The 144,179-nt window shown below is 43.7% G+C and overlaps 1 protein-coding gene across 1 annotated transcript; it reads left to right on the top strand.

Annotated features, from left to right (window-relative positions):
- The first annotated feature begins 36,403 nt into the window (after nt 1-36,403).
- HPGDS (hematopoietic prostaglandin D synthase) lies at nt 36,404-124,986 on the top strand. The gene is made up of 6 exons (XM_040418164.1): nt 36,404-36,507; nt 63,649-63,790; nt 78,989-79,081; nt 94,432-94,532; nt 104,279-104,371; nt 124,618-124,986. Exons 2-6 carry the CDS (start codon nt 63,658-63,660, stop codon nt 124,780-124,782), a joined length of 585 nt encoding a protein of 194 aa, XP_040274098.1. The 5' UTR covers nt 36,404-36,507; nt 63,649-63,657; the 3' UTR covers nt 124,783-124,986.
- The last annotated feature ends 19,193 nt before the right edge of the window (nt 124,987-144,179 follow it).

Genomic DNA, 144,179 nt, shown 5'->3' with positions numbered 1-144,179 from the left:
CAAATGTCCAAATTTTTATTTCTCTACTTATAAAATAGATAGTAATACCTCCAAAAATAGTTATTACTTTACATTCCTTATATGTCTACTTTATGGTTGAATTATTTTGTGAATGCCATTTTATTTTTTGGGGACGTTAGAAGGGGACGTTTAGAATCAAATCTTGAAATTTTTCTGAAAATATCCAAAACCCACTTTTTAAGGACCAGTTCAGGTCTGAAGTCACTTTGTGAGGCTTACATAATAGAAACCACCCAAAAATGACCCCATTTTAGAAACTACACCCCTCAAGGTATTCAAAACTGATTTTACAAACTTTGTTTACCCTTTAGGTGTTCCACAAGAATTAATGGAAAATGGAGATGAAATTTCAGAATTTCACTTTTTTGGCAGATTTTCCATTTTAATATTTTTTTTTTCCAGTTACAAAGCAAGGGTTAACAGCCAAACAAAAATCAATATTTATTGCCCTGATTATGTAACACCCCATATGTGGTCATAAACTGCTGTATGGGGACATGGTATTGCGCAGAATGAAGGGAACACCATATGTTTTTTGGAAAGCAGATTTCACTGGGATCATTTTAAACTGCCATGTCACATTTAAAGACCCCTTGATGCACCCCTAGAGTGGAAACTCCAAAAAAGTTACCCCATTTAAAAACTATGCCCCTCAAGGTATTTTAAACAGATTTTTACAAACTTTGTTAACCCTTTAGGTGTTCCACAAGAATTAATGGAAAATGGAGATGAAATATCAGAATTTCACTTTTTTGGCAGATTTTCCATTTTAATCCATTTTTTTCCACTAACAAAGCAAGGGTTAACAGCCAAACACAACACAATATTTATTACCCTGATTCTGTAGTTTACATAAACACCCCATATGTGGTCGTAAACTGCTGTACGGGCACACAGCAGGGTGCAGAAGGAAAGGAACGCCATATGGTTTTTGAAAGGCAGATTTCATTGGAATAAATTAAAGCTGCCGTGTCACATTTGAAGACCCCCCTGATGCACCCCTAGAGTAGAAACTCCAAAAAGTGACCCCATTTTAGAAACTATACATCTCAAGGTATTCAAAACTGATTTTACTAACTTTGTTAACCCTTTAGGTGATCCACAAGAATTCATTGAAAATGGAGATGAAATTTTTGGCAGATTTTCAATTTTTTCTATCCATTTTTTTACAGTAACAAAGCAAGGGTTATTAGCCAAACACAACTCAATATTTATTACCCTGATTCTGTAGTTTAGAGAAACACCCCATATGTGGTCGTAAACTGCTGTACGGGCACACAGAAGTGCGCAGAAAGAAAGGAATGCCATATGGTTTTTGGAAGGCAGATTTTGCTGGACTGCTTTTTTGACACCATGTCCCATTTGAAGCCCCCCTGATGCACCCCTAGAGTAGAAACTCCAAAGTTGGCAGTTTTGTTGGTACTATTTTAGAGTACATATAATTTTTGGTTGCTCTATATTACACTTTTTGTGAGGCAAGGTAACATAAAATAGCTGTTTTAGCACCGTTTTTATTTTTTATTTACAACTTTCATCTGACAGGTTAGATCATGTGGTATTTTTATAGAGCAGGTTGTTACGGACGCGACAATACGAAATATGGTTGTTTGTTTCAGTTTTACATAATAAAGCATTTAAAAAAAAAAATCATGTTTTAGTGTCTCCATAGTCTGAGAGCCATAGTTTTTTCAGTTTTTGGGAGATTGTCTTAGATAGGGTATAATTTTTGCGGGATGAGATTACGGTTTGATTGGTACTATTTTGGGGTGCGTATGACTTTTTGATCGCTTGGTATTACACTTTTTGTGATATAAGGTGACAAAAAAATGGCTTTTAGGACACAATTTTTATTGTATTTTTTTTACGGTGTTCACCAGGTTCTTACGGATGCGGCGATACCTAATATGTTTACTTTCTTTTTTTTTTTACATTTAACATAATAATATAATTTTTAAAACAAAAAAAAATTATGTTTTAGTGTCTCCATAGTCTGAGAGCCATAGTTTTTTTTATTCTTTGGGCGACTGTCTTATGTAGGGGCTCATTTTTGGAAGGATGAGGTGACAGTTAGATTGGTACTATTTTAGGGGCATACGTCTTTTTGATCGCTTGGTGTTGCACTTTTAGTGCTGTAAGGAGACCAAAAATTTTTTTTAGCAATGTTTTTATTTTATTTTTTTGACGGTGTTCTCCTGAGGGGTTAGGTCATGTGATATTTTTATATAGCCGGTTGATACGGACGCGGCGATACCTAATATGTCTACTTTTATTTTTTCCCCTATTTTTTACAAATTTTTTTTTCTTTATTTTGGGAAAAGGAAGCTTTTTTTTTTTTTTTACTTGAAACTTGTCCCACTCTGGGACTTCAACTTTTGGGGGTCTGATCCCCTTTACAATGCATGACAATACTTCTGTATTGTCATGCATTGGCTGTAAGTGTATGACACACTGTAATACATTTACAGCCTTCCTGCCTGTGAGATCCAGGGGGCTGGATCTCACAGGCTGTCACGGAAGGCAGCCACGGGGACCCGATGGCTGCTTCCTCCCTGCACGGACATCGCAGTTGCCGCAGTCAGCACTGACCGTGGCTGTGCAGGGGTTAATGTGCCGGCATTGACGATTTCACCAATGCCGGCGCATACAGAAGGGGTCCGGATATCAGTGACTGCCGGACCCCTGCCGCTGATCGGGCAGGCACAGCTCATGCACCCGCCCGATCAGCGCACCGTACATATATGGCGCTGGGCGTGAAGGGGTTAAACACAAATTACACAGTAGGCAGAAATATTACCGGCTTTTCCTGCATTGTAATATTGGAGGTAGTGTTGGTAGTTTGTAATATTTGTTTTATACTACAGAAATATTTTTTTGACCTAGGGAGCAAATTACACAGACAGAAATATTATTGGCCCCAATACTGCATTATACCCAAAGAAAATTGTCAATAGCAGTGTGCAGTGTGTATATAGAAGGGGAAGGACATATAATTGGGCCTCTTCTTTAAATTACAGAAAAAACACTTGCCACTTTTCTATAACTAGAGATGAGCGAATCGAAGTTAATGAAGTGGAATTCGATCCCAATTTCAGGAAAATTTTGATTTGTCCCGAAGTCGAAATTCCTCATGCTTTGTGGTAATGAATCGCATTTTTTCTAAAATGGCTGCTGCACATGTTGGAAAGAGGAAGTAAGAAGACCTGGAACAAGAGAGCACTCATAATGCCACCCAGACCTAGCCAGATAGCCAGCCCCTGTGATGTCACAGCCCTATAAATAGTTTCCTCCTGCCCGGTCTCCGCCGTTTTACAGAGAACAGTGCAGGGAGAGATGTTATAGGCACTAGTGTTTAGACTTTATTCACCCAAAAAAACATTGAGCTCTTCAGGGAAAATTTTCCATAGTGCAATGAAAGGATAGGGAGGCATTATCCACCCTGTAGGGAGAGAGAGCAGGGACCAATAGTAGTCTAAAGCCTGGGCAATATGAGCTATTCTATTACACCTTGCTGCACTAATTGGGGTTACTAAAAGTGATCTATTACTACAGATTTTAGGTTGTTTGCATTAATTAAAACATCAGTAATTCCAGTAATCCTAGCTTTGGTTATCAGGTCAAAAGTGCGGTCTGATACAAACAGTTTTGGGATGTATTTAGTTGATATATACCTACTTCCATTTACCTTTGCTTCTGTATTGAAAGTGTGCTCTGATACAAACAGTTTTGGGGTATATTTAGTTGATATAATACAACTTCCATTCATTCATCCTTGCTTCTGGGGTGAATTTGCAGTCTGAAACAACCAGTTTTGGGGTGTATTTATGTAAAATATATATAAGTGCTTCCATTCACCCTTGCTTTTGGGGTGAATTTGTGGCCTGATACAAATAGTTTTGGGGAGTATTTATTAACAGTGACTTTCACAGTGACTGCCCCTTTAACAGTAACCGCCCCTTTAACAGAGACTTTCACAGTGACCGCCTCCTTAACAGTGACTTTCACAGTGACCGCCCATTTAACAGGGACCTTCATAGCGCCCGCCCCTGTAATAACAGTGACCTCCACAGTGCTCACCCATTTAATAACAGTGACCTCCACTGTGCCTGCCTCTTTAAAAACAGTGACCTCCACAGTACCTGCCCCTTTAAGCAGTAAAGAAAAATGGCTGGGTTGTTATGGAAACCTGGAGTAAAACTGTTTTTATGGCAGTTGGGATTTGAAGAGAAAGACTTGCAGGCTTGTATTGGCTAATGTGGATCATTTTTTGGGAATATCTCAGAAACGGTACGTCCTAAAGAGCTGAGACCCAGTCTAAAACCTTCCCGGACACCTGATGTACCTGTGTGCCAAATTTGGTGAAGATCGGTCCAGTCATTTGGTCGCGCATAAAGAATGTCCAGACAGACGTCTAGACAGACAGACAGAAACCCATTTTTATATATATAGGAGTATATATAAGAACTTCTATTCACCCTTGCCTCTGGGTAGAAATTGCAGTTTGAAACAACCAGTTTTGGGGTGTGTTTATTTCATATATGTTGTAAGAAGGTACAAGGCATCATCGTGGATGATAGGTACGTGTCACCAAGGTTCCTGGCCTCGGTGGAGTAAGAGCCGGTTTTTATGTATCAGCAACATTTGCTTTTTGATACCTTGTACTTAGCATGGATGTAATAGCTGATCCGGGATGGCTCTTACTGGGAGTAGTCAATCTGCTGGGTGTGTGACTACTCCCCACGTTCCAGGCCGGGTTTTGCCAGGCATAAAAACCAGCCAGCACTACCAGGTGGAGATTATTACCTCCGTCTGACAGTTGAGCTCAGGAGGTCTATGTGCTGGGATCTGAGGCCTGTGCTGGGATCTGAAGCCTGTGCTGGGCTGGAGAGCGTAGACCCGTGTGTCAGGGGAACAGGCCGCCTAAAGCCTGTATTTGAACTTTCTGAGGAAGAACTGCCACCAAAGTGACTTTTGTTATATTAACTTGCCATTGGGTGTGAAGTACTTTTCTTATATTAACTTGCCATTGGGTGTGAAGTAACACCAACACTGCAAAAGTGACATTTTGTTTTTGGCATTATGTGTGAATAAACACTGAAGTTTGAATTACAAACTTGTATTTTGCCTCTGTACTGCGCCCGCTTATCCTAGCTACCAGAGCGAATCCCCACAATTTATAAGTACTTCCATTCACCCTTGCTTCTGTGGTTAATTTGCAGTCTGATACAACCAGTTTTGGGGTGTATTTAGTCGATATAAAACTACTTCCATTCACCCTTGCTTCTGTACTGAAAGTGCTGACTGATACAAACAGTTTTGGGGTGTATTAAGTTGATATATAACTACTTCCATTTACCCTTGCTTCTGGGGTGAATGTGCTGCCTGATACAAACAGTGTTGGGGTGTGTTTATTTTAAATATATAAAAGTACGTCCATTTATCCTTGCTTCTAGGGTGAAATTGCAGTTTGAAACAACCAGTTTTTAGGGGGGGGGGGCGTATTTCATATATGTATAAGTACTTCCATTCACCCTTGTTTCTGGGGTGAAATTGCAGTTTGAAACAACCAGTCTTGGGGTGTATTTAGTCAATATATAACTACTTCCATTCACCCATGCTTCTGTACTTAAAGTGCTGTCTGATGCAACCAGTTTTGGGGTGTATTTAGTTCATATATAACTACTTCCATTTATCCTTACTTCTGTACTGAAAGTGTGGTCTGATACAAACAGTTTGGGGTGTATTTACTTGATATATATAACTACTTCCATTCACCATTGCTTCTGGGGTGAATTTGCGGCCTGATACAAACAGTTTTGGGGAGTATTTATTTCACATATATAAGTATTCAATTCACCCTTGCTTCTGGGGTGAAATTGCAGTATGAAACAACCAGTTTTGGTGTGTATTTAGTTGATATATAACTACTTTCACTCACCCTTGCTTCTGGGGTAAAATTGCAGTCTGATAGTATTGCTCTTTTACCCTTGCAGTTTCTTTTAATTTACAGCATGTCAGACAGACATGTGACAGGCCCTTCAAAAGGAACGGGCAGTGGAAAAAAAAATTCTGTCGCAGGCAGAAGTAGCAGCAGAAGAAGGGGAGGGGGGGGGGGGGGCAAGAGGAGTTGCAGCAAGAGGCCTGAGCTCCCGGTGTCATCTAGCGCTCATGTCTTGACCAGCAACCCAGCGGTCCTTGAATGGTTGACTTCGTCTTCTACTTCATCGCAAGTGACATCAGATACCCCCAGCCAAGAGTCAGTGGGTTCCTCTAAAACGACGCTTAGTTGGTATGGCCTGGGAACAAGCTCTGTGCCCCCACCTGTCCTCAACCTGCCTCTGTCATTTTCTGTTCCCTCACCTCGAGAAGTATTGTATGCCATTGGCTCGGCTACACTTTTCAGCAAGGACGAGGTTCTAGAGGACAATCAGCAGCTACTGCCCAGCAAAGATCTGGAGGAGAGATCCGCTGCTTCCTCCACTAGGCGGGCAAGTAGTGATGATGAGAGGGTGACATCAGTGATGTGCAAACAGTAGTGAATGATGATGTAGCCGATCGCACGTGGGAGCCGGGTCAAGAGGGGGCTTCAACATCATCAGGAGAAGAGGCTGGCAGCTTGCGTGTGAGGCAGCAGCTGAGCCAGCAGGGTGGTAGCATGGCCGTGAGTCAGCAGGGTGACATCAGTGGGAGGTCAGGAGCCAAATGTGCCTGGGGTAGAACACCCGCTATGCAGGAACCTACCTGTACAGAAAGAAGTAGCAGTGCAGGGGTTCATGGAGGCAGTGGTATCAAGCAGTCAGCATGAAGTATTGGGGGGGAAATGCCATACTCAGCAGTGTGCCAATTTTTCATCAAGCTGCCAGAGGACGTCAGCATGGCTATTTGCAGAATCTGTGGGCAGAAGGTGAAGCGTGGCCAAGGTGGCAATGTTGGCACCATGGCCCTGCGTCAACACATGCAGCATCATATAAAGTGGCCTGGGAAAACCGTGGCTCCGATGTGGTGGCCCAGCGCACACCGCTGCATCACCAAGTGGCCTGCACCCCTTTTCCTGCAGTCAATGCTCCACCACCTCAGCATAAGGGAGCTGTGTTTCCTTCCCATCATCTACTGATCCTGATGCTCCTGCTCCTCATCCTCCTACTCCACATCACTTATTTCGTCAGCAATCGATCACAGAGGCAAAAAGACAACAGTACACTCTGTGCACTCATCCAATTGTGCAGAAGCTGAACATGCTCGTGGCCAAGTTGCTGGTACTACAGTCCTTTCATTTTCATGTGATGGACTCTGCACCTTTCAGAGAACTGATGGCTTGTGCCGAGCCAAGGTGTAGAGTCCCAAGCCATTATTACTTCTCCAAAAAGGCAGTACCAGCCCTGTACAACAGAAGGTGGACCAGTCCTTGAGCCTGTTGGTGTCTGCTGAAGTTCACGGCAGCGCCAACATGTGGAGCTGTAACTAAGGTCAAGTACAATATACAGTCAGGTCCATAAATATTGGGACATTGACACAATTGTAACATTTTTGGCTCTATACACCACTACAATGGATTTGAAATGAAACAAACAAGATGTGCTTTAACTGCAGACTGTCAGCTTTAATTTGAGGGTATTTACATCCAAATCAGGTGAACGGTGTAGGAATTACAACAGTTTGCATATGTGCCTCCCACTTGTTAAGGGACCAAAAGTAATGGGACACTTGGCTTCTCAGCTGTTCCATGGCCAGGTGTGTGCTATTCCCTCATTATCCCAACTACAATGAGCAGATAAAAGATCCAGAGTTCATTTCAAGTGTGCTATTTGCATTTGGAATCTGTTGCTGTCAACTCTCAAGATGAGATCCAAAGAGCCGTCACTATCAGTGAAGCAAGCCATCATTAGGCTGAAAAAACAAAACAAACCCATCAGAGAGATAGCAAAAACATTAGGCGTGGCCAAAACAACTGTTTGCAACATTCTTCAATAGAAGGAACGCACCGGTGAGCTCAGCAACACCAAAAGACCGGGAAGACCACGGAAAACAACTGTGGTGGATGACCGAAGAATTCTTTCCCTGGTGAAGAAAATACCCTTCACAACAGTTGGCCAGATCAAGAACACTCTCCAGGAGGTATGTGTATGTGTGTCAAAGTCAACAATCAAGAGAAGACTTCCCCAGAGTGAATACAGAGAGTTTACCACAAGATGTAAACCATTGGTGATCCTCAAAAACAGGAAGGCCAGATTAAAGTTTGCCAAACGACATCTAAAAAAACCTTCACAGTTCTGTAACAACATCCTATGGACAGATGAGACCAAGATCAACTTGTACCAGAGTGATGGGAAGAGAAGAGCATGGAGAAGGAAAGGAACTGCTCATGATCCTAAGCATACCACCTCATCAGTGAAGCATGGTGGTGGTAGTGTCATGGTGTGGGCATGTATGGCTGCCAATGGAACTGGTTCTATTGTATTTATTGATGATGTGACTGCTGACAAAGGCAGCAGGATGAATTCTGAAGTGTTTTGCGCAATATTATCTGCTCATATTCAGCCAAATGCTTCAGAACTCATTGGACGGCGCTTCACAGTGCAGATGGACAATGACCCAAAGCATACTGCAAAAGCAACCTGACCTGAATCCGATTGAGCATGCATTTCACTTGCTGAAGACAAAACTGAAGGGAAAATACCCCAAGATCAAGCAGGAACAGTTGCAGTAGAGGCCTGGCAGAGCATCACCGGGGATGAAACCCAGCGTCAGGTGATGTCTATGCATTCCAGACTTCAGGCTGTAATTGACTGCAAAGGATTTGCAATCAAGTATTAAAAAGTGAAAGTTTGATTTATGATTATTATTCTGTCCCATTACTTTTGGTCCCTTAACAAGTGGGAGGCACATATGCAAACTGTTGTAATTCCTACACCGTTCACCTGATTTGGATGTAAATGCCCTCAAATTAAAGCTGACAGTCTGCAGTTAAAGCGCATCTAGTTAGTTTAATTTCAAATCCATTGTGGTGATGTATAGAGCCAAAAATGTTAGAATTGTGTTGGTGTCCCAATATTTATGGACCTGACTGTACGTCCTTTACGGCCCATTGGGTAAATGTGGTTCCTGCCCAGCCACACCAGCAACTTGGCCAGGTGACAGCACTGCCGCCTCTACGTTGTTAAGCTGCGGGTCCTGCGCCAAATTTGAGTGATACTCCAGCATGCCACATGTGCAGGGTACGGTGGTGTCACATGGTTCTGCACCTAGTTTGCCTGGGCGAAGGTCACACAGGGGAGGAACTGCATAAAGAAATTGAATTCTGGCTGTCGCCTCTCTAACTGAAAATAGAAACCATGGTCACCGACAACAGGAGGGCTGAGCCATGCGCCCTGTATGGCGCATGTGTTTAATCTGGTTGTAAAGCGGTTCCTGAAGTCTTCCACCCATCTGCAAGACATTATGAAAATGGCCAGAAAACTTGCATCCACTTCAGCCACTCTTACACTGCAAAGCACACCCTTCTTGAGCTGCAAGGCAGAATGGAGTTCCGCAACATCACCTGATAAGCAACATTTCTACCTGTTGGAACTCCACCTTCCTTATGTTGGACCGACTATATGAGCAGAGGAAGGCCATAAACGATTTTTTGATGATGCAGGCGAACCTGTGTAACTTTGGCATTAGCCAGTGGCAGCTCATAAGTGACACCTGCCGTTTGCTTAGGCCCTTTGAGGAGGCCATTTTTTTTGTCAGTCGCGAGGACTACGGGATGAACAACTTCATTCCACTGCTTCATATCCTGGAACAGATGCTGCTAAATCTGGCTGGCCAGGGGACAGGAGACGTGGCACCTACATCTCACGGCCACATGAGCCCTGTGGGGGCTTAACTGGAGTGGGAGAAGGAGGAGGACATTCACACACAAGCAATGTACAGTATACAGAAATGGGCATTTTTTCTGCACAAGTGACCGGAGAGGAGGAGCAGAAGGAGCTAGAGGGCGATGAGGAAGACAAGGCAGATGACCCCGACACATTGTGGCAGTATGTAGTAGAGATGGAGGCAGGGAGTCCCTCCGAGTACCTTGCGCAAATGGCCCGATGCATGCTTAGTTGCTTGGGTAGTGACAGCTGAATTGTCACAATTCGGCAGAGGGGTGACTACAGGCTCTCCACCATGTTAGACCCTCGCTACGGAGAGGGTCAGTCAGTTGGCCGCTGCTCTGATGAGCACTTTCTTCACCTGCCTACTGAAGAAACCACTCACCAGCTTCAGCAGCAAGACATGGAGCAGAACCTGAACCAGCAGGTGGTGTCATACTTGGACTGTCATTCTTACCCCAAGGAGAACTCGCCTTTCCACCCAAAATGTGGAGAGACTGACCTTTGTGAAGATGAATCTGACGTGAATCAGCCAGGATTTCCACACGCTAGTGCCTGATTCATTAGACTAGATCATTCTGGGTGTCACACCCAAACTTTGTCAAAAGAGACCCATTTCTTCTGGCCACCTGCTTCAGCCACTATTCGGAAGCTGACACCTGCTTGATGCCACACACCTGCTGCCATGTGCTCCTACTTCCACCCACCATCTTGTGCTGTTACTGCCACTGCTTTTGCCCCCCACCTCACCACTCTGTGACTTGGCCACTGTGTTGACTTCTCATGCTGTTGCCACCTTCACCACTCTGTGACTGGGCCACTGTGTTTACTCCTCATGCTATTGCCACCTCCCTATTCTGTAACTGGGCCACTGTGTTGACTCCTCATTCTGTTGCCACCCTTCCCACTCTATGACAGGGCCACTATTTTCCCTGTTTGGCCTTGTTGAGATCACCATTTATTTTACCCTTCTGATCTGTCAGAAGGACGGAAAAATGAGAAACACAACGGATCCTGTCTTTGGAGCATCCATAAGGCCTGTATCACATGGTCCATTTTTTGCAGCAGGATGTGCTCATGATTTGGAAGACAAAAGCAGGAGTGCGTGCAAAACATAGAAGACATGCACACTTTTGAATCACATGTCATCTCAGTTTTGGATCCACTCCTGTTTTTTTGGCCTTAGCAATACTGATGGATTACTGAGCAAATGCTGACTGTGTGAAGGGGGATGCTGAAAAGACAGGATCCTTTTTTTGGGGTTGTTCTTATGACGGATGAGAAGAAGGGCAAAATAAACAGTGACGTCAACAGAACCTTACTGCTGACACCCTGTCCACTCGGTCATGGGGGCATTACTTGTTTCAGCATTATAATTCTGCGTGTCATACTGATTCACAGTATTGTTTCACTACCATAGCGGACTCCCTATGCATGTTTCTGCAACGCACAGTGTTCTACACCAATATACAGGGTCTCAGCAGCCAGGAATTCGTTGTTTTTTAATGCGATTCATCACAAATAAATTTAGATCTAATCAAATCTTTTTGGGAAATTCGTCGAAACGTCCGAATCGAATTATTCGCCCATCTCTAATCATAACAAAAAAAAAAATATGGAATAAGGCAATTCAAATCTCCCCCACTGAGGCATTGACATAGGTTTTCATTACTGTAAACTGTAAGTGAACTGGAAATAAGATCAGGCTGAAGTTTAAACCACATGAAGCATATCAATAATCATATACGATCTATAAATGCTGTTTTACTGCATTCCTGAGCATTGGTATATCTAAGGATGAATCATAGAAAGAGACAAAAGGCAGATACTACTTCTATATTTTGAGTTCACTCCTAATTAGTGTTGAGCGAATAAAAGTTGACAAAGTGGAATTCGATCCGAATTCAGGAAAAATTTGATTTGTTACGAATCTGAATTTCCTTGCGCTTCATGGTAACAAATTGGATTTTTTTTTTTTTAATGGCTGCTGCACGTGTTATAAAGAGGAAGTAAGAAGCCTGGGAGCTAGGGATCACCTATAATGCCGTGCAGCCAGATAATCAGCATATAGCCAGCCCTTATGATGTCATAGCCCTATAAAAACCTCATCCTGGCCAGTCACCGCTATTTTACAGTGAACTTAGTGCAAGGAGAGACGTTACAGGCACTAGGGACAGTGATTAGGAAACAATTTGTTCACAAAATATTACTATTGAGCTGTTCAGGGACAGCTAAGTGATAGTGTAGAGATATAATAGGGAGGAATTATCCACACTCTAGGGAAGAGAGCAGGGGCCAATTTAACAGTGTAAAGCTTGGCAAATACAGAAGCTAAACTATTACACCGTGCTGCACTAATTGGGGTTAAAAAGCGTTCTAATGCTATAGATTTTAGGTAGTTCACATTCTTTTATACTAATTCCATTAATCCTTGATTCTGTTATTGGGGTGAAATTGCGGTCTGATACTACTGATTTTGGGAGGTTCACATTCTTTTATACATAAGTAAATCTGTTAATCCTTGATTGTCTAATTGGGGTGAAAATGTGGCCTGATATTACTGTTTTTGGGGTGTTCACGTTCTTTTATACATAATTCAATCTGTTAATCCTTATTTCTGTAATTGGGGTGAAATTGCGGCCTGATACTACAGATTTTAGGATGTTCACATTCTTTTATACATAAGTAATCCGTTATTCCTTAATTGTGTCATTGGGGTGAAATTGCGGCTTGATACTACCAATTTTAGGGTGTTCAGGTTCTTTTATACATAAGTAAATCCATTCATCCTTGATTCTGGGCTTAAATTGCAGCCTGATACTACAGATTTTGGGATGTCCATGTTCTTTTGTACATAATTCAATTGATGAATCCTTAATTATATAATTGGGGTGAAATTGTGGCCTGATACTACCGATTTTAAAGTGTTCGCATTCTTTTTTACATAAGTAAATCCATTCATCCTTGATTCTGGGGTGAAATTGCGACCTGATACTACAGATTTTGCGGTGTTCACATTTTTGTATACATAATTCAATCTGTTAATCCTTAATTGTGTAATTGGGGTGAAATTGCAGCCTGATACTACAGATTTTGGGGCGTTAACGTTCTTTTTTACATGTCAATCTGTTAACCCTTAATTTTGTAATTGGGGGGAAATTGCAGCCTGATACTACAGATTTTGCTGTGTTGACGCACTTTTATACATAAGTAGATGCATTAATCCTTAATTGTGTAATTTGTGTGAAATTGCTGCTTGATACTACAAATTTTGCGGCCTGATACTACCGATTTTAAAGTGTTCACGCTCTTTTATACAAAAGTACATCCATTCATCCTTGATTCTGGGGTGAAATTGCGGCCTGATACTGTAGATTTTAGGGTGTTCACATTCTTATATACATAAGTAAATCCATTAATCCTTAATTATGAAATTAGGGTGAAATTGCGGCCTGATACTACAAATTTTGGTGTGTTCATGTTTTTTTTTTTTTACATAAGTACATCCATTCATCTTTGATTCTGGGGTGAAATTGCAGCCTGATACTACAAATGTTGGGGTGTTCGCATTATTTAATACATAAGTACATCCATTCATCCTTGATTCTGGGGTGAAATTGCGGCCTGATTCTACAGATATATATATATATATATATATATATATATATATAAAAAAGTAAATGCGTTATTCTTTAATTGTATGATTAGGGTGAAATTGTGGCCTGATACTAAAAATTTTAGGGTGTTCACGTTCTTTTATACAAAAGTACATCCATTCATCCTTGATTCTGGGGTGAAATTGCCTGATACTGTAGTGGTACAGCCTGACGCACAAACCGCTGCATCACCAAGTGGCCCACAAACCATCTCTAGCAGTCAAGGCTCCATCACCTCCTGAGTCTACTGGTCCTGATGCTTCTGCTCCTCCTTCTACTGCTCATGATTAGTTTCGTCAGCAATCGATCACCGGGGTGATTGCAAACAGGCAACAGTATGCGTGCACTCATCCAAAGGTGCAGAAGCTGAATGTGCTCCTGGCCAAGTAGCTGGTACTACAGTCCCTTCCTTTCCATGTGGTGGACTCAGCACTAGTGTTGATCGAGCACCAAAGTGCTCTGGTGCTCGAGTAGAACACTTTAGGATGCTCGGGTGCTCTACAGAGCACAATGGAAGTCAATGGGAGAACCCAAGTATTAAACCAGGCACCGCCTGCTCTGAAGACGGGAGGGTGGCTGGTTAACCGGAGGGTGGCTGGTTCACAGGTGGGTGGCTGGTTCACAGGAGGGTGGCTGGTTCACAGGAGGGTGGCTGGTTCACAGGTAAATGATGGAAACACCGCTGAAATAGTTTGGGCAGGGGCGTTGCTTGGTTAAAACATTCGGGGCTTGGGCCCCTGATGTTTTGTCCCAGACCCTAATGTCCTGCCTGCCAGATAGATAGAACTGTATTGCCACCCTCAGGAAGGCAATACAATTGAATCTAATGCACTGGAAGAGCTGAAAGACCTGTGATGACATCACAGTCCATGTGATCAGTTCTAAATGCAGTAGCTGAAAAGGACCTGCAATGTCACAATCATGTGACCAGTGCAGGAGCGTGGCTCAGAAGTGAGGAGGAGAAGTCCTGGGAAGAAGCTGGGGTGATGTCTGCTACATGAGGAGAGGTCAGTATGAGAGGCAGAGCAATGCTGGGAGTTGTAGTTGTTTAACTGGGGCTGTATTTTAGGGCAGAAGGGAGGGAAGTTATTTACATGGGACTGTATGTTGAAGGTGGCTGGGGCAGGGTAATGTTATTTACATAGGACCATATGTTGAAGGCGGCTGTGGGAGGGAGTGATGTTATTTATATGGGACTGAATATTGAGGGGGTGATGGTATTTACATGGGATTGAATATTGAGGGAGTGGTGTTATTTACATGGGAATGCATGTTGAAGGTGGCTGGGGCAGGGTGATGTTATTTACATGGGACCATATGTTGAAGGCGGCTGTGGGAGGGAGTGATGTTATTTATATGGGACTGAATATTGAGGGGGTGATGGTATTTGCATGGGACTAAATGTTGAGGGGTAATGTTATTTATATAGGACTGCATGTTAGAGGTGGCTGGGGAGGGGGTGATGTTATTTATATGGGACTTAATGTTAAGGGAGTGATGTTATTTACATGGGAATGCATGTTGAAGGTGGCTGGGGCAGGGTGATGTTATTTATATGGGACCATATGTTGAAGGCGGCTGTGGGAGGGAGTGATGTTATTTATATGGGACTGAATATTGAGGGGGTGATGGTATTTACATGGGATTGAATATTGAGGGAGTGGTGTTATTTACATGGGAATGCATGTTGAAGGTGGCTGGGGCAGGGTGATGTTATTTACATGGGACCATATGTTGAAGGCGGCTGTGGGAGGGAGTGATGTTATTTATATGGGACTGAATATTGAGGGGGTGATGGTATTTGCATGGGACTAAATGTTGAGGGGTAATGTTATTTATATAGGACTGCATGTTGGAGGTGGCTGGGGAGGGGGTGATGTTATTTACATGGGACTGAATATTGAGGGGGTGATGGTATTTACATGGGACTGAATATTGAGGGGATAATGGTATTTACATAGGACTGTATGAAGGTGGCTGGGGAGGAGGAAATGTTATTTACGTGGGACTGTATATTGGAGGGGCCAGGAGAGATGGTGTGATGTTGTTTACATGGGACTGTATTTTGGAGGGGGCTGTAGATAGAGAGGGATGTTATTTACATGGGATTCTATGGCAGAGGGAGGGAAATAATGTTATTTACATGGGAGTGTATGGTGTAGAGGCTGAGGAATTATAATATCTGAGGACATTGAATGGAGGAATATAACTACAGGGTGTTCTTATCACTACTGGGGGCTCTCTTGGAGGGACTTATAGATCCACCTTATTTCTAGTAAGAGCACTGTGGCGGGCCTTATTAATATTGAGGGGTCTGTAGAAAGCTTTTTTACTATTGGTGGAACAATAGGGTGCCTTACTTCTACTGGGGGCTCTGGGAGGGCATTATTAATACTGGGCTCTACTACTAATGTAGGCCCTCTTGGGGAGCATTATCACTGTAGGGGGCAGTATTACTCTTGAGGGCATTCAAGAAGGGGATTACTATTGGTGGGGGCTTTAAAGAGCACTATCACAATGGGGCGGCGCTAGTTTTTCTTCAGGATAGTATTTGAGGGTATTGGGGAGTACAGCGAGCAGCAGGATAACACTGTTGGGACTCCAGGTTGGGGGATAATGATAGAAAAGTGAGGAGGCTAAGATGTCTGTGTATCACACCCTGCAGAGACGAGGCGCGGCTGAGAGAAGTTGTCCGGACCGAATGGAGAAGATGATGACAGAGAAGATCCACATCAGAGGAGACGTCACCTGGGAGGCCCTGGATGTGAGCAGTATGTGCTGCTGTATAGCAAGTACAGGAAAATATCTTCAGTGCTAGGTGTTTTATTTATTTTTTTGGGGGGGGTATCGGTGGACTTAGAGAATTGGGCCATATACATTGGGGCTTGGGCCCCGGATCTTTTAAAACCCTAGCAACGCCCATGGGTTCGGGAACAGCATGGGGAGGATGTCTGGATGCATCTTGGACTCCCAGGTTGCTGCTGGGAATGATGTTGTCCGAGTAGTACGCCACTTTTACAGACTGACAATAATACGCACAAAACCAAAGATTTTAGAGGAAAAATTGTTAGGAAACATTCTTTCCTGTATATTTACTTGTATATAAAGTGCAAGTGCTGCCAAAAATTACAAGGAAGAGGCACTCCGATACAACCTGTATATCACATAAAGGAGGGCCTCATTCACATTGTGGTTCAATTGTTCAGCTAGTGGGACTCCTACACTCATAAAGAATATGCAAGTGAAAGGGCTGCCAATAATTTCAAGTAACTGGCACTCCAATACACCCTTTATTACACATAAAGGAGGGCATCATACACACCCTTGAAAAATTATGATTGATGGCCTGCTGGTGACCCTCAAAAACATTAAGAGCAAAGGCCTGCTGGTGACCCTTTAAACCATTAGGGGTGAGGGTCTGCTGCTGATCTGACCATCTAAAACATTAGGGGTGAGGATCTGGTGCTGAGCTGATCATTTAAGACATTATGGGTGAGGGCCTGCTGGAGACCATCTAAAACATTAGTGGTGAGGGTCTGCTGCTGAGCTGACCCTCTAAAACATTAGGGGCGAGGGCCTGCTGCTGATCTGACCATCTAAAACATTAGAGGTGAGGGTCTGCTGCTGAGCTGAACATCTAAAACATTATGGGCAAGGGCCTGTTGCTGATCTGACCATCTAAAACAATAGGGGCGAGGGCCTGCTGCTAAGCTGACCATCTAAAACATTAGTGGCGAGGGCCTGCTGCTGATCTGAACATATAAAACATTATGGGTTAGTGCCTGCTGGTGACCCTCTAAAACATTAGGTGTGAGGGTCTGCTGCTGAGCTGACCCTCTGAAAGATTAGGAGCATGTTGATTTGATGGAGGAGGAGGAGGAGGACGAGAAAAGGAAGATTTAACCATATACCCTTTTTTGTGGTGGAAGGGGTGCATGGGAATACAGTATATTCAATACACCATAAAAGCCACATTTAAAGTGCCTTTATGTTCAGCCGCTTTCATCTGGTGGAGTAGAGAAGTCAGGGGCAATCCAGGCCTTGTTCATTTTAATAAGAGTCAACCTGTCAGCATTTTCAGTTGACAGGTGGATGTGCTTATCAGTTATAATGCTCCCAGCAGCACTAAATACCCGCTCTAACAAAACGCTGGCGGCAGGGCAGGCCAGCACCTCCAAGGCGTAGAGCGCCAGGTCGTGCCACGTGTCCAGCTGGGACACCCAATAGTTGTAAGGCACAGAGGGATCACTGAGGATGCTGACACAATCTGCTAAGTACTCCTTCACCATCTTCCAAAACTTTTCCCTCCTAGTGACACTAGGCTGCGCATCAGGGTGAGGGTGCTGGCGGGGTGTCATCAAACTGTCCCAGGCCTTGGAAAGTGTTGCCCTGCCTCTGTTGGAACTGCTGTGTGTTCCCCTCATCTTCCCTCCTCGGTTGCCCAAGGAACTACGTACTCTGCTGCCAGCGTTGTCAGCTGGAAATTTTTGGAGCAATTTTTCCACAAGGACCTTCTGGTATTGCACTATTTGGCTAGTCCTCTCTACCACAGGAATGAGAGATGAGAAGTTCTCTTTGTAGTGGGGGTCGAGAAGGGTGAACAACCAGTAATCGGTGTTGGTCAAAATGCATATAACGCGAGGGTCACGGGAAAGGCAGCATAACATAAAGTCAGCCATGTGTGTCAGAGTCCCAACAGACAAGACTTTGCTGTCCTAATCGAGAGGATGACTCTCAGTCTCCTCATCCTCTTCCTCCTCTTCGGTTCATCCACGCTGAACAGATGGAATAAACCTGCTATGGGTACTACCCTCTGTAGCGGAGGCAACTGTCTCCTACTCCTCCTCCTCCTCATCATCATCCAATTCACGCTGAGAAGACAAACGGAGGGTGGTCTGGCTATCACCCTGTGTACTGTCTTCCCCCATTTCCACCCTTTTCCCCATGCAAAGCGTGCGCCTTCATTGTGAGCAACGAGCATTTCAGTAGACACAGTAGTGGGTTGATAATAGCGGCATCGCCACTCACCATTTGTATTGATTCCTCAAAGTTGCGTAAAACCTCACAGAGGTCAGAAATCCATGCCCACTCATCGTTTGTGAAGAGCGGAAGCTCACTGGAAAGGCGACGACCATGTTGCAGCTGGTATTCCACTACTGCCCTCTGCTGCTCACAAATCCTCGCCAACATGTGGAACGCGGAGTTCCAACGTGTGCTCACGTTGCACAACAGTTGGTGAGATGGCAATTGCAAGCGCTGCTGCAATGTTGCCAGACCGGCAGCAGCTGTAGATGACTTTCGGAAATGGGCACACATGCGGCGCACTTTCACCAGTAGCTCAGGCAAATTGGGGTAGGTTTTAAGAAACCGCTGAACCACTAAGTTGAACACATGGGCTAGGCATGGTATGTGTGTGAGCTTGCCAAGCTCCAAAGCCGCCACCAAGTTACGGCCATTATCAGACACAACCATGCCAGGTTGTAGGTTGAGTGGCGTGAGCCACAGCTTAGTCTGGTTCCTTTTACCCTGCCACAGCTCTGCGGCGGTGTGCTGTTTGTCACCTAAACATATTAGTTTAAGCTCGGCCTGTTGTCGCTTCCCCACGGCAGTGCTACACTGCTTCCAGCTACTGACTGATGGCTGACTAGTGCTGCAAGATGATAATTCAGAGGTGGAAGTGGAGGAGGAGGCGTAGGAGGGAAAGAGGGGGGTTGCAGCTACTAATGTAGGTGGTGGCAGAAAATCCTGATGGAAGTAGGGCCCGCAATCCTTGGCGTCGATAGCACCTGTGCCATCTCAGGGTACGACTCGCTCCCAGCCTCCACATCACCCAGTGTGCTGTCAGGGAAATGCAGGGATGGCACACTGGGAAAAATAGTGGCGGCTGGGGACTGAGTAACGAGGGACCACAGCTGCCATCAGGCTGCGGAAAGCCTCAGTGTCCACAAGCCTAAATGACAACATTTCCAGGGCCATCAATTTGGAAAGGTGCGCATTTAGTGCTATGGCCTGTGAGTGGGTCGCTGGGTATTTGAGCTTTCGTTCAAAGGCCTGGGGTATGGACATCTGTACTCTGTGCTGGGACACAGAAGTGGATGTGCTAGCTAATGGTTCTTGCGAAGGTCCAGGTGCAGGGCGGGAGGCATCCATCTTGGACAGGGGATTGACAAGCACGTAACACAGAGGAAGAGGAGGCAGTGGTGTGACCCACAGACACTGATTGTGGACCCAGGGGTTCGGCCCACCTATTAGGGTGCTTTGATGCCATGTGGCGGATCATGCTGGTGGTGGTGAGGTTGCTAGTCTTCACGCCCCTGCTCATTTTGGTACGGCACAGGTTGCAAATGACAATTCTTTTATCGTCCGCACTTTCTTTAAGAAGCGCCAGACTGCCGAACACCTACCCCTTGGCAAGGGAGATTGCCGCAAGGCGGTGCTCCGGGGAACAGTTGCGGGCCTGTTTGATGTGGCCCGCCTTCTCCCTTTTTCCACCCCACTGCCTCTTCCAGCCTGTTGCGGTGCTTCGGATCCGTCCCCCTCTGTACTGCTGTCCTCGCGCGGCTTGCCACCTTCCCAGGTTGGGTCAGTGATTTCATCGTCCACCACCTCCTCTTCCATTTCCTCACTCTGGTCATCCTCCTGACTTGTTGACCTAACAAGAACCTTACTTATTGACAACTGTGACTCATCGTCATCATCAACCTCTTGAGACACGAATTGCCGTTGACTTATTGGCAACTGTGTCTCATCATCATAATCCACCTTGTGAAACACTAATTGCCATTCCCCACCGCCATCTTCTTCTGACTGTGGATGCTCAAGAGTTTGGAAATCAATGCACAAGATTTCCCTTATGTCCCTCTTCAAGCGGGCTTGGCGAGAGGTCCAAATCAAGGAATGGCACTGAAATGAGCTCCTCTGAATATCTGAGTGTGGGATCACTTGTTTGCCAAGACTCTCCATGGTGGGAGGAAGGAGGATCAGGGTGAGGATTCTGTTGACCAGAATCTTAGCTACTGAGACTGGACTTTGTGGAAGACAGGGTGGTGTTTAACCAACTGGAAGCATTATCTGCTGCAATCCAACCGACCACCTGGTCTTTTTGCTGATGACACGAAGATATGTAACAGGGTTGATGTTCCTGGAGGGAAACGCCAAATGGAAAAGGATTTAGGAAAACTAGAAGAATGGCCAGAACTCTAGCAACTGAAATCTGATGTGGATAAGTGCAAGATAATGCACCTGGGGCGTAAAAACCCAAGGGCAGAATATAGCATATTTGACACAGTCCTGACCTCAGTATCTGAGGAAAGGGATTTAGGAGTAATTATTTCAGAAGACTTAAAGGTGGGAAGACAATGTAATAGAGCAGCACGAAATGCCAGCAGAATGCTTGGATGTATAGGGAGAGGTATAAGCAGTAGAAAGAGTGAAGTGCTTATGCCGCTGTACAGAACACTGGTGAGACCTCACTTGGAGTATTGTGCGCAGTACTGGAGGCCATATCTCCAGAAGGATATAGATACTCTAGAGAGAGTTCAGAGAAGAGCTACTAAACTAGTACATGGATTGCAGGATAAAACTTACCAGGAAAGGTTAAAGGACCTTAATATGTATAGCTTGGAAGAAAGAAGAGACAGAGGGGATATGATAGAAACTTTTAGATACATAAAGGGAATCAACTCGGTAAAGGAGGAGAGCATATTTAAAAGAAAAAAAACTACCACAAGCGGACACCGTTTTAAATTAGAGGGGCAAAGGTTTAAAAGTAATATAAGGAAGTATTACTTTACTGAGAGAGTAGTGGATGCATGGAATAGCCTTCCTGCAGAAGTGGTAGCTGCAAATACAGTGAAGGGGTTTAAGCATGCATGGGATAGGCATAAGGCTATCCTTCATATAAGATAGGGCCAGGGACTATTCATAGGATTCAGATATATTGGGCAGACTAGATGGGCCAAATGGTTCTTATCTGCCGACACATTCTATGTTTCTATGTTTCTATGGTCGCACTGGTGTGACTTCGAGAGTGGTGTCCTGCGCCGCCCTGCAAACTGGGACATGAAGCTAGGTATCGTGGATAAGTGTGTTTCTTGTGCTCTGGCAGCAGGCACAGTTTCACCGCGTCCAGGGCCCGGACTCTGCGTGCACCATCAGCAGCACGGCCACTTCCCCGTCCCTTACTGCTCGCCTTGAGCATATTAAATGGTAAATATGCTTGCAAGTATGTCACACGTACAGTAGCACAGGTTTTGTAAGTGTATGCGCAAATAAATTTGACTGAATGTCACAGATATTTAGGATGTGCAAACGTTATACAGGAGATGCAGCACAGGTAATCTCGCTGTCACCAGCAGCGAAAAAATTTGACTGAATGTAACAGATATTTAGAATTCGCAAACATTATACAGGAGATGTAGCGCAGGTAATGTTGCTGTCACCAGAGGCAAAAAAATTAGACTGAATGTTACAGATATTTAAGATGCGCAAACGTTATACTGGAGATGTAGCACAGGTAATGTCGCTGTCACTAACGGCCAAACAATTGCGCTGAATGTCACAGATATTTAGGATGCGCAAATGTAACACAACAGATGTAGCAGAGGTTGTGTCACTGTCAGCAGCGGCCAAACAATTGCACGCAATTTAGTGCAGGTTGCGCTAATAATATATATTGCAGCCAGATAAAACAATAGTCCTTAAATGGACTTTTGGGTCTCTAACACCTTTCAACACTAAACAATTTCTGTCCCTACACTATCTGTCCCTTCTGCTGCAGCTCTGACCCGAACCATGTGTCATCGGGTGCTATATAGCACCCGATGACGCTTTCCGGCCAGCCAATCACTGTAATGCCATTAACCAACATGGCTACAGCATTACAGTGAGGGCCAGTACTTCCCCGCACGTTTATTGGCTGCTCGAGTGAAAATGGTGTTCGGCCGAGCATGCTCGCCCAACACTACTCTGCACCTTTCAGAGAACTGATGGCTTCTGCTGAGCCAAGGTGGAGAGTCCTAAGCAATCATTACCTCTCCAAAAAGGCTGTACCAGCTCTGCACACGTATGTTGAACAGAAGGTGGGTCAGTCCTTGAGCCTGTTGGTGTCTGCTAAAGTTCACATCAGCGCCGATGTGTTAAGCTCTAACTACCGTTAAGAACAAAATATGTCCTTTACAGCACACTGGGTAAATGTGGTTTCTGCCCAGTTACACAAGTAACTCGACCAGATGACGGCACTGCCACCTCCATGTTCTCAAGATTAGTCCTGCGCCAATGTCCTTCTCTGAGCCCTCATCCTCCACCTTGTCCTCAGCCTTTACTGCAGGCACAATTCGGAGTGCTACTCCAGTATACCACATGTGCAGAGCACAGTGGTGTCACGCTGTTCTGCACCTGGTTTGCCTGGGCAAACTGAGTCACATCGGGGAGCAACTGCTCCACGTCCTTCAAGAGGAAATCCAATCTTAGCCCAACTTAGCCCAAAACAGAACCATGGTACGTCAAGGAGTGCTGACCCATGCACCCTGCATGGCGCACATCTTCAATCTGGTTATAAAGTTGTTCCTGAAGTTTTCTACCCAACTGCAAGACACCCTGAAAATGGCTAAGAAACTGTGCATGCACTTCCGCCACTCTTACACTGCAAAGCACACCCTCCTTGAGCTGCAAAGGCAGAATAGCGTTCCCCAACATCGCCTGATATGCGAAGTTTTTACCCGTTGGAACTCCACCCTCCACATGTTGAACCGACTATATGCGCAAAGGAAGGCCATAAACGATTTCTTGATTATGCAAGCATGCAGTAGCACTCCCCTGTGTAACTTTGATATTAACCAGTGGCAGCTCATGCGTGACACCTGCCATTTGCTCAGGCCCTTTGAGGAGGCCACTTTATTTGTCAGTCGCTTGGACTGGGATGAACAACATCATTCCACTCCATCACATCCTGGAGCAGATGCTGATAAATCTGGCTGGCCAGGGGACAGGAGCCTACATCTCACAGCTACCTGAGTCCTGTGGGGGCTAAACTGGTGGAAGAGGAGGAAGAGAAGGAGGAGGAGGAGTCACACACAAGCAATGTATTCAGAAATGGGTGATTTAGGTCCACATGTGACAGGAGCAGGAGGAGCTGAAGGGCGATTAGGAAGACCAGGCAGATGACCCCGACACACCATAGCTGTATGCAGTGGAGATGAAGGCAAGGAGTCCCTCTCTGAGTCCCTTGCACAAATGGCCAGATGCATGTTGAGTTGCTTGCCTGCTTGCGTGACAGCTATGTTATCACCATTCGGCAGAGGGATGACTATTGGCTCTCCACCATGTAAGACTCTCGCTACTGGTTCAAAATGGGGGCCTTTTTTCCACCTGCTGAGGGAGGATAAACTCAACTACTATTGAGACATTCTATGTAGTCAATTGACCGCTACCTATGTGCGCCATCGCCCATCCTCACGAAGGTCTGATCGGGGTGCCCTCTGTGCTCATGCTTCACTGCCATGACTGCTGAAGGGGAGTGGGGGGACAGAAGCAGCACCAGTTCCATCAGCAGCCTAGAGTCTGGAGTCTCTAATGAGCACTTTTCTTCACCAGCCTACTGAAGAAAGCACCCACCAGCAGCAGCAGCAGGACCAGCAGATGGTGGCATACTTGGACTGCACTCTACCACCCCAGATCCAAGATCCCCTGGACTACTGGGCAGCCAAACTTGATTTGTGGCCGCAACTGGCTGAGTTTGCCCTGGACAAGCTTTCCTTCTCGTCCAGTAGTGTGGTATCAGAGCAGGTTTAGTGAGACGGGGGCATAGTTACCGCAAAGAGAACTCACCTTTCCACCCAAATGTTGAGAGACTAACCTTTACAAAGATGAATCAGGTGTGGCTCAGCCAGGATTTCAACACACCAGTGCTTGATGCATCAGGCTAGATCATTCTGGTTGCCACACCAAAACTTTGTGAAAAAAGACGTATTTCTTCTGACCACCTGCTTCAGCCACTATTCTTATGCTGCCACCCCCCTGATGCCACACACCTGCTGCCTCTGCTGTCTTCTTCTCCTACTGCTACTCAACATGTTGTGCTGTTATTGCCACTGCTGTTGCCCCCGACCTCCCCACTCTGTGACAGGGCCACTGTTTTGACTCCTCATGCAGTTGCCACCCTCCCCACAGTTTATTTTGATTTTGGGGAAAGAGGGGTGATTTGAATTTTATTATTTTTTTATATTTTTTAAAACTTTTTTGTGCTTTTTGTTAGGTCCCCAACTTACAATCATTATATTTCAATTTGTTTAGAATAACGGAATTTGCCCCATTATTCTATATCAAAATCACTATATTACAGTTCAGTGCTGCTGGTCTGAACTGTAATATACAAGTAATGATACTGAAAGCCTAGTACAGGCTCATTGCTGTAAAGGAGCGTCTTCCCCGATCTCCACACGATCTTTCAGACATCATGGTCACATTTGACCACGGCATCTGAGGCCATAAATATCCGCAATCGGCATTACCCCCCATCGCAGACATTAGCAGAAGGTGTCTGCTATATGAAAAAACAGGCACCTGGCAGCTATCTTCAAACACTTACATGTATGTCAGATGTCGTGAAGGGGTTAATGTTCTATATAATGAATTGAGAAAGTAGAAAAATGTATTTCGCAGGTTAGTGCGATTATAGAGATACCAAATTTCTATAGTGGCAGCAGAGAGAGTAATCTACAATATTTAAAATTTTGTTTGTTTACCCAATTAGCCTAATTAGCACAGCAAGCTGACTAGAACCGACTGTGGATTGGCAGAGTAGTGCTTTGTAGTGTTGGATATGAAGACTGACATAAAAAACGCCAATCTTGATAAATCTCCACCATAGAGTCTATAGTACCATCAACAGTAAAAGAGCAAATAATAATAATAATAACAAAATAATGTCACATCATGATCATAGTAGTAGCAAGAAGGAAGCAATTTGCTCTAATTATTCTGTAAACTGTGAGTCAACTGGAAATCAGCCCAGGCTGAAGTTTAAACCACATGAAGCATATCAATATTCACATACAATCTGTAAATGCTGTTTTACTGCATTCCTGAGCATTGGTATATCTAAGGGGGGATAGTAAAAACAGACAAAGGGCAAGTACTACTTCTATATTTTGAGTTCACTCCTAATGCAGCCCTGATGCCGAGAGTGTAACCACATCCAGACACATATGCCCCTTGGACCTTCTGCCACATAAGAGAAAAATGTGCTTGAGGAAATGCAATACCATTTCATATAAAGGGCATAATAAAATTAGATTATAGATTTATAACATTTTACAGGTGCAATAAAATGTACAACTAGACCCTACCTGTTCCCCATTTTGTCTGGTTTTCCACTGGCCTACAGGTAAACCTAATGTATTAACTTAAGGCTACATGCACACAACCGTGCCGTTTTTTGCGGTCCGCAAAAAGCGCGGATCCGCAAAAAACGGAAGCTGTCCGTGTGCCTTCCGCAATTTGCGGAACGGAACGGGCGGCCCATTGTAGACATGCCTATTCTTGTCCGCAAAACGGACAAGAATAGGACAGGCTATATTTTTTTTGTGGGGCCTCGGAACAGAGCAACCGATGCGGACAGCACACGGATTTCTGTCTGCATCGGTTGCAGCCTCATTGATGTGAATGGGTCCGCACCCGAGCCACAAAAACTGCGGCTCAGATGCAGACCCGAACGTGTGCATGAGGCCTAAAGCATACTTTCCTGCTCATCCCAAAAATATTGAGAAGCAGGTTCTGTATGTCTCATTTGATCACTCATTTAAATGATCTGTGATGCTTTCCCTTCTCCACCAGCTTACTGATGCTTCACAATACAGTGAGGAATGCAGGAGAACAAAACATACTGGTCAAATGTATGTCAAAATGTCAACCTTTTTTGGCATACATTTGTGAAATCTATGGGCACATTGAAGTATTTCCTAGAGTCAAGAGATTTTCCTATAGTAAAATACAACAGTGCACCACAGATGTTTGATTTAATGTTCTATGTCAGTGATGCCCAACCTACGGCCCGCGGGCCAAATGCGGCCCGTGAAGCCGTTTCATGCGGCCCGCGCAGTGCCAGGACTTTATCAGCGCAATGAGCGCTGTGAACGGCACAGGCAGCAAAGCAATGCTGCCTGTGCCTGCAATCTCCCCGCCCAGCGCCGCCTCCTAGCTAATTTATTCACCATCTTCCTGGCCTCTGCCAGTGCGCCTGTGCGAGATTACTGCGCTTCTCTTCAATTTCACAGAGGCAAGTGCAGTGAATAAATTAGCTAGGAAGCGGCTCTGGGTGGGGGGGATATCTGTGGATGACACTGAGGGGGGGGATATCTGTGGATGACACTGGGGGGGTATATCTGTGGATGACACTGAGGGGGGGATATCTGTGGATGACACTGAGGGGGGGATCTGTGGATGACACTGAGGGGGGGGATCTGTGGATGACACTGAGGGGGGGGATCTGTGGATGACACTGAGGGGGGGATCTGTGGATGACACTGAGGGGGGGATCTGTGGATGACACTGAGGGGGGGATCTGTGGATGACACTGGGGGGGGAATCTGTGGATGACACTGAGGGGGGGAATCTGTGGATGACACTGAGGGGGGGAATCTGTGGATGACACTGAGGGGGGGAATCTGTGGATGACACTGAGGGGGATCTAGGGAGGGGTGTGGGGATGTTGGGGTGGGAGGTCCGATAGGTATGTGGGGGTGGGAGATCCGGGAGGGGGGGCCCATACATTTTTTTGCTATGGGGCCCAGTCATTTCTAGCTACGCCCCTGATTGGTAAGATTGGGCAGGCACTGGAGCGATAGAGCGCCCTGCTGTAGGAGAAGCCGGCGGGAGATGAAAGGAGGAGGGGCCAGCTCCTGGTGGTGTCGGGGACACGGCGCAAGCATGGCGTTGGAGGATCTGACTGAAGCCTAAAGACCAGACATCAAGGTAGACCTGCAGAAGAAGGTGACAGCGCAGTATGTGATGTATATGTGTGTAATGTATATAGTGCAGTGTGTGATCATCACATACTGCACTACATACATTACACACATGTATACATCACATGCCCCCTCACAGTAATAATGCCAAGATATGTGCCCTCTTCACAGTAGTAATGCTCACACATGCCCCCTCACAGTAGTTATGCCCAGATATGTGCCCCCTCACAGTAATAATGCCAAGATATGTGCCCTCTTCACAGACGTAATGCTCACACATGCCCCCTCACAGTAATTATGCCCAGATATGTGCCCCCTCACAGTAATTATGCCCAGATATGTGCCCCCTCACAGTAATTATGCCAAGATATGTGCGCCCTCACAGTAATTATGCAAAGATATGTGCCCCCTCACAGTATATATGCCCAAATATGTGCCCCCTCACAGTAATTATGCCCAGATTTGTGCCCCCTCACAGTAATTATGCCAAGATATGTGCCCCCTCACAGTAGTTATGCCCTGATATGTGCCCTCCTCACAGTAGTTATGCCCTGATATGTGCCCTCCTCACAGTAGTTATGCCCTGATATGTGCCCCCTCACAGTAGTTATGCCCAGATATGTGCCCCCTCACAGTAGTTATGCCAGATATGTGTCCTCTTCACAGTAGTAATGCTCACATGTGCCCCCTCACAGCGTTTGCATTTCTTTCTGGCTGGGCACCACTGTTCTATGTAATGTATTGAGAAACTAGAAAAAAAATGTAGCATTAGATACTGAACCCAGCGGCAGGGACCAGGTAAGTAAATGATTTCCACCGTGTGTTGGCTATTTTGGGAAGTCTGTCTTACTCTTGGATAACCCCTTCAGCTATAGCAAATTATAACAGTTGTATAATATATAACATTGTTGTTGTTTTTGTTTTTCTCACATAATATGCTAAAATAACTAATGCTAATGCTACACAAAATGTATTTATTTTTTTACACTAACACCAACAATAATAAATTAGAAAATGACAAACTGACATTCTGACATTGATGGATTTTTAGATTTAATTTATTTAATTAAATTGCAATTAAATTGCAATTTATTTTAAATTTAAATTTTTTGCAATTTATTTAATTAAATTGCAATTAAATTGCAAAGCAATTGCAATATTTTTTGTGATAACATTTATTCATGATTAATATACATAGTTTATTGCTTGTTTTATATTTCATTAAGAAATTTTATTAAATAAAAAAAATAATGCAGGGGGACATAATCGTCACTTGATCCCCAAATCTGACACTGATGGACTGGCAAAATATAAGACTAAGGCTGAGTTCACATTGGCGTTGCGGGAAAAGGTGCGGGTGCGCTGCGGGAACATGCACGATTTTTCCGCGCCAGTGCAAAACATTGTAATGCGTTTTGCACGCGCGTGAGAAAAATCACGCATGTTTGGTACCCGAACCCGAACTTCTTCACAGAAGTTCGAGCTTGGGATTGGTGTTCTGTAGATTGTATTATTTTTTCTTATAACATGGTTATAAGGGAAAAATAATAGCATTCTGTCTACAGAATGCATAGTACAATAGCACTGGAGGTGTTAAAAATAAATAAATTATAATTTAACTCACCTTAACTTGCTCGCGCAGCCCGGCTTCTCTTCTGTCTTCATCTTAGCTGTGTGCAGGAAAAGGACCTGTGGTGACGTCACTCCGGTCATCACATGGTCCGTCACATGATCTTTTACCATGGTGATGGATCATGTGATGACCGGAGTGACGTCACCACAGGTCCTTTTCCTGCACACAGCTAAGATGAAGACAGAAGAGAAGCCGGGCTGCGCGAGCAAGTGGATTAAGGTGAGTTAAATTATTTATTTTATTTTTTTAACCCCTCCAGCGCTATTGTACTATGCATTCTGTATTCAGAATGCTATTATTTTCCCTTATAACCATGTTATAAGGGAAAATAATAATGATCGGGTCTCCATCCCGATCGTCTCCTAGCAATCGTGCGTGAAAATCGCACCGCATCCGCACTTGCTTGCGGATGCTTGCGATTTTCACGCAGCCCCATTCACTTCTATGGGGCCTGCGTTGCGTGGAAAACGCACAATATACAGCATGCTGCGATTTTCATGCAACGCATAAGTGATGCGTGAAAATCACAGCTCATGTGCACAGCCCCATAGAAATTAATGGGTCCAGATTCAGTGCGGGTGCAATGCGTTCACCTCCCGCATTGCACCAGCGCGGAATACTCGCCTGTGTGAACTCAGCCTAATGGACTGACAAGCTTATGGACTGACAAGTTGATGCTATGAATTGACACTGATGAACTAATGATGAACTGGTCTGACAATCTGGCTCGATGGCTTGATGCTTGTAGACTAAGTCTAAATCAAATCTAAACCTTCATGTAAACTACCTAAAGCTAATAGTTTTTTTTTCCTAGTGATTTATGCAAAGAAAAAAAATATATATTTTTTTCTATAATTGCCAGTGGATGGGGTCTAAATCTGGGGTACAGAAGAGGTGATCAAGGGATTAATGCAGGTGATTCAACTGTGAGGAGACACAGGTTCTGATGTCCAACAGTTCACAAGAGATCAGAGTTTGTAACCAGGCTTTTATTGCCCTTTCCAGTAGACTGTGTTATGATTGGTGGAGTGGTACAGACCCGTGAATCATAGAAATTGCCGGTTACTAGGAAGTCTTGGCTGTCGTTAACAGTTGATCTCTCGCTTCCCGGACATTTTCCTTTGCAACAGTGAGGTCGAGGAGCAGCGACGTAACTAGATGTTGTTTTGACCTCAGATTGTCTCTGAATACAGTTTTGCCTGACCCCTCCGTACTTCACTCAGGGTGTCTCTGACCCCCGTGGATCAGCTGTCAAACACAAAAGGACTACTCCAAGAGGTAGCAGCCTGTTGGCTCTCCTGCAGTGACGTCCAGATCCCTATATAGGTGTTAAAGGGTGAAAACCAGGGAGCTGTCAGGATAAGGCCCTATTCACATCAGCGTTCAGCCTTTCCGTTCTCTTGCTCCGTTATAGGAGCAGGAAAACGGAAAGGACGGATTCGGCTCATAACTGAGCCGAACGGAGCCTACGGACCTCATAGACCCCCATAGACTATAATGGGGTCCGTTAGGTTTCCGTTTAGAAGATGATTTTGGAGCGGAGACAAAAGTCCTGCATGCAGGACTTTTGTCTCCGCTCCAAAATCATCTTCTGAGCGGAAACCTAACGCACCCCATTATAGTCTATGGGGGTCTATGAGGTCCGTAGGCTCCGTTCGGCTCAGTTATGAGCCGAATCCGTCCTTTCCGTTTTCCTGCTCCTATAACGGAGCAAGAGAACGGAAAGGCTGAACGCTGATGTGAACATAGCCTAACACCCTTAGCATTAGCTCAAAGTTAAACCTGTTGGTTAATGCAGCGGTTCCACACCCACTGCTTGTAACAAAGTAGTTCTGTAGAAGCTATCCATCCTGACTAGTGCATACTCTTACCCTATTCTGACTGTTAGCCAACGCATTCCTGCCATGAGTGGTATTGATATTGTCATAATGGGAAACATATGTGTTATATATTGTTGGGGTTTTTGTCTGATCTTTGTCTCTATATTAAAAAAAAAATCCTGTAATCCAGTTTTTTTCACAGTGACCACTGAACCTTATAAATAGGCTGACACTTCATGTTCTGTATAGATCATTTCTCATCAGTTATCTTACTATAATAACAACAAGAATTTTAAAGAAAAGTGACACCTATATATAGATAACACATAATTCACTATTCACAGTAGCTGGTAGATACTGTTCACCCTTCCCCCCTGAACAATGACCTCTGCACAAGTTATAGAGCATGTCTAGAACACTTTCCCAGAGAAGTCAATGAACATCTCCAGATTACAGGTTCCTATGGCTCATGTTGCCATTATAAAGCATATCCTTAAATGCTCTTAACAGCAGGTTAGGGAATAAGGCTGCCACTAGTGTTGATCGAGCACCAAAGTGCTTGTGTGCTCTGGTGCTCGAGTAGAACACTTTGGGATACTCGGGTGCTCTACAGAGCACCAGAGCACAATGGAAGTCAATGGGAGAACCAGAGCATTAAACCAGGCACCCCCTGCTCTGAAGAGAGGAAGGTGTCTGGTTCACAGGAAAAGGTCAGAAATTGATGGAAACAACACTGAAATAGTTTGGGTACAGCATCGGGAGGATGTCTGGATGCATCTTGGACACTCAAGTCGCTGCTGGGAACAATGTTGTCCGAGTAGTACGCCACTTTTGCAGACTGACAATAATACGCACAAAACCCAAGATAAAATCAGTTTTAGAGGAAAAATTGTTAGGAAACATAATTTCCTGTATATTTACTTGTATATAAAGTGCAAGTGCTGCCAAAAATTACAAGGAACCGGCACTCCAATACACCCTTTATTACACATAAAGGAGGGCATCATAGACCTTGAAAAATTATGATTGATGGCCTGCTGGTGACTCTCAAAAACATTAGGAGCAAGGGCCTGCTCGTGACCCTGTAAAACATTAGGGGCAAGGAGCTGCTGCTGATCTGACCATGTAAAACATTAGGGGTGAGGGCCTGCTGCTGATCTGACCATCTAAAACATTAGGGGTGAGGGTCTGCTGCTGAGCTGACCCTCTAAAACATTAGGGCGAGTGCCTGCTGCTGATCTGACCATCTAAAACATTAGGGGTGAGGGTCTGCTGCTGAGCTGACCCTCTAAAACATTAGGGCGAGTGCCTGCTGCTGATCTGACCATCTAAAACATTAGGGGCGAGGGCCTGCTCCTGATCTGACCCAATAGAACATTAGGGGCGAGAGCCTGCTGCTGATCTGACCATCTTAAACATTAGGGGCAAGGGCCTGCTGGTGACCGTCTAAAACATTAGGGGTGAGGGTCTGCTGAGCTGACCCTTTAAAACATTAGGAGTGAGGGCAGCCTAATAAGCATGTTGATATGATGGAGGAGGAAGAGGAGGACGAGAAAAGGAAGATTGAACCATATACCTTTTTTTTTGTGGTGGAAGGGGTGCACATTTACAGTGCCTTTATGTTCAGCCGCTTTCCTCTGGTGCAGTAGAGAAGTCAGGGGCAATCCAGGCCTTGTTCATTTTGATAAGAGTCAACCTATCAGCATTTTCAGTTGACAGGCGGATGTGCTTATCAGTTATTATGCACCCAGCAGCACTAAATACCCACTCTGACAAAATGCTGGCAGCAGGGCAGGCCAGCACCTCCAAGGCGTAGAGCGCGAGTTCGTGCCACGTGTCTAGCTTGGACACCGAATAGTTGTAAGGCACAGAGGGATCACTGAGGATGCTGACACGGACTGCTACATACTTCTTCACCATCTTCCAAAACTTTTCCCTTCTTGTGACACTAGGCTGCGCATCAGGGTTAGGGTGCTGGCAGGGTGTAATCAAACTGTCCCAGGCCTTGGAGAGTGTTGCCCGGCCTCTGCTGGAACTGCTGTGTGTTCCCCTTGTCTCCCCTCCTCGGTTGCGCAAGGAACTACGTACTTTGCCACCAGCGTTGTCAGCTGAAAATATTTGGAGCAATTTTTCCACAAGGACCTTCTGGTATTGCACTATTTGGCTAGTCCTCTCCACCACAGGAATGAGAGATGAGAAGTCCTCTTTGTAGCAGGGGTTGAGAAGGGTAAACAACCAGTAATCGGTGTTGGCCAAAATGTGTATAACGCGAGGGTCACGGGAAAGGCAGCATAACATAAAGTCAGCCATGTGTGCCAGAGTCCCAACAGATAAGAATTTGCTGTCCTCATCAGGTGGATGACTCTCAATCTCCTCATCCTCTTCCTCCTCTTCGGCCCATCCACACTGAACAGATGGAATAAACCTGCTATGGGTACTACCCTCTGTAGCGGAGGCAACCGTCTCCTGCTCCTCCTCCTTATCATCATCCAATTCGCGCTGAGAAGACGAACGGAGGGTGGTCTGGCTATCACCCTGTGTACTGTCTTCCCCCATTTCCACCTGTTCCACATGCAAAGCATACGCCTTCATTGTGAGCAGCGAGCGTTTCAGTAGACACAGAAGTAGGATGGTTATGCTGATAATAGCGGCATCGCTGCTCACCATCTGTGTTGATTCCTCAAAGTTGCGTAAAACCTCACAGAGGTCAGACATCCATGCCCACTCTTCTCTTGTGAAGAGCGAAAGCTGACTGGAAAGGCGACGACCATGTTGCAGCTGGTATTCCACTACTGCCCTCTGCTGCTCACAAAGCCTGGCCAACATGTTGAACGTGGAGTTCCAGCGCGTGCTTACGTCGCACAACAGTCGGTGAGCTGGCAATTGCAAGCGATGCTGCAGCGTTACCAGACCGGCGGAAGCTGTTGATGACTGGTTGTAGGTTGAGTGGCGAGAACCACAGCTTAGTCTGGTCCCTTCTACCCTGCCACAGCTCTGCGGTGGTGTGCGGTTTGTCACCTAAGTAAATTAGTTTCAGCACGGCCTGTTGCCGCTTCCCCTCTGCAGTGCTACACTGCTTCCAGCTACTGACTGATGGATGACTGGTGCTGCAAGACGATAATTCAGAGGTGGAAGTGGAGGAGGAGGTGGAGGGTTGCAGCCAGGCGGAAATCCTGATGAAAGTAGGGCCTGCAATCCTTGGTGTAGGTAGCACATGTGCCATCCCAGGGTATGACTCACTCCCGGCCTTCACAACGTTCACCCAGTGTGCCGTCAGGGAAATGTAGCGTTCCTGGCCAAAAGCACTTGTCCATGTGTCAGTTAATTAAGTGGACCTTCCCAATAACTGCGTTGGTCAGGGCACGGGTGATGTTACGGGACACATGCTGGTTTAAGGCAGAGACGGCACACCGGGAAAAATAGTCATGGCTGGGGACTGAGTAACGAGGGTCTGCCGCCGCCATCAGGCTGCGGAAAGCCTCAGTGTCCACAAGCCTAAATGGCAACATTTCCAGGGCCAGCAATTTGGAAACGTGCGCATTTAGTGCTATGGCCTGTGGGTGGGTGGCTGGGTATTTGCACTTTTGTTCAAAGGCCTGTGGTATGGAAATCTGTAGGCCACACTGGGACACAGATGTGGATGTGCTAGCTGATGGTGCTTGCGAAGGTCCAGGTGCAGGGTGGGAGGCATCCGGGCCTGCGTCTTGGACAGGGGATTGGCCAGCACATAACACAGGGGAAGAGGAGGCAGTGATGTGACCCGACCAGACACTGATTGTGGACCCAGGCGTTCGGCCCACCTATTCGGGTGCTTTGATGCCATGTGGCGGATCATGCTGGTGATTGCTGGTGAGGTGATTGCTGGTGCTGGTGAGGTTGCTAGTGTTCACACCCCTGCTCATTTTGGTACGGCACAGGTTGCAAATGATAATTCTTTTATCGTCTGCACTTTCCTCAAAAGGGGACCAGACTGCGGAACAACTACCCCTTGTGGCAAGGGAGATTGCGGCGAAAAAATTTGACTGAATGTCACAGATATTAAAGATGCGCAAACGTTATACAGGAGATGTAGCGCAGGTAATGTTGCTGTCAGCAGCGGCCAAACAATTGTGCTGAATGACACAGATATTTAGGATGCGCAAATGTAACACAACAGATGTTACAGAGGATGTGTCACTGTCAGTAGCGGCCAAACAATTGCACTCAATTTAGCGCATGTTGCACTAATAATATATATTGCAGCCAGATAAAACAATAGTCCTTAAAAGGACTTTTGGGTCTCTCACACCTTTCAACACTAAACCCTGCTTAAAAAACAAAAAAAACTATTCCTGTCCCTACACTATCTGTCCCTTCTGCTGCAGCTTGCGCTGACTAAGGCCTCTTTCACACGGGCGTGTGCGCCTCATTGCCATCATGCAGACCGCATTTGCGGATCCGCAATACACGGGCGCCGTTCCGTGGGCATTCCACATTACGGATGCGGACCCATTCACTTCAATGGGTCCGCAAATCCGGAGATGCGGAATAGTGCAGAACGGAACCCTACGGAAGTACTACGGTGTGCTTCCGTGGGGTTTCATCCCGTACTTCCATTCCGCAAAAAGATAGAACATGTCCTATCTTTTTGCGCAACGGCCGGATCGCGGACCCATTTAAGTAAATGGTTCCGCGATCTGCTGCGGCTGCCCCACGGACTGTGCTCGCGCGTTGCGGCCCGCATTTTGCGGGCCGCAGCACGGCCACGGGGCACACACGCCCGTGGGAAATAGGTCTAAGACTGAGCCGAACCACGTGTCATCAGGTGCTTTATAGCACCCGATGACGTGTTCCGGCCTGCCAATCACTGTAATGTCAGTAACCAACATGGCTACGGCATTTCAGTGAGTGCCAGTACTTCCCCGCACATTTATTGGCTGCATAGCAGCTAACAAACGTGCGGGGAGGAGACTCGAGCATCGCGCTCCAGCACATGCGGTGTTCAGCCAAACACCGCGATGTGCCGAGCATAGCGATGCTCGAGTCAAAATGGTGTTCGGCCGAGTATGCTCACCCAACACTAGCTGCCACCATAACTATGCATAGAAAACAGTATAAAAAATACAATAAGAGAATAAAAACATAAGTATCACAATCTGATTTTAATTAGTAAAAATATAGGTAACACATTCCCTTCAGGTTACCATACAGAGTATAAAAGCAAACAATACGGATGGAACCTGAAACTGAATTGGCTTGCAGTAGTGGGGCTTTATACAAGCTGTATATAAAAGTGAGACTTTAAAAAATCTTCAAGAACTTGATGAATACAAAGTCCTATGTGTTTGCAGAATGACCTTGTTTGACTGCCATCATCACTGAGCCTGTTGTATAGTTAAATAAAATGTTCTTTGTACACACTGTCCCCAAGGGGGCAATATTGAGTAATTCAAGTCAGATCCTTCCTGTGGGAGGATATAGTGTTGGTAAGGCAGGGAACAAAGTTCAGAGTTACTTCTGTCTGTGAGGCCAGGCATAGTGCTGCTCTCCTTACTTCTGAAGGCTCTGGACTGTGAGGTATGGTAAAATGAAAATTCCCTTTATTCTCTTCCATCTATAAACTATATTTCATTTTTGACAAATGAATTCTATAACCCCTTTACTATGATATGCAATGGATAAAAATGGTGTATATTGAAATTGTAATGTACCAAAGACAGTTTTCTCTGTAGTCTTAGTGTTGCATATGGTGCACTATGTAACACTTACTCATTTTCTGCAGTAGGAAGATTGTATGTGAAAGGCTAACGCTTGGCATAGACAGATTTTCGCAGAACACATTCATAATGTGATCTACGGAATAACTGCCTAGAACTGATGTATGCTAAATCCACGTATTCGTTTCCCACCCAGGCAAACATTTGGCACTAAACTAAACAGTGATCCAGACACATACTTATGCTGTCTGTGTGTGACTCATAGAATTTAAAGATACAAGTCTTGGAATAAGGAAAGCATAGCTAATATTTCAAACAGCCAATTTTTTTCAGACATGCTTTGATCTGTATCATTCAATCCCACTTAAACATGCACAGTTATCGTCTCGCTATCTGTCAGATTGGCCAAAATTCTGCTTGTCCCTAACCCCAGCTTAAAACTTATTTGTATCTCCTATATTTAGCAGTTACATTATTTTATAATGCATATTATACATGATAATGTCCTGTACTGTTTTCCTGAAAAACAGCATAGTACACACCTCAGCTGCAGCAGACCTTCTTTATGAAGAAGACCAATCCATGCTGTGAAGGTATGGCCCCTTACTCTTCGGAGAGGTTCTGCAGCAGTTTTTGTTTATCTGCAAATCTGCAGCATCATACAGTACCAGCAAAAGAATGAGATTTTAAGAAACCTCATCCACACACTGAGTAAAAATCTCTGCAGCATAAATTGACCTAGGGTGCGGGTATTGCATCATGTCAATTTATTCTATGAATGTTGACTGTGAATTCCATCTCTGTAATTAAAAGTTAAATCCACAGCCATTTCCACAGCCACAGTTGCATGTAATTTTTGAGTTTTTTGCAATGTCACAGATCTGATTGATGGCTTATCACTCAGTAAGCCATGAATCAAGGGAGGGGGGGGGAGGAACCAATAAAGAAATCACAGTAATAAATTCCCCCTAAAACGTAACCTTTAGGCTACATGCACACGACCGTATGTGTTTTGCGGTCCGCAAATTGCGGATCCTCAAAAAAACGGATGACTTTCCGTATGGCATCGGTTTTTTTTGCAGATCCGTTTTTTGCGGATCCATTGTAATAATGCCTATCCTTGTCCGCAAACTAGAAAAAAATAGGACATGCACTATTTTTTTTGCGGAGCAACGGAACGGACATACTGATGCTGTCCTCGTTTTTTGCGGACCCATTGAAATGAATGGGTCCGCATCCTATCCGCAAAAAAAAAAAACGGAACGGACACAGAAACAAAATACGGTCGTGTGCATGAGGCCTTAATAACACAGTAAAATACTCCCTAGAACACAAGCCATTTTACCCCAAAACCATAACGTGTCCCTATCTAAAGCAGAACTCCTACTCTCATAAGGGCGATTCCACTGTCTTGGAAGCTGCCCCTAAGAGACTCTGTTCTAATGGGGTATTGGGATGCAGCAAGACATAGGAATCACCCTCAGATGGAAAATAAAGGTAGGGAGAGGGGAACTCAGAAGTGTGGTCCCTATTTGCCCCTACCTAAAGCTGAACTGCCGCTGTGATAACGGCGATCCCATTGTCTTTGAATTTATATCTGTGATACCCTAATATGCTAAAATATAGGAATACAGTAAGAAGTCGGATCAGCTAGGTTTTGGGCAACCAAAGGGACACCCCAATAATCAACAAAATAGGTATAAAATATTGATCGGATGATACACACCAATGCGTGATCATATTAAAAGATGGTCATGGAGCGTCACCTGTCAAATTTCCACTCTAGGCTTCTATAGCCTACGTCACGGTACCAGGAGGCTGAGTCAATCAGGTAGCGTGCCTGTATACTGTTAACAAACACATAAGGCAACAGCACTCTACAAACCAAAAGTAGAGTACAAAAGTATATTACATTGTAAATGCTATGCTAATAACTTAGAGATGCTTAGCAAATACATTTTGTACAAAATCATTTGAGCCCGTCTGCCGCACGCCAAGGCGATCTCTATAAGACGGGTCCTAACACTAAAGCTCACCTGTTGGGTGCCATAACAGCGACCATGAAATCCAGGAAGTGCAGGTCCCACATGCATGCTGGGCCCCTTTTGATCCATATCTGTGTGGAGCCGAAATGGCCTTCATTGAATCCAGGGACTACAAATACCAGCATGCATGCTGAGCAGACTATATACTCATGCTAATTAAAATCAGCCTGTGAGGCAGAATAGGCAAAGGGAGTGCACGACCCTGTTTATAGGAGTCAGCCACTACTCCTATATACTACAAACACAAAAAGGGGGGGAGGGGTCAGCACATGTGGGACCTGCACTTCCTGGATTTCATGGTTGCTGTTATGGCACCCAACAGGTGAGCTTTAGTGTTAGGACTCGTCTTATAGAGATCGCCTTGGCGTGCGGCAGACGGGCTCAAATGATTTTGTACAAAATGTATTTGCTAAGCATCTCTAAGTTATTAGCATAGCATTTACAATGTAATATACTTTTGTACTCTACTTTTGGTTTGTAGAGTGCTGTTGCCTTATGTGTTTGTTAAATGTATATTTGCAGCCACACTAGCGACGTGCACCTGCGCATTGGGATGTGCTGACACCTCCCCCCCTTTTTGTGCCTGTATACTATATCACCAAACAGTATAACCTTCAGCAAGCATAACCCCCAAGTGGTGCCACTCCTACACCCTGCTACTGTCCTTAATGGTCTAACATAAAGTTATCTATGTATCATGTTCCAGGTCCTCTCCATAACGTGCATCTGTAATAATGTTTGCAACTGTTTAAAACATGTAATATGCCTGGTTCAACAGCAGGTGGCAGCAAACCCGGCAGAGCTGTAATTATGTAGAATAGGGCTAACCATTCCATTTTAACCCCCCTCTGGAGAAAAGTGGGAGAGTCCGATTTCCTGGTTCTATTGCTAGTGCTAGTGGTAGTGTGTGCGCTGGTAGGGACTCCATGTTGGAGCTCACCGAATTCTACCACATCCCTTGGCTGAACATAAGCCCGACCAAAGAGTGAAGCACAGCATCGCGAAGAAAGCAAAGACACTAATTAAGCTTGTCAGGACAGCAGAGTCAGATATAGCAAAGTTGAGTTTGCCTGATATTTCAATGCTAAAGCCTGCTGGAACCAAGATAAAGCCTGAAATCTGCTTTCGAAAAACTCAAGTAAAGGTGCCATTAAACTTCTCAAGGTCTGAACTCAAGTTCTTCTTTAATCCCTCAATTATTCCCTTTATTTATTGCTTCGGGGCCAAAGCCTGGGGTCCAGCCGTATCCAGGTAGGAGCACCGTGACACACATAAAGAGACATTTTAGGCCTCAACATACCACTCGGCATTCCTACACCTGGGACGCGTTATATATAGAGCCCTAGAGGGGGGCGCCTGTTGCACATGCACTGCAGGAAAGTGACTGCACCCTCAATGTGTGTTAGAATATAACACAGTATTGTAATGCAGTGGAGGAGTCAATCATCACAGCCATCAGCTAACAGAATACAATAAGGTTATATTGCAGGCAAGCACACTGACGTTATGCTGTGCCGGATTGCACATCAAGGAGGCAGAGAGAAGTCTTTTTTCCTCCTGGCATGAACGGACGTCAGCCAACTTCCATCAACTTCCATGCATGTGTATACTATCTGCTAGGGAGATTTAAAGTGGAAGTGTCATCTAAATTTTCTGCCAGTTTAAGGCTGGGTTCACACGAGCGTGTCCGGATTAGTTCAGGATGCGTCCCGGTGTGTTGCGGCAAACCCGCGCGAGTAGGAATGCAATTGCAGTCAGTTTTGACTGCGATTGCGTTCCGATGTTCAGTTTTTATCGCGCCGGTGCAATGTGTTCTGCACGCGCGTGATAAAAAACCGACTGTGGTACCCAGACCCGAACTTCTTCACAGAAGTTCAGGTTTGGGTTCGGTGTTGTGTAGATGTTATTATTTTCCCTTATAACATGGTTATAATGGAAAATAATAGCATTCTGAAAACAGAATGCTTAGTAGGTGATCAATTGAGGGTTAAAAAAAATAAAAAAAATTAACTCACCAAAGGTCCTTTAGCCCATAGTTCATCTTTTAAAGAACTAAAGACCGGGAGAACTACGCGAACAAGAGGAGAAGGTGAGTTAATTATTTTTTTTTTTTTTAACCCTCAATTGATCACCTACTAAGCATTCTGTTTTCAGAATGCTATTATTTTCCCTTATAACCATGTTATAAGGGAAAATAATATAGTGAATAGACTGTCACCTAGCAACCATGCGTGAAAATCGCACCGCATCCGCACTTGCTTGCGGATGCTTGCGATTTTCACGCAACCCCACTTCTATGGTGCCTGCGTTGTGTGAAAAACGCACAATATAGAGCATGCTGCGATTTTCACGCAACGCACAAGTGATGCGTGAAAATCACTGCTCATGTGCACAGCCCCATAGAAATGAATGGGTCAGGATTCAGTGCGGGTGCAATACGTTCACCTACCGCATTGCACCCGCGCGGAATACTCGCCCGTGTGAACGCAGCCTAAGGGTCCATTCACATGTCCGTAAGTGTTTTGCTGATCCGCAAATTGAGGATCCGGAAAACACGGACCCCGGCAATGTGTGTTCCGCATTTCGCGGACCGCACATCTCCGGCGCTATAATATAAAATACCTTTTCTTGTCCGCAGTTGCGGAAAAGAATAGGACATGTTCTATTTTTTTTCGGGAACGGAATTGCGGATCCGGAAATGCGGATGCGGACAGCACATAGTGTGCTGTCCGCATCCGTTTCGGCCCCATTAAAAAAAGAAATGGGTCCGCACCCGTTCCGCATAATTGCGGAACAGACCTGGACCATTCATACGGACGTGTGAATGGACCATAAGGGTCCATTTACACGTCCGTAGTGTATTGCGGATCTGCATATTGCGGATCCGCAAGACACTGGGCCGGCACCCCTATAGAAATGCCTATTCTTGTCCGCTATTGCAGACAAGAATAGGACATGTTCTATTTTTTTCGGGAGCTGCGGACCTCTGTCCACATCCTTTCCGTCCCCATTGAGATTTAATGGGTCCGCACCTGTTCCGCAGAATTGCGGAATGGATGCGGACCCATTCTATGGACGTGTGAATGAACCCTAAACCAGATACCAACACATTTTTTTCCCAATCTGTTTTTATTTTTCACTTTATGTCTGGACATAGTTATTTTTTATTTGGTTTGGATACACTTTACGCTGCTTACAGGGCATTGCCCAGTGGATGGAGTTCAGTCATTATTTATTTCTGTATATTGCCATATTCACCCTCATTTGTAATGCCACCTATCCTTGCATTATGTGATTTTTAACATGACTTTTTTTATTTCATTTTTGTGTACATAATAAAGCTTTATTATATTTTATGGTTACTTCGTGGGCTCCTTTTTCTTTGTAGGTTGTTTTTTATGGTTTTTTGAGCCTGTACCATGGTTATTATATCAGATTTGGGTATAGTTCAAGCACACTGATATTATAGTGCACACTGCTGATTTAGGTGTCATGAGTGCTTGGCATGTTTTGTTCTATTTTCTGATTGTAGATTTTTTATTCTATTTCCTGAACATTATTATAGGGGTGGCCATCTTGTCTGAGCTGTTCTTAACAGCATTTACAAAGCATTAACAAAATTGCTTTACGGAAGCCCCATTGGCCATGTACACGATGGTCAGGAGGGGACCTCACTGAGTTCTTTGGGAGAGTTTTCTAGGCATGCTCTGTGAACTGTGCAGAGGTCAGGAATGAGTGGATAAGCCTTGACAATCACCTAAGTGACCAGTGTGATAACTGCAGGATTTTATGTTTTTTGTGTACATATAGATCGTGACATGGGAAATTAAAAATAACATCACCAAAAATTCTTTAAAAATATGTTTAGCATAAAAACGTGATTTCAACAATAGGTAATTTCCTGAAAACACATTCCCTTTAAATAAACCTATGTATCTGCACATATATTACATGCTCACATGTCCCAACATAAATATGGCAGACGCACATACAATTGTAGGTGGAAATGATGCAACCCACTCCATTCATGCGTTTTATACAACACTGTTGATCTAACTTGTGGGAGGAGAGATTCCTTGCCCACATGAAGGTAAGAAACCAGGAGTAGAGGAGAATTGAATCTCCAATAAGGGCAGGATTTCCCCCCTATTGGTATACTGGCGCTGGATGGTGGAGACAAAAGAAAATTAACACACTGCTACATACTGTGTGTCGGTACCATAGAATTTCCATAAGAGTATTATACATTGGGGAAGTTATAGATCTCAATATAAGGAATACTTAAATTGAATGATATACACTAAATATATTGTATTTAAATCAGATTTTGTTTATAAAGAACTATATAAAGCAAAATATATATTGGGAATCCATATTAGAGTTACGGTCAATCAAAAAGGAAAATATTAGACATAAGGTTGGAAGATTCCCTACCAAACCCACCCTGAAATTAAGGACAATGAAATAAAACACAGAAAATGAATCTGTTCATTTAGACCCAGTGGGTGCACAGATTGCATTCCAAATATGCAGAGGGCCGAGGAGGAGCTAATGACTAGGATGGGAGTGGTAGTGGCCCGGGCTGTTACAGTCAATTACAGTGGCTTTTCTCACAGTGTTGCCCTCTAAGGCCAGTGCAATAAAAGAAGAGCACACCCTTTCTTCCTTCGGAGCACCCATGGTTCTGGGGCTCCTATCTGATGGTAGTTGGGGTGCCTGTGATGTTAAGTGTTTGTAAGGGTGCAATGCAGGGCATGTAGAGTGCAATGGCCAGCTTATGGCGCAGGAGTAATGGGACAAGATGTAGCAGACTAAACACCTTTCTTTACTGTAGTGCACAATAAGAGTTGTAGTACATCCAACAATAGCAAAACACAGTTCCAACTGTGATGATGAACAATTTGCAGATACCCCATGCTCGGGGTACTGCATATATCCACTATGTCTCTTTCATAAGAATCCTGCGCTCCCAATCACCACATCACACTGAATCCTGTGCAACTTAAAGAGAAGAGAACCTAAGAGCATCTGGGTTGTTATTGAAGTGCTCTTTTCTAACCAAGGGTCTATCTTGTTCATTACTTACATCCCTTATAAGTTCAGGTATGAAATCCACAGATTGTTTCACATATATACAGTAACCTGCATACACATATACAGACATAAATGGCATCCCTAGTATGGTAGTTGGTAAATGCTCTACTATTGAAACATTGGTCAGTCCTGGGATTTAGAAAGAACTCGACGTATTTACAGGCATTATAGCTGTCACAGCAGGATGGTGCTCCTGATCTGTCGGTCAAGCCAAATACTGCCTCTGACTGGTGCCTCGTGTATGTTATAGCTGGTTGGTCAGGTAGGGAATCAGATACATCTAGGTCAGTCTTGAGAAGAAACCAATATTTAGCACTACCTCTGCCTGTATATCAAAAGTGCCAATAATACGAAGGCAAAGATCCATCTATTCCCTGGGATGTTTGGCTGAGCTTTTAGGTTGGGAATGTGCATTTTGGTATGCTGACTAGATAAAATGTAGGGTGTACCCTCTGGTCCTAAATCTCTCAGACAGTTTAACAGATTCACAGTATAAGGATTTATCATTTGAGCAATTTTGCTACACCCTTAAAAGCTGTCTCTTAGGGATCCAAAATGGATAAGTAGAATGCAATCTGTGCACCCATTGGGTGTAAATGACCAGATTCATTTTCCATGTTTTATTTCATTGGCCTTAATTTCGAGTGGTGTTGATCGCGAATATTCTAATATAGAATTTTTATCTCAAATATTGGCACTTCGAGAATTCGCAAATATCTAGAACATAGTGCTATATCTTCATAATCGCGAATATTCTCGATTTTTTTTTCATCAGTACCCATGATCCCTCACTGCTTTTTGCTTGTGGGCCAATGAGAAGGCTGCAATAGCGCGAATTTTCCAATTGTCGATTTTCGCAATCAAGAGAATAATGACTGGAGATCATGAATTCTCAAATTTGCAAATATATATGCCGAATATTCGCCCAAATATTCGTAAAATTTTGTGAATTAGAATATTGCCCCTGCCGCTCATCACTGATTTCGAGGTGGGTTTGGAAGGGTATCTTATACTGCAATAAATGATGTATGGTATGTTACCCTACACTCTGGGTTATTAACCCCCAGTCCCACCCTTATGTTTGAAAATTTCCTTTGCGATTTCTGATTTCTCTAATTATAATTGATATGGTTGAGCAAATCGAAGTATCCAAAGTGGACTTCAATCCAAATTTCAGGAAAAATTTGATTAGCTGAAAAGCCAAATTTCCTTGTGGTTACGAATCAATAATCCCTACCTTGAGTACACAGCAAACTTCCGCCTCTACTCTCGTCAATTCAGAAAGAGTTAAACAAGATATGTTGCTTAGAAACTGCCTGGATGGGAAGGATAGTTCTTTATAAAATGCATATTCTTCCTTGCATTTTATATTTCTTATGCACATTAAGGTTGCTTTCACACAGTCAGTGTTTGGTCAGTGTTTGGTCAGTGATTTCTATCAGTGAATCTGACCCAAAACTAGGTGTGGATCAAAAACAAAGAACATGTGAAAATCTTTCTATTGTAGCTTATCTCTGTGTAGGCACTATTTGACTCATAATCACTGATGATAGTCACTGATCAAACACTGACCAAAATAATGACTTGTGGAAACAGCCTAACAATCCAAATCCCTAACTCAACATTTGCCTCCTTTTACAAACAGATGAATTTGTTAATCTGCAAAAACAGAAAACCTTGCATATACTTCTCAACTATGCCTATAAATATAGTTCATGGTGGTATGGGCATCTCCAGGCTATGTTATTAACACATGGCTTTCACTCTTAGCCAAATTTAACATTAGTTGTTTCTCAGTTCTGATTGGTTGATGGCTGATTTCTGACCTATCACTTACAAAACACTGGAAGACTTTCTATTATTTCATCCTCAAACATTCCCCCAATCCCACCTCCAAAGCCTCTTGGAGCTTGGATATAAGCTTGCTCACCATCCTACAGTCAATTTGATCATCCCTTTAAAATCTCTTAATTGCCACATTCCCAAATTGTTTGTAAATTCTTGGTCAGGCTAGCAAATAGTTATATCTCAGACTTTCTACTCAACAAAAAGAATATGTCCTTCAAATCACTTCAAGGAAGGTTTTTAGTCCCTTCATCTGATACCTGCACTTATCTAAAAAATAAAAATATTTCTCATACAATCTACTTCTAGAAAGCATATTTCCACTCCTTGGGGTTCTCCTCCAAGGAGTGGAAATACAGTATGCTTTCTTTGGGCTTGCAAATCAACTTCTTGTGCCTTTCTCCTGGAACAATATCAGAAACTACTTTTAAGATGTTATTACGGGTGCATGGCTGGAAGCCGATGGAGACAGACTCATGAGCTGTGAACTCCCTCCTCCTTAGCACCTGGCAGTTCCTTCCCTCTAGCTCAAATGGGGAAAACGACAGGGGAGACTCCAAAACCCTCAGGAGAACTACAATCCTTGCCATATCTTAATTTCCATATCTTGCCATATCTTAATTTGAATGCATTCCTTCACGAGGATCCCTAAGGACCAGCAGATGCTTCCAAGATGGCTCCAAGAGGGCCCGTGTGAATGACTGCAGGATCTCCCTTACATGAGATATCCAGCAACTCTTGAGTGTCAGCCTCAAACTGCGTCTCCACCTTATGCATTGTTGGCGCCAGTGGGAGGACAGTTACTGACTGTGGTGCCCCGAACCCAGAGACCTAAGATGGCAGAGCCATGTGGTGATGGTATGCCATACCCCGGGGAGGATGATCCTTCTCCCCCTCCCGCGCAACCTGCCTGCACCTCATGTCTGTCTACTGCTACAGATACTACATCAGATTTTTTTCACTCTAGGAGACAGGGGCTCTGCTGTTACCGCTCCTGCTGATGGTCAGGTAGGCCCTGGAAACATGTCTACTGCTGAGTTGTTCCAGCCAGAACCATACCACCCGACTGATCCTCATAGGGACACATCTGTACGTAACTCAGAGCCCCGAGCCCGCCACCATTTCTCCTCACAATTTACCACCATCAAGGGACCACCTGCTGCAGTATGCCCCTAAGCTAAGCTCTTAAAGCTAAAACTCGCACTGATAATGGGGCTCCATCTATTGTATTTTTGATTGTTCTGATATGCCTTGGTTCAGCGCTCTAGGACCACTTCTAGGCTGTGCTCCGGACCCTTCTGGCCACCCAGCTGATTGGTGGTCTCATATAAAGCAACTCCATACCAAACAGGACATTCGCTCTCTTGTTACAGAAGTCAAGGATGTCTTCAGGGCCGAAATAGCTGTCATTCAGAAAGAGGTTCACTCCACCGGCCAATGCCTAGACCAGCTGGAGGAAGACCATAATGCCTCTAGATCAGTTGTCCATCACTTGCAAGATCAATCTACATCCCATTCTTCCTTACTTCAAGATCTACAGCGTCATGTCGCGGATCATGACAACAGGTGGCTCAGACACAACATCAGAGCATGGAGGGTTCCTGAAGCTCAGGGGGACAAAGATGTGGCCCTTATTTTGCAACAAATCTTTAATCTTATTCTGAAATGCCCTTAAGATGGACCCATCAAAATGGATCGAGCCCATAGGGCTCTTCACCCCAAAACAAAGGATGGAAACCTTAGGGATACCATATGTTACGTTAATGACTTTGGACTTTTGAAACTATTATGATCAAGCACCCTCTATGTGTCATGTTGATTTTCAGAGATCTCAGGCTAACATTTACCAGGACCACTCTTGGATTACCCTTCAAAAACGAAGAGCACTACCTATTGATTGTGCTCTTTTGTGGTTGCTATTTGGTGTGATGTTGAGGAGCATCATGGGGTCATGCTGATACTGGCTCTTGAACTTAAACTGGGGTGTTGGAGCCCTTCTTATTGAGCTTTTATGTTAATAGTTAGGTTTCTTCCTTCAAATGTGAAGGGACTGAATTCAGTCCTTAAAAAGGCGAATCACTTTGCAAGAAATTTGCAGGTCTAAAGCTGCCATTGTTTTTCTCCAGGAGACGCACCTGTTGGGTTCTTTGTCCTTCAGTTTCGCAAAGCACTGGTTCCTCATGGCTTATATGGCAAATGCTCCAACTGAGACTGCCGGAGTAGCCATCTTGATCTCTCACTCCTGCCCTTTGTGGGTAGACAAGATTGAGATGGATCCCCAGGGCCACTTTCTACACAGTACCCTACACAGCGTAAGACTTCTTCTTTATACAGTATACCCCGCTAACTCAGTTCAGATATCTTTGTTATCTTCCCTTTTCTCTACCTTGGCATGTTAATTGGGAGGGACTTCAGAGTACATTATTCAGACCTTGCCAATAGATCAATAGTGTCTTCTGCCCCTCCTCCTTGGACGTCCACATGACTGTGTAGAAGCTTTTGCAAGCTCATCCGCAATCACTATTTTTATGATCTATGGAGGATAGATAACCTCACTGCTTGCCAATGTTCTTTTTACTCCCATTCCCATCAAACTCACTCAAGAATTGATTATTTTTTCAGCTACATATGAACACACAACACTTATTGTCCTCTGCTGAGGTTGGCCCTATATCTTGGTATATCTTTTGCCCCTGCTCGTTCGACATACACAATGACATTTAAATGAGTCCGTTATATCAAATACCATTACTCGAGAGAAACTCCGTTACTACCTTTCCTTTTACTTCCAAACAAATGCTCCCACGGCTCCCTCACTTGGGATCTTACAGGAAGCTTACAAAGCAATCTTTTGAGGATATTGCATTTTCATGGCTTCCCGTATTAAGCGAGATAGAGAAGCTTTCTACTGTACGGGTGTCCGCAAGCTAAAAGAAGCCGAATGCACGTTGACTTCTTGACCGCCGAAACATCTTCTGTGGAAATCAAATAAAACCATAGTCCCTTGCTACAACAGAAAAGCTTTTTTTTGCTGTTTTATGCAATTCTTTCTTGAATTTGGCAATAAACCTTACACATTATTGCTGAGACAGTTGTGAGACTGAGTGATTACCACCATCCCACAGTCTATAAAAGATTCTAATGGCTCTCCTTATGATCCTGACAAAATAGCGGGATTATTTCATTTTTACTATGCATCCCTATACTCACTTTCCTCTGATCTACCCACCCAAGAATAGATTATTAGATGAGTACCTCTCTGGTTGTACTTTACCCACCCTGCCATCTGAAACTATATCCTACTTAAACCAGGCAATTATGCTTGATGAACTAAAAGAGATCGGAGAGTTGCCTGGGGGCAAAGCCCCTGGCCCAGAATGCCTCACATATTTATATTACAAGACCTATGGATAAATCTTATTTCGACATATGGTCTCCCTATTCAATACTTTCTTGTCTGGGGACACCATTTCAGACTCCATGTTGCAGTCTTTCGTGACAGTTATTCCTAAGTCGGGAAAAGACCCGTCGGAGTGCGTAAGCTATCGCCCTATCAGTTTATTTAATTCAGATCTCATGATTTTCATTAAATTGCCTGCCATTTGGTCCACAAGGATCAGGTTTGCTTTGTCAGTTTTCGACAAGCAGGGGATAATACAAGGAAAGTGGTGGACTTGATAGATGCTGCTAATAGGAGGCGGGTCGAGGCCCTTCTTCTTAGCTTAGGTGCAGAGAAGGCCTTTGACCGCCTAAATTGGTCCTTTATGTTTTGTGCGCTGAAGCACTTTGTTTTTCAGGGCCCATTCATGCAGACATTTAGAGGTCTCTACTTATTCCCGGCAGTCCGTGTAAATCTTCTCATGCATATTCACCTATTTTCCATATACAAAATGGTTGTTCTGTTACCACTTCTATATGTATTAAGCATTGAATCCTGGCTGCTCGAATTCACGCAAACCCGAACATACACGGTATCCAGGCCCGTGATCGGTCCTTTACCATATCCTTATTTACTGAAGATGATGTGTAGTGTTAACAATAACTGATCCTGTTACCTCATACCTCAATCTACAAACCGGATTCCAAAAAAGTTGGGACACTATACAAATCATGAATAAAAACTGAATGCAATGATGTGGAGGTGCCAACTTCTAATATTTTATTCAGAATAGAACATAAATCACGGAACAAAAGTTTAAACTGAGAAAATGTACCATTTTAAGGGAAAAATATGTTGAATCAGAATTTCATGGTGTCAACAAATCCCCAAAAAGTTGGGACAAGGCCATTTTCACCACTGTGTGGCATCTCCCCTTCTTCTTACAACACTCAACAGACGTCTGGGGACCGAGGAGACCAGTTTCTCAAGTTTAGAAATAGGAATGCTCTCCCATTCTTGTCTAATACAGGCCTCTAACTGTTCAATCGTCTTGGGCCTTCTTTGTTGCACCTTCCTCTTTATAATGCGCCAAATGTTCTCTATAGGTGAAAGATCTGGACTGCAGACTGGCCATTTCAGTACCCGGATCCTTCTCCTACGCAGCCATGATGTTGTGATTCATGCAGAATGTGGTCTGGCATTATCTTGTTGAAAAGTGCAGGGTCTTCCCTGAAAGAGATGACGTCTGGATGGGAGCATATGTTGTTCTAGAACCTGAATATATTTTTCTGCATTGATGGTGCCTTTCCAGACATGCAAACTGCCCATGCCACACGCACTCATGCAACCCCATACCATCAGAGATGCAGGCTTCTGAACTGAGCGTTGATAACAACTTGGGTTGTCCTTGTCCTCTTTGGTCCGGATGACATGGTGTCCCAGTTTTCCAAAAAGAACTTTGAATCGTGACTCGTCTGACCACAGAACAGTCTTCCATTTTGCCACACTCCATTTTAAATGATCCCTGGCCCAGTGAAAATGCCTGAGCTTGTGGATCTTGCTTAGAAATGGCTTCTTCTTTGCACTGTAGAGTTTCAGCTGGCAACGGTGGATGGCAAGGTGGATTGTGTTCACTGACAATGATTTCTGGAAGTATTCCTGAGCCCATTCTGTGATTTCCTTTACAGTAGCATTCCTGTTTGTGGTGCAGTGTCGTTTAAGGGCCAGGAGATCACGGGCATCCAGTAAGGTTTTACGGCCTTGACCCTTACGCACAGAGATTGTTCCAGATTCTCTGAATCTTCGGATGATGTTATGCACAGTTGATGATGATAGATGCAAAGTCTTTGCAATTTTTCGATGGGTAACACCTTTCTGATATTGCTCCACTATCTTTCTGCGCAACATTGTGGGAATTGGTGATCCTCTACCCATCTTGGCTTCTGAGAGACACTGCCACTCTGAGAAGCTCTTTTTATACCCAATCATGTTGCCAGTTGACCTAATTAGTGTTAATTGGTCTTCCAGGTCTTCGTTATGCTCAAATTTACTTTTTCCAGCCTCTTATTGCTACTTGTCCCAAATTTTCTGGGATTTGTTGACACCGTGAAAATTGGAATCAACTTATTTTTCCTTTAAAATGATACATTTACTCGGATTAAACGTTTGATCTGTCATCTACGTTCTATTACAAATAAAATATTGACATTTGCCATCTCCACATCATTGCATTCAGTTTTTATGCACAATTTGTTTAGTGTCCCAACTTTTTTGGAATCCGGTTTGTACATGCCACCCTAGACAGTCACAGTAGACTGTTGAGTGCCTTGCATCAGACTTATAAGTATGCTTGGCAATCGCACTCCATCAAATATCAAAAGACACATACGGTATTACTCCCTCATACTCCACCCTTTATCATTCAAATTTCCTCCCACTGATCATTGAAATAACTTCACTCCTGCGTAAATGGGGATACCTCCATATATCTTTATTAGGCCGCATTGCAGGCGGCCCAATAAAGACTCTCCCAATCCAGGTGCTAGCTGCTGTGCTTCGCTCAATACAATCTCCCTTTCTCACCTGTTTTGAACAATAAGCAACACTAAATCTGTAAAGAATAAATCAAGGCAACTGGACTTACTTCTTTACAGATATACCATGACCTGGATAAATGAGAACCTTCACAGACAATAAGCAACACTGGCTATCTAAATCAGTCTTAGCTACAAAAAAAAACCATGGCGGACTGGCACTTCCTGATATATGTCTCTACTACTTTGCTACTCATTTCCAACATATAGCCTGCTGGACTATGTTACATTCATATAATAAATGTACCGAAGTCAAAAGGCTCTGGCTTGCCCCCACTAATCCGAGTGTTATGATTTGAGGCCGCTCAGCTGATATACCAACCCGGACTCTATTAGGCCCTATGTCTTTCATTAGAGACCTTTGGCTTAAATGTAGGATTAGATATGGCCTTTCCATTTCAAATTCGTTGCTTACACCATTTATATTTACTCCTCATTTGCCTAACAGTGCTGAGTTGGCCATGGCCAAGGATAACAGCAGGTATATACCGCTTTGTGGATCTGAAGGACTCCTACTTAAAAAACCTGCTCTCCTTCCAGGAACTACAAATTAGATATCACCTTCCCCCCTCCTCCGCTTTTCATTACCAAAAAGTTGTACACTACTGGCAAAATGCTACAGCCTCGTTGGCCTTACCATCACTCCATTTGAAAGAATATTTTTATGAGGTCTGTCAGCTAAAGGCCTCATTTATAGCATTTATAGCTTGCTAACCTCTCTGGCATACCCATTACACACTAAATACTTATACAAGGAGAAGTGAGAATGGTGGCTTATTGGGAGCTTACCCGAGACATGTGGTGTAGGGTGTGGTCTCGGGAATTTGCTAGTTCCTGTTGCTCAGTCTGTAAGGAGAACCAACTAAAGCTGCTGATGCATTGGTACCACACTCCCAAAGTTCTACATATTCTTAAACCTTCCACATCCAACTGTCTGCTGGAGATGCCCATCTTCTAATGCCTCACTCTTCCACATTTTATGGGAATGCCCAAACTTATTACCTTTTTGGAATATGATAACTTCTGTCCTACATGAGATTTTGGAATATCCAGTTTATTTAGATCCGCTCACTTAAAGGGGTTGTCCGGGACTGCCTTACACATTACAAACATGCATATACTACCTTTTGCACATATTTTTCAAGCCCCGTTTTCATCCAGTAAATTCTTGGCCGGAAGTAACTGCTTTCTTGTTGTCAGTGACGTACCGGGTCCCTTGCAGGCGAGAAAAGCCTCCTCTTCCGCTGCTCAGGGAGCCCGGTGACGTCACTGGCAGCCTAAGCAATTATGCAGAGTGGATGGAGGGGCGGTAACTAGGCCGGCCGACATCACGATAAGCCCCGCCCCTCCGGTCCAGTGATATCACCTGGCATGGAGTTTTATAATGAATGGAGGCAAATCATTATGCTAGTTACCATAGAAAACTCCTCCCATGTTAAATACTAGATATGGGGCAGAAGGCTGTAGAAAGGAGGAGTGGACGATGTGCATGAGGCATGAATATGTATGGGGGGTGGGTGCAGGGGCGCGATGTTAGAATGTAGAAACCGGGAGATGCCGCGCTGCTCTTGGACCCACAGTGCAGTGCGGCAGGAAGTGATCGCACAGATAAACAGATATGTAAACAATCTGTTGGGGACTGTAGGAGCCATGCTGCAGTATAAAAGCTACCTAAAAACATCTGGGGAACATAGACTCGGCTAGTAATGGTGAGTAAGCTGTTTTTTAAAAAATAAGTTTGATCCCGGACAACCCCTTTAAATATTCACCCTCTGGGGATTGGGAAACATGGATCCAGACTGCTCTTCCACTTGCTTACCGTGGCAAAATGTCTAATTACCCTCTTTTGGAAACGGTCCGCTCCACCATCTAAGGCACATTATTTCTCTTGCATTAACTTCGGTCTCTAGAATATTATACGGCTCTACTTCATGGCAACACAGACAGGTTTTTAAAGACCTGGTCTCTTTGGGACCACCGCTATAATGGGCTACATTTATGATAATTGGGAGAGATTTGTTGTTTATTGTATAGACTTTTGGTTACAGATGTTATTTTCTGCTCTCATCTTTGAACTGATTCTATATGATTATTATGGGATTTCTACATACCTAATGAAAACAAAAAAAATAAAGTTGTAAAGAAAAAGATGTTATTACACCCCCTTGAAGCTGCCATGAATACATACTGCCTCTTCCCTGGGTTGTTAAAGAGGCTGTTGGAATATATGGTTCTTATACCATATATTTTGCAGTTGCCCTTCTTTTATTCCATTCTGGTGTTCTGTGCTGACTCTGCTTATCAAAACCATTTCTACTCATCTGACTTTAACTCCAGAATTAGCACTCCTCTTAGTGGCAATCACTTTATTTCTACCTCATAACAGAGATGCCATATATCATGCATTGCAGGCAGTTCATCTGATGCAAGCTTGCAACTGAAAATCGTCTTCTAGCCCTACCTTGACTACATTGGATGCTATTCCCTCAACGAGCTGCCTATATGAGAACACGCATGCCAATGAACAGCGTTATTTCTCTTAAACTGGGTTCCCTGGATTTCTAATACTCCCTCTCTTTTTTCATCAACTCCTCCACTAACAAAATGTTCTGCTCATGTTGTAATATTTGCATAGGTCTTGGCACTTGCGGTCATACTGACATTACGCACAAAGTTCGCAAACTTCCCCTTACTCTTGTTGCATATTATATTACATTGTGGTTGTTTATTTCCTCCTCTTTACCTAACATTATTTCCACTTACAGTCTTCTGTGGTTTATGTTGGTGTATGGGTATACGTATGAACACCCATTCAGTAGATATTTTTGGTACCGGTTTATAAATATAGTATTAAAACATGTATATTGTCAACTTGTGAAGGTTAATTGTGTCTGCTTCATTGTAAGGGTCCATTTACAAGTCCGTAGTGTAATACACCCGCCCGGCATCCCCCATAGAACTGCCTATTCTTGTCCGAAATTGCAGACAAGAATAGGACATGTTCTATTTTTTTTGCGGAGCCGCGGCCCGGAAGCTCGGGGCCAAAGCCCGGAAGTTTGGAAGTTCGGGACGGCGCTCCGGAAATGCGGATGTGGGGAGCACATAGTGTGCTCTCCGCATCTCTTCCAGCCCCATAGAGAATGAATATTGCGGAACGAATGCGGACCCATTTGCGGACGTGTGAATGGACCCTAATACTTTCAATAAAAATCTAAAGAATATTATTCATCATCTATCCACAGGATAGGAAATAAATATCAGATTGTGTGCGTCTGCTGGGTCCTTCCGAGAATGAGGGGCTCACCAAATTGCCTCTATGAATGGATTGTAGTGCACGTCAATCTACTGTATATTCTATTCACTTTTCTGGGACTAAAGAAGACGGCGTTCTGTCAGTCCCATAAAAATGAATGGAATTGTGGACCAACATGCACACTAACACTCTTTTCAGAGAGGTGACTTGGGGACTGTTCTCAGGATCACAGGGAGCCCCACAGTCTGCTGTTTAGGACTTATCCCGTGGATAGGTGATAAATAATATTTGTAGAAACATAGAATGTGTCGGCAGATAAGAACCATTTGGCCCATCTAGTCTGCCCAAGGGAATAAACCCTTTAATTGATTGGATCAGGTAGATGCCACACAAAGAGGCAATGACATGGTCTCTGTATAGCAAAGACCATGTCAGCATGTGCCCACTGTGTGTCACGAGGGTGTCAAGAGCCACGCCTGACTCCGTTATACCCGGGGTCAGGAAGTCGCAGCGGGTGGCTGCGCGCTCTATGTATAAAGATAGGGCTGATTCTTTGCCTTGCAACCCTTTTTGGCTCACTCAGGGATCCGTAGCTCCTTCTCCTCAGCTGTTTCTTGTCCAGCAATCCCAACCTCCTTATATTCCCCTCTCCCACTTTTCTGGTTGCCAGATATAGAGCTTCCTGCCTGGACTTCTATACTGACCCACTGGAGCTGTGTAGCTGTGTTCCCTGGTTGTTGTTCCAGAACGTTACCCTCCGGATCCCTGTTGGACTTATGTTGTCTGCTGTTGTCGTCCACCTGGGATTTTATGTTTTGTCTGTGTTGTCTGTCCTCTCCTTGGTGTTTTCCTTTTAGTGTCAGTGCTGCGGAATAGTGTTCCCACCGCCCCGTTCACTACATAGGGCTCATTTTAAGGAAAGCCAGGGTTTAGGCACGTGATCGGCGTACGGGTGAGGAACCCGTCTAGGGACGTCAGGGCAGTCAGGTGCCAGCCTCAAGGTGAGTCAGGGGTCACCACCTTTCCCTCTCCCTTGGACAGGGCCTTCCCATTTCCCTCCCCTTGCGTACGCCGGTCATGACACTGTGTTTTTTTAATTAATTGTTGAGTGTTGAGATGGATTTTCCTGGGAAACAGATTCTAATGGTCACACGGTTTTGTGAAGCTGCTATTTCCTGGCGAAATGTGGTGGTCACTATAAACAACTTAAGAACTACAGCTGTTTTGTGCAATAGAAAGATCTATTTAAAAGTGCGCAGCTGTGGGGGTCGCAAAGGGAGAAGTTCAGACTTCTGATGACTATCACATAAGAAGTATTATAAATGTCAATTTGTACTTGGGGGCCCTATTTTGCATTGGGGCTGCTTGGATGCTTTAGTCGGCTCCTCTTCCCCAGAGCACTCTACCTGCTTTGAAATGCTGGCTGGAGATGCGGTTTCTTCCATTGGACTTATTATATTTCAGCAGCAGAAACACAAGCTCACCTTTCGTTAGAATTAGTTTACATAATGTTTACAAAGTAATGCACTTTGAGAGTTCACATCATCGACTTTTGTACCTGTGTGCTATTCTGTTGTTTGCATTTCTCCCTTTTTTTGGCACTGAGAATAGAAGATGTAAATTTGACAGATCTGCCCTATTATAGTCTTTCATGCACACAGTTAATATAAGTGCTAACTATACAGGTAAAACTCAGAAAATTATATTGTGCAAAAGTCCATTTATTTCAGTATTGCAAATTAAAAGGAATTGCATTAATGCAGCTTAAAATTAGAATATTGTGAAAAGGTTCAATATTCTAGGCTCAAAGTGTCACACACTAGTCAGCTAATTAATCCATACCCCCTGAGCAAAGGGTACCTGAGATTGTGACTTTGGGGTTTTCATAAGCTGTAAGCCATAATCATCCAAATTATAACAAATAAAGGCTTGAAATATCTCGCTTTGCATGTAATGAGTCTCTCATATGTTAGTTTCACCTTTTAAGTTGCATTACTGAAATAAATGAACTTTGCACGATATTCTAATTTTTCGAGTTTCACCTGTATGTGCCTTTACAACACTTCCTTGTGAGGAGCCTCAGATTATACAGATACCATGCCTGTTGTTGCTGGCATAATCTACTTGAAAAATAAAACATTATAGTCTTTGGCTACTTTCACACTGGCGTTTCTGGGTCCGCCTGTGAGATCCATTCAGGGCTCTAACAAGCGATCCAAAACGGATCAGTTTAGCCCCAATGCATTCTGAATGGATAAGGATCCGTTCAGAATGCATCAGTTTGCCTACGTTCAGCCTCCATTCCGCTCTGGAGGTGGACACTAATACGCTGCTTGCAGCGTTTTGATGTCCGCCTGACGATGCGGAGCCAAACGGATCCGTCCTGACTTAAAATGTAAGTCAATGGGGACGGATCCGTTTTCACTGACACAATATGGTGCAATTGAAAATGGATCCGCCTCCCATTGACTTTCAGTGTAAGTAAAAACGGACCCATTTGCATTATCATGAACAAAAAAAATAAATAAAAAAATTGTATTTATTTTTTGTTCATGGTTATGCAAACGGATCCGTTCTGAACGGATACAAGCGTTTGCATTATAGGTGCAGATCCGTCTGTGCAGATACCAGACGGATCCGCACCTAACGCAGGTGTGAAAGTAGCCTTTCATGTTTTTAGTAATCAGTTTGATCTATTTCTACAAAAATTAACCCTTTCATGAGTGGGCCTGAATGACCAGGCACTTTTTCGTGATTCAGCTCATGTGGTGGTTTAGAGGCCCTAACTTTTTTATTTGTTGGACTACCAAAATACATTTTGCGATGTTCTTTTATGTTATACCTAAAACTTTTTATTATTGTGTTTTAGAGAATGTTTTGTTTCCTTTTTTAGGTTTAAGTTGGAAAAAAATTGACATTTTTTCTAACTTTAGCTTTTTATTTTTTAAATATACAAATTGACACAAAAATAAATTATTGCAATGGGTTCCCTATTTTGGGTCAATCAATTTTTTTTGCATTTTTTATTATATTGTTTTTACTTATTTTTTACTTTATTTTTGGTACTTAATATGTCCACCAAGAGGTCATTAAAAAACCTCTGGGGATTATTGACACTTTTGTTTTTCATTTTGCACTATTTTGACTATAACTGCACGGCAGCCCCAGTTACAGTGGAAAACAGACCCCCATGGAGGCATGGCACACAGAGCTGATCAAGGTCTGGCCCCGTGACACCCAGTGGGTTCAGTGAAGTGACTCAGCCTCTTTCTGTATTCACTGCCTAGTTGAGCACTATGCGCCAGGCACAGGAGAAGGCAGAAGCAGCAATAAGGGTAGGTTTACATCACGTTTTGTGCCTCCATTTGACGTATACGTGAGGGGAAAAAAGATACAAAAATGCAGCACACCACGTTCTTGTATCCTACAGAGTTTTTTTTCTAATGGAACTGTATGGTGAAGGGATACCACTGTATGGCATCAGTCTGAGGCATTAATTTAACATATATTTTTTTTGTACATGTTAAATGGATGGGAAAAACGAAATGAGAACCCAGCCTTCTGTCACTGACAGCCGTGGACCTGACCTGCTCCTGCTAGATTGCAGGAGCAGGAGTTTTAATCCAAGCGCTTTACAGTGTGTATATGTGCTAACTGCACAGAGCATAGGCAGTTAGCACATATATATATACAGATGGTAGTCGTAAATTTGGAGAAAAATTGGAATTGGTTCAATATATGTTCAAAGGGCAAATTTATCAGGAGATCTCACCACTGTTTTTCCCGAGAAGCATTCAGCATATAATTTAGAAAATTGCATAGATCATCTTTTTTGAAAACAAAACAGATAAGAACTTGCTGTAATTAGACATTGAAACCACATAATTTTGTATCTGATCTTGTTTCATAAACAGGAAGTCATTTTGTATGCATGAACATAGAGGATATACAAAGGATCCTGTATCAGTCTGTTTGTACCATTGGTACCCTGTACCCATGTGCTATGCCAGGATTAGCTGAGCGGAGTGGGCTCCTGCCTGCCTGTGCCTGCTTTGCTAAACTAAGAGCTGACATGCAGGACTTTTAGCTTAGCAAAGCAGGCAGAAGCAGGAGCCCGCTCCGCTCAGCTAATCCTGGCATTGCACATAGTTACAGGGTACCCATGTGCTATGCCCGGAGTTAGTAAACATCGGGGGGGGGACACAGGCAGGAGCAAAAATATGTGCTCCTGCCCATAATCCCTGAAGTGCGGCCCCATTCATAAAGTGTAAACTCCGTACTACATACACCGCTGAGAAGTCGGTGGTGTATAGAAAAGTCAATTTTAAGTGCACAGGAAGGAGTCTATTAAGGGGGGAGGAGTCTATTAAAAATACATTAATAAAGTATATCACAAAAAGTGTTATTAGGGCATTAGGGACATGTTAACAAAATGTTTTTTTCTAAAGTTTAGTTACACTTTAACAACATTAGGGCCGCAAAAAATGCATCATCTTTTTCGCCAGTTTTCTGCCACGAATGAGCTGCTGTAGATTTCTGGCTATGCGCATTGCCGGAGAATACGCCTAATATATGATGAGCCATACAGAAAGCGATGGTCTTGATAAATCTCCCCCAAAGTCTCCAGATCACCATTTTTTATTTCCAAACCACTCCCTGTTTCCCCCAGTGTGCGCTCAATGACAGCAGGGGAAGCTGGACAATAATTGAAAACATGTCACATTGTTTCACGCACAACATTTTTTGAAAAACACCCTGCAGTTTTTGTTGTAATTTTTAAGTCTAAGCCAGAATTGGATCCTACAATTCCTTCCTATATACAGTCAGGTCCATAAATATTGGGACATCAACACAATTGTAACATTTTTGGCTCTATACACCACCACAATGGATTTGAAATGAAACAAATAAGATGTGCTTTAACTGCAGACTGTCAGTTTTAATTTGAGGGTATTTACATCCAAATCAGGTTAACGGTGTAGGAATTACAACAGTTTGTATATGTGCCTCCTACTTGTTAAGGAACTAAAAGTAATGGGCCAAATGGCTTCTCAGCTGTTCCATGGCCAGGTGTGTGTTATTCCCTCATTATCCCAATTACAATGAGCAGATAAAAAATCCAGAGTTCATTTCAAGTCTGCTATTTGCATTTGGAATCTGTTGCTGTCAACTCTCAAGATGAGATCCAAAGAGCTGTCACTATCAGTGAAGCAAGCCATCATTAGGCTGAAAAAACAAAACAAACCCATCAGAGAGATAGCAAAAACATTAGGCATGGCCAAAACAACTGTTTGGAACATTCTTAAAAAGAAGGAATGCACCGGGTAGTTCAGCAACACCAAAAGACCCGGAAAACCACGGAAAACAACTGTGGTGGATGGACGAAGAATTCTTTCCCTGGTGAAGAAAACACCCTTCACAACAGTTGGCCAGATCAAGAACACTCTCCAGGAGGTAGGTGTATGTGTGTCAAAGTCAACAATCAAGAGAAGACTTCACCAGAGTGAATACAGAGGGTTCTCCACAAGATGTAAACCATTGGTGAGCCTCAAAAACAGGAAGACTAGATTATAGTTGGCCAAACGACATCTAAAAAAGCCTTCACAGTTCTGGAACAACATCCTATGGACAGATGAGACCAAGATCAACTTGTACTAGAGTGATGGGAAGAACAGAGTATGGAGTAGGAAAGGAACTTCTCATGATCCTAAGCATACCATCTCATCAGTGAAGCATGGTGGAGGTAGTGTCATGGTGTGGGAATGTATGGCTGCTAATGTAACTGGTTCTCTTGTATTTATTGATGATGTGACTGCTGACAAAAGCAGCAGGATGAGTTCTGAAGTGTTTTGGGCAATATTATCTGCTCATATTCAGCCGAATGCTTCAGAACTCATTGGACGGCGCTTCACAGTGCAGATGGACAATGACCCAAAGCATACTGCAATAGCAACCAAAGAGTTTTTTAAGGGAAAGAAGTGGAATGTTATGCAATGGCCAAGTCAATCACCTGACCTAAATCCGATTGAGCATGCATTTCACTTGCTGAAGATAAAACTGAAGGGAAAATGCCCCAAGAACAAGCAGGAACTGAAGACAGTTGCAGTAGAGGCCCGGCAGAGCATCACCAGGGATGAAACCCAGCGTCTGGTGATGTCTATGCGTTCCAGACTTCAGGCTGTAATTGACTGCAAAGGATTTGCAACCAAGTATTAAAAAGGGAAAGTTTGATTTATGATTATTATTCTGTCCCATTACTTTTGGTTCCTTAACAAGTGGGAGGCACATATCCAAACTGTTGTAATTCCTACACCATTCACCTGATTTGGATGTAAATACCCTCAAATTAAAGCGGACAGTCTGCAGTTAAAGCACATCTTGTTCATTTTATTTCAAATCCATTGTGGTGGTGTATAGAGTCAAAAATGTTAGAATTGTGTTGATGTCCCAATATTTATGGACCTGACTGTATTTCCTATTACATAGCCAGAAGGAATAGGAAATACTCAGGGGAGCGCAGGAAAAAGGATCTTAGGGCTCATTCAGACAACCAGACAACTGTATGTGTTTTGTGGTCTGCAAAGTGCGGATCCGCAGAACACAGATACCGGCCATGTGCGTTCTGCATTTTGGCCAGCCCTATGATAGAAATGCATATTCTTGTCCACAATCTCGGACAAGAATAAAATATGCTCTATCTTTCTTGCGGGACCGCGGAACAGAAGTACGGATGCGGACAGCACACGGTGTGCTGTCCACATCTTTTGTGGCCCCATTGAAGTTAATTGGTATGTATCTGTTCCACAAAATTAGTGTTAGCCCTATGCCAAACTGGTTCGTTGGCATAGTGGGTCCACACTCGCTGATTCATAACAACCAGTTCTTCTTAGTCTGAAAATGCTCTGACTAATGAGGTGATATGACCAGAGAGTAGTGGAGAATGCTGGTTGGCTGGGTGATAGACCTTTTAATATATATGGAGAGGATTAATGTACTCATTAATGTGTCATATAAGGAAGATTCTGTTTCAGCTTGCATCCTTAGTCATGTTACGATATCTGTTAAATGTTCGTACATTGAGTTATATGTTAGCCACCTCTATAGATGGCACTAGGGAGAGTTTGCTTTTGTCCTGGAGGGTAGCTATTTGGCATGTCCACTAGATAACAGATGTCCTTCAGGTTTCTGAATATCCAGTGTAGCACTGAGCATAAAGACAATGTGGAAAGGCACCTTATCACTTCCCAGGCTTTCACTAGATTCGTTTTAATATTTTGTTTCTTTGTCCTCATCCTTAACATTTGAGGTCTGTGGACATTTGCACTCTTCCTTAGGCTTGTTTCATCTTTGCATTTGCCAATCCGGCAGGCTATTCCAGCCGGGAACAGCCTTCCGGATCCGGCGTTGCCGGACGCTACCAGAATGCAGTCCGGCCACATTAACTATAATGGGGTCTGGGGGGTGATCCGGCCGTGATCCAGCAAATATGCAGAGAATCAGCCGCACAAATACCAATGCACACAGCAGTTTTGGTCCGACTGATTCTAAGCATTCTATGCTGGAACAGCCTGCCAGCAGTGCGAAACAAGCCTGACCAAATGAGGTCTGTGGGCAGAGAAGAGCATCAGTGACCTTCAGTATATTACTTGCCATGCCTTGTGTACAGTCTTGGATTCTTGTAGCAGTGTAATGTATAGTGAACGTATAGTTACTACACAATACAACAACTGGCGTATGCATCGGTAGAAGATTTAACCAATGAATTAACCAGGGAATTTATAGCAAAAGATGGTACGTAGCATGTTTGCCATTTTTAACTGCGCAGATTTAGGCTACATGCACACGACCGTGCTGTTTTTTGCGGTCCGCAAAGCGTGGACAAGAATAGGACGTGTTATATTTTTTTAGCGGGGCCGCGGAACGGAGCAACGGATGCGGACAGCACCATTGAAGTGAATGGGTCCGCATACAAGCCACCAAAACGGCAGCTCGGATGCGGACCCAAACAACGGCCGTGTGCATGAGGCCTTACAGTTGCCTCACTTTTAGGGACATCTAAAACTTGTACCACAATCCCATACTAGTTTTTGCCCTATGTGAAGACTGACACACTTAATCCAGCTACATTCCCTAAGATATTGATTAGGCAGTTTGATATGAGCACTGCATGGTTACTTATGTGGGTCACTGTTATGTAAAATGGAAATTATGATGTCCTTCTACTGTTACTAGAGTTGAGAGAATTTCTTAAAAGTTCGATTTGGTTGATTCGCTGAATTTCCTAAGTAGCGGGTGCAATGACAGGGAGCTGCGATAGCGTCGCCCCCGTCATTGTACCCCTCAGATGCCGCGTTCAGACATGATCGCGGCATCTAAGTGTAAAAATTACCCAAAAAATATATAATTATCAAACTTACCGGCTCCATTTGCTCGCGACGGGCCTGCCTCCGCCATCTTGCTTGAAAATCTTGGCCGAAATCCTGTGCGGCGCAAGATTACATCATCACGCCGGCTTACGTGGTGATGTAATCTCGAGCCGCACGGGATTTCGTCCGAGATCTTCAAGCAAGATGGAGGCTGGAGGCTAGCGGCCCGTCGCAAGCAAATGTAGGAGGTACGTTTGAATTATTATTTTTTTAATACTATTTCAGGTTAAATCGATTCGCTGACATGAAGCACGAGGAAATTCGGCTTCTAGGTGAATCACATTTATCCTGAAATTCGGATCGAATTTCACTTAGTGGGATTCGATTCGCTCATCTCTAACTGTTACATATTTTATCTGTTGCAGGATTCAATCATGCCAAACTACAAGCTGACCTATTTCAATCTAAGAGGTAGAGGAGAGATCATTCGCTACCTGTTTGCCTATACAAACACTGAATTTGAAGACCATAGAATTGAATTTAAAGACTGGCCTGCACATAAAGACTGTAAGTTCTGATGTCCCATGTATTTTTATGTTGCATAGACGTTATTGAGTTTCGCTGACTTTCAGTTGGACGTTATTCTGATTAAATCATATAACAGAGCAAGCCTGATAATTATAATAGAGGTAGGATCAATGTGATCATAACAGTCTGCCAGATATATCACTTGTAGTTCCTGGACCCTAATGATAATTTCTAATAGTGCTTCCTCCTACCAAGTGCCATTTACTCGTATAATACTTGTGTCTTCCTATGTGGCAAAGAGACTTTGCCACATGGAAACATTAACACTTTAATTGGCATGCAATGTTAATATTTCATCATTGAAGACAAATAAGATGCTGGTTCTGCTAATAGTGATTCAGCTAGGACATTTCAGCCCCACCCCTGGTGACTCTGATAGCATATCAACAGCTATTTCTTGCAGTGAAGAGTGCTGGCCTGGTTCCTTGATGAGCTGTATGCTGTCCAGCAGTTTACCACTCAGCATATTAGAAGATGGAGCCCTGTTATAAGCATCTGGCATACACCATGTTCGCCAGTTATGCATGGTGTGCTTGCACCCCCTAGTGGGGGTGCAGGCCAGTTAAAGGCCCGCTGTCAGGAGGCTGCTTCCCTGAGCCCCTTCTCACATGCACATTAAAGGTAGTAGCATGGTAGCACTAACTTCTACTCAAGATGGCCCTGCAGATGAGACAGCTACAGCTATTTACTGCACATACGTCCGGTTGTAGAGCTAACGATGAGCATGACCACAGACCAGGTGAGAAGCTGGTTCCAAGAAAGCGCAGAAGCGTTAGGGTTAGGGTGGGTTCACATCACGTTTTTGCCATCTGTTTAAAGTATATAAAAAACTTTTATGTTAATGGTTGCCTCAGACGAATGCCATACAGTAGTATCCGTTCACCATGTATCGCTGGATTTTTTCTTTAGCTTAGTTTGATTAAGAAAAAAGTAGCCATAGAATGTGTTTCCTGTTATGTGACAGAATGTTGTAATAGGTCACAAGTGTAGAGTGACTCCATAGACCCTTTTAACAGTGACCTCCACAGCACCCCGTCCCCTTAACAGTGACCTCCACAGCACCCCATTCCCTTAACAGTGACCTCCACTGCACCCCGCCCCCTTAACAGTGACCTCTACTGTGCCCCGCCCACCTTAGCAATGACCTACACAGCGCCCTGCACCCTTAACAGTGACTTCCACGGCACTCCTTCCCCTTAACAGTGACCTATAACAGTGAAGAAAAATGGCTTACTTGTTATGGAATCTGGTGTAAAACTGTGTGTATGTCAAGACTGAAGGACCTTCAAGCTTCTATTGGCTAATAAGGGTCCTGTGACCGTGCGTATGTCAGTTACGATATGAGTGAAGGACTGGCAAACTTCTATTGGCTAATAAGGGTCATATGTATGTATGACCGTATGTATGGCAGTTAGGAAGAACCTGAGAGCTCCTATTGGCTAATACATTTTTCGGGAATATCTCAAGAAAGGTACGTCCTACAGAGCTGAGAACTTTACAAAAACCTTCCCAGACACCCGATTTACCTATGTGCCAAATTTGGATGCCTATAGAGGACAGACAGACAAACAGACATGTATATAGATTTTAGAATTCATCTAAGGCTTTTTTTTTTTTTAAACCTGTTCACGACTCCTGCTTTCACCACGTCCTGAGGTAAACTATTCCACTGACCTGCAATTCTTAAAGTAATGAATCCTTGACTCCTCTGTAGACTCAACTTTTTCTTCTCCAGTCGGAGGCCATGCTCCATTGTCTTTTTAGGGGATTTTAGATGGAACAGCTTTTCACCATATTTTTTGTATGGCCCATTTATATATTTGTATGGGTTAATCATGTCCCCCTTAGACGTCTCTTCTCAAGAATATATAAATTTAATTATTTTAACCTTTCCTCATAACTAAGACTCTCCATGCGCCTTATCAGTTTAGCCGCTCTCCTCTGTACTTTTTCCAGCTGCAGAGCGTCCTTTCTATGTACTGGTGCCCAGAACTGGGGACTGCTTATTCCAGATGAGGCCGCACCAACGCTTTGTAAAGTGGTAATATTACATCCCTGCCCCGCGAGTCCATGCCTCGCTTAATACATAACAATATCCTGGTGGCCTTAGAAGCAGCTAATTGACATTGTATGCTGTTATTTAATCTACCATCCACAAGGACACCTAAATCCTTCTTCATAAGTGACTCTCCCAGTGTTACCTTGCCTAGGAGATATGATGCACGTCGATTATTACTACCAAGATGCATAAATTTACATTTATCCACATTGAACTTCATTTGCCAAGTGGATGCCAAAAAACTCAGCTTGCTTGTAGTTTATGGACATCTTCTATAGACTGAACAGTACTACTTAGCTTGGTGTCATCTGCAAAAATAGAAACAGTGCTATTAATCCCACCATTGATATAATTAATAAATAACTTAAATAGAGGACCGAGCACTGAACCTTAGGGTACACCACTTATAACCCGGGACCATTCTGAATAGGAATCAATGACCACATTTCTCTGGACACGGTCCTTCAGCCAGTTTTCAATCCAATTGCAAACTATATTTTCCAAGCACATAGACCTTATATTACCTATTAAACGTCTATGAGGGACAGTGTCAAAAGCCTTTGCAAAATCCAGAAACACTACATCCACAGCCGCCCCTCTGTCCAGTTCCATCAGATTTAGTACATACAGAGGTATTCTTGTCTAAAAGCATTGCTTCTAACCAAAAATGTCTCTGTATGTATGGCAGCACACAGAGGCCATGCGACTCCATATTCGTTATGTGCCTATTCCTAAAGCTTCCTGTTGTATCTTGATATATGATATTTTATACCCCATCTATATCTAGAAATTTTATACTTTTGGCTTATACCTATTGTTTATGTTGCGCTTCAGAATTTTTATTTTATTTGTGTATTTTTTTTCCTACATCCAGCAACCAAACACTAAATAGTAGGTACAAAATGTCCCCACAATGCACTGCAAACCATACTCTATCAGTAGAGTTTTGTTAGGAGTTTATGTAATCTCTTCCTGGCAGGAAACCTATATATTGTGTACTGTAGACAATAAACATGATGTAATTCAAGATTGTTGCAAAGTGTGTCAGAAAACTAAACTGCAAAATGATAGTGAAAATCTAAGCAATTTTATTCTGACCAACCTAATGTATTGTAGATACAATGATATAATGTATTGCAGGATCAAATGCAGATTGTAGAGGACTGTTTCCTTTCTTTTAACTGGAATATACAGAACTTTTTGCATTTCATATATAAGCATATAGCTACACATACTAAATTGGGGACATTATATATCAATTGTATCACACAGAACCTTTCAGCACTGGACTGATCATACTGTGAGTCAAGACTATCTAGTAGAAGTGCTGCTGGAATAAAATGTAACAGATCTAAGGTTTTACTTCACACTATAATTAGGATTTTTGCAATTTCCTCAAGTATGCCTATGTAATACTAGGTCTGCTGCATTTGAGTAGCCATAACCATGCATGTATAAGATTATGTCTGACAGAAAGAAACCACTGATAGGACTTCCAGATTGTACATTTAGTTATTGTAATATAATATATTCTCACTTTAGAGCAGGGATGCCCAAGACTACAGCTGATGCAAGACTACAACTCCTAACATGCCTGGACAGCTAATAGCTATTAGGGCATGCTAAGAGTTGTAGTTTTGCAAAAGCTGGAGGGCCGCCTGGTGTTTCTCAAGCTAAAGCTAAAGTTTAAAGTGGTTATTTGGTGTAAGCACGGTGGTAGACATCTCAGAAGTTTGCAGAATATGTTTCAGAAAAATATTATCCTTTCAAGGTCAAATTGTGCAAAAATAGAGAAGGAATGATGATTCCCTTCGGAAAATGTGTTTTAGCAACTGTTGAAATGAAAGGTTGTTTTAATAAGGTCTTATGAACATGATACAGAAAAGCTGTTTTACAGCAGGAATTTTATATAATAGGGTGTCTAGGGTGTTAGGCCTAATTTACTCTCTCGCCTAACGTGTGTCCCTGACACATGATTTCAGTGGTCAGCTTGAATTAAGTCTTACCGGTACCGGGAGAATGAACTAGATTGACCAGATGAACACATGTCTATTTCCAATCCATTCTGGTTTATTCACAGCTGGCAAACAGTTTTAATAGAGGGGGTTGAGCTTCCTTTACATCCAATCATATGTTAGCATTAGTATTTGACCAATAGTATGGTCACACATAAGCTCTGCATTAACATAATAGCTGACTCATAGTAACAGCATTTGACCAATCAGGTATATACACATAAGCTAGCAGACACTTGAGCCAGATGTCCTTATATGGCTTGGACTGTTCATACTTTCAACATGTATGGATTTCCTGAAACAGTTTAAGGAAGTGTCTCACATTCCATAGGGGGAAGGGAGGTTTTGTAGTGCACTAACCAAATGTAATACACGTGGCTAAATAAGACAAAATGGAGTCACATATATCCCATCATAGGGCCTACCAGAAAATTTTATTTTATTTTTGACACGTTGCAGTATTTTAGTTGACTTAGTTGACATGGACATGAAGCCGAATTTTGGTCTGTGCCTTTGCACTGCAAAAAAAAAAAGAGCATGTTCTATTTTTTTGAGGTGCAGACTGAATCTTCTCAAATCAAGTGATTGGGTCTGCAGACAGCGGGCAGACAGCTGGTGCCCCACGGGATGAACCTAGAGTTGAGGAAGGAGTGGATACAAGAAATGTTTTTGAGTTGGAGGTGGCAGGAAGTGCTAAAGGTTTGGGTGTGTGGTTAGAAGGACAGGGCACTATTAAAAGTTATCCCAAGGCAGTGGACTTGCGAGACTGGAGAAAGTGTGGCACTTTCTTTGTGCCACTATAATTTATAGGTTTCTTGGGGGGATGCTGAGTGACATGGCAAAGATGATTAATTCTGTTTTTCGCCATGTTGAGTTTTAAAAAGCTGGAGGAAACGAAGGCAAAAATATATATAGACAGGCTGGCAATATGGATCTCAGGGAAGTGACTGTCACCAGAGGTGGTATTGAAAGGTAAAGAACTCTATGAGCTGTCCTAGGTCAAAGGTATACTGTAAATAGAGAAGAGTAGGAGTCCCAGGAAGGAGCCGTGAGTGACATCAACATAGAGAGGGTATGGAGGTGGTGTGTGAATGGGAGACACTGTATGTCTAATTGGTGAGGTACTGTATGAGAAAATCTGTTTAGTTGGTTAGGTACTATATGAGTGCCAGGTGTCTGAAGCCAAGAGATCACAGAGTTTATAATAGGAGGGAGTGGTTGACTTTGTCAAAGGCGGAGGACAGGTCAAGAAGGAGGAGCACAGATTAATGACGTTTAGCTTTGGCAGCTAGCAAATCATTGATGATTTTGGTTAGGGTGATTTAAATGGTAGCTAAAAAGTGAGTGAGATAGAGGTACAAGGATAGTTCAAAAAGGGCATGTTGTTCTAGGAGTTTTGATGCAAATGGTAGTAGTGAGATTTATTTATTTTTCTCATGTAACCCTGACATATGCCACAGCACTTTACAGACATTATCATCATCCGCTGTCCCCCATTTAGGCTCATAATCTAAATTGCCTATAAATATGTATTTTCGAATGTTAGGGAAACCAGAGTACCTAGAAGAAACCCACGCAAACATGGGGAGAACATACAACTCTATGCAGATGTTGTCTTTGTTCAGATTTGAACTTACCATTGCTAACCACTGAGCCACCATGCTGACCATGCTGGATAATAAGGATAGTTCGAGGGAAGGCTTCTTGAATATGTGTGAGATGATAGCATGTATAAAAGAGGAAGGGAATACGCCAGTGGTTAGTGATAGGTTGAACAAGTGGGTTAGAACTGGGATAAGCAGAGTGGTAAGGTTAAGGATTATGTTGGATGGGATTGTGTCAAAGGCCAGGTGGTGAGGTGTGATTGGGAGAATATGGTTGAAGGCTTTTCCTCAGTGATAGTGGTGAAGCTGGTTTTGTGGGAAGAACACCAAATAGTTGTGTAGATAAGTTGTAGGGATTGTTGGTAAAAGCTTTCTCAGATGTTGATATTTTGCTTTAAATACTGTAGAGGCATTATTATTATTATTATTATTAGTATTATTAGGTATATTATGGAGGGCATTGCTACTAATGGGGCATTCTTGGGGAGTATTATCACTTATAGAAAAATCAACAGACAACCCTGGCACACCAACCTGACCAAAAAACTCAGACAAGCTTCCAGGGCTGCTGAGCGGCAATGGAAGAAATCCCATTCTAAAGATCATTTCACCGCATACAAGCAATCCCCCCTCATATTTAAATACTCACTCGCTGATGCAAAACAGGCCTACTTCTCATCTCGCATATCTTCCCTGTCACACAGCCCTAAACAACTTTTTAGCACTTTTAACTCCCTTCTCCGTCCCCCAGCGCCCCCACCCTCTCCTCTCTTCTCAGCTGAGGACTTTGCCAAATACTTCAAACAAAAGATAGTCAACATCAGGGAAAGCTTCACTACACAGTCCCCACAGACCCTCTACACAACTGCTCGGTCCTCTTCTCCCAAAACCTGCTTCTCCACCATTACAGAAGAAAAACTCTCCACTCTACTCTCCAAATCTCATCTGACCACCTGTGCACTTGACCCAATCCCATCCCACCTCATCCCTAACCTCACCACAGTGTTTATCACAACCCTAACTCATCTCTTCAACCTATCACTCAACTCTGGTGTCTTCCCCTCTGCTTTTAAACATGCTACCATTACACCCATCCTCAAAAAGCCTTCACTTGACCCATCTTCCTTGTCCAGTGATCGCCCCATATCACTTCTTCCGTATGCCTCAAAGCTACTTGAACAACATGTCCATTCAGAACTGTCCTCCCACCTCTCCTCCTGCTCCCTCTTTGACCACCTACAATCTGGCTTCCGACCCCACCACTCGACCGAGACTGCCCTTACCAAAGTCACCAATGACCTGCTGACAGCCAAAACCAAGAAACAATACTCTGTCCTCCTTCTCCTTGACCTGTCCTCTGCCTTTGACACTGTTGACCACTCCATTCTGTTGCAAACTCTCTCATCTCTTGGCATCACCGACCTGGCCCTCTTCTGGATCACATCATACCTCACAGACCGGACGTTTAGCGTCTCCCACTCTCGCACCACCTCCTCGTCTCATTCCCTCTCTGTTGGTGTCCCGCAAGGCTCTGTCCTAGGACCCCTGCTCTTCTCTATCTACACTTTTGGCCTGGGACAGCTCATAGAGTCCCATGGCTTTCAGTATCACTCCTACGCTGACGACACACAAATCTACCTCTCTGGTCCAGACATCACCACCTTACTATCACGAATCCCACAATGTCTATCTTCTATATCATCCTTCTTCGCCTCTCGCTTTCTCAAACTTAACATGGATAAGACAGAATTTATAATCTTTCCCCCATCTTGTTCAACCCCCTCAGCAGACCTATCTATCATGATCAATGGCTGCACACTTTCCCCGGTCAACAAAGTCAGCTGCCTTGGAGTGACCTTTGATTCTGCACTTTCCTTCCGACCGCAAATCCAAGCTCTTTCCACCACCTGCCGCCTCCAACTCAAAAACATCTCCCGCATCCGTGCTTTCCTTAACTTTGACTCTGCGAAAATTCTTGTACATGCCCTCATTATCTCCCGCCTAGACTACTGCAACATTCTTCTCTGTGGCCTTCCATCTAGCACTCTCGCACCCCTCCAATCTATCCTCAACTCTGCTGCCCGACTAATCCACCTCTCACCCTATTACTCCTCTGCCTCTCCCCTCTGCCAATCCCTTCACTGGCTCCCCATTGCCCAGCGAATTCACTTCAAAGTACTAACAAATACATACAAGGCCGTCCATAACCTGTCCCCTCCCTACATCTCGAAGCTACTTTCCCGATACATCCCCACACGCACTCTCCGATCCTCACAAGACCTCCTTCTCTCCTCTCCTCTTATCGCCTCTTCCCACAATCGACTCCAAGATTTCTCCCGTGCATCCCCCATACTCTGGAACTCGCTACCCCAACATATCAGACTCTCACCTACACTGGAATCCTTCAAAAGAAACCTGAAAACCCACCTCTTCAGACAAGCCTACAACCAGTGACCCTGCTGCCTCTATACCGCCATGACCAACTTAACTCGCACCTACTGTGTCCTTCTCCCATACCATGTAGATTGTAAGCCCTCACGGGCAGGGCCCTCTCTCCTTTTGTACCAGTTTGTAACTTGTCTTGTTTATGATTAGTGCAATTGTCTGTATTATGTATGTGCACCGCTTATCACATGTACAGCGCTATGGAATGAATGGCGCTTTAATAATAAATAATAATAATAGTTTTATTACTAATCAGGACAGTCTGGGAGCACTAATGCTATGGGGGACTATCTGTATGGCACTGTTAGTATAATATTTGTGTGCATAGGGGAGCACAGTGGGTGTAGTAATTTAGGAGTAGCAGCAGGATTACAGAGATTTTGCAAGCCACAAAATGTATACACTTCACTAAGAGTCCCCCATGTGCCATATAGTAAGGCCTCTTTCACACTTGCGTTGTTGGGATCCGGCATGCACTTCCGTTGCCGGAGGTGCCTGCCGGATCCGGAAAAACGCAAGTGTACTGAAAGCATTTGAAGACGGAACCGTCTTCCAAATGCTTTCAGTGTTACTATGGCACCCAGGACGCTATTAAGGTCCTAGTTGCCATAGTAGTAGTGGGGAGCGGGGGAGCGGTATACTTACAGTCCGTGCGGCTCCCGGGGCGCTCCAGAATGACGTCAGAGCGCCCCATGCGCATGGATGACGTGATCCATGCGATCACGTGATCCATGCGCTTGGGGCGCCCTGACGTCACTCTGGAGCGCCCGGGGAGCCGCACGGACGGTAAGTACACTGCTCCCCCGCTCCCCACTACACTTACCATGGCTGTCAGGACTTTAGCGTCCCGGCAGCCATGGTAACCACTCTGAAAAAGCTAAATGTCGGCTCCGGCAATGCGCCGAAACGACGTTTAGCTTAAGGCCGGATCCGGATCAATGCCTTCCAATGGGCATTAATTCCGGATCCGGCCTTGCGGCAAGTGTTCCGGATTTTTGGCCGGAGCAAAAAGCGCAGCATGCTGCGGTATTTTCTCCGGCCAACAAACGTTCCGTACCGGAACTGAAGACATCCTGATGCATCCTGAACGGATTACTCTCCATTCAGAATGCATTAGGATAATCCTGATCAGGATTCTTCCGGCATAGAGCCCCGACGACGGAACTCTATGCCGGAAGACAAGAACGCAGGTGTGAAAGAGCCCTTATACTCGTATATGGCAGTGGGGGCTGCACACAACCGACCAAAAATGTCTGCCTGTCTGGTTCAAACAGAGAAGAAAAGGAAAGCAAAATACTGAAATCCGTGGATCAGCACCTGACTGCTTCTTTTAAATGTGTTTTAATCTGTTTATTAGTAAGTAGAGTCACTTTAAATTGATTTGGGGATGGGGGTGCAATTTGCCTACTCTGTGTAAGATCCTCACCTGTCTCACACTCCGGTGTGACCAAAAAGGGTCCTCTTGGAGGTGTGGGACAGGTTACGAGTGTCTCCACTGATACACCAGCTCCAACCCCTTTGCGAACCGACGCGGGGACGCGTTTGCATGTGCACCGGAGGGGAAAACTGCATGGGTTTCGGGGACAGCTTGGCCGGGCTAGCGGCACTACTCTGCGGTCGAGCTTGTCTCCGGTGCCTATTGCGGATTCCATTCCGGTGTCCATGTCGACGCGCTCGCGCACTCTCGCAGAGCCTGTCGTGGATCCGTGTGTACGCTCGAAGAGGGGTTTGAAAGGGGATACGCGGTCGCGCGTACACGCTTCTTATGCGCTTCGCTGACCGGCAATGGGAATAGCACCTGGCCACAAGTTCAAAGTAGATTAGGGGGCCGGCATTGGTCTAATTGACTAATGATCGACCAAAGCCTTGTACACAGGTGTAGGGCAGGATCATGACCTATGGGAAGTGTACACTTGGCGCCCTGGGATTTGTTAGCAGGCACATAAAAGGTGGCCTCCCAGGTCGGTCAGTGCCCACTGTTATCTTCCCTCATCCAGGTGCAGGTCAGTACTGTTTGCTGCTGACTGAAGTTTGCTTGGACTTCGTCCGTTCCAGTAGGACCCAGGACCCAGGATTTTCCGTGTCGCATCAGTTCACTTGGCAAGTTACAAAAGGACTTATGCACGGATCGGGACTACTCCTGGCTTCCCTTTGTTTTGTTTGCCTGATATTAGCTCCAGTGAAGCTTTGCCTGGACTTTGTTTATTCTGTTAATAAACCCCTTGACTTCATCTTTACTGGTCTGTTTTGTTGGTGCCTTGCATTACACTCTGCCTAGGAAGCCAAATTACTTCATCCAGGCCTTAATGTCACGATTCCTGTACTCCAAGCTTGACAGAGAGAAATCTGAAGCCTGGTAGGAAACAGAGAACTGCCTGTGCTCATTCATTCTGCACTATGAAGGGTCCTTTGACTGTACTATTCTGCATTAAATATTTACAGACACTTCCAGAATACCATATAATGGGAGCATAAAAGCAGTTAAAATGAAAATCCAGCACGTTTGGACATTTTCTGGACATTGCAATACCAGTTTTGAATTTTTATTGTTTTTGTGTTCTTTCTTACTCCCCCCCCCCCACCCCCATAAAAAAACAGAACATGATGGTAGGTCTGTAATAGTTTTTTTTGTCAGACACTGCCACAAGACATCCTTTCAGGTAGTAAGTTAAGCACAGAATGGTTGATTCCTCTTTCTGTGCAGAAAGACCTGGCTGAATACTGCCCTTGAATGTCTGATCAGGCTTTCAGCCTCTGAGCCAATCTGGGCAAGCTCTCATCCCCACTCCCCCTCTTCCTCCCAGTGTCATGTGATCCTCCATCTTCTTCCTCCCTCATGGTTTTCCCACTAATGTTCACAGTAAAATGGTACAGTTTTGTCTGAAACCAAAAATCAGGTTTCGTTTGTGAAATTAGTAAAGAATCCCTGACTCATCTTTTGTGGCTACACTTGCAGGTAAACCTCTCCACTGAAGTCTATAGGAGTTATGCAAAGAGACTGTGAAAATGCTATAAGGCCCCATTTACACAGGCGAGAATTCCGAGCGGGTGCCATGCGTGAGGTGAAAGCATTGCACCCGCACTGAATCCGGACCCATTCACTTCAATGGGGCTGTTCAGATGAGCGGTGATTTTCACGCATCACTTGTGCGTTGCGTGAAAATCGCAGCATGTTTTATATTCTGCATTTCTTACGCAACGCAGGCCCCATAGAAATGAACGAGGATGCGTGAAAATCGCAAGCAAGTGCAGATGCAATGCGATTTTCACGCATGGTTGCTAAGGAGACGAGGGATGAGTTACCCGGGACCCCATTTACTTTATTATTTTCCATTATACCATGGAAAATAATAGCATTCTTTAACCACCTCAACCCCCTTAATGACCAGACCACTTTTTACAATTCTGTCATACAACTTACCACCCAAATGAATTTTACCTCCTTTTCTTCTCACTAATAGAGCTTTCATTTGGTGGTATTTCATTGCTGTTGACATTTTAACTTTTTTTGTTATTAATCGAAATTGACCGAAATTTTTGCAAAAAATGACATTTTTCACTTTCAGTTGTAAAATTTTTCAAATAAAACTACATTTCTATATAAATTTTTCTCAAAATTTATTGTTCTACATGTCTTTGATAAAAAAAAATGCAATATGTGTATATTTATTGGTTTGGGTAAAAGTTATAGCGTTTACAAACTATGGTGCAAAAATGTGAATTTACGCACTTTGACTTTCTGAGCACCTGTCATGTTTCCTGAGGTTCTACAATGCCCAGACAGTAGAAACACCCCACAAATGACCCCATTTCGGAAAGTAGACACCCTAAGGTATTTGCTGATGGGCATAGTGATTTCATAGAACTTTTTATTTTTTGTCACAAGTTAGCGGAAAAAGATTTTTTATTTTTTTTCTTACAAAGTCTCATATACCACTAACTTGTGACAAAAAATTAAATTTTACATGAACTCACCATACCCCTCACGGAATACCTTGGGGTGTCTTCTTTCTAAAATGGGGTCACTTGTGGGGTATTTTTACTGCCCTTGCATTTTAGGGGCCCTAAAGCGTGAGAAGTAGTCTGGAATCCAAATGCGTAAAAAATGCCCTGTGAAATCGTAAAGATTCTCATTGGAATTTGGGCCCCTTTGCGCACCTAGGCTGCAAAAAAGTGTCACACATGTGGTATCGCCGTACTCAGGAGAAGTAGGGCAATGTGTTTTGGGGTGTATTTTTACATATACCCATACTGTGTGAGATAAATATCTCTGTAAAAGATAACTTTTCCCATTTTTTTTATACAAAGTTGTCATTTTACAGAGATATTTCTCTCACCCAGCATGGGTATATGTAAAAATACACCCCAAAACACATTGCCCTACTTCTCCTGAGTACGGCGATACCACATGTGTGACACTTTTTTGCAGCCTAGGTGCGCAAAGAAGCCCAAATTCAAATGAGAATCTTTACGCATTTGGATTCCGTGAGGGGTATGGTGAGTTCATGTGAGATTTTATTTTTTGTTACAATAAAATTCTGTCACTGCGGTGGGGCGGACTGAACGCAAGTGTGCGCACAAGATCAGGCCTGATCGGGCGAACACTGCATTTTTTGTAGAGCCTATAGAACATGTCCTATTCTTGTCTGCAATTGCGGACAAGAAAAGGCATTTTCTATATAGTTCTGGCAATGTGCAGATCCGCAAAATGCGGAAAGCACTTGGCCGGTGTCCGTGTTTTGCGGATCCGCAAAACACATACGGACGTCTGAATGGAGCCTTACAGGGGGGTGATCAATGACAGGGGGTGATCAGGGAGTCTATATGGGGTGATCAGGGGTTAATAAGTGACCGAGGGGGTGTAGTGGAGTGTGGTGATAGGTGCTACTTTACAGAGCTGCCTGTGTCCTCTGGTGGTCGATCCAAGCAAAAGAAACCACCAGAGGACCAGGTAGCAGGTTTATCAGATGCTGTTAACAAAACAGCATCTGATATACCTTTCAGGGGTTAAAAAAATCGCATCTACAGCCTGCCAGCGAATGATCGCCGCTGGCAGGCTGTAGATCAGCTCGTTTACCTTCCGATCCTGTGAACGCGCGCTCCTGTGTGCACGCGTTTACAGGAAATCTCGCGTCTCGCGAGATGACGCGCCGATGCGTCCAAGAGGAATAACCCGACCGCCCGCAGGATACATCCCTGCGTTAGGCTGTTGGGAGGTGGTTAATACAGAATGGAAAGTAAAAGGTCCATTGTGGGGTTAAAAATAAAAAAAATATAACTCACCTCATCCACTTGATCGCGCAGCAGGGCTGGTCTTCTTTCTACTTCTTCTTGCAGGACCTGGCTAGAAAAGGACCTTCAGTGATGTCATTGCGTTCACCACGTGGTGAGCGCTGTGACATCAGCGCAGGTCCTGCTGAATGTGGTGAGCGCGATGATGTCACCAAAGGTCCTTTTCCAGCCAGGTCTTGCAAGAAGAAGTAGAAAGAAGACCAGCCCGGCTGTGCTATCAAGTGGATGAGGTGAGTTATATTTTTATAATTTTTTTTAACCCTACAATGTACCATTTACTTAGCATTCTAAATTAAAGAATGTTATTATTTTCCATTATAACCATATTATAATGGAAAATAATAAAATATACAGAACACCGATCCCAAACCCGAACTTCAGTGAAGAAGTCCAGGTTCGGGTCTGGGTACCACAGTCAGTTTTTTATCACACGCGTCCAAAATGCATTGCACCCGCGCGATAAAAACTGAACATGGGAACGCAATCGCAGTCAAAACTGACTGCAATTGCGTACCTACTCGCACGATTTTCCCTGATCGCAGACGTAACGCATCCGGACCTAATCGTGACACGCTCGTCTGCAAGGGGCCTTACATGGTGTCCTCAGGGGACGACTGCCCAATATCCTGAGGACGCCAGGTAATGGTGAAACATGTCAGGTGGGGCAGCACGACTAATCTGTTTTAGGGACAGTTGTAAAATGCTGTGTTTATTGTAATAGGAGACAGAGCATTTAAATGTGAAGTGAGGAGACTGTCAGCAGCACACAGTCCTGGTCTCCTAAACTAAGAGATGTATCTATCAATGTCGACACTGTTGCAAAGTGTAGTAGCAACACAATTACAAACTGTGACAAAACACAGCAGGTCTCAACTGCAAGTTTTAACCCTTTTCTTTCCTTTCTATTAGAGTAAATGCACACGTTCAGGATTTATGTGCGGACAATTCGCACTAAAATTCGCAGGTGTTCAAGGGGAAATCTGTGCGGTCAATCCGCATCAATTGGTGCTGATTTGCATGCGGATTAGATGTGGATTTTCCGCATGCGGATTTTACTCTCCCCATTGAAGGGAATGGAGAAAATCCTGTCAGGAAAAATAAAATAAATTGACATGCTGTGGTTTTATAAGCCGCAACGTAGGTCAAAATCCGCATGGAAAAAAATTTTCATTGTGTGAATGAGAATTTCAAATTCTCATAGAATACAATATACATGACTTAGTGTAAAAGGCAAATGGAAAGAAGGCGCCTAATGGTCTATGACCTACAGTAATAAATGATCATTTATTTGTTTTCACTTCTTCATATCTTTTCTCTCTCTGTCTTTCCCTTTTCTATATTTCTCTCTTCCCTTATTCTTTTCTCCTTGTCATTGTCCAGGTTCATACAATTAGGTTGTGTTGCTTTTGACTTCCATTACCTGAGGTAATGGCACAATACCACTGCGTGACTGAGCTGGAATGACTTGGTCTGCCACCATTCTTCAGTGTTCAGTGTCTGCATTTGATAGTCTTTCTTCACAATGAGTTCCATTTAGTGAAATTGCTGCCCATTTCTGGCTACACAAGCTATAATTACAGCAATTTATCACCTTATAATGTTCCTGCAATGGATGAATAATATTGGATCTGTGAATAGATGGTAAGGTTCCTATTCATGTATTGAGTAAAAGAATTGCCACCAGGAGTGTGACTGGAGCTGTTAAGAGTTAAATACAATGTCCAATAAAATTGACCTTATTTTACCCTGTTTTTTTCCACAGCATACCCATTTGGAAAACTCCCAGTTTTGGAAATCGATGGGACTGTTTACTATCAAAGCCTTGCCATTGGGAGGTATCTAGCCAAAAAAGCAGGTAATTTAATTTATTATACATACATACAGTATGCAGGTACAGTAGGTAAGCAATTGCACTCAAATGGTTTGGAGGTCCAAAGTCCCATCTGCCAAATAAGAAGAGACCAGTATAACAACTATCTGTAAAGTGAAAAGCATGAAAGGGTGTGTCCAAGTTCTTAAAAAAAAAGTTTGCCATAATAGAATAAATTATGCTCAACTATTTCATCATCTTCTCAGCTCCAGTGGTGACATGCCCATATACCTACAGACACCACTGTAGCCAATCACTGTCCTCAGCGGTATACGAAGCATGGCTGCTAACACCAGTGAATGGTTGCTGTGGTCAAATGGAGTATATGTGGATGTAAAAGCTGTGACCAAAACAGAGTGACATCAGTGGGGTGAGTACATGTTATTTTATAATTTTGTTACAAATGCTAGTTTGATAGGGTTTTTTTTTAATAACTCAGACAACTCCTTTAAGTATAACCTTGAAATGACAAAGTGCAAGTACGCACTAAAGTCAGATGTAGCACATAGTAAAGATTAAGAAGGTGACAAGAGTACCACAGAGATTTCCGCACTTTAGCATCTTTACTTATGCTTTAAAATACTCCGATGGGAAAATCTCTTTCAAATGGCAAAATAGGGGTTGACAAGACTTGACATTTTATAAGTAAAGAAAGTGATAAAAGATTTAGATACATCACAGGTCAAAGACTTGCTGATCACTTTGCTGAGGAGGGAACAAATGCATAGGTGACTATCTAGTTCTGAAAACTTCATTGGTGTTTGGCCAGCTTCTGTATTCATGATATGGGAAGGTATTTTATCCCTAACACTTGTAACGCACCAGAGTGGCATTACCACCTGTTACGCCTTTCTACTATCTCTTATGGTTGATTCAATGTCATCATGTGTATTTATTCCAGGTTCAAAACACTGTGCATATCTTTTTTCCTGTAATGTTATGTTGAAATGTAATGTGCCTGGTTCACCAGCAGATGGCGGCAATAATGGCAGAGCTAGTTTGTCTAGAATGGAACCTTCTATCCATTCTAGCCCTCTCTAGAGAGGGAGGAGTTCAGTTAGCTAGGAGTTAGTTAAGTCTACCCCCTGTAAGGGAAAGGGTGTGCAGCAGGCCCTTGTCCATTAGCTCTGCTGGAACAAAAGAGAAAAGCAAAGAGCTTTAGATGCCAGGAAGAAAGGTTCTCTGGATAAAGATAAAAGACAAAGAGAAAGATAGAGACCAAGATAAAGACAGAATCAGACTATAGAAAGCTAAGTTCAGCAGAAAGGAAAAGTTTCTAATTAATCCTGATAGCACAGCAGAGCCAAAAAGTGACAGATGTAGCAGGTCCGTATGTGTTTGCCTGCCAGTATTTAAGCAAAAGCCTGCTGGTAATCAAGATAAAGTTAGAAGATAGTTCCCTGATGCAAGTTTATTCAAGTAAAGCTGTTTTCAACGTTAATACAAAGTCTGGATTCAATCATTTCTACAAATCCCTCAACTATTCCCCCTGTTTGCACTACCTCGGACGACAACGCCTGGGGTTCCAGGATATCCAGGTAGGAGCACCATGACACATGCACAGCCACACCTAAAGGGGCACAATAGACTACCATCACACCACTCTGGCATTCCTACATCTGGGTACCACCAATACCATCTACTTAGGGGGACTCCGTCCCTCGTTGCTGAAATGCAACTGGCATCATAACAAAACTCACTTTAAGGTACCCCTGGTAGTAACCCTTCCATTGCATCAAAAGTGGCATCACGAACAGGATCCGAATACGTTAAAAACTGTGTGCCATTGAACTTTATAGCCTATTGGATTTACAAAACTGCCTTTAAAAATGACTTTAATGCATTTGTTGCGGAGCGACCGGCGCAAAACGCTGCACGCCGCCGTCCGAAGGGTTAATACGATATTTTAACACACCATGTCGCAGCTTCTTCTTGCCCAGACAGAGTGGGAAAATTCAGGAACGCCATCAGTTGGAGAAAGTCTATCCCTGCCTACCGTGAGCAATGCTACTGAAGAAAGGAAGTGGAAGCTCTGCCCTTCAAGCTCCTCCTTCCTCTCCAGTTCCAGCCAGCGTTAAAGAAAGCAAGATGGCGACTGAGCCGCACCAGAAGGAGACTACTCCAAAGTCCAATTAGGAGGAGATACTCTGTGGAGGTGACTTCCCCGACTTGAAAGAAGCTGTGGAGGAGATATGTGTCTCACAACTTGTCCGGGGATCAGAGAAGGAGATACCTGCGTTCCCCGCGCCGGCTAGCGCAGTGGGGGTAGCCAGAGACTCCGCTTCGCCACCCAGAAAGCACGAACCACCCACTAGGATCGAGGAGGTCGACGCTGTCAATCCCATGGTGCCCTGGAGAGCAACTGCCCACGCCACTGACGCCTGGGAGTACCGAAAAGTCATTGAGGACTGGGTCCTCCGCCTGACTGACTGCCCGCTGCCTCACAACCCGGTACTGGATCGAAGAACCGCCACCGTTCTATGGTTCAGCGTGGAGCAAGCTACGGGGTTCCCCCAAGATGACAGATGGGGGACGGAATGATTTGTCAATAGGCGCTCAGTTAAGAGGCCGTACCTGCCCCAAGCTAGGCATAGCCTTTACAAAGGGGAGCAGGTTGAGTACACCCCCAGACGGTCCTCTAAAGGCCCCTTTGCCATGGGAGTGAGCCTACTGCCCAAACCGCTGGTCCCAGAGTCTACGCCGGAGCCCTGGCCGATAGACCCAGCTGCCCGGGGACGTATTGGCCGCCTAGATGAAACCAGAGATGGAGTATTCCGCTACGGAGAGCAACCTCAACCAGTGCCGGAACCGCCAGGGTTGCCTGCACCACCAGTGTGTCAAGTGGGCTGCGTGTCCACATCCATCACATCCTTCCAGCCGAAAGTGGTATACCAACTCACCTGAAAGATGGCCGCGCCTCAAGGATCACCACCCTGTGAGAGTTGCCTTCCAGCGCCCATGCAGCCGGAGGTGCTGGACCCGGTTAGCATGGCAGGAGCATCCGCCCCTGTGTGACAAAAAGTTGTGAAGAGTCTCACCACCTGGGTGATGCCCAGTTCCACCACAGGAGGGCAGTGGCGCTCCACCACTCAAGCTCGGATGGATTTCCAGAGGCAGGAAAAACCTCTTACGAGCTTTAGTAGCTCCAGTAGTGAGGCATACGTCCGGTCCTTCCTCTAAAGAGCCTCATCCAGCATCTGCATTAAAGAACGATGACTTTTTGGGAGCCACCCCGTGGACTGCGTCTGAAGGGTGAGGGCCTGCTGGCATTGTTGTATGTTTTTATGTATTTAGGTTTGCAGGTTGCCCTGTTTTTAGCCCTCACCAGGATGGCCATGTAAGTTAGGACCCCCCATCTTCATCTGACTCCCATTTGCGTACTGTTTACGCCAATTTTTACATTTTTCCCCCTTTTCAGGTTATTTGGGAGGCCCTTTGCCAAACGGTTCTCATAACCTGTGCTGCTATACTGTTATTACCCATGTGGATTACAAATGACTTTGTACCTGATGTGGATTACAGATATTACCTAATTTGGTTTACAATCGATCATTTTCTGTGGATTACAAAGGACTTTGTTGCACTTTTGTTCCAGTTTGGTGCACTTTACCTTCAATAATTAAGTTTATGGACTCTAATGCCGTTTGATTACATAAAAAATGTGCCTTATCTGTTTGCACTAATCTTTCTTGTTACAGCCATGTTTCAAGCATATTGCCCATTGTGTGTATTCTTTTGCAGGTATCGCAATGTGATTCTACTGTATATGCATTTTGTATGGATTATGGTCTTTGCACTTTTTTCAGATCGCCAGATAGTAAGCACCTTGTGTTATTGCTTAGTTATTATGGACTGCCTCTGAAAACGTCAGCATACATCACAAGCAGATCTAACATCGCTGTTACTCATTTTGGACCGCCTCTGAGGATGGTAAAATACTAATGGTTCCTGAGTGACATAGCCTATTGCTACACCAGAGAAACCAAGTGGTAAAACGTCACAAAGCAGGTCTAAGATCGTGAACGGTAATCCGCTGCTATTATGTGTATGGAGAGAGAACTGGCTCCTCATCCTTGTTTAGTGTGCACGGTTTGATGGCCTGGCCTTATGGATATGTGTATTTAGTTACCTGTTTAGTTATCAAGGTGACCGTGTGAAAAGCTATATATATAGACCTTGGTGCTTGGAAGGGATTACAGGATGAAGCCACCCTTCTGTTTGCGGTCGTATCAAAGAATGTGGAGGGATTACAGTACATGACACCCCCCACGCTCCATATATGACTATGACCAGGTTGTTGCGGAGTGTTGAGTGCTTAGTGCAGTGTTAGTACTTAAAGTGAAGTACAAGTATTTGGTTGGTTCGCTGCGAGAGGGAGAACCGTTAAAAGACACCCTACTCAGTCAGGAGCCTAGAGGTAGCCATCTTCTATGATAGTCTATGTATGTCGGTATTTTCATGCAGAACTTGGCATTATTTCAGGCACCCTGAGAACATATTTATATAGGTACTAGCTGAAGGACCTGGCTTTGCTCGGGTATATTTAATCTATTTCATTTAATGTTTGTGTGTGTCGTTAAAATATATCAACACTATCCACTATAGCAGTGACATCTACAGCACCCCACCCCCTTAACAGTGAAGTCCACGGCCCCCCACCCCTTAACACTGACTCCCCCCCCACCGTGCCCCGTCCCTTAAAATTGGACCTCCACAGCAGCCCACCCCCTTAACTTTGACCTTTACAGCAGCCTTCCCCTTTAACAGTGAGTTTCACAGCACACCACCCCCTTGACAAGGACTTTGTTGCACTTTTGTTCCAGTTTGGTGCACTTCACCCTTAACAGTGGCCTTTACAAAAATCTGCCCCTTAACACTGACCTCTATAGCGGACCATCCCCTTAACTGTGACCTCCACAGCAGGGCCCCGATGGACACAAGGGATGTCCTTTTGAACAGCTCACTCTCAGACAGCAGCACAGTGCTGTCTGAGTGTGAGCTGCGGGAAGAACGTCACCGTCCCTCCCATCCCTGCAGCTGACAGAAGTTGACTTTTAACTTCATTTTTTCAATCCTTGTCGGCTGAGGAGTGGGGAAGGTGGCCTAACCAGATCTGGGCGTGGCTTAGCTGGACCTAGAAGTTGATTTTTAACTTAATTTTTTCAATCTCTGTCGGCTGAGTGGGAGGGGGCGTGGCCTAACCGGATCCGGGGCATGTACTTTTGAACATCTCACTCTAAGACAGTAGCACTGTGCTGTCTGAATGTGAGCTGCAGGGAGAAAGTAACCCTCCCTCCCACCCCTGCAACTAACAGAAGTTGATTTTTACCTTCATTTTTTCAATCCCCATCGGCTGAGGAGTGGGATGGGACGTGGCCTAGCCAGATCGGGGGCATGGCTTAGTGGGACCTGTGGGCAGGGTTTTAAGTTTGTCTTTTAAAGGTGGGCACATTGTGGCAGGGGACATGTCTGGGCTCCTTCCTGCAAGACTGACGCCCCTCTGGGCACCTTACTGGCTCATTTGCTTACCAAATAAACTAGATTTTTTAGAGGATAAAAACATCTATTGCTGGAACAAAGGCATATCTGGAAATAAGGTACTAAGTGCTATTAGGCCATGGCTTTACTTCAATAGCGATTATCCTGGTGACAGATTTCCTTTAAAGCTCACCTACAGCAGTGAAGAAAAATGGCTGGGTTGTTATGGAAACCTGGAGTAAAACTGTGTATGTGGAGGCTAACGGCCTGCGAGCTTCTATTGGCTGATAAGGGTCATGTGACCAAGCTGCTATTGGCTAATGCATTTTTTGGGAATATCTCAGGAACGGTACATCCTAGAGAGCTGAGACCTGGTCTAAAACCTCCCCAGACACCGGATGCCAAATTTCGTGATTGTAAATGCGATGGTGCAGATTCCTTTAGCGGACATACATACATACATACACACACACACACACACACACACACACACACACACACACACACACGCACGCACGCACATACACTTAGCTTTATATATTAGATTTACAGTGGATATAAAAAGTCTACACACCCCTGTTAAAATGTCAGGTTTCTGTGATGTAAAAAAAATGAGACAAAGATAAATCATTTCAGAACTTTTTCCACCTTTAATGTGACCTATAAACTGTACAACTCAATTGAAAAACAAACTGAAATCTTTTAGGTAGAGGGAAGAAAAAATCTAAAAATAAAATAATATGGTTGCATAAGTGTGCACACCCTTAAACTAATACTTTGTTGAAGCACCTTTTGATTTTATTACAGCACTCAGTCTTTTTAGGTTTTTATGAGTCTATCAGCATGGCACATTTTGACTTGGCAAGATTTGCCCACTCTTCTTTGCAAAAACACTCCAAATCTGTCAGATAGCGAGGGCATCTCCTGTGCACAGCCCTCTTCAGCTCACCCCACAGATTTTCAATCGGATTCAGGTCTGGGCTCTGGCTGGGCCATTCCAAAACTTTAGTCTTCTTCTGGTGAAGCCATTCCTTTGTTGATTTGGATGTATGCTTTGAAGTTCCTCTTCATGGTCAGCTTTCTAACAGAAGCCTGAAGGTTTTGTGCCAATATTGACTGGTATTTGGAACTGTTCATAATTCCCTTTAGCTTAATTAAGGCCCCAGTTTCAGCTGAAGAAAAACAGCCCCAAAGCATGATGCTGCCACCACCATGCTTCACTGTGGGTATGGTGTTCTTTTGGTGATGTGCAGTGTTGTTTTTGGGCCAAACATATCTTTTGGAATTATGGCCAAAAAGTTCAACCTTGGTTTCATCAGACCATAACACCTTTTCCCACATGCTTTTGGGAGACTTCAGATGTGTTTTTGCAAAACGTAGCCTGGCTTGGATGTTTTTCTTCGTAAGAAAAGGCTTTCATCTTGCCACTCTACCCCATAGCCCAGACATATAAAGAATATGGGAGATTATTGCCAGATAATCCTGCAGCTCCTTTAATGTTGCTGTAGGCCTCTTGGTAGCCTCCCAGACCAGTTTTCTTCTCGTCTTTTCATCAATTTTGGAGGGATGTCCAGTTCTTGGTAATGTCACTGTTGTGCCATATTTTTTCCACTTGATGATGACTGTCTTAACTGTGTTCCATGGTATATCTAATGCCTTGGAAATTATTTTGTACCCTTCTCCTGACTGATACCTTTTAACAATAAGATCCCTCTGTTGCTTTGGAAGTCTCTGTGGACCATGGCTTTTGCTGTGGGATGTGACTAAGAAAATTTCAGGAAATACCAACTAGAGCAGCTGAATTTTATTTAGGGTTAATCAGAGGCACTTTAAATGATGGCAGGTGTATGCTGACTCCTATTTAACATGATTTTGAATGTGATTGCTTAATTCTGAACACAGCTACATCCCCAGTTATAAGAGGGTGTGCACACTTATGCAACCACATTATTATTTATTTATTTTTTCCCTCCACCTAAAAGATTTCAGTTTGCTTTTCAATTGAGTGGTACAGTTTCTAGGTCACATTAACGGTGGAAAAAGTTCTATTTTTTTTTTATATTTGTCTAATTTTTTTTACATCACAGAAACCTGACATTTTAACAGGGGTGTGTAGACTTTTTATATCCACTGTATATTTACCCTAAGCACAAGCCGAGGGCGGCTTGGCTCTTAAGTGCTGGGGCATTACCACCTGTTACGCCTTTCTACTATCTCTTATGGTTAATTCAATGTCATCATGTGTATTTATTCCAGGTTCAAAACACTGTGCATATCTTTTTTCCTGTAACGTTATGTTGAAATGTAATGTGCCTGGTTCACCAGCAGATGGCGGCAATAATGGCAGAGCTAGTTTGCCTGGAATAAAACCTTCTATCCATTCTAGCCCTCGCTAGAGATGGAGGAGTTCAGTTAGCTAGGAGTTAGTTGAGTCTACCCCCTGTAAGGGGAAGGGTGTGTAGCAGGCCCTCGTCCCTGCTGGACAGGCCCTGCCAAGGCCAGTAGAGCACCATTAGCTCTGCTGGAACAAAAGACAAAAGCAAAGAGCTTCAGACGCCAGGAAGAAAGGTTTCCTGGATAAAGATAAAAGATAAAGAGAAAGATAGAGGCCAAGATAAAGACAGAGTCAGACTACAGAAAGCTAAGTTCATCAGAAAGGAAAAGTTTCTAATTTTTCCTGATAGCACAGCAGAGCTAAAAAGTGACAGATGTGGCCATAATTTAAGCCAAAGCCTGCGGGTAACCAAGATAAAGTTGGAAGATTGTTCCCCGATGCAAGTTTATTCAATTAAAGCTGTTTTCAACGTTAATACAAAGTCTGGATTCAATCATTTCTACAAATCCCTCAACTATTCCCCCTGTTTGCACTGCTTCGGATGACAACGCCTGGGGTTCCAGTAAATCCAGGTAGGAGCACCTTGACACGTGCACAGCCACACCTAAAGGGGCACCATAGGCTACCCTCACACCACTCTGGCATTCCTACACCTGCGTACTACCAATACCATCTACTTAGGGGGACTCCGTCCCTCGTTGCTGAAATGCAACTGGTGCCATGACCAAACTCTTTCACTTTAAGGGACCCCTGGTAGTAACCCATCCGTTGCACACTGACTATGCTAGAACTTACACATGCCACAGAAGAATGAGTGATTGAGATATAAAAACATAACTGGATTTACTACACCCAGTAACTACAAATACTTTTATCCAAAGGTTGTGTCTAGTATTACTGTTCAGCCCTACTCAAATTATTGCCATTGTCTTTCAGAATTAGTGGCATTTTTGTACATGAGCAGTCACTGGTATTAACCAGTGACTGCTCATGTACAAATGTGCCACTGATTCTGAAAAAAAAAGATCTTTTTGGGGTAAATTCACTTACAGTATCTGGCCTTAGTTTCCTCCTGACATGCTACAGAAAAGCTAGAGGGAAACTGACGCAAGAATTGATCCCATGGTTTTCAATGGCATCCATTCTGGTGCATCAGCTCTTAAGTAATGCCTCTAAGCACCATACAAAAACATTCCTTGCAGCATTTTTCTGTCCAGCACCTTCAGGCTAGGGATGCTGGACCAGTGCCCAAAGTGCACAAAAATGCCATCTACTGAGTCCTGCTCAGGCATAAACCAACTGGCCAAACACAACTAATATGTGTGAACACACCCTATTACCATCCAAAGCCTTTAAGAATTAATACACGTTATGCTGATCTCAAATTCCATATTTTTACATTATATCTCCCAACACACAGTGGAGAGATACATCCAAATCAATATTATTAAAATCAGTAAACAATAACCTACTAATTTCTGCTGTAAAATTATCATCATCTTTAGTTGATTCTCCAATCAGATTTACATAGACTTGCAGTAGACCATGTGTAATGTTCAGTACATATAACTAGAGATGAGGGAAGTTTTCAAAAATTCTATTTGGACGATTTGCTTGAAGTTCTTGAAGAAATTCAATTAGTTCTGAATTATTGTATCATGATTCGTGATAAATCTGGTATACCGAGGCCATTCTGCTTAATCATATGCAATCTGACTGTGAAGGCTTGGAACTTAAACTGCAGGGAGAGTGCAGGGACAGTGCAGGGAGAAGGTATCGCCATGTGCATTCATAGTTAATCCGTTATGTAGGTACTGTGCCATCAGTATCACAAGCAGTTGTAATGTATCGCCATCTACATCGCTGTGCAGGGCACCAAGTCATAGCTAAATCCTTCTGTTAGCTGTGGAACTACTGTGTGTCAGTATTACAGGTCAGTAAAAGCGTTAGGTCACGTCAACTGTTGTGGCTGTCAGAGTGACGCAGAATAAAATTTTCCATAACAGAACGTGGTAGCTAGGAATTATGAATTTCGATCCAGTTGGAGTGATTTGTCTGGTAATACCATTGTAGTTCCGACCATAAACCATTGCAATAATGACACAGATTGTATTAGCTACGATTAATTTGGGTAAAATTGGTGGAGTGATATGTGTGGTTCATTCCGATAACCAACGAAATTCCTCCCGTATTGCAATAATCCAGTTGCCAGGTTTGATCCATCCAGCAAGTATTAGGGTTTTAACCCTAACACAAGGAGTTATTTGACCTCAGGTATTCTGCGTCCAACTTCCTGGAGGGCCAAGTGGCGTTCAGCACTAACTCTTCTGTGATGCCTTTACATGTCTGGGGCTACACACGCGCAGCACTGAAGTGATCTCTGTGTGTCTACCATTTGCCAACAGGTACGGGTTAGGCTACTTTCACACTTGCGTTGTTCTTTTCCGGCATAGATTTCCGTCACAGGGGCTCTATACCGGAAAAGAACTGATCAGTTTTATCCCCATGCATTCTGAATGGAGAGTAATCCGTTCAGGATGCATCAGGATGTCTTCAGTTCAGTCGTTTTGACTGATCAGGCAAAAGAGAAAACCGCAGCATGCTACGGTTTTCTCTCCGGCGAAAAAAACGGAAGACTTGCCTGAACGCCGGATCCGGCATTTTTTCCCATAGGAATGAATTAGCGCCGGATCCGGCATTCAGAATACCGGAAAGCCGGATCCGTCATTCCGGCATGCGCAGATCGGTAAAAATGTGAAAAAATGTACAAGACGGATCCGTCGGTCCGCATGACAAGCGGAGAGACGGATCCGTTCTTGCAATGCATTTGTGAGACGGATCCGCACCCGGATCCGTCTCACAAATGCTTTCAGTCAGCGGCAGATTGGCGGTTCCGGCGGGCAGTTCCGACGACGGAACTGCCTGCCGGATCACACTGCCGCAAGTGTGAAAGTAGCCTTACAAGCTCAACGTCGTTCGTCGTAGGGATGGGGTATTGTAATACTGGAGCAGGCTAATTTATTTGTAAAAGACTATTTTATTTGGTAAAAGACTGATTTATTTGGTAAAAGACAAATTTTTTCTCTTCAAGGCTAATGTTTTGGCTTAACCCCTTAAGGACTCAGCCCTATTTCACCTTAAGGACCAGGCCATTTTTTGCAAATCTGACCAGTGTCAATTTAAGTGCTGATAACTTTAAAACGCTTTGACTTATCCAGGCCATTCGGAGATAGTTTTTTCGTCACATATTGTACTTCATGACACTGGTAAAATGAAGTAAAAAAATAAATAAAAATTTTTATTTATAAAAAAATACCAAATTTCTAAGTTTCAATTTCTCTACTTCTATAATACATAGCAAAACGAAGAAACTAAAGCTCATAAACGTCCAATGGTGAAAAAATAGTATACTTTATTATTTAATCAATCAGTGGATGATAAAATGACATAAAACAAGGGGAGTAGGGAGCACAAACACCATCCCAGCTCTACAGTGTCGACAGAGAAAGTCACAGCAATAAATAAACATAGATGCAGTTAGTATGAGTCCAAATATAAAGCATGGCGATTACCAGAGTAATGTAGGTATGGTGGGTAGTGACCAGAAGGTAATCCACACACAACAACCCGCAACCAAGGCGGTGGCGTGGATCTGCTGGACCTATATCCCACCTATATAGCAGTAAGCCAGAGAAGAGGGTGTAAATGAAGGGACTCACCAAAAGTGACAGCGACCTGGATGTCTGGGATGGTGTTACCCCGTTTTTTTCTATAATACATAGTAATACCTCCAAAAATAGTTATTACTTTACATTCCCCATATGTCTACTTCATGTTTGGATCATTTTGGGAATGATATTTTATTTTTTGGGGATGTTACAAGGCTTAGAAGTTTAGAAGCAAATCTTGAAATTTTTCAGAAATTTTCAAAAACCCAATTTTTAGGGACCAGTTCAGGTCTGAAGTCACTTTGCGAGGCTTACATAATAGAAACCACCCAAAAATGACCCCATTCTATAAACTACACCCCTCAAGGTATTCAAAACTGATTTTACAAACTTTGTTAACCCTTTAGGTGTTCCACAAAAATTTATGGAAGATAGAGATACAATTTCAAAATTTCACTTTTTTGGCAGATTTTCCATTTTAATAATTTTTTTCCTGTTACAAAGCAAGGGTTAACAGCCAAACCAAACTTAATATTTATGTCCCTGATTCTGTAGTTTACAAAAAAAAAACATATGTGGTCGTAAACAGCTGTATGGGCACACGGCAGGGCGCAGAAGGAAAGGAATGCCATACAGTTTTTGGAAGGCAGATTTTGCTGGACTGTTTTTTTTGACACCATGTCTTATTTGAAGCCCCCCTGATGCACCCCTAGAGTAGAAACTCCAAAAAAGTGGCCCCATTTTAGAAACTACGGGATAGGGTGGCAGTATTGTTGGTACTAGTTTAGGGTACATATGATTTTTGGTTGCTCTATATTACACTTTTTGTGAGGCAGGATAACAAGAAATAGCTTGTTTTGGCACAATTTTTATTTTTTGATATTTACAACATTCATCTGACAGGTTAGATCATGTGATATTTTTATAGACCAGGTTGTCACGGATGCGGCAATACCTAATATGTATACTTTTTTTTTTTATTTATGTAAGTTTTACACAATGATTTCATTTTTGAAGCAAGAAAAAACATGTTTTAGTGTTTCCATAGTCTGAGAGCCATAATTTTTTCAGCTTTTTGGCGATTACCTTGGGTAGGGTCTCATTTTTTGTGGGATGAGATGAATGTTTTATTGGCACTATTTTCGGGTGCATATGACTTTTTGATTACACTTTTTGTGATGTAAGGTGACAAAAAAATGGTTTATTTAGCACAGTTTTTATTTTTTACGGTGTTCATCTGAGAGGTTAGGTCATGTGATATTTTTATAGAGCCGGTTTATACGAACGCGGCGATACCAAATATGTATACTTTTTTAAAAAATTTATGTAAGTTTTACACAATAACAGCTTTTTTCAAAAAAAAAAAAATTATGTTTTAGTGTCTCCATATTCTGAGCCATATTTTTTATTTTTTTGGGGCGATTGTCTCAGGTAGGGGCTCATTTTTTGTGGGATGAGGTGACGGTTAGATTGGTACTATTTTGGTGGGCAAACGCCTTTTTGATCGCTTGCTGTTGTACTTTTTGGATTTAAGGTGACAAAAAAAATGGTTTATTTAGCACAGTTTTTATTTTTTATTTTTTACGGTGTTCATCTGAGGGGTTAGGTCATGTTATATGTTTATAGAGCCGGTCGATGGGGACGCGGCGATACCTAATATGTATACTTTTTTTCCCCCCTCTATTTTACCAATTTTTTTTTACTTTATTTGGGGAAAATGATGTTTTTGTTTATTTTTACTTGAAACATTTAATTTTGGGGGGGAAAACTTTATTTTTTCAACTTTTTTTCACTCAATTTTTTGTCCCACTTTGGGACTTGAACTTTTGGGGGTATATTCCTTTCCAATGCATTCCAATACTTCTGTATTGGATGCATTGGCTGTATGAGTAATACTGTGTGTATTACTCATACAGCTTCCGGGGCCTGTGAGATCCAGGAGCCTGGATCTCACAGGCTCTTCACCGGAAGGCAGCGCAGATGCCTCAGGAAGGCATTGCGCTGCCTTCAATGCCATCGGGTCCCCCCCACAGCCCTATGGGGACCCGATGGCACTGCTGCCGCACCATAAAAAGCCGCAAACCGCAGGTCTGAATTGTCACGGGACCCCCCCGCACATTTAGCCGAGGTGCCTGCTCAATGATTTGAGCATGCACCTTGTTCCGATCACCGCCCGCTGGGCGGCGGTGATCGGAACAACACATGACGTACCGGTACGTCATGTGTCCTTAAGGACTCGGGAAACATGCCGCACCGGTACGTCATGTGTCCGTAAGGGGTTAAAGAATAATTTTTCTGATAGAATAATAATAAAATAAAAAAACTACAACCAACTCGTGGGCAACACTGCTGTGCGAAGAATCACTTTATTTACACTGCCCACAGGGAGTTACAGAAGACCACTCTGTAACACTATAACTCAGTACTTGTTTGGCAAACAGAAGCAGTTAAATATCAGTGTGGACACTCCACACACAGTCAAATGAAAAAGGCGTATCACACCAATCTGTGAATCAGGGCCTAAAAGAATTGCTTATCTATTAATCAATGTGGACATGCCACAAACAGTTGAATGAGAAAGGCGTATCACCCCAATTTGTAAATCAGGACCTAATAGAATGTGGACATGCAACAAACAGTAGAATGAGACAGGTGTATCACCCCAATTTGTGAATCAGGGCCTAAAAGAATTGCTTATCTGTTAATCAATGTGTCTGTCTATAAAAGAAAAGATTAAGTATGAATGGCGCAGCAGATGAACTAGATAAACACACCTATATGTTACACCACCTGTTGAGACTGAGTATGACGCACAGCAAGTCTATGTATAACAGAACACATTAAGTATAAATGGCCCAGCAGATGAACTAGATAACTGTGCCTATATATTAGACCGACGGTTGATAATGAGACTGATGCACAGTAAGTCTATGTATAACAGAACAGATTAAGAATGAATGGTACAGCAGGTGAACAAAATGCACAGGGGGATTACACAGAGCCTGCACTGAGCCTGCAGTCTTGCTATACTTTTCCTACAGGTTTTTAAAAACTCTCCCTACGATCCCCCTACACTGTCCCTGCACTGTCCCTATCCAATATTCAACAATTAGAAACTTGCTAAAACACTGTCCCTAGCACTTGCCATGTCTCCCCCTATGCTCAGTTCACAATGAAATGGTGACAACCACTTGGGATGAGGCTTTTATCACACAGGGGATGGCTATCTGCTGATTGGCTGGCTGCACTGCATTATGGGTCATATCGCATTCCAGGGCTTCTTACTTTCACTTTATAATAAGTGTAGCCGTATAATGGCATCTGAAACATGTGGATGTGACCATATTAGTTAGGCTACTTTCACATATGGATGTAGCAGAGTTATGTATGAGCTAAGGTAATCTCTTCCGCCAGTGGAACGGGCTACTGAAGTTACCGTATACGGATACTGCAGGGCACCGCCAGATACACATTGACTGTAATGGCATCTGATTTGGATCCAGACTACCAAATTATCTTAGCGTATATGTGAAAGAAGTGTCAAACTGGCCCACCAGAGTACCAGAAAATTCTCTGGTGGGCCCAGACTCTGATCCAATAGTAGGCCCCAAAGGTCCAGGAACAAGGTACTTTTTGAGCTGCCTTTGAAGTCCAAAACTTGCCACTATGGTCTATTTCTTTGAGTCAAAACTTTATTGATGATATGGGGGTTTGGTAACCCTATAGATCTGTATACTTTTGTTGAGTGTCATATGTATTGTAGAACAAGTGAATGTAATGGATATTTGAGGTAAACATTTTCTAATATACAGTATGTAGATATAACAAGAAAATATGTCTGATTTATTCCACAGGTCTGACAGGAAAGACTGATTTAGATGACCTTCGCATTGATGCCATATTAGACAGCATTGATGACTTTGTATCACTGTATCCATGGGGTGAAGATGTACAGGTATAGAAGTTATTATAACAATCATCTTGTTGACTTCCAGAAAATGTCACCAGGTTTTCTACTCATTCAGTCACCTTACAGGGGTTAGCAAATACTAAAGATTATTAAGTATGTTCTGAAGTAGTACAGTTGCACATAATAAAAAAAAATTGTTAGGCAATGTACGGATGTTGCGGATTTCTAGCACATTTGTTGGGTGGATTTTCGGTCTGCAGCAAAGTACACTACAATACAAGTTTATGGAATTTTCTAACCCCCATATATGTACATGTTGCAGATTTTTCAGATGTGGACTTCTTCAAACATAGACTCTTAGGCCTCTTTCAGACGGGCATTGCGGGAAAATGTGCGGGTGCGTTACGTGAACACCCGCGATTTTTCCGCGCGAGTGCAAAACATTGTAATGCGTTTTGCACTCGCGTGAGAAAAATCGCGCATGTTTGGTACCCAAACCCGAACTTCTTCACAGAAGTTCAGGCTTGGGATCGGTGTTCTGTAGATTGTATTATTTTCCCTTATAACATGGTTATAAGGGAAAATAATAGCATTCTGAATACAGAATGCATAGTAAAATAGCGCTGGAGGGGTTAAAAAATAAATAAAAAAATTTAACTCACCTTAATCCACTCGCTGGCGCTGCCGGCATCTCGTCTGTCTCCTTCTTTGCTGAACAGGACCTGTGGTGAGCATTCATTCCAGGACCTGTGGTGACGTCACTCCGGTCATCACATGATCCATCACATGACCCATCACCATGGTAAAAGATCATGTGATGGATCATGTGATGACCGGAGTGACGTCACCAAAGGTCCTGGAATGAATGCTCACCACAGGTCCTGTTCAGCAAAGAAGGAGACAAACGAGATGTCGGCAGCGCCAGCAAGTGGATTAAGGTGAGTTAAAATTTTTTTTTTTTTTTATTAACCCCTTCAGTGCTAGTTTACTATGCATTCTGTATTCAGAATGCTATTATTTTCCCTTATAACCATGTTATAAGGGGAAAAAAAATTATGTTCGGGTCTCCATCCCGATCGTCTCCTAGCAACCGTGCGTGAAAATCGCACCGCATCCGCACTTGCTTGCGATTTTCACGCAACCCCATTCACTTCTATGGGGCATGCGTTGCGTGAAAAACGCAGAATATAAAGCATGCTGCGATTTTCACGCAAATCACAAGTGATGCGTGAAAATCACCGCTCATGTGAACAGCCCCATAGAAATGAATGGGTCGGTATCAGTGCGGGTGCAATGCCTTCAACTCACGCATCGCATCTGCGCGGAATACTCGCCCGTGTGAAAGGGGCCTTAGGGCTGTTTCAGACGAGCGAGTGCATTGCGGGAATCACGCTTCGTGTGTGAGTGTGATCCTCCGCTCTGGACTTGCAGGAGCGCACGGCATTATCATGATTTATAATGCTATGTGTCTCTGCATGGCCTTTTTTGCACAGAATTATAGTGACATAAAGCTGTCAGTATGATAATGTAGAAATAAGGTCAAGCAGAGACACATAGCATTATAAATCATGATAATGCTGTGTGCTCCTGCAAGTCCAGAGCGGAGGATCACACTCACACACGAAGCGTGATTCCCGCAATGGACTCGATCGCGTGAAACAGCCCTCAGATGTGCTGTGTATGCCCATTATCTTGCAGATTGTTTGCAGGTATCTTCCATGATATTAAATACAGTAGAGTTTAAGGCTGGGGTTAGATGGCAACATGTCTTGTGCAACAGGAAGTCTCAGAACACATTTGTATGACTTGTCTGCAACTTACTGTTGCTCAAGTACTTAAAGAGGACCTTTCACCAGAATAAAACATCTAAACTAACTATACAGACGTGTAGAGCGGCGCCCAGGGATCCCGCTGCACTTACTGTTATACCTGGGCGCCGCTCCGTTCGCCCGGTATAGCCTCCGGTATCTTCATAGTTAGGCTCCACCCAGGGGAACCTGACGGCGTCTCTTTCTCCTATGCTGTAGCGCTGGCCAATCGCAGCGCTCAGCTCATAGCCTGAGAGTTTTTTTTTCCTCTCAGGCTATGAGCTGAGCGCTGCGATTGGCCAGCGCTACAGCATGAGAGAATGAGACGCCTAACTATGAAGATACCGGAGGCTATACCGGGAGAACTGAGCGCCGCCCAGGGATAATAGTAAGTGCAGGTGGATCCCTGGGCGCCGCTCTACATGTCTGTATAATTAGTTTAGATGTTTTATTCTGGTGAAAGGTCCTCTTTAAGAGCTGTTATGTGGGGGTAAAATCTCAGCCCAATAGCAGAAAAGCTGCTCACAGTCTCACAAAACTTGCATTGTGGTCTATGATGGAAAAGTTGCATTGCAACCCCAATGACAAGCATTAGATGTGATGTTGCAGCGAGACATCACCGTGTAGTCTCAGCCTTAGGGCTCATGCACACGACAGTATTTTGCCTGTATTTTGCGGGTTTTTTTTGTTCAGTATGCGGTACATATACTGAACCATTCATTTCAACGGTTCAGCTAAAAATACTGAATTGTCTCCGTGTGCATTCCTTTTCAGTATTTCCGTATTTCCGTACCGTGAAAAGATAGAACATGTCCTATTCTTGTCCGCAAATCACGGTGCTTGGCTCTATTCAAGTCAATGGGTCCGCAAAAAAAACAGAACACATACGGAAATGCATCCGTATGTCTTCCGTATCCGTTCCATTTTTGCTGAACCATCTATCAAAAATGTTATGCCCAGCCCAATATTTTCTATGTAATTACTGTATACTGTACATGGCATACGGAAAAACGGAACAGAAACACAACGGAACTCAAAATGGAAAAACGGACCGCAAAAAACTATAAAAGCCATACGTTCATGTGAACTAGGCCTAAGGGTACTTTCACACTAGCGTTTTTCTTTTCCAGCATAGAGTCCCGTCACAGGGGCTCTATACCGGAAAAGAACTGATTAGGCATATCCCCATGCATTCTGAATGGAGAGTAATCCGTTCAGGATGCATCAGGATGTCTTCAGTTCAGTAGTTTTGACTGATCAGGCAAAAGATAAAACCGTAGCATGCTCCGGCGAAAAAAACGGAAGACTTGCCTGAATGCCGGATCCGGCATTTTTCCCCATAGGAATGTATTAGTGCTGGATCCGGCATTCAAAATAGCAAAAGCCGGATCCGTCCTTCCGGCCTGCGCATGCGCAGACCGGTAAAAATTTTAAAAAAAAATACAAGACGGATCCGTCTGTCCGCATGACAAGCGGAGAGACGGATCCGTTCTTGCAATGCATTTGTGAGACAGATCCGGATCCGTCTCACAAATGCTTTCAGTCACATCCAAATCGGCGGACCTGGCGGGCAGTTCCGACGACGGAACTGCCCGCCGGATCACACTGCCGCTAGTATGAAAGTAGCCTAAAAATGTTATGCCCAGCCCAATTTTCTCTATGTAATTACTGTATACTGTATGTGACATACGGAAAAACATACGGAAACATGACATACGGAAACAAAAACGGAAACAAAAAACGGACCGCAAAACACTGAAAAAGCCATACGGTCGTGTGCATGAGCCCTTAAGCCTCTTGCACACGACCGTATGGCTTTTTCAGTATTTTGCGGTCCGCAAAAAGCGGATCCACAAAATATATGGATGACATCCGTGTGAATTCCGTTTTTTGCGGAACGGAACAGCTGGCCTCTAATAGAACAGTACTATCCTTGTCCGTTATGTGTATACAGAATGCAAAAAAAACGGAAACGGAAAAAAAATTATATTCCGGTTTTTGCATTCCATATACGGACCGTATACAGAACCATTCATTTCAATGGATCCGTAAAAAAAATGGAAGGTACTCCGTATGCCTTCCGTTTCCGTATTTCCATTTTTCCTTAGAAAGATAGAACATGTCCTATTATTGCCCCCAAATCACGTTCCGTGGCTCCATTCAAGTCAATGGGGCTATAAGAAAAACGGAACGGATACGGAATGCATCCGTATGTCTTCCGTATCCGTTCCGTTTTTGTGGGGGGAAAAAAAGGATCACAAACGGAATCCAAACAGAAAAACGGAACGGAAGCAGAACGGAAACAGAAACACTACTGAAACAAAAAAAAAAAACTGAAAAACTGATTAGTTTAAATAGGACCGCAAAACCATACGGTTGTGTGCAGGAGGCCTTTAGCATCATTCACACGTCAGTGTTTTGGTCAGTGATTTCCATCAGTGATTGGGAGCCAAAACCAGGATTGGAGCCTCCACAGACATAAGGTATAAGGGAAAGATCTGCTCCTGTTCTGTGTTTAGAGCAGAATGGTACAATGCAAAGAAAAGAAACTTCACTATTGTCATATTGTTAGGGAATACTGTATAATTATGTAAGTCAGACATCTCAGCAGTGCTAACAGGTCCTCTTTGAAGACCACAATGCAGGCAGCATGGTATGGAGCAGGAGGAGCTAAGCAAATTGATATATAGTTTTGTGGAAAAAGGTAAAAAAAAACTTGTGGAAGGTGAAAAGGTAGTCATAGGCCTCTTTCAGACGGGCGTTGCGGGAAAATGTGCGGGTGCGTTGCGGGAACACGCGCAATTTTTCCGCGTGAGTGCAAAACATTGTAATGCGTTTTGCACTCGTGTGAGAAAAATCGCGCATGTTTGGTACCCAAACCCAAACTTCTTCACAGAAGTTCGGGCTTGGTATCGGTGTTCTGTAGATTGTATTATTTTCCCTTATAACATGGTTATAAGGGAAAATAATAGCATTCTGAATACAGAATGCATATTAAAATAGGGCTGGAGGGGTTAAAAAAAACGAAAAACTAATTTAACTCACCTTAATCCACTTGCTCGCGCTGCCGGCATCTCGTCTGTCTCCTTCTTTGCTGAACAGGACCTGTGGTGAGCATTCATTCCAGGAACAGGACCTGTGGTGACGTCACTTCGGTCATCACATGATCCATCACATGACCTATCACCATGGTAAAAGATCATGTGATGGATCATGTGATGACCGGAGTGACGTCACCACAGGTCCTGTTGCTGCAATGAATGCTCACCACAGGTCCTGTTCAGCAAAGAAGGAGACAGACGAGATGCCGGCAGCGCGAGCAAGTGGATTAAGGTTAGTTAAATTTTTATTTTTATTTTTTTAACCCCTCCAGCACTATTTTACTATGCATTCTGTATTCAGAATGCTATTATTTTCCCTTATAACCATGTTATAAGGGAAAATAATAATGATCGGGTCTCCATCCCGATCATCTCCTAGCTACCGTGCGTGAAAATCGCACTGCATCCGCACTCGCTTGCAGATGCTTGCGATTTTCACGCAGCCCCATTCACTTCTATGGGGCATGCGTTGCGTGAAAAACGCAGAATATAGAGCATGCTGCGATTTTCACGCAACGCACAAGTGAAAATCACCGCTCATGTGAACAGCCCCATAGAAATGAATGGGTCGGTATTCAGTGCGGGTGCAATGCGTTCAACTCACGCATCGCATCCGCGCGGAATACTCGCCTGTGTGAAAGGGGCCATACAGATGCCTGGGAAGGGGTCTCTGATGTCCAATATGATACCTTCAGAACGGACACATTCACAAGGATAATTGATGCAATATACTTATAAACTTTACCATATTAGTCCTGTAATCAATCAACTGGAAAGAATTTTTCTTTTTCATAAAAAAAATTGTATATTCTTAGCGGATATCTGACATGGTAATTTTTTTTTACAATATTCTACAAAATTTCTGCTTATTCTGACTTCATTTGTGCACAGGAGATAGATTAAAGATTAAAAAGCCTGCACTCCATAGTGGAAATGATCTTAATACACATCGGAAAGAAAGTGCATCTATGTGCTCACTAGAGTGAGTAAAAACTAGGCAGTAAGGGCTTGAACGTGTTTTGCGTTCCGTATACGGGCCGTTTTTTGCATTCTGCATACGGTTTGTATACAGAACCATTCATTTTAATGGTTCCGCAAAAAAAAAGGAATGTACTCAGTATAAATTGCGTTTCCGTATCTCTGTTTTTCCTTTCCGTTCCGTTCAAAGATAGAACATGTCCTATTATTGCCCGCAAATCATGTTCCGTGGCTCCATTCAAAGCAATGGCTCCGCCAAAAAAAAGAACACATACGGAATGTACTCCGTATGTCTTCCGTATCCATTCCGTTTTTGCGGAACCATCTACTGAAAATGTTATGCCCAGCCCAATTTTTCCTATGTAATTACTGTATACTGTATATGCCATACGGAAAAATGGAACGGAACCGGAAACACTACTGGGAAAAATGGATCCGGGAAAAAACAGCCTGCAAAACACTGAAAAAGACATACGGTCGTGTGAACGAGCCCTAAAACTGAAGGCTCTGGATGAATCCTCAGGTGTAGTGATGGCCAGTTCGCACCTTCATCGGGCTGTTCTCAGAACTGCCTGCTCCCGGTGACTGCATGTGTTTCAGAGCGGCTCGCGGCGCAGGCACAGGTAAGGACTTACCTCTGCATCGCCGGGCTTGGGAATAAAGATGGCAGATCGCATATGTTCGTCGGCGAACACTGCGAACTGGCCATCACTGCTCAGGTGTGCCTCGTGATAATAAAATGGCTGCTGTTCCCTCCCTGTATGGTATCAGTTAAGGTTCCATATATAAATGAGTAGGTGAGTGTAAAAAAAACTGGTTATGGGGCACTGCCAATCTCATGTAAAAAAAATAAAATACAGTGTTACACTTTTTGGACATGAACTGTCTCCTTCAGGCCCCTTTCACACGAGCGAGTTTTCCGCGCAGGTGCAATGCGTGAAGTGAATTTGCACCTGCACTCAAACCAGACCCATTCATTTCTATGGGGCTGTGCACATGAGCGGTGATTTTCACGCATCACTTGTGCATTGCGTGAAAATCGCAGCAAGCTCTATTTTGTGCGTTTTTCACGCAACGCAGGCCCCATAGAAGTGAATGGGGCTGCGTGAAAATCGCAAGGATCCGCAAGCAAGTGCGGATGCGGTGCGATTTTCACGCATGGTTGCTAGGAGACGATCGGGATGGAGACCCGATCATTATTATTTTCCCTTATAACATGGTTATAAGGGAAAATAATAGCATTCTGAATACAGAATGCATAGTACAATAGGGCTGGAGGGGTTAAAAAAATAATAATAATAATTTAACTCACCTCATCCACTTGATCGCGCAGCCGGCTTCTCTTCTGTCTTCATCTTTGCTGTGGACAGGAAAAGGACCTGTGATGACGCCACTGCGAACAAGTGGATTAAGGTGCTAAAAAAAAATTTTTAACCCCTCCAGCCCTATTGTACTATGCATTCTGTATTCAGAATGCTATTATTTTCCCTTATAACCATGTTATAAGGGGAAATAATACAATCTACACAACCTTGAACCCAAACCTGAACTTCTGTGAAGAAGGTCGGGTCTGGGTACCACATTCAGTTTTTTATCATGCGCGTGAAAAACACATTGCACCCGCGCGATAAAAACTGAACAACGGAACGCAATCGCAGTCAAAACTGACTGCAATTGGGTACCTACTCGCGAGGGTTTGCCGCAACGCATCCGGACCTTATCCGGACACGCTCGTGTGAAAGAGGCCTCAGACACAGATTAAAACGAGTGACTGAGATTTAAAAAGATAGATTCAATAAAAACCATGTACACAAATGAGTTGAAAGCATCATATCAGTGAAGGATACATGGAAGTCAGTCAATAAATGAATAAAAAATGAGGATATTGACAAAAGTTGAAGCAATAAATAGGAATTCCCCAACTACACCAACCTTCTAGCCTCATTCACATTGCCCTTTTTTCAGCTGCATTTCACCTTCTCATACATAGATATTCCCGTTCCCACAGACACACACATCCTGTTTTTTTTTTTTGCGCTAACTCCCTCGTTCCTCTGCACAAAGCTACAATCCATTCCTTATTTCATTTGTTACCATGAGATACTTTTTATTTCATTCATTGCTCCATCTTTTACCAATACCCTCAACATGGTTGTTTTTGATTAATTTATTCTCGACTTTAATCATGTACCCTCCTTGATATGATGTTTTTTATTTATTTGTATACATGTTTTTTATTGAATACTCGCTTTTACTCTTTCAGCTATTTGATCTACAGTACATTTATATTCATCCAATCATATATTTTTATCTTAGTTCCTCCTCTTCCCCCTTCTTCGTCTTTCATTTTAAATCTTAGTCTCTCATTTTAATCTGTGCCTGAAGAAAGGGACAGTTCTTCCCCGAAACGCGTAACATTTGATTTATTTTTGTAAATAAAATGTTCTGTTCAGATTGGCAGCCCCCCATAGTCTGACTTTTCTTACACCCACCTGTTTAAGTACAGAAAGAGCAGAGATATAAATGAATAAAATTACAAGTTTTACTGAATCTTTTCCCACAAAATTATATATCAATCTGTTCAGCTCCTCCTGGTGCCTGCAGACTGCATTGCACATCGTGGTGACAGACTGTCTTTAATTGTTCTGCTATAAAGCAGGGAATTGATTCATTACACATGAAGCTACTGTCACGCTTCTGTGTGGGAGGGAACCTCCACCGAACGTAGGACGGAAAGGGGTGAGGGGAAAAGGCCTGGTAACTTTCACCTAGAGAAACCCTAATCAAAGTCCTGACTGACTGCAAGTATGAACTGACCCCAGAGCTAGATGAGTTCAAACACAGGAACCTAAAGTCCCGACTCACCCTGTAGGACCCTGGGACTAATGTCAGGACAAGAGAAAACCTGTTCAAACGAACAGGAGTCTCCCTCAGGCCTAAACACAAATGGCAGGGAAAAGAACAACACAAGAAAACCCCAACAATAAACAGGGGAAAGAGACACTTAACTTCAAATGGCTATGGAAGCACAGGAACTCTGCCGAGATCCAAACACCAGCACTCCAAAACAAGACAAAAGCTATAAACCGCACAACATGGTGGGAGAAGCCACAATAAATAGGGAAGGTAAGATGACCACATAAGCAACACCTGAGGCAAGAGGTGTGGCCATTACCAGAAACAACACAGACACAAATTGATCCACAAGGAACCTGTCAGATCAAACCACGTGTTGCCAGTCTCACCAATCTCCTGCCACCTGTCACGGGCACGTCCGTGACAGCTACTTCAGAGTCTAGAAATTTGACCAAATTTTAACAAGACTGTTCCTCAAAACTCCTTAGAACTCATGCATATGATGTGTCCTTCATCCATGTGCGATTCAAATTTTTTGTACACTGACCCATTCATTTCTATGGAGTCAAGCACACATTCATATTTTTTCGTAGATTCATTCCACTAATTATAGAACATGTCCTATTCTGGTCCATATTGCGGATGAGATCATCCATTTCTTTTGGTTGGATTGAGAAAAATACAGAATGGGCACGGAAAATATCCGTAGACCAAAATACAGAGTCGTGAGAATAAAGCCTTACTCAGGATGCAGACATAATTTCCCTTATTGTGCCTACAAGACACAATGGGGATCATTTATTAAAAACACAATGGGGATCATTTATCAAACTGGTGTAAAGTAGAACTGGCTTAGTTGCCCATAGCAACCAATCAGATTCTTCCTTTCATTTTTCAAAGGAGCTGAAAGGTGGAATCTGATTGGTTGCTATAGGCAACTAAGCCAGTTCTACTTTACACAAGTTCGATAAATGACCCCCAATTTTGTTATATATTAAATTTATGTGTTTGAACACGGAGGCATACTGAGACGTTTGCATTTCTCTAGGAAATGAAGAAATACATTGAAAAATGTTCTGGTCCCTTCCTGTCTGCCCTGGAGAAGACATTGGGAGATAATAAGTGGTTTGTTGGTGATTATGTAAGTAATTAATACTTAGAATGTTTTATAAATGTTGAAAGAAAACTGTTATACAGGGCATTATTCACTTGTATTTCCATTTACTGGCAACCATGATTTTTATAGCGTCATTATCAGCCAAGGCCCAAAATAATTTTAGCTTTTATCATTGATCTTTTCCTGCATTCACAGGAGTAATTTTGCTATAATTGCATGGAAGAAAAGTAATCACTAGATAAAAGCGAATATTTCAAAAATTTGATTCACCGGTTCGTAAAAATTTTTGGGAAAAATTTGGTTTCATCCCAATTTATTTGCGGCGAATCCCATTAAAAATTGCTATTTCCTTGCTGCAGAAAGCCTTTATATTGGTGCAGAACACTGTGCCTTGCAGTAACACACATAAGGAGTCTGCTTTGGTAGTGAAGTAATACTGTGAGTAATACGTATAACATGCAGATGGCAGGCGTCGCTCTTAGAATCACTGCACACTTCACAGTCACGGGGCTAAAACCGACCAAATAACTCAAGTGTGAACTCTTACAGGTCAATGTTAGCGTCAAGAAGAAGCACACTCCTTACACCGTCGGCAGCTGATTCCACATATAGTGGATTTAAAAAGTCTACCTACCCCTTTTAAAATGTCAGGTTTTTGTGATGTAAAAAAATGAGACAAAGATAATTCATTTCAGAACTTTTTCCACCTTTAATGTGACCGATAAACTGTACAACTCAATAAAAAAACAAACGGAAATCTTTTAGGTAGAGGGAAGAAAATATATAAAAATAAAATAATATGGTTGCATAAGTGTGCACACCCGTAAACTAGTACTTTGTTGAAGCACCTTTTGATTTTATTAGTCTTTTTGGGTATGAGTCTATCAGCATGGCACATTTTGACTTGTCAAGATTGCCCACTCTTCTTTGTCATGCTGAAAGATGAAGTTCCTCTTCATATTCAGCTTTCTAGCAGAAGCCTGAAGGTTTTGTGCCAATATTGACTGGTATTTGGAACTGTTCATAATTCCTTTTAGCTTAACTAAGGCCACAGTTCCAGTTATAGAAAAACAGCCCCAAAGCATGATGCTGCTACCACCATGCTTCACTGTGGGTATAGTGTTCTTTTGGTGATGCAGTGCAGTGTTGTTTTTGGGCCAAAATATCTTTTGGAATTATGGCCAAAAAGTCCAACCTTGGTTTCATCAGACCATAACACCTTTTCCCACATGCTTTTGGGAGACTTCAGATGTGTTTTTGCAAAATGTATCCTGGCTTGGATGTTTTTCTTCGTAAGAAAAGGCTTTCGTCTTGCCACTCTACCCCATAGCCCAGACATATGAAGAATACAGGAGATTGTTGTCACATGTACCGCACAGCCAGTACTTGCCAGATATTCCTGCAGCTCCTTTAATGTTGCTGTAGGCCTCTTGGTAGCCTCTCAGACCAGTTTTCTTCTCGTCTTTTTAGCAATTTTGGAGGGACGTCCAGTTCTTGGTAATGTCACTGTTGTGCCATATTTTCTCCACTTGATGATGACTGTCTTCACTGTGTTCCATGGTATATCTAATGCCTTGGAAATTCTTTTGTACCCTTCTCCTGACTGATACCTTTTAACAATGAGATCCCTCTGTTGCTTTGGAAGCTCTCTGTGGACCATGGCTTTTGCTGTGGGATGTGACTAAGAAAATTTCAGGAAAGACCAACTAGAGCAACTGAACTTTATTTGGGGTTAATCAGAGGCACTTTAAATGATGGCAGGCGTATGCTGACTCCTATTTAACATGATTCTGAACACAGCTACATCCCCAGTTATAAGAGGGTGTGCACACTTATGCAACCACATTATTTTAGTTTTTTTGTTTTCTTCCCTCCACCTAAAATATTTCAGTTTGTTTTTCAATTGAGTAGTACAGTTCATAGGTCACATTAAAGGTGGAAAAAGTTCTGAAATGATTTATCTTTGTCTCATTTTTTTACATCACAGAAACCTGACATTTTAACAGGGGTGTGTAGACTTTTTATATCCACTGTAGATGTCTACATAATGTGTTCTATTAAACACTTATACAAGTAGAGCCCCCCGACAGAGTGCTATTTCCTGGCTGCAGAGAGTCTGTATATTGGTGTAGAACACTGTGCCTTGCAGCAACACGCAACACGCAAACAATACTGTGAGTGAGTATGACACGCACATGACAGGCATTGCTCTTAGAATCACTGCACACTTCACTTATTTGGGCAGTTACGGGGCCAAAACTGACCAATTAACTCAAGTGTAAACTCAGCTTTACAGGTCGATGTTAGCGCCAGGTATAAAGAACCGTGCAGAGACCTAAGATCCTACTGTACTGTGAAAGAGCGCATTTCTTTTACACCGTCGTCAGCTGACTCCACATACTGTAGATGTCTACAGAACCTGTTCTATGAAACGCTTATACAAGTAGAGCCCCACTGACAGAGTGGAGAGGGTGTCAGCAGTAAGTTTGTGTTGACGTCACAGATTATTTTGCCCTTCCTCTGATACATCAGAACACTAACCCACAAAAAAACGGATCCTGTCTGTGGAGCAAACGAGGTGCAGAACAGCGTGACACCGCTGTGCCCTGCACATGTGGTATGCTAGAGGGGCACTGTGAATTATCCCTGCAGTGGAGGCTGAGGACACAGTGGAGGATGAGGAGGCAGAGGCGGACATTGTCACAGGATCAACGGCGTGAGAACGTGGAGGCGGAAGCGGCATCACCTGGCCAAGTTCCTGGTGAGGCTGTGCAGGAACCACATTCACCCAGTGAGCCGTAAAGGACATGTATTGTCACTGACCGTAGTTACAGCTGCACAAGTTGGCACCGTCGTGCACTTTGGCAGACACCGACAGGCTCAATGACTGGCCCACCTTCTGTACAAGCCATCAGTTCTCTTAAAGGTGCAGAGTTCACCACTTGGAAAAGGAGGGAATTTGGACAGGAGCACGTTCAGCTTCTGCGCCGTTGGATGAGTGCACGTATACTGTTATCTCTTGGAAATCGCTTCTGTGATCGATTGCTGAAGGAATGACTGATGAGGAGTAGGAGGGCGAGGAGCAGGAGCATCAGGACCAGCAGATGATGGGAAGGATAGACAGCTCCCTTCGGCTGAGGTGGTGGAGCCTTTACTGCCTGAAATCGGCTGCGTGCCACTGGGCGATGCAGCGGTTGCTTCGGTAGGCTTGACTACCACATCAGAGTCACGGTTCTCCCAGGACACTTTATGGTGACGCTGCATATGTTGATGCAGGGCCGTGGTGCCAACATTGGCACCCTTGCCACGCTTCACCTCCTTCCCACAGATTCTACATATGGCCATGTTTACCTCCTCCGGTGGCTTAACAAAAAAAACTGCCACACCGCCAAGTAGGTGATTTTACCCCCAACACTATGCACTGACTGACTGCTAGCACCGCTGCCTCCATGAACCCGTTCACCCACCGCTACTTCTCAGGCAGTTAGGCTCCTGTGAAACAGGTGGTCTACCCCGGGCACATTTGGCTCCTGACCTCCCACTGCTGCCACCCTGCTGACTGCCGGCCACGCTAGCGACTTGCTGGCTCCGCCTCTGCCTCGCGGGCAAGCTGCCACCCTCTTCTCCTGATGATGAAGCCCATTCGTCAGCGGGGGTGAAGACGTGATGATGTAGGTTTGCTACGTCGCTCCTACCTCCAACCGTTCTCCCCCATGCCCTGTGTAATCGTTTTCTCGATATCCCCGCTTCGTCTTTTCATTTATAGGGAATATGGGACAAAAGGTTAAAATTTCTCAACTTTATAAAGTGTTGCTTAAAACAAGATTTAATAATACACGTTCTCCAGGACAAAAGGCTTGGCAAATTGATTGTCTGGGAATTTCCCTCAAAGATTGGGATAATATATTGTCGAATTTAAGTTTAGTTTCTTATAATTTTAATCAAGTTTTGGTTCAATTCAATATTTTAAATTTAATTTTACAGATTGAAGAATGGGGACAATTCGATCTGATAATTGATAATTCAATTTGTGGTTAACCCGCACCAGAAAGGCCTTTATGGGGGCAGTGGACAACTGTTTTTTTACTTTCCACGATTACTCAATAAAGTGTTGCCTAAGACAGGAGAGAATCACCCAGTCTTCTGGTTATTTGAGAACATGGTTGCAATGGAGAAAGCATTCCAAAAAACTATTTCTCTCCACCTGGAGATGAATCATGTCAAGATTGATGCAAGTGCGGTATCGGCTGTTCATCAAGCCAGATACGTCTGCTGGAACCTGCCTGGCATGAACAAGCCTCTAGTAGCTACAGACGAGAAGACAAAGCTTCAAGATTGCTTGGAGCTCGGAAGAGTCGCGAAGTTCATCAAGATTCAAACCATAACTACCAGCCCATGGTGTCTTCGTCAGGGAAAAATCACGAGTTCCCAGTAATCATGGATGGGAAGGAGGACATCCTGTGGTGCACGGAGATGGAGTGGGTCTTCGTATTCCCCCCGCACTATACGAACTTCTCAGAAATGAACCGCTGCTCTTGACAGAAGCTCCTGGGAAGATCATGGAGCGTCCCGGTCATCTGGCATCTATTCGCCCCGCTGAAGAATTATTTTGAAAAGTGTTTAGAAGCCACACGGGGCCCCCACGCTGCAGATTTATCATGGAGACACCTGATTTTATAATATTGCATTATTATATAAAATTTAAAAAAATTAAGCCCCTTCGTTACTCGGCTCCCAAGTGTGATCGGCTACATCATCATCATCGAGTACTGTCTGCACGTCAATGATGTCCTCCTCAACCGTCTGAGTCAGGAGCCTGACCGCTCGCAACACCAGCTCCCACGCCACTCTCCTCATCACTACTTGCCCGCCTAGTGGAGGAAGAGGCGGATGTCTCCTCCACATCTTGGCTGGCCAGTAGCTGCTGACTGTCGTCTAGGAGCTCGTCCTTACTATATAGTGGAGTTGAGCCCACAGCATACTTCTCTGGCTCTGGGAACAGAAAAGGACAGAGGCAGATTGAAGACTGGTAAGGGCACAGTGCCTGCTCCCGGGCCATGACAACTAATCGTTTTGTCTGAAGATCCCACTGACTCTAGGCTGGAGGTGTCTGATGTCAATTGCGACGAAGTCGAAGATCGAGTCAACCACTCAAGAACTGCTGGGTTGCTGGTCACGACACGACCGCTAGCTGACACTGGGAGCTCAGGCCTCTCAAAGTGACCCCTGCTGCAACGCCCCCTTACTCTGCTGCGACCTCTGCCTGCGCCAGAAACATTTACGCCTCTTCCACTCCCCTGTGCAGGGCCTGGCACTTCTCTGTCTGACATACTGTTAGATCAAATAAAAAAAATAAAAAGGAAATTAAAACACTTCAAAAAAGTCTGTAGGTTTCTCACTTCACCACACAATGGCTAATGAGCCTTTTTTCCCCACTAATACACACCACAAAAGGCTTTAGAACAGATAACTGCACCGCTGAGCCACAAATATACTGTATTTTTTCTTTTTCCACTAATACACACCACAAAAAGCTTTACAATAGATAACTGCACCGCTGAGCGGCAAATATATTTTTTCTTTTTCCACTAATACATGACAAAAAGGTCTGTAATTTTAGCACTTCACCCCACAACAGCTAATAAACCCTTTTTTCCCACTAATACAAGCCAAAAAATGCTTTAGAACATATAACTGCACCGCACAAGGGCAAATAAGACATAGAAATATTTTCTTGTAATAAACCCTGTTAATGCCTGTATCAAACAGCACTTGCATCCTAATAAGAACAGTTTGCTGGAATTACAGAGCTGTATAATGGCAATTTGGATCCCCATTCAGTGCAGCACGGTGTAATCAGGTTGTTCCTATTACCCAGTCTGTAACCTCCTCTACTGAACCTTGTTCAACATAAATATTGCGGAATGATTCCTCCCTATCCTTTCTCTACACCTTGAATAATCTTTCCCTGTACTTGTAAATTGTTATTTTTAGCACAATGACGTTTTTTCTAACACTGTCCCTAGCGCCTGCAGACGTCTCTCGCTGCACTAAGTACACTGGTAAATGGCAAAATCTAAGATGGCTGCCACTATTTATAGGGCTAAGGAAGATACAGGCGGCATTCCGCTGTCAGTGATGCGGTGCGCGTGTCCAGGGAAGGTCCGCAGATACTTGTATAGAAAGGAACGGCACTCGCTTTGGTTATAATTTTCAAGTGATTTTTAATGGTCACATACATGTGGTAAGTGACGCGTTTCGGCTACTATGAGCCTTTGTCAAACACGTCACTTACCACATGTATGTGACCATTAAAAATCACTTGAAAATTATAACCAAAGCGAGTGACGGTCCTATTTATAGGGCTGTGACATCACAGGGCTGGCTGCTGATTGGCTGCATGCATGGCATTATGGGTGATCCCGCCTTCCCAGAGTTCCTTTCTCTATGTCCTCTATGTGCAGCAGCCATTTTAGGAAAAAAGGCGATTCGTTACCATGAAGCGCGAGGAAATTCGGCTTCTGTGCGAATCAAATTTTTCCTGAACTTCGGATCGAATTCCACTTTGTCAGCTTCGATTCACTCATCTCTAGTAATCACCATGATGATTGGCCGGCCAATTTGGGTCCTGTTCAGGCAGTAGATTGTTTTATCATTTATTGAAAAGGGCTTTGTATATTTTTATATACAGTCAGGTTCCTAAGTACGGTATATTTTTTGCTATCCATTTAGTAAAGTTTTGGCACGTCTTTTTGTATTTGAACACTTTGAGGCCTTTCACGACCATGTTTTTTCTTCTCCATTAAATTTATCAATTTTTACTCAGAAACCTTAGAAAAAAGTATATCTATTTTGTCTATTTTGGGCTCTTATAAGGTTTTTTTTATATACTACACATACTACAGTATCTGTATTTTGTTTTTCCTTTTAACACATCAATTTAAGTCTACCATTCTGTGCTAAATGCTTAATTAATATATCTTTATAGTGATTTGGGCTTTTGAGCCTGTTTCTTACTGGTTTATTATTGGCTTCAATGTATATACAGTAAGCCCTTAATGGAAGTTGAGCAGTTTCTCTCTGGCTATTTAACCAGTTCTAGTGCAGGGTAGTAGACTTAGGAAGCCTGTACGTGTACAGAATCAACATGTGGATTACCACTGCAGGCTGCACCTGTACTCTGAATAAACAATGACAACTACAGGTGCGGGCTGGCAATTAGTGGTAATCCACATGCAAATTCTCCAGCTTGTTCACACCATGTATAGGCACCATGTGGGCAGCACCATATCTCTGTGGTTAGCACTGGTGCCTTGCAGCATTGGGGTCCTAGGTTCAAATCCAACCAAGTACAACATCTACATGGAGTTTGTGTGTTCTCCCCGTGTTTGTTTGGGTTTCCTCCCACACTCCAAAGACATACTGATTGTGAGCCCCATTGGAGTCAGACATACTGATTGTGAGCCCCATTGGAGTCAGACATACTGATTGTGAGACTCATTGCTAATATCTGTAAAGCGCTGCAGAATATAGTAGCGCTATATAAGTGAATAAAATAAATATATTTTAAACATACATTTTGTGGCTGAGAAAATGATTTTTTTTTAAAATCTGATATGAAAATGAGGTCTTAAAGGGGATATCCCATGACTAAAGTAAAAAATGAAAATCATATAGTACATGACAACCTCTTTCTAACAAAGCTAGAACCAGCCCTCTACATCACATGGATCCAGAGATCTCCCCATTCATTGCTCTGCTAGATTTATATCAAGCTGGCAGCTCAAGGGGAGGGTCTTTCCTGCTGCAGTTAAGGGGGCGTGTCTCAGCTCTCCCTATCACAGCTCAGAAAGCAGTTGAAGGATGAAATTGAGCATGTGCGGCCTTCTCAGTAAGCAGGTCAAAGAAATAAGAATATTGAATATCTCAGTGGCTATACAAAATTTTTAATTACATGCAATTATAAAAGTATTCAGATCTATGTGCTGGCTTGAAAACTGTACAACCCCTTTAGTGCCATATGCTCTCTTCGCTGTAAACCAAGCCCCATGCTTCCCATTGGCCTTAATTGATAGCTCAAGTGTTGTCTGATGTCCTCCACTCATGCACTAAAATCTCAGCCTGTACCATGTGATCACTGGGCAGAGATGAAGCCCTTAATAAAGACCAATGGGAAGGCACATGGCATGGTTTAAGGAGGAGCACCATCTACTTGCTTGCAACCTCATTTATAGATCACCAAAATTTTATTTTCTCGGCAAGTAGATGTCTCTCTACGGCCACAAAGGTATGTTTAAAGAGCGTAACTAACAGACTCCCTTTAACGTCTCCCTAATGGCGTCTGCAGGCAGCCAGAATGTTACCATTTAACTCTGACTACACAGAAGACTTGGAGTTTTCTGTGCCACAACTTTAAAGGGATTGTTCCTGTAGTGTCCCACTAGGTAGGGGTGGGCACTACACAAGGGTCAATTGGGTCACGTGTTACTTCTGCTCACAAGGGACAGCGATATTATATTTGACCATGCATGTTAACCACCTCAGCTCCCCTACCTTAAACACCCTTAATGACCAGGCCACTTTTTACACTTCTGACCTACACTACTTTCACCGTTACTTTCACTCGGTCATGCAACTTACCACCCAAATGAATTTTACCTCCTTTTCTTCTCACTAATAGAGCTTTCATTTGGTGGTATTTCATTGCTGCTGACATTTTTACTTTTTTTGTTATTAATTGAAATTTAACGATTTTTTTTGCAAAAAAATGACATTTTTCAATTTCAGTTGTAAAATTGCAAAAAAAACGACATCCATATATAAATTTTTCTCTAAATTTATTGTTCTACATGTCTTTGATAAAAAAAAAATGTTTGGGTAAAAAAAAAAATGGTTTGGGTAAAAGTTATAGCGTTTACAAACTATGGTACAAAAATGTGAATTTCCGCTTTTTGAAGCAGCTCTGACTTTCTGAGCACCTGTCATGTTTCCTGAGGTTCTACAATGGCCAGACAGTACAAACACCCCACAAATGACCCCATTTCGGAAAGTAGACACCCTAAGGTATTCGCTGATGGGCATAGTGAGTTCATCGAACTTTTTATTTTTTGTCACAAGTTAGTGGAAAATTATGATTTTTTTTTTTTTTATTACAAAGTCTCATATTCCACTAACTTGTGACAAAAAATAAAAAGTTCCATGAACTCACTATGCCCATCACAAAATACCTTGGGGTGTCTTCTTTCCAAAATGGGGTCACGTGTGGGGTAGTTATACTGCCCTGGCATTTTAGGGGCCCGAATGCGTGAGAAGTGGTTTGAAATCAAAATCTGTAAAAAATGGCCGGTGAAATCCGAAAGGTGCTCTTTGGAATGTGGGCCCCTTTGCCCACCTAGGCTGCAAAAAAGTGTCACACATCTGGTATCACCGTACTCAGGAGAAGTTGGGCAATGTGTTTTGGGGTGTCTTTTTACATATACCCATGCTGGGTGAGATAAATATCTTGGCAAAAGACAACTTTTCCCATTTTTTTATACAAAGTTGGCATTTGACCAAGATATTTATCTCACCCAGCATGGGTATATGTAAAATGACACCCCAAAACACATTGCCCAACTTCTCCTGAGAACGGCGATACCACATGTGTGACACTTTTTTGCAGCCTAGGTGGGCAAAGGGGCCCACATTCCAAAGAGCACCTTAAGGATTTCACCGGCCATTTTTTACAGATTCTGATTTCAAACTACTTACCACACATTAGGGCCCCTAGAATGCCAGGGCAGTATAACTACCCCACAAGTGACCCCATTTTGGAAAGAAAACACCCCAAGGTATTCCGTGAGGGGCATGGCGAGTTCCTAGAATTTTTTATTTTTTGTCACAAGTTAGCGGAAAATGATGATTTTTTTATTTTTATTTTTTCTTACAAAGTCTCATATTCCACTAACTTGTGACAAAAAATAAAAACTTCCATGAACTCACTATGCCCATCACGAAATACCTTGGGGTGTCTTCTTTCCAAAATGTGGTCACTTGTGGGGTAGTTATACTGCCCTGGCATTTTAGGGGCCCGAATGCGTGAGAAGTAGTTTGAAATCAAAATCTGTAAAAAATGGCTGGTGAAATCCAAAAGTTGCTCTTTGGAATGTGGGCCCCTTTGCCCACCTAGGCTGCAAAAAAGTGTCACACATCTGGTATTGCCGTACTCAGGAGAAGTTGGGCAATGTGTTTTGGGGTGTCATTTTACATATACCCATGCTGGGTGAGATAAATATCTCGGTCAAATGCCAACTTTGTATAAAAAAAATGGGAAAAGTTGTCTTTTGCCAAGATATTTCTCTCACCCAGCATGGGTATATGTAAAAAGACACCCCAAAACACATTGCCCAACTTCTCCTGAGTACGGTGATACCAGATGTGTGACACTTTTTTGCAGCCTAGGTGGGCAAAGGGGCCCACATTCCAAAGAGCACCTTTCGGATTTCACCGGCCATTTTTTACAGATTTTGATTTCAAACTACTTCTCACGCATTCGGGCCCCTAACTACCCCTCAAGTGACCCCATTTTGGAAAGAAGACACCCCAAGGTATTTCGTGATGGGCATAGTGAGTTCATGGAAGTTTTTATTTTTTGTCACAAGTTAGTGGAATATGAGACTTTGTAAGAAAAAAAAATAATAATAAAAATCATCATTTTCCGCTAACTTGTGACAAAAAATAAAAATTTCTAGGAACTCGCCATGCCCCTCACGGAATACCTTGGGGTGTCTTCTTTCCAAAATGGGGTCACTTGTGGGGTAGTTATACTGCCCTGGCATTCTAGGGGCCCTAATGTGTGGTAAGTAGGTAAATCACCTGTGAAATCCTAAAGGTGCTCTTTGGAATGTGGGCCCCTTTGCCCACCTAGGCTGCAAAAAAGTGTCACACATGTGGTATTGCCGTATTCAGGAGAAGTTGGGCAATGTGTTTTGGGGTGTCTTTTTACATATACCCATGCTGGGTGAGAGAAATATCTCGGCAAAAGACAACTTTTCCCATTTTTTATACAAAGTTGGCATTTGACCAAGATATTTATCTCACCCAGCATGGGTATATGTAAAATGACACCCCAAAACACATTGCCCAACTTCTCCTGAGTATGGCGATACCAGATGTGTGATCTGTTTTTGCAGCCTAGATGCGCAAAGGGGCCCACATTCCTTTTATGAGGGCATTTTTAGACATTTGAATCCCAGACTTCTTCTCACGCTTTAGGGCCCCTAAAATGCCAGGTCAGTATAAATACCCCACATATGACCCCATTTTGGAAAGAAGACACCCCAAGGTATTTAACCACCTCCGGACCGCCTAACGCAGGATCGCGTTCCGGAGGTGGCAGCGCTGCGCACAGTCACGCATATACGCGTCATCTCGCGAGACGCGAGATTTCCTGTGAACGCGCGCACACAGGCGCGCGCGCTCACAGGAACGGAAGGTAAGAGAGTTGATCTCCAGCCTGCCAGCGGCGATCGTTCGCTGGCAGGCTGGAGATGTGTTTTTTTTAACCCCTAACAGGTATATTAGACGCTGTTTTGATAACAGCGTCTAATATACCTGCTACCTGGTCCTCTGGTGGTCCCCTTTGTTTGGATCGACCACCAGAGGACACAGGTAGCTCAGTAAAGTAGCACCAAGCACCACTACACTACACTACACCCCCCCCCCATCACTTATTAACCCCTTATTAGCCCCTGATCACCCCTAATCACCCCTGATCACCCCATATAGACTCCCTGATCACCCCCCTGTCATTGATTACCCCCCTGTCATTGATCAACCCCCTGTAAGGCTTCATTCAGACGTCCGCATGATTTTTACGGATCCACTGATAGATGGATCGGATCCGCAAAACGCATCCGGACGTCTGAATGAAGCCTTACAGGGGCATGATCAATGACTGTGGTGATCACCCCATATAGACTCCCTGATCACCCCCCTGTCATTGATTACCCCCCTGTCATTGATTACCCCCCTGTAAAGCTCCATTCAGATGTCCGCATGATTTTTACGGATGCACTGATACATGGATCGGATCCGCAAAACGCATCCGGTCGTCTGAATGAAGCCTTACAGGGGCATGATCAATGACTGTGGTGATCACCCCCCTGTCATTGATTACCCCCCTGTAAAGCTCCATTCAGATGTCCGCATGATTTTTACGGATGCACTGATAGATGGATCGGATCCGCAAAACGCATCCGGACGTCTGAATGAAGCCTTACAGGGGCATGATCAATGACTGTGGTGATCACCCCATATAGACTCCCTGATCACCCCCCTGTCATTGATTACCCCCCTGTCATTGATTACCCCCCTGTAAAGCTCCATTCAGATGTCCGCATGATTTTTACGGATGCACTGATAGATGGATCGGATCCGCAAAACGCATCCGGACGTCTGAATGAAGCCTTACAGGGGCATGATCAATGACTGTGGTTATCACCCCATATAGACTCCCTGATCACCCCCCTGTCATTGATTACACCCCTGTCATTGATCACCCCCTGTAAAGCTCCATTCAGATGTCCGCATGATTTTTACGGATGCACTGATACATGGATCGGATCCGCAAAACGCATCCGGTCGTCTGAATGAAGCCTTACAGGGGCATGATCAATGACTGTGGTGATCACCCCCCTGTCATTGATTACCCCCCTGTAAAGCTCCATTCAGATGTCCGCATGATTTTTACGGATGCACTGATAGATGGATCCGATCCGCAAAACGCATCCGGACGTCTGAATGAAGCCTTACAGGGGCATGATCAATGACTGTGGTGATCACCCCATATAGACTCCCTGATCACCCCCCTGTCATTGATCACCCCCCTGTCATTGATTACCCCCCTGTAAAGCTCCATTCAGATGTCCGCATGATTTTTACGGATGCACTGATAGATGGATCCGATCCGCAAAACGCATCCGGACGTCTGAATGAAGCCTTACAGGGGCATGATCAATGACTGTGGTGATCACCCCATATAGACTCCCTGATCACCCCCCTGTCATTGATTACCCCCCTGTAAAGCTCCATTCAGATGTCCGCATGATTTTTACGGATGCACTGATAGATGGATCGGATCCGCAAAACGCATCCGGACGTCTGAATGAAGCCTTACACGGGCGTGATCAATGACTGTGGTTATCACCCCATATAGACTCCCTGATCACCCCCCTGTCATTGATCACCCCCCTGTCATTGATCACCCCCCTGTCATTGATCACCCCCCTGTCATTGATCACCCCCCTGTCATTTATCACCCCCCTGTCATTTAGCACCCCTCTGTAAGGCTCCATTCAGATATTTTTTTGGCCCAAGTTAGCAGAATTTTATTTTTTTTTTCTTACAAAGTCTCATATTCCACTAACTTGTGTCAAAAAATAAAATCTCACATGAACTCACCATACCCCTCACGGAATCCAAATGCGTAAAATTTTTTAGACATTTATATTCCAGACTTCTTCTCACGCTTTAGGGCCCCTAGAATGCCAGGGCAGTATAAATACCCCACATGTGACCCCATTTCGGAAAGAAGACACCCCCAGGTATTCCGTGAGGGGCATATTGAGTCCATGAAAGATTGAAATTTTTGTCCCAAGTTAGCGGAACGGGATACTTTGTGAGAAAAAAATTAAAAATATCAATTTCCGCTAACTTGTGCCAAAAAAAAAAAATTTCTATGAACTCGCCATGCCCCTCATTGAATACCTTGGGGTGTCTTCTTTCCAAAATGGGGTCACATGTGGGGTATTTATACTGCCCTGGCATTCTAGGGGCCCCAAAGCGTGAGAAGAAGTCTGGTATCCAAATGTCTAAAAATGCCCTCCTAAAAGGAATTTGGGCACCTTTGCGCATCTAGGCTGCAAAAAAGTGTCACACATCTGGTATCGCCGTACTCAGGAGAAGTTGGGGAATGTGTTTTGGGGTGTCATTTTACATATACCCATGCTGGGTGAGAGAAATATCTTGGTCAAATGCCAACTTTGTATAAAAAAATGGGAAAAGTTGTCTTTTGCCAAGATATTTCTCTCACCCAGCATGGGTATATGTAAAATGACACCCCAAAACACATTCCCCAACTTCTCCTGAATACGGCGATACCAGATGTGTGACACTTTTTTGCAGCCTAGGTGGGCAAAGGGGCCCATATTCCAAAGAGCACCTTTAGGATTTCACAGGTCATTTACCTACTTACCACACATTAGGGCCCCTGGAAAATGCCAGGGCAGTATAACTACCCCACAAGTGACCCCATTTTGGAAAGAAGACACCCCAAGGTATTCTGTGAGGGGCATGGCGAGTTCCTAGAATTTTTTATTTTTTGTCACAAGTTAGTGGAAAATGCTTATTTTTTTTTTTTTTTTTTTTTTTTCATACAAAGTCTCATATTCCACTAACTTGTGACAAAAAATAAAAACTTCCATGAACTCACTTTGCCCATCAGCGAATACCTTGGGGTCTCTTCTTTCCAAAATGGGGTCACTTGTGGGGTAGTTATACTGCCCTGGCATTCTAGGGGCCCAAATGTGTGGTAAGGAGTTTGAAATCAAATTCTGTAAAAAATGACCTGTGAAATCCGAAAGGTGCTCTTTTGAATATGGGCCCCTTTGCCCACCTCGGCTGCAAAAAAGTGTCACACATCTGGTATCTCCGTAATCGGGAGAAGTTGGGGAATGTGTTTTGGGGTGTCATTTTACATATACCCATGCTGGGTGAGAGAAATATCTTGGCAAAAGACAACTTTTCCAATTTTTTTATACAAAGTTGGCATTTGACCAAGATATTTATCTCACCCAGCATGGGTATATGTAAAAAGACACCCCAAAACACATTCCTCAACTTCTCCTGAATACGGGGATACCAGATGTGTGACACTTTTTTGCAGCCTAGGTGGGCAAAGGGGCCCACATTCCAAAGAGCACCTTTCGGATTTCACAGGTCATTTACCTACTTACCACACATTTGGGCCCCTAGAATGCCAGGGCAGTATAACTACCACACAAGTGACCCCATTTTGGAAAGAAGAGACCCCAAGGTATTCGCTGATGGGCATAGTGAGTTCATGGAAGTTTTTATTTTTTGTCACAAGTTTGTGGAATATGAGACTTTGTATGAAAAAAAAAAAAAAAAAAAAAAAATCATCATTTTCCACTAACTTGTGACAAAAAATAAAAAATTCTAGGAACTCGCCATGCCCCTCACGGAATACCTTGGGGTGTCTTCTTTCCAAAATGGGGTCACTTGTGGGGTAGTTATACTGCCCTGGTATTCTAGGGGCCCAAATGTGTGGTAAGGAGTTTGAAATCAAATTCAGGAAAAAATGAGGAGTGAAATCCGAAAGGTGCTCTTTGGAATATGGGCCCCTTTGCCCACCTAGGCTGCAAAAAAGTGTCACACATCTGGTATCCCCGTACTCAGGAGAAGTTGAGGAATGTGTTTTGGGGTGTCTTTTTACATATACCCATGCTGGGTGAGATAAATATCTTGGTCAAATGACAACTTTGTATAAAAAAATGGGAAAAGTTGTCTTTTGCCAAGATATTTCTCTCACCCAGCATGGGTATATATAAAATGACACCCCAAAACACATTCCCCACCTTCTCCTGAGTACGGAGATACCAGATGTGTGACACTTTTTTGCAGCCTAGGTGGGCAAAGGGGCCCATATTCCAAAGAGCACCTTTCGGATTTCACAGGTCATTTTTTACAGAATTTGATTTCAAACTCCTTACCACACATTTGGGCCCCTAGAATGCCAGGGCAGTATAACTACCCCACAAGTGACCCCATTTTGGAAAGAAGAGACCCCAAGGTATTCGCTGATGGGCATAGTGAGTTCATAGAAGTTTTTATTTTTTGTCACAAGTTAGTGGAATATGAGACTTTGTAAGGAAAAAAAAAAAAAAAAAAAAAAATCATCATTTTCCGCTAACTTGTGACAAAAAATAAAAAGTTCTATGAACTCACTATGCCCATCAGCGAATACCTTAGGGTGTGTACTTTCAGAAATGGGGTCATTTGTGGGGTGTTTGTACTGTCTGGGCATTGTAGAACCTCAGGAAACATGACAGGTGCTCAGAAAGTCAGAGCTGCTTCAAAAAGCGGAAATTCACATTTTTGTACCATAGTTTGTAAACGCTATAACTTTTACCCAAACCATTTTTTTTTTACCCAAACATTTTTTTTTTATCAAAGACATGTAGAACTATAAATTTAGAGCAAAATTTCTATATGGATGTCGTTTTTTTTGCAAAATTTTACAACTGAAAGTGAAAAATGTCATTTTTTTGCAAAAAAATCGTTAAATTTCGATTAATAACAAAAAAAGTAAAAATGTCAGCAGCAATGAAATACCACCAAATGAAAGCTCTATTAGTGAGAAGAAAAGGAGGTAAAATTCATTTGGGTGGTAAGTTGCATGACCGAGCAATAAACGGTGAAAGTAGTGTAGGTCAGAAGTGTAAAAAGTGGCCTGGTCTTTCAGGGTGTTTAAGCACTGGGGGCTGAGGTGGTTAATGAGGGGCATGGCGAGTTAATAGAATTATTTTTTTTGGCACAAGTTAGCGGAAATTGATATATATTTTTTTTTTCTCACAAAGTCTCCCTTTCCGCTAACTTGGGACAAAAATTTCAATCTTTCATGGACTCAATATGCCCCTCACAGAATACCTGGGGGTGTCTTCTTTCCAAAATGGGGTCACATGTGGGGTATTTATACTGCCCTGGCATTCTAGGGGCCCTAAAGCGTGAGAAGAAGTCTGGAATATAAATGTCTAAAAAATTTTACGCATTTGGATTCCGTGAGGGGTATGGTGAGTTCATGTGAGATTTTATTTTTTGACACAAGTTAGTGGAATATGAGACTTTGTAAGAAAAAAAATTTATATTTCCGCTAACTTGGGCCAAAAAAAAATGTCTGAATGGAGCCTTACAGGGGGGTGATCAATGACAGGGGGGTGATCACCCCATATAGACTCCCTGATCACCCCCCTGTCATTGATCACCCCCCTATAAGGCTCCATTCAGATGTCCATATGTGTTTTGCGGATCCGATCCATGTATCCGTAAAAAACATTCGGACATCTGAATGGAGCCTTACAGGGGGGTGATCAATGACAGGGGGGTGATCAATGACAGGGGGATGATCAGGGAGTCTATATGGGGTGATCACCCCCCTGTCATTGATCACCCCCCTATAAGGCTCCATTCAGATGTCCGTATGTGTTTTGCGGATCCGATCCATGTATCCGTGGATCCGTAAAAAACATACGGACATCTGAATGCAGCCTTACAGGGGGGGTGATCAATGACAGTGGGGTGATCAATGACAGGGGGGTGATCAGGGAGTCTATATGGGGTGATCACTCCCCTGTCATTGATCACCCCCCAATAAGGCTCCATTCAGATGTCCGTATGTGTTTTGCGGATCCGATCCATGTATCCGTGGATCCGTAAAAAACATACGGACATCTGAATGCAGCCTTACAGGGGGGTGATCAATGACAGGGGGGTGATCAGGGAGTCTATATGGGGTGATCACCCCCCTGTAAGGCTCCATTCAGACGTCCGTATGTGTTTTGCGGATCCGATCCATGTATCAGTGGATCCGTAAAACTCATACGGACGTCTGAATGGAGCCTTACAAGGGGGTGATCAATGACAGGGGGGTGATCAATGACAGGGGGGTGATCAGGGAGTCTATATGGGGTGATCAGGGGTGATCAGGGGTTAATAAGGGGTTAATAAGTGACAGGGGGGGGTGTAGTGTAGTGGTGTTTGGTGCTACTTATTACTGAGCTGCCTGTGTCCTCTGGTGGTCGATCCAAGCAAAAGGGACCACCAGAGGACCAGGTAGCAGGTATATTAGACGCTGTTATCAAAACAGCGTCTAATATACCTGTTAGGGGTTAAAAAAATCGCATCTCCAGCCTGCCAGCGAACGATCGCTGCTGGCAGGCTGGAGATCCACTCGCTTACCTTCCGATCCTGTGAACGTGCGTGCCTGTGCGCGCGTTCACAGGAAATCTCGCGTCTCGCGAGATGACGCATATATGCGTGACTGTGCGCAGGGCTGCCGCCTCCGGAACGCGATCCTGCGTTAGGTGGTCCGGAGACGGTTAATGTATTTTTCTGTGTGTTTTTGTATGCAATGTTTCCCCTGTGTCATGCATAGCAGGCCTATGAGGGTGTAGTTAGGTATCCTAGACACTAAAGGGAGATAGAGAGCCCCTAGTATAAATGTTCAGGCCCAGACAGGGAGGGGTCAGAAGTCTGTAGTCAGGAGTCTGTGGACACAGAAGAGAGAAGGCATTTTAGCCAGAGATATGCTGAGGGCCTCCTCCTGACATGCAGCTGGATAGTCCAGGCTGCTAGTTGCTACCAGGAGGCTAGTGGAGAACTCTAGCCTGCCTGTTGATAAAGTGAGCCTCAGTTATCTCACATTACCCCAGTAGTAGGGATGAACCTCCTGGGAGAAACCTGCAACTTCCCTCACAACAGGAACCATACAACCAGCTCAGATAAGTAAGCTGATGGGCAGAAGTACAATAAGATAAAAGCAAGGGTCAATACGGGAGGAAGATTTATTACCAAGGATTAAAGCCAGCATTTGGGCATCTGGGCTTTGGGATACAGCCAGCTAGAATAGCTGTGGAGATAGTGCAGCCGGGGCTGTGAAACATTAATTGTGTACCCTCCAAGTATCTTGCATGATTAATACCTGCCATTATTGAAAGTAAACCTGCTGTTGACATCTGTGATATAAGGAACTGCATCATCATCTCTGTACAAAGTTGGACTGTTCAAAGTAAAGCAACGTTTGGTTCACTATACCACCTGTGTACCTCACTTATTGCTCCTATAAATCGGTGTGCCACCATTACAGGCACTGGCGTCACGATCCTTAAAGGGACCTTGCCTCAGGCACTCAAAATACCTGTAACATCAAGGGCACCTCATCAACCATCAGGTCTGGTCCCTACATCCAGAGTGTGCCCCAGAGGAACTTGTGTCTACCTCTCCTTCACTGCCGCATGCCTGCCCAGGGTTCTCCTCTAAAAAGTGAGTAACCCTCGATTGACCATAACCGTGACCTCACTATCGCAATACCCTGCAGGTCTGGCTTGCTGCATTCCTAATTATTAACTCATCCTCTAGCTTGTGAATAGAGGAAAGCTGTCTGATCAGTGGGTTCATACCTCTCAGAACCCCATGGTCACATGCTCTTGTATGAAGCTCCCTACATTCAACCTCTATGGTACTGCTGGAATTAGCCAATCTACTGTATTATATTCAGCCTCTGACCGGATAGACCTTTGACCTGAAGAGAAAATGCCAGAGTAAATAGAGAGAGCCCTAGACAAAAGGCACAGTTTGTAATTCATTGTAATATCCACTCCTATTGTACAGGTCTACAATCACTTACATGTAGCTTTATTTTATTTTTTAAAGTGAGTTTTTGGAAAGAGAATTCTCTAGTTGAAGCCCTACTTAAAAATAATAACTTTTAAAGATAACCATTAATGCTTCATGGTAAGCTAGTTTCTAGTATAATTCCCCTTATGCAAGGAAATTTCAGAAATGCTTTGGACCCTGAAAAACCTGAAGAGTTAGTAACCAATCTCTTTTGCGCAAATATTTCAGCCACTGTTGGAATGTGAAAATGGTTCTATACGCTATGATTTATGCCACTTATTAATAATTAACGCCCTCACCTTATTTTCAGATGGCCACCCAATACACACAGCTTTCTGCACTACTCCTCTATGGCAGGAAAAAGTATGGATATATGTAGCCACAAAGGACTGCTTAGCCACAAGCCAATCGCTCTCACTGGCAAGACAGGGCAATAACACCTTGGCTCTTCCCAGTAGCAAATATGGAAACCTCCTCTACAGTTGCATGATAAAATGCACGAACATTAATAACCATCCTCTACACCACACACTTCTCCCAAATTAAGTTAAAACAGGAGTGAAGTCCTCCATTTCCAGATCCTTTTTGTGTCAAATGTATAAAAAGCAGTATAAAATATCAAATTTATTAAATACCTCTGAAAAATAAACTCCATCTGATCTGGATCAGGAAAAGTAGATCGAAATGAGATGAAATGGTTGTTGGACTTTATAATGTATGTGTCTATTATGGCACACAATAATCACCTACACACTGTGGATGGCAGATGATTTTTTTATATGTTAAGTCTGGGAATAAATCTTTTTTTTTTTTACCAGGTAACCTGGGCTGACTTCTTTTGGGACATCTGCAGTGACAGTATTGAAATAGACAATCCCGGCTTTTGCAAAGATTACCCAAAGCTTCTGTCTCTCAAGCAAAAGGTAAAGGAACTTCCAGAGATTGCGGCATGGATAGAGAGAAGACCCCAGACAACGCATTAATATAGCAATACATGGCAGAATTTGGGAGTGAAAATGAAGATACTTCTGGTTTTACTAAAGGCCACACGTTATCTCTTTAACTTTACATAGAAGTTCTTCATATGGCAAATGTATTAACCAAAGTATTTTTGAAATTTTTTGTTCTCTATTAAGACATAGAAGAAATGTCAAAAGCAAATGGCTAAATAAAGTTAATGGGTATGACCTGTGTGTTACTGTGAGTTTGTTCCAATCATCTCTTCATTTGATCGGCTACAATCCTGTAGTGGAGGCTTTCCTGTCTTATTAAACTACTAGCAGAAGGACCCGGCTTCGCACGGGTATATTTCATCTATTTCATTTAATGTTTGTGTGTAGTTAAAAGATATCAACAGTATCCACTATAACAGTGACATCTACAGTACCCCACCCTTTTAATAGTGACCTCCACAGCGGTCTGTCCCCTTAACAGTAACATTCACAGCGCCCTCCCCTTTAACAGTGACCTCCACAGTGGCTATCCCTTTATTAGTGACCTCCACAGCACCCTGCTAACAGTGATTTCCACAATAACCCGCCCCCTTAACAGTGACCTCCACAGAGTCTGTTCCCTTAAAATGTGACCTTCAAAACACCCCTCCCCCTTAACAGTGACCTCTACAGCACCCCACCCCTTAACACTGACCTTCATAGTGGACCATCCCCTTAACTGTGACCTCCACCGTTCCCTGCCTCCTTAACAGAGACCTCCACAGTGCCCGCCCCTTTAAAAAGTGATCTCCACAGCATCCCTTCCACCTTAATAGGGACCTCAACAGTAGCCTACCCCTTTAACAGTGACCTCCACAGCATCCCACCCCCTTAACAGTGACCTCCACAGCAGCCCACCCCTTTAACAGTGACCTCCACAGTGACCGCCCCTTTATTAGTGACCTCCACAGTACCCCATCTTCTTAACAGTGATTTCCACAACACCCCATCCCCTTAACAGTGGCCTCTACAGAAATCTGCCCCTTAACAGTGACCTCCATAGCGGACCGTCCACTTAACTGTGACCTCCACAGAAGCCTGCCCGTAGCATGGCCAGAGGTCCGGTTTTATGCCGGGAAGTCCTGCTTTCAATCTCCCTGTCCTCCGTCCAGCGCAGGGTCTGGACAGACACAGATTGTCCTTTTGAACAGCTCACTCTTAGACAGCAGAACTGTGCTGTCTGAGCATGAGCTGCAGGGAGAAAGTCCCCCTCCCTCCCACCCCTGCAGCTGACAGAAGATGATTTGTACCTTTATTTTTTTAATCCCTGTCGAATGCTGAGTGGGAGGGTGTGTGGCCTAACTGGGTCCGGGCGTGGCTTAGCGGGGTCTGGGGGCGGCATTTTTAAGTTGGTCTTTGAGGGTGGCCTGAATGGCCACCCTACCTGCCCCTGAACTATGACCTCCACTGCACTTCGCTCTCTTGACAGTGTCATGCACAGCGCCCTGCCCCTTTAAAGCTCACCTATAGCAGTGAAGAAAAATGGCTGGGTTGTTTTGGAAATCTGGTGTAAAACTGTGTCTATGTGGAGACTAAGGGCCCGCAAGCTTCTATTGGCTGATAAGGGTCATGTGACCAGGCTTCTATTGACTAATAATTTTTTGGGAATATCTCAGGAATGGTACGTGCTAGAGAGCAGGTCGGTGCGGATTCCTTTAGTGGACATACATACACTCAGCTTTATATATTAGATTGCTTGTTCTTTAAGAATAAGGGGCCATGCTCTCTCCTGTCAGCGCAATTCAGTGACATGACACCCCAGCAAATTTTTTAATACCAAGCCACCCACCAAGTCCCTTTAGTGCCCCCATACAAAAGTTATATCTACATTGTGCCCCCTTACAGTAGTTATGCCCACATTGTGCCTCCTTACAGTAATTATGCCCACATTGTACCACTTTCAACATAGATATGCCTACATTCTGCACCCACAGTAGCTATCCCCCCCTTTCAGTTGTGCCAGCTCCGTTAATAAAATAAAACAACAACAAAAATCAATACTCACGTAGGCATTCCCTGGATGATTGGAGTAGATCCTGCTCTCCCCAACCGGCACGATCTGATTACATATCACACTGCTGGGCTGTGTAGGAGGAGAGTATTGACCCAGGAATCAGCCTTTTCTGTCATACACAGTCCAGCAATGAGATGTCTGTGTAACCACATTATGCCTGCTGGGGAGCACCAGAAGTTGAGCTGAATGAACTTGATGGACCTTTGTGTTTTTTCAACCATATTAACTATGTCACTGAAAGAAGCTCGAAGGCTGAGCCCATAGGTACAGAGACTACACAATGCCACACAGACAACGGTTCTTTCCCAGCAGTTCAGTTTACTGAACAATGTAGTGAACAATAAGCTGAGAATATATAAAACAGATTGGTACACAGAGAATAAACCAACAATAAATATAACACTGTAACAATAAACCAGTAAATGTGATGTTTTGCCCAATGTCCATAAAGCGGTCTAGCTGCACTTGTATGTTCCTCGACGAGTTCCTTGTTGGGGTGCACCCTAAGTGGTGCACAATACTATTTGTAATCCACAGGGAAATGTTGTTATCTCTTGTAACTTTAATCCTTATTCCAGCTCACAGTATATAGCACCCTATGAGCAGCCAGTGAGATAGGAAGGTGTCAGTGCATGAGTTCCTTAGGGCTATGCATTAGCTTGCAGCCCATACACCGCAATGTAACTGTACTTGGAGCATTATTGTATGTAAGCACAGCCTCCGTCTGCTCACTTCCTGCTTCTACAGGAACCTCCTCCCCTTACACAGGGAGAGTGTGATGCAATAAGTCATTTGCTAAGTGCAGTGTCAAACCTGCATATTCAGTTTGCTGTCACACTTGTAAGGGTCCAAAACAGCCCATAAATTAGCTATTTTCCAACTTTGCAAACTAAATAGGTTATTAGTATTCCTTTCATAGGCAGATCCAAGGTAGACTTTTATCATCTTATCCTTTGCTGCTATCTACTGACCAAAGTCAGATGTTGCAGTAATTATACAATTTACAACATAGCAGGGTAATACATTTAAGGTCCCTTGCCCCACATCCTTATATCACTACTAACTATAACTATGAATGGTGAAGCAGGGATCAGACAGCTCCCTGCATCACCATTGCAATCAACTAACTTTCTCTGCGTCCTGAAGACCTAAATCCAGGAAGGTCCCGCTGGATCTGGGACAGTTGGGAAGTATGGTCATGCATGTGTGTGCTTTGTTATATTACACTATGTCAAGAGGAGAAACAATTGTAGATTTACTTTGACAGAAGCAGACAGGCAGAACATTGTCCATGAGCTCTGTGTAACGCAGGAGCACACAGGACATGTCGCCACTTCCTGGCTGCAACCCATCTAAGTCTTCACATAACAAACAGCAGTGGACAGTAACTTAGCAGGAAGGGAGACTACAAATGACCTGCAATTTAGGGCGTTCTTTGAAGGGTAAGAAAGCATTTTTGTTATATAAAGTACTTTACATTTTTGTTATTTAGGACATTGGCTATCATAAAAAAGTATGTTGTGTGAAAATATAGGGGTGATTTATTAAGACCGGCATTTTAGATGCAGGTCTTAATAACACCTTGAGCTGGCATTGCATCCGCTAGAGTTATGAAGAGGCACTGGCCTCTACTTAACTTCAGTGCATCCACCGCTGATTCTAAATGTAAGCCAGCTTCCTTGAAGTCAGAGAGGGGCATGAGAACAAGTTGCCAACCAGTCTGATGGATTTATCACAGAAATAGCATTCTGCAGCTTTTCTGATATGTACTGTGAAACACAGGAGCTGTGGATGATTAGCCTCTTCATGACAGTCATTTTTCACCTTCTTGACAGCCTATCTTTGCAAATCTGACATGTGTCACTTTATGTGGTAATAACGTTGAAATGCTTTTACTTATCCAAGCCATTCTGAGTTTGATTTCTCTTGACACATCGTATTTCATGTTAGTGGCATATTTGAGTCGATATGTCTTACCTTTATTTATAAAAAAAAAAACATAATTTACAGAAAATTTGGTAAAATTTGCTATTTTCAGAATTTGAATTGCTCTGCTTTTCAGGCTTTATGCACACAGCTGTATATATTCTGCAGTCTGCAAAATATGGATACCGTCCATGTTGCATCTGCATTTTTTGCAGACCCATTGAAGTCAATGGGTTCGTGGTCTGCATTTTGTAGCCAAATATAGCAGGTGTTCTGTGCTTCCGCATGTCCGTTCTGCAAAAAGATAGAATACTTCCTCAAAATGGGGACTGAAAGGAATCCATGTTCTTTTTTATGTCAAAACCAATTCTGTTTTTTGCTGAAGTTTTGTTTCTCTGTTAAGAAGTAACTCTGATTGCTGTAAAACTAATAACTGTAAGGTTTCTATTCTCTGTAACCCTGAATCTTATCTCTTTGGCACTACTCCCGGACAATATTCCTAATATGGAAGTTCCGTTTTTGTTTCTATTTCTCTGACTGTAGAATGAAACGTGTTAATATGATAGGTTAAATACATAACATACGATGATATGCTAATAAAGAGGGTAAAGCCCCCTCTATATAACCTGTGTGCATTAAAAATAAACCTCAGAGTGTTCATTCAGTACATCACTGTTGTGTCTTTCGTTACCTACTGAGTGAAGCGCTCTCCTGACGTCAGAAAAGGACTCAAACCAAGCCGATACTAGAAGTTTGGTGCCAGGGGTACCAAGTGGGACTCAGAGATTCCTATCAGGGACCATGATCCCATTGAAGTTAATGGGTCCACAAATTAAATGCGGACAGTACATGGACACCCTTAGAGTTCTGGAGTGTATTGTATAACGCTGACATAATGCTGTCCGTGTTATACAATGCATTCCAGAACTCTAAAGCCTAATTCACAGTGCTCGGTCAGTGATTTTCAAAAATAATTTTGAGCCAAAACCAGGTCTGGTTCTAAACACAGAACAGGAGTAGATCTTTCCCTTAGGGCTCATGCACACGACTGTATGTATTTTGCAGTCCACAAAAGATGGATCTTCAAAAAATACGGATGACGTTCGTGTGCATTCCGTATTTTGCGGAACGGAACAGCCGGCCCCTAATAGAAAAGTCCTATCCTTGTCCGTTATGCGGACAATAATAGGACATGTTTTATTTTTTTGGTGGAACGGACATGCGTAAATACGGAAACAGATTGCACACGGAGTAACTTTGTTTTGTTTTTTATGGACCCATTGAAATTAATGATTCCGCATACGGTGGGCAAAAAAACAGAACGGACACAGAAAGAAAATACATTCGTGTGCATGAGCCCTAATAGAACAGTCCTATCCTTGTCCGTAATGCGGACAATAATAGGACACGTTCTATTTTTTTGTGGAACGGAGAGACTGAAATGGAATGCACACGAGGTAACTTCAGTTTTTTTGCGGACCATTGAAATTAAAGGTTCCGCATATGGTCCGCAAAAAAATCGGAACAGACACGGAAAAAAATGCGTTCATTTGCATTAAGCCTTATACCTGATCTCTGTGGAGGCTCCAATCCTGGTTTTGGCTCACAATCACTGATGGAAATCACTGACCAAAACACTGATGTGTGAATGAGGCTTAAGGGTTACATAGTATCATAAATCAATACAATCCTATGCGACCCTGTCGGTGCTAGGGAGGTTAGGACGGGAGCTTACGCAGGCATACTCTGCGAGTTCAATGCGTTGAACTCGCTTGTGTGAAACCAGCCTTAGTCCTCTTGCACAAAAACGTATTTTCATTCCATGACCATTTTTGCGGAGCGTATATGGAACCATTTATTTTAATGGGTCGTCAAAAAAAACTGAAGGTACTCCGTGTGCATTCCGTTTCCATATTTCAGTTCCGCAACAGAATAGAACATGTCCTATTATTGTCCGCATTACGGACAAGGATAGTACTATTCTATTAGAGGCCAGCTGTTCCATTCCGCAAAATACGGAATGCACACGGATGTCATCCGTATTTTTTTGCGGATCCGTTTTTTTGCAGACCGCTAAATATATACGGTCGTGTGCAAGAGGCCTTAGACAGATAGTGATACCTCATTAAATTGTTATTAATTAGGGGTTGGCGTAGATTTCAGTTTCTTAGAAGATAAATGCAGTGGGACCAGGAGTAAAGTGATGAGGGAAAGTAGTAAAGTAACACCACTTGAGTAAAAATTTATATAATAATAAAAAAGCCTCAAAAAGTACATTGCCCAATAGCATCGCAGGTCCCAATGGTGAAGTGGGTGTAGTTCACACAAGTAAATGCTTTTCTTTTTGTTGGACCGCGCTGCCTCAGAAGTCACAGAAATTCCACATTCGAAGCCAGTCAAATAATCGCGGACATGGGAAAGCAAACAGGCCAATCGAAGCCTCTCCTCCTCTCCCTTCCAAGCTTCTATGAAACACCAAAAATGCAGCCAATAGTGAAGTACCGTCATGCAAATTGGAGTAAAACTGGTTTTATTATACTCACAATATACAGGTATAAACAAGCAATGTACAAAGGATCAATCACCCGACCCGGGTTTCGTTCAGTCGAGCTTCGTCAGGGGTAAATACGTTTGTGTGTGTCATCCACACATTTAGCATCTTATGCTGGCCCCCCTCATGGCCCTATGTGTCATAGCACACATCCCCCATAACAGTGCATCATCCACAGATTTCCCCCCATAACAGTGCATCATCCACAGATTTCCCCCCCATAACAGTGTGTCATGCACAGATCCCCCATAACAGTGTGTCATGCACAGATCCCCCATAACAGTGTGTCATGCACAGATCCCCCATAACAGTGTGTCATGCACAGATCCCCCATAACAGTGCGTCATCCACAGATCCCCCATAACAGTGCTTCATCCACAGATCCCCCATAACAGTGCGTCATCCACAGATCCCCCATAACAGTGCGTCATCCACAGAACCCCCATAACAGTGTCATCCACAGATCCCCCATAACAGTGTCATCCCCAGACCATTAGTTAAAAATTCACCAAAAGCACACCTTTTGGTTAAAAATTTTTTTTTCTTATTTTCCTCCTCAAAAACCTAGGTGCGTCTTATAAAGCGAAAAATACGTTCTATACGCACTGGACTGTTGCAGTTATTTCTGGTGAAAGCCTATAGGGGCGTATTTCAGTACTACAAGAAAAATATATACACACTTTACTCTTTAACCTGTTACGGACACAGGGCATACAGGTACGCCCTGATGTCCTGGTACTCAAGGACACAGGGTGTACCTGTACTCCCTGTGTATTTCCGATCACCACCGCGTGGCGGGCGGTGATCGGAACAAGGTGCCTGCTCAAATCATTGACCTCCCCGTGTCGGCGATTGCAGCAAACCGCAGGTTAATTCAGACCTGCGATTTGCTGCGTTTCTGGGTTATTCGGATCTCTGGTCACCCGATAACCCGGAATAGGACGGTGATCTATGGTGTGATAATACACCACCAATCACCGTCCTGTGATCCTGAGAGGTGGCGGTCACGCCACCTCTCATGATCGCTGCTGATTGGTCGGCTGGGCACGTGGGCGGGCGGAGCGGCAGTTTTGAATTGCCGGAGCTCCTCTCCCCGCTCATACCAGTCCGTGGAGCGGCAGAGAGAGGAGCCCGGCTGTTGCTTGAGTTTTTTTTGTGCCATCAGGCACAAATCTGTGATTTTTGGTGAGGTAGATTAGGCAGGGATAGTGAGGGAGAGTTAGGGGAAAATAGTATTTTTTTTTACTGTGGTGTAGCATCAGATCGGGTGTCTGGGGTCCACAGCACTCAGCTGTGTGACCCTATACCCCCCAGGGGTGCTGCAGCTTGCCCCCCGCCCCCCCCCCCCCCACACATTTTTGTGGGGCGCATGTTTTTTTTTTTGCTTTTTTTTTTGCATGTGCTGACTGTGGCCGGCACTCTTAGCGTCCGGCCACTGTTAGCGCATCACCCACCGCTGATCAGCTTTGTACCGCTGATCAGTGCGTTTGAATCTTTTATTTTTATATTCTTTTACACTTTTTGGGATTTTCACATTTTTTTCAGTTCGTTTTTTTTTTTCTGTGTAGGGCAAAGTCCGTGAACACCGGTCCCCCACACACACGCACACTGAATAAAGTTTTCCACGCATGCACACACACACACTCCTATGGCCCGTCAGACGTTCTCAGCCGAAGAGGCATACGCCCTGCTTGCCTCCGACTCCGAGAGCGCCAGTGACGACGAGGATGACCCACCCCACTTTCCTTTTGTCATCCGCGTCCTCCTCATCATCTAGCGATGATGATGAGCCCCCAAGGCGGCGGAGATGCCGCCAGGCGGAGCAAGGGGACCGCCATGCTAGGGACCCTGTGGCACAAACTAGTACGAGCAGCTCTGGGGCTCTAGTTTTACGGCCCACCAGATAAGTCCACCTAAGCCCCCTACCAGTGAACTTGTCTGGTGTACCCCAGAGCATTTTGAGCCTGTGATTCCAGATTTTGTTGGCCAAGCAGGAATCTAGATTCCCACAGTGGGCTTCACTAAATATTACTATTTTAGTCTTTTTTTCAGTGACCACTTTGTGAACCTGATGGTGGAGCAAACAAACCTGTACGCTCAACACCCAGGCTCCTTTTTGGCTAGGGCCAGTGGCTGGACTCTGGTCAGTGCAGCTGAGATGAGGACGTTTTGGGGCCTTGTGCTGCACATGGGCCTAGTCAAAAAACCTAGTGTCAGGCATTACTGGAGTGGGGATGTCCTCTACCAGACCCCACTTTACAGTACAGCCATGACACATACCCGGTTTTAGGCCATCCAGAAATGCCTGCATTATGCAGATAATGCAGCATGTCCCCCCAAGGTGATCCTGCCTATGACCGCCTGTACAAAATCAGGCCGGTCATCGATCACTTTGGGGCCAAATTTTTGGAGGCCTATGTACCTGGAAGGGAGGTCGCGGTTGATGAGTCTCTCATTGCTTCAAGGGGAGACTCCTTTTCCGCCAGTATGTTCCCTCTAAGCGGGCGAGGTATGGCGTGAAGCTGTACAAACTTTGTGAGAGTACCTCAGAGTACACTTACAAGTTTTGTGTGTACGAGGGGTGAGATTCCCGTATTCAACCCCCAGAATGTCCCCCCACTCTGGGTGTTAGCGGGAAACTTGTGTGGGACGTTATGCACCCACTGCTAGATAAAGGTTATCACCTGTACATGGATAACTTTTATACTAGTATCCTCTTGTTCCAGTCCTTCGCTGCCAGATCCACGTCCGCTTGTGGGACCGTGCGGAAAAATCAACGCGGCCTCCCTACCCACCCCCTCCAGGTACCTATCCCCAGGGGTGAGACCCGTGCCCTCACCAGTGGAAAATTGTTGCTGGTCAAATATTAGGACAAGAGGGATGTCCTTGTACTGTCCACAATTCACAGTAACGGTATCACCCCTGTCCCTGTGCGAGGTACCGCGGCAACGGTCCTCAAGCCCAATTGTATCGTCGACTACAATCGGTTTATGGGAGGAGTTGATCTCTCTGATCAAGTCCTCAAGCCATATAATGCCATGCGCAAAACCCGGGCATGGTACAAAAAAGTTGCGGTCTACTTGGTACAGGTTGCCTTGTACAACTCTTTTGTGCTGTCCCGGCTCGCTGGCAACACAGGGAAATTCCTGCAGTTCTATGGGCAGTCCTCAAGGCCCTGATCTTTTCTGACCGGGAAAGAGCAGGCCGGAGTACCCGGGGAACTGGAGGTGCCCGGATCGTCCCTGGCCAACACTTTCCAGGTGTGGTCCCCCATACTGGAAAGAAGGGACGGTCCCAAAAAAAGTGCAGAGTGTGTCACAGGAGGGGGATACGGAAGGACACCAACACTCAGTGTGACACGTGCCCCGATCATCCAGGCCTCTGCATTATTGGTTGCTTCAGGGAGTACCACACTTCCATGGAGTACTAAATTTATATTCCCCTTCCCCAATTTTAATTTCATTTAGCCACTGACAATCGGAAAAAAAACTATGGTTCTCAGACTTGAGAAACAAACAAAAATTATTTGTAAAACGAATAAATTAAAATAAATTGACATATGAGGTATCGCCGCATCCGTAAGAATCTGCTCTATAAAAATACCCAATGACCTAACCCCTCAGATGAACACGGTCAAAAAATTTTAATTAAAGCGGTGCCAAAATAGCTATTTTTTGGCAAATTTTCAATTTTAATCCGTTTTTTCCAGTAACAAAGGAAGTGTTAACAGATAAACAAAACTTTATATTTATTACCCTGATTCTGCAGTTTACAGAAACACCCCATATGTGGTTGTAAACTGCTGTATGACCAAACGGCAGGGCGCAGAAGGAAAGGAACACCATATTCCCATTTGAAGAACCCCTGATGCACCCCTAGAGTAGAAACTCTATAAAAGTGACCCCATTTAAGAAACTACACCCCTCAAGGTATTCAAAACTGATTTTACAAACTTTATTAATCCTTTAGGTGTTCCTCAACAGTTTATGGCAAATGGAGATGAAATTTCAGAATTTCCATTTTTGTTAACCTTGCCTCACAAAAATTTAATATAGAGCAACCAAAAATCATATATACCTTAAAAATAGTCCCAACAAAACTGCCACCTTATCCCGTAGTTTCCAAAATGGGGTCACTTTTATGGAGTTTCTACTCTAGGGGTGCATCAGGGGGGCTTCAAATGGGACATGGTGTAAATAAACCAGTCCAGCAAAATCTGCCTTCCAAAAACCACACGGCGCACCTTTCCCTCTACGCCCTACTGTGTGCCCTTACAGTAGTTTACGGCCACATATGTGGTGTTTCTGCAAACTACAGAATCAGGGCAATAAATATTGAGTTTTGTTTGGCTGTTAACCCTTGCTTTGTTACTGCAAAAAATGGATTAAAATTTAAAATTTGCCTAAAAATTTTTATTCTGACATTTTATCTCCATTTGCCAATAACTCTTGTGGAACATCTAAACGGTTAACAAAGTTTGTAAAACCAGTTTTGAATACATTGAGTGGTGTGGTTTCTTAGATGTGGTCACTTTTATGGAATTTATACTCTAGGGGTGCATCAGGGGGGCTTCAAATGGGACATGGTGTAAATAAACCAGTCCAGCAAAATCTGCCTTCCAAAAATCACATGGCGCACCTTTCCCTCTACGCCCTATCGTGTGCCCGTACAGTAGTTTACAGCCACATATGGGGTGTTTCTGCAAACTACAGAATCAGGGCAATAAATATTGAGTTTTAAATATGTGAGAAAGAATCTAAATCGCACATCCTCGTTACTATGCTTTTGATATAACAACAGTTTTAATTTCCAGCATGATAAAACATGGATTTACAGCACTATTATCAATAAATATAACCTTATGCTATGCACTATTAGGAGGCATTGGTATACAGTTTGATCAAAGAGCATAGGCCCACTTACCACGACAAGGTTGCCTCTTCAAGTGGGGACCTACTCTAACTTTGGCGCGGCACTGTGCAGCGATCATCGCGCCCCCACACCGCACCAGCAGTCAACGGGACCCAGCAGCCACACAGCGCCCTCACTGTGCAGCAAAGCCACCTAGGCCCTGGGCCCCATCACTCCACCAGCACAGCACAAAAGCAGCAACGGCCACCACCCAGCACCGCATAATGTGAACAGGTGCAAAGAGCTCACCTGTTCACAGCCTCTCAGGAACACCAACTGAGAAGTGGTAGGAATTTATAAACCCTTTGCAGACTTCTGCTAATTTAAAAGGAGCACCTGAGCCGAATGGGGAGGAGTGCTGATACAGAAGGGGGGGAAAAAAAAAGTCTATACAATGTATTCAATATGTGAAAGAGAATCTAAATCGAACATCCTCAGTACTATGCTTTTGATATAACAACTGTTTTAATTTCCAGCATGATAAAACATGGCTATACAGCACTATTATCAATAAATATAACCTTATGCTATGCACTATTAGGAGGCATTGGTATACAGTGGCATGTTTTATCATGCTGGAAATTAAAACAGTTGTTATATCAAAAGCATAGTAATGAGGATGTGCGATTTAGATTCTCTCTCACATATTGAAAATATTGAGTTTTGTTTGGCTGTTAACCCTTGCTTTGTTACTGGAAAAAATGGATTAAAATGAAAAATTTGTCCAAAAATTTAAATTCTGAAATTTCTTCTCCATTTGCCAATAACTCTTGTGAAACACCTAAAGGGTTAACAAAGTTTGTAAAACCAGATTTGAATACCTTGAGGGGTGTAGTTTCTTAGATGGGGTCACTTTTATGATGTTTCTACTCTAGAGGTGCATCAGGGGGGCTTCAAATGGGACATGGTGCCAAAAAAAAGGCCATCAAAATCTGCCTACGAAAAACCACACGACGCTCCTTTCCCTCTATGCCCTACCGTGTGCCCGTACAGTAGTTTACGTCCACATATGGTGTGTTTATGCAAACTACAGAATCAGGGCAATAAATATTGAGTTTTGTTTGGCTGTTAACCCTTTGTTACTGGAAAAAATGGATTAAAATGGAAAAATTGCCAAAAAATCTAAATTCTGAAATTTTATCTCCATTTGCCATTAACTCTTGTGGAATACCTAAAGGGTTGACGACGTTTGTAAAATCAGTTTTGAATACCTTGAGGGGTGTAGTTTATAGAATGGGGTCATTTTGTGGTGGTTTCTATTATGTAAGCCCCACAAAGTGACTTCAGACCTGAACTGGTGCTTAAAAAGTGGGTTTTTGAAAATGTCTGAAAAATTTCACGATTTGCTTCTAAACTTCTAAGCCTTGTAATGTCCCCAAAAAATAAAAAAAAATTACCAAAATGATCCAAACATGAAGTAGACATATGGGGAATGTAAAGTAATAACTATTTTTGTAGGTGTTACTATGTATTATAGAAGTAGAGAAATTGAAACTTGGAAATGTTTTGTAAATTTAGTATTTTTTTTATATATAAAAATGATTTTTTTTTTACTCCATTTTACCAGTGTCATGAAGTACAACATGTGACAAAAAAACTATCTCAGAATGGCCTGCATAAGTCAAAGTGTTTTAAAGTTATCACCACATAAAGTGACACTGGTCAGATTTGCAGAAAATGGCCTGGTCGTTAAGGTAAAAATGAACTCGGTCCTTAAGGAGTTACGTTTTTGCAGGTCAAAGCATACCGGGTCGTATTTCAGTACAACAAAAAATATATATTCTCAGTTCACTTCTGCAGTTAATTCTGGTGAAAGCGTATAGTGGCCTATTTCAGTATAACAAGAAAAATATATTCTCAGTTCACTTCTGCAGTTATTTCAGTTGAAAGCGTATGGGGCGTATTTCAGTAAAAAAAGATAAATATATACGCACAGCACTGTTGCAGTTATTTCCGGTGAATGCGTATAGGGGCGTATTTCAGTACTACAAGAAAAATATATACACTATAATAACCTAGAGGGGAGAATCATGGATGGTCGGTATGTCTCACTGAGGATGTATTCCTCAGTGATATAATACCCGGGAAGTAGTAAGCCAGTAACATTGGGTTGCTGGGAGGTTTTGATTAAAGTGGATTTTGGGTCCGGGTTTTAGGAGTGACCAGATAGTTTGGATGGGACAGGTCACTCCCGTACTCCATCAGGGTTTTTTCCTAAAGGTGTGGTTAAAGAGGCTGGGGAGATCTCAGCTAGGGAGATCAAGTGTGGATGGGCTATCTGAATGTTGAACAAGCTGGGCTGGGAGTTGGTCTCAGAAAGATCCCAAAGAGTGGTGAGATTCTACTATTTTGTTACCCTGCTTGGACTGAACCCAGAGTGTGGGACTTTATGTTATCAAATATGTGTGGGCTGAAGAAAGCTTAAAGCTAAAACTTGAACATGTTTATTATTGTTTGCTGGAATAAACTCTGCCTGTGGTGAAGACTAAATTGACGCCTGTGTGTGTGAACAGTGACTAAGTTAAAACCCCCACAACACACTTTACTCTAAGTTTTTTCAGGCCAAAGCGTATAGGGTCGTATTTCAGGACAACAAGAAAAATATATTCTCAGTGCATTTCTGCAGTTAATTTTGGTGAAAGCGTATAGGGGCGTATTTCAGTAAAAAAAGAAATATATATATACACACACTGCACTGTTGCAGTTATTTCTGGTGAAAGCGTATAGTGGCCTATTTCAGTCCAACAAGAAAAATATATTCTCAGCTCACTTCTGCTATTATTTTTTGGTGAAAGCGTATAATGGCCTATTTCAGTCCAACAAGGGACGCCCTTTTTTGGGAAAATTTGATGGGTGATTGTACACTCTCTTCTGTATGAACCGAATTCCATTATCCTTTCATAGGTGACATTTTTTATTTCAAAATTGTTTGTTTAGGTGAAATTGATGGGTGTCTGCAAAACTCCTTTTGCTGTATGAACCTGTTAAAGGGGATATTAATTATTGCTATTTTTGCAAATCTCAATTAATATTCATAAATAGGCATGAGTCATCTAGTGATAACTCCGCCTATTTCTGCCTAAATTATACAAACACTACTGATTACCTTACTCTATACTGAAGTACCTGTGGCTATTGCTATGGCGCCTTACTACTACAAAAGACTACACACTGTGCTTAAATAAAATGTATTTATTAACACACTATATGTCACAGTCTAATATTTGCTTATAATTATATATATCTATATCAATGGAATAGATATATATATTTATAGCAGCACACAGCAATATAAGTAAACAAACACACTAATACGGTCCTAACTACGCTAACACAGTCCTAAGTCCTCCCCAGGATCTAACTACAATTACAATAATACACTTACATTCACACAAATATCAGTAACCCACCCGCCTGGCTACTCACTGTCCCTATGGGGATAACAAGGGGTTAAAAACACAATTGTGGCACTACAGGGGTCAATACTTGCAGGCCAGGGTACACAGGGTTGTAGCTGGACAGCAAGGGTTAATGCTCTGCAGGGACAGGGCTATGCAGGGGTTAATGATGCTCTGCAGGGCAATGCAGGGGTTAATTCTCTGCAGGGACTTGCAGGGGAACAGGGCACTGAAGGGGGTAATGCTCTGCAGGGACTGCAGGGTTGATGCAGGGGTGTCAGGGCATAGCAGGGGAACAGGGCACTGAAGGGGTTAATGCTCTGCATTGACTGCAGGGTTGATGCAGGGGTGTCAGGGCAGAGCAGGGGAGCAGGGCACTGAAGGGGTTAATGCTCTGCAGGGACTGCAGGGTTTATGCAGTGGTGTCAGGGCAGAGCAGGGGAACATGGCACTGAAGGGGTTAATGCTCTGCAGGGACTGCAGGGGTGTCAGAGCAGAGCAGGGGAACAGGGCAATGAAGGGGTTAATGCTCTGGAGGGACTGCAGGGGTGTCAGGGCAGAGCAGGGGGACAGGGCACTGAAGGGGTTAATTCTCTGCAGGGACTGCAGGGGTGTCAGGGCAGAGCAGGGGGACAGGGCACTGAAGGGGTTAATAATGGGGCTGGTTCAGGGTAGAGGGGTTAATTATGGGGACTGCAGCAGGGGAAGGAGACATGGATACTTAGCCAATCCATGACTCGGTCAGCAATGAGCACTGTCTGCTCCCTCTCTTCTCTGTGGCTGCCGGGGATCTGAGCGCTGCCTGCGCTTCCTTCCAGATGGGTGAGGGTTGGGGCAGGTTGGGGGTCACTCCTGGGAGCTCGCTCTTCCTTTCCAGCGCAGCCTGCACTCTCCTCCTCTGGGGGATGTTCTATAGCGCAGCCTGCTCTTCTGAGCGCCGCATGCGCTCTCCTGGCATCTGGGGGGTGCGGGAATCGTGAGTCTGAGCGCCGGATGCGCTCTCCTTTAGAGGGGGGTCCCGATCTGCAGAGCGCAGTTCTGCTGGGGTATTTAAACCCTGCGGCGCTCGCTCCCGTTTTCCCGCCAAGCAGGCGTGCGCACGCACGCCTGCATCCAGGTCCACGTGGGCTGGCACGGTGATATGATAACACTGCACCAGCCTGCGCTCCCGGGCAGGGGGATCCTTTGATCCTCCCGCCTGTGGAGATATCACACATCTCTGGCACTGTAATTACAGCGCCGGAGGTGAGCGGCACACAGGGGCATGGGAACTCTTTCTTCTCATGTCCCTGTTAGGCACATTCCAAAGGGGGGCATCCATGGGAGCTTCTTGGCACAGTTTAACTGTACATATATACTTATAGATGCTTGGGGCACATCCATAAATATATATATATATATATATATATATATATAAAACAGGGGGTCTGAATGGGCAGCAATAAGCCCACCTACACATATATATTATATACATAGAGATGTATGCTAACAAGGGGGCATACATACATACATACATACATCTCTATGTATACATGTACGACCTGGACTGGCCCATGCAAAAGGGCCAATATATATGCATATATGTAAGGGCATATATACATAAATATTTAAATCCAACACTTCCCTCAACAGAACCGAATGACGTTGTGGTGAAATTTTTTCTTTCAAATTAGTTTTTTTGGTTAAAATTCGGTGACCGAATAACTCCTTTTGCTGGACCGAATGACGTTGTGTAAGGTCGTGTGAAGTCTGAAAGTGTGAGGAAAATATCTATATATATTGAAACAAGAAATATACAAAAAGTACAAGAAAACAGTGACAACCTTCTGATGCTGCTGCCACCTCCAGATTCTGTCATTGTGCCACTCGGTGGCCTTCTCCTGAAGCTGCTGCTGCTGCTGCTGCATCCGCCACCTCCAGACTCTGTCATTGTGGCACTCGGTGGCCTCCTCATACTGCTGCCATCTCCAGACTCTGCCATTGTGCCACTCGGTGGCCTTCTCCCAATGCTGCTGCTAAATCCGCCGCCTCCAGACTCTGTCATTGTGCCACTCGGTGGCCTCCTCATACTGCCGCCACCTCCAGACTCTGTCATTGTGCCACTCAGTGGCCTTCTCCCGATGCTGCTGCTACATCCGCCACCTCCAGACTCTGTCAATGTGCCACTCGGTGGCCTCCTCATACTGCCGCCACCTCCAGACTCTGTCATTGTGCCACTTGGTGGCCACATCATACTGCTGCCATCTCCAGACTCTGTCATTGTGCCACTTGGTGGTCTCATCATACTGCCGCCACCTCCAGACTCTGTCATTGTGGCACTCGGTGGCCTCCTCATACTGCTGCCATCTCCAGACTCTGTCATTGTGACACTCGTGGCCTTCTCCCGATGCTGCTGCTACATCCGCCACCTCCAGACTCTGTCATTTTGCCACTCGGTGGCTTCCTCATACTGATGCCATTTCCAGACTCTGTCATTGTGCCATTCGGAGGCCTTCTCATGATGCTGCTGCTGCATCCGCCATCTCCAGACTCTGTCATTGTGCCCTTCAGTGGCATTCTCCTGCTGCTGCTGCTGCATCCGCCACCTCCAGACTCTGTCATTGTGCCACTCGGTGGCCTCCTCATACTGCCGCCACCTCTAGACGTTGTCATTGTGCCACCCAGTGGCCTCCTCATACTGCTGCCATCTCCACACTCTGTCATTGTGCCACTTGGTGGCCTTCTCATGATGCTGCTGCTGCATCCGCCATCTCCAGACTCCGGCATTGTGCCACTCGGTGGCCTTCTCCTGATGCTGCTGCTGCTGCATCCGCCACCTCCAGACTCTTTCATTGTGCCACTCGGTGTCCTCCTCATATTGCTGCCACCTCCAGACTCTGTCATTGTGCCACTCTGTGGTCCCCTCATGCTGCTTCCACCTCACTACTATGTCATAGGGCCATTCTGTGGACTTCTCATGCTGTTCCCACCCTCCCCACTTCATGACTGGGCCAATACTGATGGATTACTGAGCAAATGCTGACCGAGTGAAGGCGGATGCTCCACAGACAGGATAATTTTTTTTGTGGGTTATTGTTCTGACGGATCAGAGAAAGGGCAAAATAATCAGTGACGTCAACACAAACTTACTGCTGACACCCTCTCCACTCTGTTGGGGGCTCTACTTGTATAAGCTTTTAAAAGAACAGGTTCTGTAGACATCTATGTGGAATCAGCTGATGAGGGTGTAAAAGGATTGCGCTTGTTCTTGACGCTAGCATGCTAGCATCGACCTGTAAGGCTGAGTCCGTACTTAAGTTATTTGGTCAGTTTTGTCCCCGTGACTGCCCAAGTAGGTGAAGTGTGCAGTGATTCTAAGAGCGACGCCTGTCATCTGCATCTCATGCTGACTCACAGTATTATTTCACTACCATAGCAGACTCCCTATGCGTGTTACTGCAAGGCGCAGTGTTCTACACCCCTATAAAGGCTCTCTGCAGCCCGGAAATAGACCTTTTTTAACGCGATTCGCCATGAATAAATTCGTATTGAAGCGAATCTTTTCGAAAAATTTGGTGAACCGGCCGAATCTAATTTCTTTTAAATTCGCTCATCCCTAGTTTTTATACCTACACAATAACATTAAGTCTGTATGCGCCTGACGAATCTGACGGCCCGCCAGCTAAACGCATTGCACGGGTTACTCTGTATTTTTATCTTAATAAATAATGAAAATCTAGCAACCTTTTCCTCTGTCCTTTTCCTTCTTACTTCAAATGTAAATGGGTTTTCAAGACCGTGTGATTCTGAAGGTAAAGCTCACAGATTTAAAGCCAAATTAGTCGCAATCTGGCTTTACTAAAATATGGTAGATAAGATTATGATGCCACATTTTCTCCAGTTGCCAAGAAGACCACATTCAGGGCTCTAATGGCTGCAGCTGCTGTACACTAATGCCATCAATACCACCTTTCTGAATGGTTACATTGAAGAATTAGAGTTGTATATGACTATGTCATCAAGGGTAAGGAGAATGTTGTTTGAGAATTACAAAAATCTCTACATGGCCTCATTCAGCAAGTTCTGTTGGAAGAGGTATTTAACGCCATCCAGCGAAAGCCAGTTTGGACCAAATGCCGAAGCACCATTTTTGAAATCTTACATGTGTATGTGGTAATAACCTTGGAATGCTTTTACTTATCCAAGTGATTGTTTTCTCGTGAGACTTCGTACTTCATGTTAGTGGTGAATTTGAATTGTTTTACCTTTGTATGAAAAAATCCTAAATTTACAGAAAATTTGGAAATAAAGAAAAGACTGATAGTGATACCCCATAAAATAGTTATTAACATTCCCCATATGTCTGCTTTATGTTGCCTTCATTTTGTAAATGTCATTTTATTTTTTTAGGACGTTAGAAGGCTTAGGATTTAGGAAGCAAATTTTCAAGAACATTTTCAAAACGATCTTTTTTAAGGACCAATTCAGTTCTGAAGTCACTTTCATAGTAGAAACCACTAGGGATGAGTGAATTCAGGATAAATTAGATTTGCCACAAAGACAAATTTCCTCGTGCTTCATGGAAGCGAATCAAATTAACCTGAGATAG

This window comes from Bufo bufo, chromosome 2 (genome assembly GCF_905171765.1).
Source record: "Bufo bufo chromosome 2, aBufBuf1.1, whole genome shotgun sequence".
NCBI classification, from domain to species: domain Eukaryota; kingdom Metazoa; phylum Chordata; class Amphibia; order Anura; family Bufonidae; genus Bufo; species Bufo bufo.
This window is presented reverse-complemented; position numbering and strand designations above follow the sequence as displayed.

Coding starts and splice junctions, on each gene's coding strand:
- HPGDS (XM_040418164.1), top strand. CDS start 63,658: ATGCCAAACTACAAGCTGACCTATTTCAATCTAAGAGGTAGAGGAGAG. Junction 79,082..94,431: donor GTATCTAGCCAAAAAAGCAG/GTAATTTAATTT, acceptor TTTATTCCACAG/GTCTGACAGGAAAGACTGAT. Junction 104,372..124,617: donor AGTGGTTTGTTGGTGATTAT/GTAAGTAATTAA, acceptor TTTTTTTACCAG/GTAACCTGGGCTGACTTCTT.